Here is a 118,639-nt window from a genome sequence, read left to right on the forward strand (position 1 = left end):
TTTAGTACCAAGATAAAGCCTGAAGCTTGTTCAACTTGTGTAGAATCTGTCAGAGCTTTGAGAACCTAAAGATACTTCTCTGATCTGATGAGGCATTAATGCAGGATTTTTGTGGGGAGGGTACTGTTTTTCACTATATAAGGTGAAGTATGACAAGGGTATAAATGCAAAAGGCTATCCTAGGCTAGAGGAAGGATAGATATTTTTCACTGGGGATCAGAGAAGGTATCACAAGAGCTGGGATGAGTAAGATTTGGAAGGAAGTAAAGAGAAAATAATGGGCAATAGAGGCATGCTGTGAGCAAAGGTACGGAAGTGGGAAAGTATTCAACATATATGTTCATTATGTAAATTGCCTAGTTTGACTGAAGTATAGCACTCATAGAAGAGGATAATGTGAGAGAAGGCTAGAAAATGGTATGATGGAAGGACAGAGTTAGGGTAACTGGGTTCAGATGCTGTCTCTTATGATTCTTACTACATATGGACCTTTGGCAAATCCCTTCATCTCCCCAGTTCTAAATTTGTAAACTATAAATCTATGAAATAAAGAGGATGGACTAAATAATCTTTAAAGTTCCTTTGAGTTCCAGGTCTAAGATCCTTTGATGCCAGGAAAGAGAGGGCCACACTAGGTTGTAAAGAATCTTGAATGCTAGGCAAGAAGTTTGAATATTTATTAGGGACCAGCAGTGGAAGATATTGAAGGGTTTTTGAGTAGAGAAATGAGGTGATCAGATCAGTACATAAGAAGGAAGGTGTTTTGGCTAAGGTATAAAGAATTAATTAGAAGGGGCAAACATTGGAAGCCACTTGGAAGACTTGCAGTCCAACCCACATAGTTCATAGGTAATGAAGGCCTAGATTCTGCTGATAGCAGTCAGAATAGAAAAGATAGAACAAAGACTGTTGGTTTTATCCAAGAACTTTTTATGTATCAGAATTGTCTTAAAATAATAGAATGTGTTGCCCCTTGATGTAGGGTTTGCTTTCCTCAGATCAGGGCTTCTTAACCTTTTGTGTATGTCATGGACCTCTTTGGTAGTATAATAGAGTCAAAGAATACTTCAGTATAACATTTTTAAATAATTGAAGGAAATGACAAAATTTAGGTAGAGATGAATGGATATAAAGATATAACTATTTCTCATCCAAGTTTGTAGACTTGAAATCTATTCAGAGAACCCCAATGAGGACCTCTGCTTTAGATAATCAGATGGAGCAGTGGATAGAGTGCTAGACTTAGAGTCGGGAAGACCTGAATTCAAATGTGGCCTCAGATACTAGCTGTAGCAAGTCACGTAACATCCATCTATCTCAGTTACCTCATATATAAAATGGAAATAATAATAGCACCTCAGTCCCATAGTTGTTGGAGGATCAAGTGATATAATGATTATAAAGTGCTTAGGAGAGTTCCTGGTACACAATACAAGTCAGAATTGTGCTTCAGTTAGAGGCTGAAATAGATGACCTCTAAAGGTCCTATGCTATTGAGTTTAGCCAATGCTCCTACCTTGGACAGAGCATTGTGTTCCCCATAAGTCCATAGGGGTGAACCTACCATGCATTCCAGAGGGAGCACTCAGAGCTCTCTCTGAGGGCATGCGTTCTGTCGCCCCAGCACAAAGTTCGCCACAGTTCATTACCAGAAGCCAGAGGTACACAGGGCTGGGCTGTTCTCCTCACCCCTTTCCACACTTTCCAGAGGACATTTGTCACATCGCCCACCCTTCTGAAATGTTTGCTATCACTGCCTTAGGCTATATGAGATAACATTTTAGAGACAACCTAGTCCCTCCCTTCATAGAATTTAGTCTCTTCTCTTTACTATTTTAGTATCTCTCTTCTACCCCTTTCCAATCCCCTTCTCTCCACCTACAAAGTAAAGATTGCAGTTGTTGCTGCATCTTTATAATTAACTTTTAAAACCTTAAATCTGATGTTGTATGACACATGTATGGTGGTGTGGCCATTGTAACATTGTATGAGGCAGGTATGTCATTGCATGGTGGTGGTATCATGACATGATACGTGTGTGTTTTGTGTTGACACATGTGACATTGCTTGACGGTCACAGTGTTTTGTGAAAAAGACATATCATGTAAGGCAAGGATCCCCAAACTGTGGTCTCCTGAGACCATTTATCCAGGTCCCACTGCACTTCTAGAAGGGGCACTTCTTTCATTGGTGGTCAGTGACAGAAGCACAGGATGCATTGGCTCCTGGAGTACTGTATGTGGCGACACCTCAAAGCGTGGCATCACTCAGTACTACTTCCGGTGACATAATCCTTTGCATGGAGCCTTGTTCTGAGAGTAACTGAAGGAGAACGAGGCACCATGCAAAGGATTATGAGGCTGCACAATGGAAGATGTCAGCATGAAGAGTGGTGATTTGTGGGAGGGGATTCCACACTGTGTATACTGCTGCCCAGTATAATGGTGGTGGCAGCAAGGGACCTGTGCAAGGTGTGACAGGCCCATCACAGCCAGTGCTGCAGCCTCTGCTATCCCAGACAGCGTATACAGATTTGTTCATAGTTTTTTTTTTAGAGTCCGGCCCTCCAATGGTCTGAGGGACAGCGAACTGGTCCCCTGTGTAAAACATTTGAGGACCTTACATTGTAAGGTATATGTATTGTTGTGACCAATTGGTGTCGTGTATGAAACATCCATGTGCCACTGTGTTATATTGGCATGTTTTCTGTGATGCAAGCATATTTCTGCAGAACAGGGGCATGTCATAGCATGTTACATGCATGTTGTTGTGGGACACACGTTTAGCTGGTATGTCATGGCATGACAGGCATATCATTGTGTGGCCCAGGATGTCACTGAATGTTGCACGCATGTCACTGGGCACAAGCCTGTTGTTGCATGAAATTTTTGTGCTGTGTGAAATGGCATATGATATATGCTTCAAATATGTTATGTGATGCAGGAATGTAGTTGTGTGACACGTGTCTGCATTAAATGGGTGACATTACATCATACAAGCATTTCATTACTTGATGCAAATGTGTCACATTTGTGTCATTTCCTGGCCCATTTATTGACTTATAGGCCACCACCTACTCCTAAGGATTACTGTATATTATCAATGGATATTGACCTTTTCCATTATTTGGTCTAGTGCCTAATGACCCCCTCCTTTTCTTATTGTCACTGGCAATGATCTACTTGCACTTTGGTCTTTAATCAGATATAATGTGTCTTTGATTTTATGTCATTCACAATTATGAAAAGATAGTCACACAATTTTATGTGTATGTTTGTGTATGCTTACAAATTATTGGGCAGAATAACACATACTATGGAGGTATTTACAAAACCACAAGTTATATTTATATTACGTTTGAAAATACTGACCTGGGGGGCAGCTAGGTATCTCAAGAGATTGAGAGCCAAGACCAAAGATGAGAGGTCCTGGGTTCAAATCTGACCTCAGACACTTCCTAGCTGTGTGATCCTAGGCAAGTCACTTAACGCCCATTGCCTTGCCCTTATTGCTCTTTGCTTTGGAACCAATACATAATATTGAATCTAAGATGGAAGGGCAGGGTTTAAAAAAGAAAAGAAAAGAAAATACTGACCTGGAAAAGCTTGAAGTAATAGCAAAATATGTTATCACCCATGAGGTTGTCCCTTGCAAATTCTTGCCCTGCCTTGGCTATTGCTTTTGCCTATGGAAGAAAAGATGACATTCAATATTACATAATTTTCCAAAGAGGCTTCTATTTTAATGTGAATAAAATGTAACAATGCGTGTCCATGATATGGTAGCAGAGCCACGAAGAGAAGCCAGTAATAGAAGATGCCATGAATAGGGATCTTACCTGGTAAGGAAGACATTTAATGTAGTGCTCCACTCACAGGCCAAGGAAAGTCATATTAAAGCAGGGAGGTTTGGGAATTCAAGTTAGAGAGAAAAGAAAAGTAGTGAAGAAGAATTGGAAGAAATCCATCTCCCATTTTCCCTTCCTAGGGATGTATAAAATAAATGAAGCAACAATGATCTTGTGAAATGAATAAGAACTCAATTTCAATTCTATGCCTTTCAGTAACCAATTATTTTAGAGGCTGCTTTTCTGAAACTCCTCATTTCAACAACGACTACAATCACTCCCTTAGGGATGGAGGAGGTAGGCTCCCTGCCAGGGTGCCTAACGACCCCTTCATTTTCTTATTGCCACTGGCAGTGATCCACTTGCTATATTGGGTGGCATAGCTGCTGGTGGCTTATGACAAAATGATTAAAGGATAGAGAAATTTTCAGCTACAAGTATATATTAAGGAATTAGACTGAGCATCTTCTCCTGTGCAAACTTTGAGGTTGGAAGGGGAAGGGAATGAAAGTAGCATCCATGGGGAAAATAGTTTATTGTTTTCCTGTAGGAAGTCTATACAAAAGAATCCTAAGGGCTTGTCAGAGCATTTAAATAACCAATTTGATAGATATTTCCTTTGGACTTCTCCATGGATCCCACTGCCAGTATATTTCCTACTTTCCACCACCCCCATTCATCCTTTTTAGCTTTTTTGGTGTGTTGTCTGCTCCCTTAGGTTGTAAGCTCCTTGAGGGCAGGGATTGTCTTTCTTTTGCATATTTGTATCCCTAGCACTTAGCACAGTGCCTGGCCCATAAATGTTGATCGACTGACATCTGAACTACATTGCAAACACCAGCCCCACTCACTTACCACATAACAGTAACAAACAGTAAGAATTTAATTGAATTGGGTCAATGAATTGCCTTACCTCTTCGTCATGGTCTTTAGCCCACTGAAGTTTTTCCAAAAGATCACTCAGGTTGCTTTTCACTGGGATGTAATGTTTCCAGGGCTGCAGCTCATTGTAAAAATGTTCATAATAAATAGAGTCTTGCTTTAGCACAACACTGTTACCAACGAGTAAATAAGGCAGCCGGTATGCTGCAACTGTACCATCGATATTAATCTGATACTTGTGCTGTAAAACAAGATGCACCAGACAGGAATTGCAATTAGGTTTCCTTATCACCTCTTGAGACACTGTTTGGGCAGCTGATTTCCTTCCCTGCTTTTACCATTTAGCTAATGTTATCATGGTAATGTTTTATTGTTCCATGCATACTGCCTGGGAAGTAAATGTTCATTCAGATGATGCCCCGGAGATCACAAAATCAGCAATAAAGCTAACTTTGAAAGCATCTATTTTTTTAATTGAAGATTTTACTCAGAAGGTGACACCATAAGGAATATTGTGTTTATTTGTGAAAGTGTGATGGCTGTAGTCGTTTATTTACTTCACTTTGTAGGCCTAATGAGATCACGTTCTGTACCATGTTAACTGTCTCTTTTAAACACCAGATGGCTATGCAAATGTCTTCTGGGAATAACAAGGCTTGGGACAAAAGAGCTTGAAAACTGGAACATTTGAAGAATTATTTTAACTGGAAACCTCTAATATGTAGAGAATGCTTTGGATTAAAAAAAAAAAGAAAAAGCTCATGTGAAAATAGCAGAGGCTTTTGAGAAATCTGTCATCATACAGAAAGCAGATATATTAATGCATTGTGGTAAAGCTGTGAGTTGGTTTGTTATTTTGAAAATTAAAATTTGGAACCATACTCAAATAGTCACTAAATTGTATAGCCTCTGATCCAGGGATAATATTTTAGGGATATATTCCAGAGATCAAACAACAGAGAGAAAGGATTCATACATGCAAGGTTTATAACAACCCTTTTTTTTAAATAACAAAAAATTTGGAAAATAGATGCCCATCAACTGGAAAATGGCTGGACAAATTGTGATATATAAACATGATGGAATTATATTGCAGCCTTAGGAAATAACAAAAAGAAATTCAGGGAAATAGGAGATTTGCAAGAACTGATACAGAACTCTGTATTTCAACACCTAGCACTTACCTTACCTCTAAAGTGCTTGATAAATGATGCTATCAGTGATAGAAAGTACACAACAAAACACTTAATGATTAATGAAGAAGAGGTAGAGCTAAAAATATTTTTAATTATAAAATTAATTGATGTGATGTGAAATGAGAAAAACCAGGAGAACATTTTACTCAGTGATGGTGAAAACAATATGAAGGAAAACAACTTTAAAAGACATCTAGTCTCTGATCAAAGCAATGAGCAATAGTGATTTCAAAAGACTGATGATCAAATGTACCTTCCATCTCTTGACAGAAGGGGAATGGACTGAGATATGAATTCTTAGACATGGACAATGTGTTGATTTGTTTTTCTGGATTATACATATTTAAAAGGAAAAGCTCCTACTGGGGAATAGTGGAGGGGATTATTGACTGGTAGGTAATGACAGATATTCAAAAAAGAGAAACATCAGTAAAGCATTTTTTAAAATGCACAGAAGAAAACACAAAAAGTGCCTAAGGGAACATAGATAAAACAATTTCAGAATCACCTTGTTAAATTTCAAATATATTAAAGCCCACATATATTTTTTAAAAAGCAAACTTTACAATTCAGTTTCCCATAGAAGCTCCTTATTCTTTGAATAGTAAAATGTTGTGTTTGTTTACAATTGGTAATTTCACACCCAACACATATAAAAATGTTTCATTAAAAAAAAAAAGATCTCATAGGCTGTAAGATGTGTTGGGGTGGAAAACTCAAGAGTATACATGTGCTGAATGAATCACAAGGCTACCATTTTCCCTTGGCTCACCTGCCTTCCTACCTTTACCACCACCACAGAATTTTCAAAGATTTCTCACCAAAGTAAAAATTACTCAGTGAAATAAAGCATTCGACAGACTGGAAAAGAGTTTGGTGGGTTGGAGCTATTCACATATTAGATATAAGAAGTTTCCTTTGATCTTAGGAAAACAGAGGTGATTTGGTATTTAGCCAGAAACTAATTAGTATCTCTTTTCCACCAGATGGATTGGGAATAGCCACCTAAGTGCCAAGTAATTTTTATCTGGAGCCAGATGTAAATAATATGTACGGCTGTGGGAAAAAAAGAGGATCAGTTAAATGTTTTATGAGTAAAATGCTTTAATAATTAATAATTTCTGTTTTAATAAAACAGAATATAACATTTAAATGAAGTCAAACTCTTAAGTTATAAGCTTTGGTGACAAGCATGAAAACCCCGAGAAAAAGTTATAAAAATCTACTGGAGTCTTCTTACCTTAAAGAAATCAAAAAATGAAATGTGCTTCACAATGGGACCATATAAACTTTCATCATGTTTAAAGAAGAAAAAGTTGGTAAAAGCAGCATCTATGAGTTCTGGGTGTTTTCTACTGAGTTTTACAAGTTCAAGTCTTTCTTTCCTGCTGTCTCTTCCTCTCCAGAGGGCTGTAGTATTTTTGTTCTCCCATGGGGGTCCTGTGTTAGCCTGGACAGACATCATATCCAAACTCACTCTAGAAGACAGAAAGATCGAAAGATTTTCCCTTCTAGAACTGTCATATCACGGATTCACATGTTCTATCCATATACAATCCTAAGTAATCATATAATTGATGGTGTATGGATAATAGTTTTATTTGGATAAAAGTTAGCAAAAAAATAAAATTTCCTGCTCTGAGAAAACTATAAGTGACTTCTTACCGGCCCATAGTTTCTAAAACAGAGTCAGTCAAGTCATAGGTTGGCATCACAATATCTTTGGAATCGGTAGATCCACACCAGGAAAATATGGGATGGAGGTTTGCATTGGATTTCTTTTTCTCCAAAGGCCAATCTCCTAAATTAACAAAAAACTCAACATCTGGCATTTTCACCTAAGAAAATAAAAATAATTCTGGTGATTGACTGCTGTTAGAGTAGTTATGTGTGTCATATAGTTATTTCTTAGGGTAACATTTATCAGTCAAATCAGGAATGGAAATCCAGTGAATTGATGGGTTCCCTGGCTGTAATGTGTGAGCCCAAGTAGGTTTAATAATAATAATAAGGATGTGTTGGATGAATCATTCTTCTTATTAAACCATCATTTCACTGAGTTTCCATTCTAATGTTGATTGACTAATGCTTCTCTGAAAAGAGATCCATTTCTCCTACAAAATCAAAATGGGAATAATTTAATAACAACAAAATAAGAAATTGAAAAATCATTTGTAAAGAGAGAAGGAGGGAGACAGAGAGAATGGGGGAAGGAGGAAGGGAAAAGGAGAAGGGAAAAAAAGGGAAAGGAAGGAGGGAGAGGAATAAGGAGAGGGAAAGAGAGAAGGTGGTAAGGAAAGAAGTACTAGATTCATATGTATCCCTTTGAAAACAAGTTAAAACTTCAGTTTTTGATCTAGCAAGTTATCTTTAAATCATAAAAAATATAACCAGTTAACAATCTTCTATAAACTAAAAAATAAGTTAAACCCAATGCATCATATCAACCTATTCTCTCCTACTTATTGAAAAAGAATAGAATGCTGAACTTTGGGTTATGACTGTGGTTTAAATCTGAACTCTGATATTTAATAGCTCTGTGATATCAAGCAAGGCAATATAACCTTGTGTGAACCTCAGACAAGTCTCTGAGACTTCGCTACAAAATTTCAGAGGAATTGCCATTTGCACTGGCAATAAAACTATAGGTCCTTGCTCTTTCCTAATAAAAAGTTTACTTTTATGTAGCACTTTTTTTGCTGACTCTCTTATTGTGCAAACAACTTCAATGTTTTTTCTATAAAAAAGAGATGGGAATTTTTCCAATACTATTCCATAAGTGTAGAATATTTGTCCAGTGCTTTGTGATTCTCTAATCTATTTGCCTGCCCCATAGAAGGTGCTTTATTAATCTGTTTCTTGTTTAACTGATTAGATTTCATTTATATTATACATTATGCCATAAGAAAATCAAACAATTGGAGCCTTTGTCTCAATAAATATTTCTTGAAAATGACTAATATGGCAAAATATTTTATATTAATGCACATGTAGAATCCTTATCAAATTGCTTGCCATCTCAGGGAGGGGAAAGGGTAAAGAAGGAGGAAAAGACATGAGTGAATTTGGTTCAAAATTTTAAAAAATGAATGTTGAAAATTGTTTTTACAAGTAATTGGAGAAAAACTAAAATATTAAAAAACAAACATTTGTTGATGATTCACTAATTAATTAAGCAAGCATTTATTAAATTACTATCAGTTAAGCAGGCATTGTGCTAGGACTAAAGAGACAAAAATAAAATGGCTCTTGTCCTCAAGAAACTTAAAAGGAGAAAGGGAGAAACAGAGAGAGAGAGAGAGAGAGAGAGAGAGAGAGAGAGAGAGAGAGAGAGAGAGAGAGAGAGAGAGAGAGAGAGAGCGCATGGCATCATTCAAACAGATTAGTAATACAATGTGGACAAAGTAGATACAAAGTAATTTTGTGGCACTGACTCGGGGTTCAAATGGGTTTCTTCTGCAAAGTGGCATTTTAGCTGAAGGAAGCCAGTTATTCATTTGAGAGAGCAGTTCAGGTGAAGAAGGAGTTTATTTCAGGCACTTAGGACATCCTGTTCAATGGCAAAGACCTAGGAGATGGAAATGTGCATGAGGACCAGCATGGAGACCACCCTGGCTGGAAAATAAAGTGGAACACAAAGTACTGTAAGGAAAGAAATGTACAATAAGCTTGGAAAGGCAGGCAGTAGCTAAATTGAAGAGTTTAAAGTGCAACTGGTGATTTTTTTCTATCCTAGAGGTAACTGGTTACCACTGGCATTTCTTGAGTGGGAAAGAAATAGTAAGAACTTAGCTTTAGGAGTATCAATTTGTTAGCTGTGTGAAAGATGGATAGGATCAGAAAAAGACTGGGAAGCACAGGGAGACCAATTCAGAGGACATTGTAATTGTCCAGGTGAAAGGAGATGAGGTCCTGAACTAGGAGAGTTGTCATATGACTTAATAAGGAAGAATGATGTCAGAGATATTGTGGAGGTAAAATTGACGAGTCTTGGCAACTGGTTGGATATAGGCAAAGAGATTGAAGGCAGAATTGAGAATGACTCCTAGATTGTGAATTTGGAAGACCAACTGGAGTGTTTAATGGTAATAAGGCAGTTAGGAAGGAGAAGTGTTTTTGGGGAAAAGATGGTTGTTTATTTAGGACACACAGAAAAATTGAGTTGGATTTAACCAGTATGCAGTTTGTGGTATCAAGAGTTGGTGTCTGTTGATCACATGGGTTTATGGGGATATGATTGGGGATGTAGACACTAAACAATCACTCTATTGCGAATATTAATAATAGGGAAATAGGTCTTGATCAATGACACATGTAAAACCCAGTGGAATTGTTCATTGGCTATGGAAGGCAGTTTGGGGGAGGGCTGGAAAAGAACATGAATCATGTAACCATGGAAAACATTTCTAAATTAATTAATTAAATAAATAATTTTTAAAAAAGAGTTGGTGTCTGATTGTCATTTAAATGACTATATAGGTCATTTAAACATCAATATCAACATACTGCATGAGAATCTTCACTATCCAATCCCAATTCATATAGCTTTTAAGTATCCAAAACATCTCATTCCAAGGCTGTTTAATCTACGAGGCTGTCCTCTGCCATGGATTATAAGGGTTATAATATAGTGGTATAATACAGAACTTCACTGATGTTTAACAGTTTATAAATTCTGCACTGAAAAAAGCTTGGAACCAAGATGGGCATTCTAATTAAGGGATAAAATATACTCACTTTTCTGGTCAAAGAGAGAAGGATGGCATCCATGAAAATCCTAAAACCTACATGTTCACCATGAGTCTTGATATAAATCTAAAAGAAAATTTGAAACCAATCATATCAGTAAAAAGTATTGCCTTCATTAAGAACAAGCAAGTCAGGTCAGGTAAAGAGTTAGGCCTGGAGTCAGGAGTACCTGAGTTTGGTCTCATACATTTCTTAGCTGTGTGACACTGGTTAAGTCATTTAACCCCAACTGCTTTTTCCTTACCACCCTTCTGCCTTAGAACCAATATTTATTTAGTACCAATTCTAAGACAGAAGGTAATGGTTAAAAAAATAAAAGCAAGCTATATGATTTTTATTGCAATTTTTGATAAAACTATGTCTAGTGATATATAAATGATGAGAAAAACTTGAAAACAAAAAATTATTCCATGCATTATTGTATTGTGTAAAATCAGTCACAAATGCAGTCATCCCGTAGTGACCCCATGTTTTAACCTTACTTTACTTTGGGAAGGGTGGTTCTTCAGGAGAGGTTTCTCATTATATCTCTTTATCATGACTACATGCAGATACCACACATGCTCACTTACCCAATCTCCTCAATAGACTCATGGATCAAATTAAAATACTTGGGAAGAACTGGGGAGGTAATAATCCCACATCTTCACCAATATGTGATCCAATCAAAATACCTTTTCCCTTTTATGGAAGGATACTTTTTCTATAAAAGAAAATACCTTTTCTAAAAAAGCAGGTCACCCCTTAAAATCTGGGTAGGTCCAAAGGCTGTCCTAACCAATGTTTTTTTCTGCTTTGGTGTTAAAAAACTTCTTTTTAACTTCATCTTCCTGAGTTTTGTCTCTGAAATTAGAGGAAAGGACCAGACGTGGAATTTTCCATTTAACATTACCTTGTTGTCTTTCAAGGTGTAGTGACACAAGCTCTGTCTTTGTCCAAACCTTTGTGGAATTTCTACTGCAATCTTATCTGGATCCACTGTAGGGAAGGGTGCAAGGTCTCTCTGGATCTGAGGGATACTTTGGGGGCAGTTCATCTCCTCTAGCCAGGTAGCACTGTCTTCAGTAGGACAGTTACAGTTCTCATGGTAGACAGGCCCTAATTGCATATATATAAGTCATATGTCAAAATGTAGTAACAATAACATCATTTAATATTCTCATATTCATAGTGCATTATAACCATTACATATAAAGCCCAAACTTCTGGGCTAATTATAGGGGAATGATAAACTATTAAATATTGTTTTATTATGCTGGAATATTTTTACTTCCAATTCTTCTAGAACAATAGTGACCAAACTTACCTGAAAGCCAAGAAAGACCCACTATATACCAAATTCTGTTATGTAGTAAAAAACATTATTGTCACAATTATATTGTCCTTTTAAGTTCATATAGTGATCTCCACTAAGGTAATCATGAAGATAATCCCCACCTGCATCACCCATGGACAAGTGTATATTAAGAGTAAGAAAGATTATATTTATAGGCAACTAAGTGGTTAAGTTGGGACGCTTTGTTAATATTACTATATACAGTCTAAACAAGAGGCTGCTTCTATTATGGGTTGAGTTCTCCTGTTATTGATGGTATATTTTAATTTTAATGGGCAGTTATTTTTTAAAACAAGAGAATATGTAAGGTTATTCCTATGCTTTGCATGAGCTCTTGAACCAAACTTGATTCATGGAGTTATTGGAAAGATTAGAGGTATAAATTTATAATTGGCACTTTGGGAATGAGGAAATATGAACTGAGAAAATGACAGCATGGTATAGTGGAAAATGTGGAAGACAAAGTCAGAAAACCTGGAAATTGGTTTTAGCCATATGACATGTGAAAGTACTCTGTATAAAATGTTATTCAAAGCTAAAGAATTACTACTAAAAATAAACAATGCCCTTGATGAAAATTTAAAGTGTTAGATTATCTAAATTTATTTGTTTTTTTTTCTTTTGTCTCTTTTGCTTTTAATTTTTAATTAATAAACATTCATTTTCTATCTTCCTTTTCCCTATTAAAAAACAAACAAGAAAACCCTTGCCATTATTTCTTTTTTACATGATCATCCAGCTTTGGGCTCACCTTTGTAAATTATAGTCACCAAATTTTAATATTTACTTAAAAATGAATCTCTCCTTTAACTAAAATCCTATTTTGATGGGTCATTAAGGCATGGAAATGACTCTAGGGCCCAAACATCACAAACTCTGACAGGTTCTACCAAGCTAGAAAGGCTTTGAATATGAGCTCAAGGACAGATTCCACATTTATCATCTAAGGAATAACACAAATAAATTTAGGATGAGGGGACATGTGGTTTTTCCTAGCTGGCCTCAAGGTGATTATTTTTTTTGCTACAAAACTTAAGAAGACTGCCTACTAAGGTGTGGAAGGGTTACTGTGTGCATCGGCAAGAGTATCCACATTAATGAAATCAGGAATTTAGAGCCATTAAGACAATACTCTTTCTAACACTCTGGTTATAAACTTAGAGCCTGAAGCTGTTAAATAGCTTCTTATTTGATCATTTTTCATCCTGGCCTTGAATTTTCCCCTAGAAAATACATCATTCTTTTTTTATTTTACTCATTGAAATAAAGGTTATGTCTGTCTCAAGAATCACCAATTATGTCAGTTCCAGAAGCACAAAGTTCTGTGATTCTTCCCTTGGTAGGTAGCCATGATGGTCTTCTGATAAGTTTAAAAATGACCTTTTGCTTCTCAAATGTTATTCAATCTATACTAAATGATCAGAGTTAAATAGGTTGTAATTTGATGGTTAACTCCTGGGAGGCAGTATATTTTATACAGTTTGTATTCTCCACAGTGAACATCACTTAATATTTGTTGGATAAAATATTGGATAAGAGAAGAAAAAAGTGGCAACCACATTTAAGCTTCTCCATGAATAATTTTTTAAAAAGAACAGATATTTTTTAACTAATGTTCCCCAGAAACTCCAACTCCCAGCATCCCACTTTCTGTAGCAGTCCACCCCTAGCTATGGGCAAGGGAACAGTTGGTATGTACAGATTGCCTTAGAAGAGAGCATGCTCAGTCTTGAGCATGCTCAGTATTGCACATGGTTGGGAAAGCCTCTGACCCTTGACCCCAGCTTCCCCCAGGTTAGGCGGGAACACAGGTTTCTTTGTGCTCACCTGGTTAAGAGAAACCACACCCATACCTTGTCTTTAACGAATGAGAATCATCCCTATGTACTGTGTATATTTGCATATCAAAGACTATATTTAGCCCAGCAAGCTCCGCCCCTCTCTCTCTCTCTCTCTCTCTCTCTCTCTCTCTCTCTCTCTCTCTCTCTCTCTCTCTCTCTCTCTCTCTCTCTCTCTCTCTCTCTCTCTCTCTCTCTCTCTCTCTCTCTCTCTCTCTCTCTCTCTCTCTCTCTCTCTCTCTCTCTCTCTCTCTCTCTCTCTCTCTCTCTCTCTCTCTCTCTCTCTCTCTCTCTCTGTTTCTCTCTCAGGTTAGCTGATGGCTGGCCTGGCCAAGCTCCATCTTTAAATCTTCTCTATCTCTCTCTTTCATCTCTCCGACCTGTGTGGTATTAAATGTGGATCTCTGGACTGGTAAAAGCCTTTGAAAGGGTCCTTTGATCAAAGCTTGGCTGTGGCTTATGGAAAATTAATAAAGACTCATTCCTGCCACCTCATATCTCTAATTTGACTCCGTCATCCCCCTCATGGTATTTAAAACTTCTATCCTGTCTCTATCTTCCTACCTTAAAGCTTCTCTCCCCTCTGAGGAAGCTTTACTTTCCTCTTCACCTTACATGCTGATGTAGGGAGGATATAAGTTTTGTGTAGCCCTGCCTCTCTCTTGATTTCTTCCTATAATCACAGCCAGCGGGATTTTTGAGCAGGCAGGAGAATTTACTTACGTGGTCTTATTTTTGTTAGATAATTATGTTATAATACTTCTATTTTCCTTCTACTTCAAGTGATTGTTAATAAACTTTATGAAATATACTTGGCGTATTGGACATTAATTTAAATCTTACATTAACAAACTATTTTCTAATCTATAAACATATTATGTTATAGCAGCAAAAAAATTTTGGTTTTCCTTACTTAGCTGCCAAGGGCAGACTTGCTAGGTTCAGAGAAGGTTGCCCACTCACTAAATGGGAATTTTTGTGACGGAGGTCACCAGAACCTGCGAAGACAATCTAATAATAGAGAGCCTATGAACTGACTATTTGGTAGTATCTATGCCCATGAAATAATGGTAGGTCTTTCCTTCACAAATTGTGTTCTTTTTAAATAAATACTCTCATTTCTCTTTAGCTAAGCAACCAGTCCTTTTCAGATCCAGGCTTGAAAGATGTTTGCTCCTTTTGTCAAGCTTCTGGATCACTCCTTCATATGAATGGCTTCGATTTGCTCTTCTCTTTTGGAAGCTTGGTCTCTTTATCTCAATCAGGTTTGTTTTGCCACAGTCACTCACAGGCCTGATCACTATTGACTAACTTAAAAGTTTTCCCCCATTCTGTTTCTAGCAGGCTTATTTGCACCTTTTTAGGTGGCTTCCTCTATCCCAAGGTTCACTAAATTAATGCTAGCCTTAATGCAGACATCTGATATACTACAGCTCAGAACTCTCAAGCTCAAGAGAATTACCTGCTTCAGCCATCCTACTAGCAGATTACAGAAGCCCTGTACCCTCATACTCAGCTTCAATTTAATCCTTAAGGGCCTTCAAAATATGATGTTTATGATCTAATGCCAAATTATTTCTACTAAAGAAAGAGGAAATTATTTTCTTCTGGGTTTTCAAGAAATATGCAAAAAGTGTTGCAACTAACCAGTTCTCAAATTACCTTTCAAAATATACGGAGAATTGGCCACATGTTGCCCTTGGACTTTAACTTCTATCTTCAGATTTTTATAGCTTGCATACATTCTGTATCTCACAATGAAGGATCCATCCTTTCGGTCTAAAACCTGTACTCCAACTCGAGTAAACTGTTCATCTGGTGCTGAGATCTTAACTTGGAATACCTTTTCACCTGGTGAGGTAGTGAACCTATAGCAGAAATAATGATAAATGATGAGGACATTAAATGTTTATCTTTTAATAAAGTTGTTCCAATTGGACCCACGGGGAATTTATTGCTTGATCATGATAGCAAATAGTCTGTTATTCTCCTGTACTTTGTATTTTATTCACTGTTTTCCCATTTTTAAGCATACTTTTCTGGCATCGAAGTGGCAAAGATATTCTACAGATGCAGAAAAATGGAAAAAAGTCAGTTTCTGAGGTAGCAATAATAATGTTTTCAGTAGAAAATTGTGCAAGAATAGCGTTAGACTATGTGAACAAGATTAATTATGCACAAAATTCATTTTAGCAGTCAGTACATTATTTTATCCTATAGCCTGTAACCTTCCATGCATACACCACCTCCCATTCCCCGCCAACTACTTTAAATGAACAGAAGTGAAGATCCTAATAGTAATGGTTATTGAACTTTGTGCATACACATCAGGGCCTTGGTTTTTCGGAACATTGGAACAGTTAAGTTACCTGGTGACCAATTACCAATCACTTAATTTTAGAGCCAAATAGAAAACTATTTGTTCCTACCCCAAAACAACCTTTTTCCATATCTGGTCAGTTCCAAAGGTTCTGCTTCTATAGAACATTTAGAAGAATATCCATTAATGGGGGAAAAGAAACCCATCAATTCAGAAGTATTTGTTTAAAAATAATATTTAAAAAGCATTGACTATAGGACACTTTTAGTGACTTGAACTTCTTGCAGTGGTCATATTTCTCTTGTAACAAACTCAGGGTTTCATACCTTGCTACCTGTTTGTTAGAAATAATGCTGCAGTTTTCTTTTGAACATTTAAGTTACAAAACATGCCCAATTTCACCTAAATGGAAGGGAACAATCCAAGAAGAGAAAAATGAGACCACTAGATGGAGCTGAAATGTAGCTGGTAGTCTGGAATAAAAGTTGGACTGAAATTGATTTCAGATGTCTTAAACTCTTTGTGGATCGGTCAGTCAATACGCATTGGTTAAGCATTCACCAAGTTCCAGGCACTGTGGCTGGACTCTGGGCTTATAAAGGCAAATCCATGACCTCAAGAAGCTCACATTCTTAACGCTGAAAAAGTTTGAGATTAAAGTAAACGAGGTTCGCACCCAGAAAATGAGATATTAGAGAGCGTGGGTTGGTGGGATGGATTACCAACCTGTGTGTTTAGGTTATTTTCTGGCACACATTAGGAAGTAAAAGACTTGATGAAAAGGGGGAAGAGTTAGCAATTATAAGGGGAATTTGACAAATTTTAAGAGAATCTAAACATTCTCGAAAATAAAATATTTGAAGAATTTCCCTCGCTCCCTCCCTCCTTTTCTCTATCGCCTCCTCCCCACGAGGGAAAAAACCCCTCCCCCCCCCCAACTACGAAATTAAGACAGATTTTTATCGCGCTCAAAAATAGTTTTAAAGAGAAACTGTCTTACTTACTTCTGACCTGTGGAATCCACAGCCTGAATATAGAAATACCGGGCAGGCAGAACAACTTTGGCTTTTAGGCCAGGTCCCCATATCAAACAGTTCTCTGGGTTTACTCGTCGCTCTCCAGCAGTCGCAGCAAGGGCTGTTCCCAGAAAGAGGTAGCAAAGCAACAAAAATCTAAACATTTACAAGGTTTACTGGCGAAACGGCCCACTAACAATGAAGTTTCCGATGTGGCCAGCACCAGCGGGGAACGTGCCACTTCGTAGGTGGAAGACACGCAGGTTCACCAGTTAGTGCTGCAAACACATCTGCCAATTGCAAGAACAAGCACATCTGAGGTAGGTTTTCCCTAATAATTATCAAAAGCTAACTCGAATACCTCTATTTTCCTCAAGGAGAGTTACCAGCAGGAGATGGGGATTCTCTTTAAACTATGCTAACCCTAGAGGATTCAGACAAGCACCATGCTGTTCTTTTTGCAATGGACAAAATAAACTTGTCTTTCAGACTCCTGCAGCTAGAGCATCTTCTAGGGTGATTGTGCTTCCAAAGGCCTGCTAAATATGAAAGCAAAAGTGATTGGCTCATTCCTCAAGGACTTGCTAAATAATCTCTTTTCCAAATGGATGCCATTGTTACATTTCTTTGGCTCCAGGGGATTCTGGGATCTGTAGTCCATATAAACGAAATAGCGGAAATCTCAGATGGATAGCATTTAACTGAATTTTATTCATTCAACATGCTCCCTGTTTTCAGTAAGAAAACGAATGATATTGTTCATAAGAATCAGTACTCAGAATATGAAACCCTGAAATCTGGAGTCACAAAGAATCCTGTTTGCTTCCCCAAAACTCAACTCTCAGAAACTGACATTTTCATATTCACTGGGTACCTCTATATTCACGGGTCAGAACTTTTTGAACACAGGGCAGAACATTTTGAAACTGAATAATTTCTAATTAAAGACTTGTATTCTTGGGACCTAAATGTCACCCGTCTCTCTCCTTTACTGCTTTCAAAAAGTGTGGGAATGAGGAATGGGGAGTGGTGGGATGGAGGAGGGTCTTTTGGAAATAGGAAAAGAAACTTCAATTCCCAAGGTCCCATAGGACAGGATTTGTGTGAGAAAATGGGAGGGAAAGAGGGAAGAAACCATTGCATTCTGGAAGTTGTATTTTTAGATGGGGTTGGACTATTATTGTGACCAGTAATCTCTATTAGACATGCTGGAGGTCCTAAATGAGACCTAAGAAAAAGGTAGGGATCCGAGTTAGCCTTGAAATTTGTGCAATGAAGGATCCCTTTCCACTGGATACAGACTAGGGCTTATAGTTAAGATGTGTTTTAGTTTTATATGCTTGACCACAAGCTATGTCATCACAATAAACAAGGATGGTTATTGGTCCCAGGCCCCTACTTATCTTAGTAGGTAAATACTAAAAGAGTTTGTAGAGGGAAAATATTTTAGTCTTTTTAATGCAATAAAATAGTTAACTTTGCTTTTTAAAAAGTGGCTTCAAAGGTATGATGGAGAAATGGTTAGAGAATTTTTGGCCTTGGAACCAAGAAGATCTAGGATCAAATCCTACCTCTGAAATATACTAGATATGAGACCATAGATTCATCATTTAACTTCTCAATTATTCCCAGGTAACTTGAGGAATAGATACAGACAGACATTAATAGAGGGAGTTTGCATATTGGGAGTTACTAGGGGACAGAATGGTAAGGAGAAAAGAAGTAAAAAGACCAGAATTAAAATTTTGGGTTTACCATTTAATACCTCTGTGACAACAGGCAAGTACTTTAGCCTTTCTGGGTCTTAGTTTCTGTTAGACGCTACCAGATCACGAGTTCAACAAATCCAGCCCTAACATCTCTTGACTTCCAGTCTTACATCAGCAATAACCTGTTTGATTTCTTAAACTGTATGCCCAGTAGACACTGCAAAGTCAGTGTGTTTAAAACAGAACTCCTTATTTCACCCCTCCAAAGGGTGAAACTTTCCTGTTACTGTACAACCCTCCTTCTAGTCATTCAGCTTAAAACTTCTATGTCATCCTAGATGCCTCGCCCACACTCACCACACATATACTATTGTTAACTTGGAAATAACACAGAACCACTAAAGTAATCAGAAAAACCTTGTCTTTAATCAGGAGAGATAGTGTTTAATAGTCAGCCACCACACAGAGTTAAGTGCCTAAAAACCACACAAAGGCAAGGGCTCTGGGACTCTGGGAACCATCTCTGGGAGAATGCTCCTTATGAGGTGATTCTCCCCAGAGTGACAGAACTTAGGGATCTTTTATACCCTCTGTAGAACTTGGCACAGCAAGCACGCCTAGACAGACTGCAAGCAGGCTGTAGTCAGCAGCTGGCGTATGATCAGCTACAGTGAATACAAAAGGACAGAGTCAAACCAAGAGCTGGGCTTCCTGAAAGAGGACTCTAATACAATGGAAGAAGCTATAGTAACTAAGACAAACAAGGATTTGACTATATCTATAGTCCCACTCAAACTGGGGTCACCAAACATTTCAAGGTCTAGTGTTCAGTCCAAAACAGGGGTGCCCTGGACTTCCTGAGTGTTACTTCTCAGGGGGCAGGAGCAAATTTGAAACTTGCAGAAAACCCAGTTGATGCTACCTACTGCCCAGTCTTGTTTCCATCTTCACAACGTTTATAATATAGGTACCCTTTTCTCCAATCACATTGCTGCTGCTCTGATTAAAGGCTCTCATCTCTAATTGCTTTCTGGTTGGTCTACCTGCCTTCAATATTTCCCTACTCTTTTCCATTCTCCACGCAGTAGCTTCCGATCTTCCTAAGCTGCTATTCTGACTCTATCAAACATCACTCCACTCCCAACTCCAATGTCTCCCTATTACCTCTAGGATGAAATATAAAATTATTTGGCTTTGATTTTAAAGCTCTTCACAAACTGATCCCTTCCTACTGATGACCTTGTTTTATGGAACCTGCAAATTTGCCTTTGTCCCTTGGGAACTTGCCTTTGGGGAAGTCCCAGACAGACCTTTGTTTTAAACTGAACAATAAACCTTCAAGTACCCCATGATTTCAGCTTAGGTAAAATTAGTAGATATAATCAAATCCTAAACACCCTTTTGTCTTACAAGTTTCTCCCAGGTCTAGGCCTCTCCCAAGTATCCAGCCTCTGGTTGGAGTACTCAGTTTCCATTGTAAGCCAATCAATTGTCCTTCCTGTCCTTTATTTCCCAGAAGGTACATAGGACCCTAAGTTCTTCAGCTCAATGGAAAAATCCTCTTATGAAGTGCATTTTGCTAGAGACAGTAAAGTGATCCCTCACCTATCCTGGGAGTTATGTTCCAAAGATCCCCATGATAAGTGAAAGTCCACGAAGTAGCAGCATTATATATTTATTTTATTATCCTTTAATGGTAAGCATCTTCCCCTGGTGCTTGGGTTCACTGCCAGAAGCCTTAGAAGGTGCAGAACGTTTGGATGGCATAGGGCTTAAAATAAATTCAAACTTTTACTAAAACTTCACAAAAACACAACACTGCAGAGCAATACGAAGCTCAGCGATCAGACATGTATGTGAAGTGGACAGGGAGAGATACTGAATGTGTGGGCACAGTGTGGGAGAACAGACTGATGCTACAGTCACTGAGCCAATCAGTACCCCGGATACAGAACCTAGCGCTGTGATTGGCCGCCTTTCATTCCATCAGCCAATAGTATGCATATATAACCTCACATTGGCAAACTTGCACAAATGTTAGTGGTATACTGCATTTCCTTTGTGTACAGTATGGTATTCATCCCCCAAATCCCATCATATAGTGAAAACACCACGATACAGAATTAGATATATATTTTTTAAAAATCTGTGATACAGTGAAGCCAGGATAAGTAAACCATGATATAGTGAGGGATGACTGTATTCCCAGAGTTTGTCTCTGTGTGGTATCTTGCACATGATTCTATATAGCTGTGTTAGAAAATTGTCTTCCTTGCCCTGATAAAAGACTTGTTCTTTCTAACTACTTTGCTGGTTCCATGTTTTTTAAGATTGACACTCTCTTTCCAATATTCTTACATTTTATTCCCTTCCACATAATCTATGATCCAGTAACATTGGCCTTTTTGCTGTTCTTTACACATAGTCCTTCAATTTCTCCTGGTACCATGTCCTGGTTTTTTATTTAATAACTTTTTTCAATTAAAAAACATTCATCTTCTCTTCCCCTTCCTCATGGAAAAAGAAAGAACAATAAAACTTTTGTAACAAAGATAGTCAAACAAAACACATTTTTGCATTGGCCATATTCAAAAATATAACCTCTGTGTGAGATGAAATAAAATGACCACCCACCCAAATTATAATTACAAACCTGGAATCAGAGAGTGAATAGTAAAACATGCAATTTTTATTCTTACTCCTGAGTAAGGGGACACACCCTAATGACAATGCCTAACACATGGGTGCAGATACAAGCATTTTATAGATTCCTAATGCAAGACCCCCACCTCCTCTGTCTGATACTAGGTATGGGGGCCCAAACTTATAATCTAGATACACAATTCTACACAATAAGAAACCAAGTTACATAGCATGAGCTTCATCAGATCTTCCACCAGGGGTGGGGGAGGTTTTGGAGAGATAGCCACATCCTCAGGAGGGGCTCCTTTGGCTCCTAAAAATCAGAAGAGATAAGGAGGTAGGATAGCCGAGTAGTCTTCTACTGAGAAAAGAGGCCTCCCATTTCACTGGGCCTGTGGCAATAGCAGAATGTCCTTGAGGTCTTTTTTTTGAAACCCTAAGCAGGCTTTCACTCCCTAATGGGGTCTAGGGTGGAGGTCCCTTCTGAGAAGAACATATTAATTCTTTTCTCTCCACACTCCTCTCTTTTATGAGGTGATTTCATGCCTTTCCAAGGACTTCCCTGTCTTTTTTCAAGGCTCAGCTTAAATCCTACCTCCCACATAAAGGTCATTTTATGATCTCACTCACTGCTAATTTCTTTTCACTGAGATTACCTCTCATTGACATTGTACATAGCTTGAATCTACATAATTGCATATTGTCTCCCTTATTAGAATATGCCCTTCATTAGGACAAGAATCACAGGGATGATATTTTGGCCTTTTTTGTATCCCCAACATTTACAGTATGTGTACCCTTCTCTCACAGAGCTGCCTTGCTAATAATCACCTCAATATTTTACCCCTGGAACATTGCCATAATCCTTTGGTTGTTCTACCTGACTCAAGTATCATTGACTTGTTAAAAAGGAAACTCTACCTTCAGACTTTCTCCTTGACTAAAGAGGCAAAACTCAGGAAGAGAAAGTTAAAAACAAATTTATTTACACATCAAAGCAGAGGGAGGCTGGTAGGCTGGACACTAGGACAATGAAGAATTCAAATTGAACCCTGCTTTTATGGACAGGAATAAGCCTCTTTCCTGTAAGGGAAAAGGTATTTCGATTGGATCACATAAATCATGAGAAGGGTCAGTGAACATTCAAGGTAACTGCTGCTACATACTCATTAAAGAGAAATGGGATTGGTGCTAAAGGTATAGTATTAGATCCCTCAATGATGACCCTGCCCTTCAGGACTGCCTTCTCTAGGAAACTGGCTACTTGTGGCCAAAGCCAAGCAAGGTTAAAACATGGAGTCATTTCAGAATGACTCTAACTAGTTACTGATTTTACACAATATACTACTTCAGTGCTAACCATATTTATGGTGTAACCCTACAGTCAGATCTATACTGTTCTTGTGAGACAGAATTGAGTATGCTATTCTCAGAATGAGTATTCAGTTTACAAAGGCTAGTTTGTTACTTTTTGTTGACTGAGGACTCTGGGACAAGTTTGGAAGGGAGACCAATGAAAGATAGAAAGGGGCTGGAAACACAGGTGTTTGGGATTGTAGGTCAAAGCCCGATTGGGGATTGGGTGGAACTGACAGGAGAGGGAGGAGGAACTTTGTGTTAGGAACTTGTATTTATTGCCTATTTGCTGCCTAGTCAGTTTGCACTTTTTAGCCCATCATTGAAGTGCTCTTTCATGAAGGGATCAAATAACTGGCTCCTTTTACTCCTATCTTCTAATTTCAGGTTTTATTTATTTGAGTGAGTTGGGCACTTTTCATCTTTTTTTATCTCACTCATTCCTAATATCTATTGCTTGTACAAAGTCAATTTGAGTGATGTCATGGAGGGATTTGGAGAAGAGATGTTGATAATGAGGAAAAGGAGAGAAAGAAGTTGAGAGAGTGAAGAGATCCTTCTTCTCCTCCCTTCCTTCAGGGGTCAGATAAGCCAAATCCTGTCTCCTTGAAAAAGGAGTATGTCTCCTCAGAGAATGTTTTCTGGGAGATGGAGGACAGGAGACTGGAGAGGGAATGCCTCAGTGAGATGGCAGGATGCCTCTCTCGGAGAAGCCCAGGGCTCCTGATGTCTAATCTATCCTTGAGAGGCAAGATGATTTCTTATGCCTCTGCTTCCCCGAGGGACATTAACTGTCAGTCCCTTTTAGGATCTTGGGACTAAACTGCCAAGGAAAGATGTCAATTCCTTGGGTCAGGCAATCTTGAATCCCTGGGATCTAGAAGTCAACCCCCTTTTGGGGAGAGGTATGACCTTCTCCAAATCTTCAATCCCCTATATTGTTTAGAGACTGGCCCAGATCTAAATCTTAAATATCAGGTAATTTATTGGGGTTCAGGAAGGGAAGGGGTAGCAAGGATGTCAGGTAGGAAAGTGGGTAAACAGGGAAGCCCTACAAATTGTCCCCTCTAGCAGGTTGGCTCTCCAAAGTCTAAGGGTTCAAGGCTTCTCAGCCTAAGCTAACTAAAACTTGAATATAGGAGTCCAGGGACAGATAAGGGAGAGAGAGACACACACACTGACACACACAGAGAAAATCCTTGGAAGGGATCTGAGGATGGCTCTCTTCAAAAGTTCTGATCCACAATGCCACTAAGGACTTTAGACTGCTGTCACAGAGAGTTTGATTGGAGGTACTCAGGGGTTCAGGAGGGAGAGTAGAAGTAGGCTTCTCAGCCTAGGGAATCCACCTCCCTCCTCTGGCTTCCAGCTGGAAGTGAAGCTGCCAGTTTGACCTTCAAGCTTCTGATTCTCTCCTAGAATATCAGTTTTTTCTTCTTGCTCCTCCCCCACTCTCTCTTCAGCTAGTCTCTGTCAGAGATTGTTCTCTCCTTGATGTGGAATGTCTTTTATCTTACAGTGAGCATTACTGGATATGAACTTGGATAGTTAAACTTACAAGAAGAAGCAAGTGTATAGTGGCCACAAGTAGAGTAAGACCTCATTTTACTCAAACTCAACACATTTGAGTTCAGATATATGTAATTGGTGATAAAACAACAACAACAACAGAACAATATGCAGATTAAAAAATTTTTAATTACACACTAAATCTGAGACATTCTCCCAAGACAAGTAAAGTTTCAAAGCATTTCACTCAATCATGCTGAATTTTGCCCTGAGAAGCATTAGTGAAAGTCATTGCATTGTTACACCAATTAGCTCCCATGTGTATGTCCAGAATTCTTGCTTAAAACAAGTCATATCCTCATAAGAGCAGTGCTTCCTTAACTTTCATTAATGCTACTTGTTTTTACATGTAGATATAATTTTAATAATAATGATCTGAAATTTTGTAATCTATGTTCTCTCTCTCCCTCTCACCTATCTTCCCTCCTCCCCAAGCTGTGTTATGTGTTATGTATGCTATTCAGTCAAACAGATGGTAGGCTATATGATATAGGCTGTACCTTTATTATCATATAATACAAATTTCTATATCTGTCATGTTGTAAAGCAAGACACGTATCACTTACACAGTTATAAGTTCATAAAGTAAATAAAGTGAAAATTGAAAGCTTCAATCTGCATTCAGTCGTTGCCAGTTCCTTTTTGGTAGTGGATAACCTTTTTCATGATGAAATTCTTGGAGTTGTCTTCAATCCTTGCGTTGCTGATAATAGCATACTTCACAGTTGAAAACGGTAATACACAATTGTTATTACTGGTGATTCTGCTCACTTCACTTTATATCACTTTATATAAGTCTTTCCAGGTGTGTGTGTGTGTGTGATCATCTTGCTTCTCATTTCTAAGGGCACAATCATATTCCAATACAATCATATACTACTTCTTGTTTAGCCATTCTCCAACTGATGGACATCTCAGTTTCCAATTCTTTGCCACCAAAAAAAGAGCTGCTATAAATATTTTTGTATAAGTAGGTCCTTTTATCTTGTTTTTTTTTTTTAATTTATCTGGGATATAGACCTAGTAGTGGTATTGCTGGATCAAAAGATATCCCTAATTTAATGGTCCATTGGGCATGGCTCCAAATTGCTCTCAGGAATAGTTGGATGGGTTCATACAGTTCTATCAACAGTATATTGAAATATTTAGAAATTTAGTCTCAATTTTGCCATACTCCCTGTAATATTTGTCATTTTCCTTTTTTTTTTGGTCATATAGCCTGGCTGATGGGTGTGAGGTAGAAACTTAGAGATATTTTAAATTGCATTTTTCTAAATAATAGTGATTTGGAGCATTTTTTCATATGGCTAAAGATATGTTTATTTTCTTCATTTGAAAACTTCCTGTTCATAACCTTTAACCATTTGTCAACTGGAGAATGCCGTGCTGTCTTATACATTTGATTCAGTTCTCTTATATATTTAAGAAATGAGGGGGTAGCTGGGTGGCTCATTGGATTGAGAGCCAGGTTCAGAGATGGGAGGTCCTGGGTTCAAATCTGACCTCAGATACTTCCTACCTGGGTGACCCTGGGAAAGTCACTTAGCCCCCTTTGCCTAGCCCTTACCACTCTTCAGCCTTAGAACCAATACAGACAGAAGGTAAGGGTTTAGAAAAAAAGAGAAAGAAATGAGACCTTTGTCATAAAGAAACATTTCCCAGTTTATTGTCTCCCTTCTAGTTGCATTGGTTATGTTTGTCAGAAAAATTTTAAATTAAATGTTACTTTTTTACATCCTGTTTGGTCACACTTCCCTTATTCATAGTTATGGCAGGTAAATTACTTTGTGCTCTCCTAATTTGTTTATGGTATCACTCTTTATTTTTAAATCATGTATCTATTTTGACTTTGTCTTGGTATAGGGTGTGAGTTGTTTGGTCTATGACTTGTTTCTGCCATACTGTTTTCCAGTTTTTTCTGGAAGTTTTTGTTAAATAGTGACTTTTTACAAAAGCTTGGATTTTGGGGTCACTAGGTTTCTATGGTCATTTTTTTAAAAATTAAATTTATCTCAAGAGACTGATTTTTGTGTAAGAATATAAAAGTTTATTGATTATGACAGGTTTATTGGTTAAACCAGTATCATAACCAATTAAGTGATATAGTCACCACGGCTCTTTTGCAATCAAGGACAACCCAAGTTGGGTCAGGCAGTCTAATAAATAAATAAATAAAAAGTTTTGGAGTTCATTATTTAGTTCCTCCCTTGACTATCCCAAAACATCTTTAACTGGTGATATCTGATTAAGAGATGGTCCAACAACCTATTCACCCCTCCCTATCCTTACAGGTTGTGTGAAGAAAACTAGCTCCATCCTGCCGTGGCTATCTAATGGCCTTGGACTCTTGCCACCCCAGGCATCAGCCTGAGTGTCAGCATGCTGCATCACTACAGAGGGAGGAGCTAGGAGAATATATAAGGCCAGAGGAGTGTCAAGGAACTCTCTACCTCCACTCTTGAATAGAAAAGTGTGTAAAGAATGTATAGGGCAAAAGCCAGCTAAATGGAAATGCTATAATCAGGTTAATTCCTTCCCTCCATCTCCATTTCCTCTCTCATCTCTTACCTTCTCAATTTTATTAATTTTATTAATTAAACAAGCAACATAAGGACATTTCTACCTCTTATCTCTTAACCAAATTAATTAATGTTAAAAGACAAGAAAAGGCAAAGAGCAGCAGACTAGATGGTATCTCTGATCCAGATCTCAAACACAGGAAATATATGAAAAATAAATTCTCACATTATTTACTACAGTGTGTGGAATGCCTAATCTATTCCACTGATCCACTACTCTCTTTCTTAATCAGTTGCAGAGTGTTTTGATAGTTGCTATTTTATAATACAATCTGAGATCTGGTATAGCTAAGCTACTTTCCTTTGTATTATTTCTTGCCATTAATTCTCTTGATATTCTTGGTCTTTTGTTCTTCCTGATGAATTTTATTACTTTTTCTATCTCCATGAAATAATAAAGACAGGGACTTGATTTAATATTCTTTTCAGTCTGACCGTGTGAAACTTTACAACACTTCCAATTCTTTAGCACAGGGTTTCTCACATAGCAAGGACGTAAAAAATGCTTGCCGAGTGGCTGATAGTTTTTTCAGTCAATCTTCTGGTAGCACAGTCGTCAGTGTCTTCACCATCCTGGTGGCCCCCTCTCTGGGCCTACTGCAGGGTTTGAAATAAGAAGAAATTTGAGGAATGGCCTTTAAGTGCTATAGGAGCCAAATACTATTAAACGCATCCGGGCCTTTCCTCATTCCAGTCTGTTTCCTCCTGGTACATTTCATCTATCCGTCTCTTTTCAGGCTCATTGCCAGAACCGGAGAAGCTACTACTTTGTCCCTCACCTCCCCCCTGGCCCGTCACTAAGCTTGGATCAGGAAAAGAGGCTAAGCAGGGGGCCCGGGCCCCTTCTGTAGCAAGGCCAGGATTTATTTTTGCTTCAGTGGACGGATGAATAGGGACATCTACAACCTTTCCTTCTGCAGTTACAGTGACCTTTCCCCCGGGACACTGAAGCAGGCGGAAAAATGCAAATCCACAGTGTGTGTAAGAGACCTAAGCATTGCCCTCCGTCCCGCCCTCCGGCCACCCAATTTGGGAGCTGAGCCCTCAGCTTCCGGTGCTGAGGACGGGGCGGGGCATCCCTGAATCCTCTGACTGGTTGAGACTTTCTCCACCTCTTCTTCTACTTGGCCAACCCCGGGGAGGTAGAAACCACATCTCCGGAGGGGAGGGAGAAGCATCTACCTGGGGCTGGAACCGCGAGGCTGCTGTGGCTCTGCAGCTGCCCGGGGTGAGTGAGTGAGTGCGTGTATGCGTGGATGGGGCCGGTCTGGGGGTACCTCTCTCCGGGCTCTCATCCTCCCTTCGCCCGAGCCCCACTGTGGGAACCTTCGGCCGTCGCCAGACCAGTTGGAGCAAGCTAGCAGCATTCCTCTGTTGCTCCCGCTTCTCCCAATCTGCACCTGGGCCACCTCGACCCGGAGACAGGGTCTGAGACTGAAGACCCTAAGACTCCTACCCTTCTGCCCCACTTCCCTCTCCTGCTGCCAGCCTTCGTGCTGAGCCAGAGGAGCAGATACTAAGTCCTTGAGCTGCAGGAAAAAAAGAGGGAAAGCAGGGTCTGGTCTTTTGGCCACCTCCCCTCCTCTTCCCTCCCACCCCCCACCTCTCTCCCGCAATCTGGATGCTTGTTTCTCGTTTGCCCTTAGCAGGATCATAGGGTGGAAGAGTCATCTAGGTAGTCTAGGCTTCCTGCTGGCGATCCTGCACGGGAGGGGGAGGAGGAGGAAGGAATATGGCCTTAAGGATAGGTGAAAGCTGAGGTATACATATATGTACCATGTTGCACCATCAGGGAAAGGGGAATGGAGGGGAGGAAAGGATGGCTGCAGTCCTTTGGTTCATTATTGTCTAATGGATCTAACACTACAGAGAAAGATAATTTGTGGTCTAGTCCTGGCTCTACTTTTGACCTGATATTTGACCTTGATAAACTAATTTAGCTTCCCCAAAGCCTCAGTTTCCCCTTGTGTTAAAATGAATGCACCAGTAGGAGGCTTAGGGAACAGTATTGACTTTTCAAGGCATAGCTTCTTAGTGCTTCCTCTCTTTAAACTTGGTATCTAACAGTCATAGCTCACAAAAAAAAAAGCAACAGCAAACAAATTAAGTAGTTTTCTGCTTTGCAAAGGCTATTTTGTGTTTACTGGTTTTAACGTGATTCTTTTAAATAGCAAACTTTTAAAATATTCATTTGAGGTTCAGTTTACATGCAGCTTTTCAGGAATGACTCTGATGCCTAAGGTGAGGAGCACTTGTTATAAATGTGTTTATAAATAAATTATGAATAGCTTTCTTTTAGAAGAAACCAGAACTGAGCTCACAGTGTTTTAGGTGCATTTCATTAACTCATAAACAGCAACATTTGACATAACAGTTATCTGGCAACTGGGCATTACAGTTGATGAATAGAGAAGGCTCAGAAAAGCCCAAATACATAAGATGAAGTTAATAAGAACAGTAGTACATTTATGTAGAATTTCTGGAGTTTTCCTCAAAACCACTCCATTAGGTGGGCAGTTGATATATTATTACTACTATATAAAATATGAGGAAACTGAGACAGAGGTTCAGTGACTTGGTCACAGAGCTAGTAAGTGTTAGAGCTGGGATTTGAATCCAAGCTCCCTATTATATTCATTAACTTCAGGAGAGTTCAATAAGAAACTCTTTACTTTTACTTTATGTATTTATTTTAAAAATCCTTACTTTCCATCTTTGAATAAAAACTTTGTATTGGTTATAAGGTAGAAGAGTGGTAAGGGCTAGTCAAGGTGGGGGGAGGTGTTAAGTACTTGCCCAGGGTTACACAGCTGGGAACAATCTGAAATCAGATTTGAATCTTTCTGACTCTAGGCCTGGATCTCAATCTACTGAGCTACCTAGCTGCTCCCTTTACTTTTATTTTAGGTAAAATTCTTAAAACAAACAAACAAAAAACCTCTTATCTTCTTGTCTAAAATCAATACTAGGTATTGTTTCCAAAAAAAGAAGAGCAATAAGGGCTCTGCAATTGGAGTTAAGTGACTTGCTCAGGGTCATACTGCTAGGAAGAGTCTGAGATTAGATTTGAACCCAGGATTTCTTGTCTCTAAGCCTGGCTCTCTATCTACTGATCATCTATCTGCTCCCTTCAGGTATAGTTCTATTAAACTTAGTTATTTATTGTCATAGTCCATATTAGAGTTTAAACAGCAAATCAGAAGAGCCTTCTAGAGATGCTATGTTGATAGCACCAATAAAAGAGAGATGATATCTTGATCTTTTCATTATTCATTCATGCATTCCTTCAGTGTATATCAGTGTTGGATATGTTCAAGGTACTGTGCTAGGTACTGGGGATACAAAGACAAAAAAATGAAACTGTACTTTTAAGCAATCACTTTTTACTGGGAATAAACATGTACAAAAACATACTAATATTAAACATAAGTATTGCCAGATTTGGAACTTGTCTATGTGTGTATATGTATATATATAAATCGATTTATGTGTATGCATATATGTAGTAGCCACACTTAATACTTAAATCTTGGATAAACCAGAGTTTTCAACTTTACCCCTGCTAGAAGGACCTGGTGAGAAGTAAAAACATAAGAAAATTGGTTTTTAATGTACCTCCCTTCTTTTGATGTCCCTGTCAGCAGACAGTGCTGATGTTGAGGAAGAAAAGAACCTGATGCTCAGTAATCTCTGGATTATATTGTCAATCCTGTCCAGAATTTACCATTCATTTTCAAAGATACTCTTTGTTTTTAATAGAACTATAGAAATAACTGAAGGCAAGAATAGTTCTTAAACTCTTTGTAACCTCTGGGTCTATCTTGTTTCGTATTGACAGGACCTCAAGCTCAGTTGGAAGGTACTTTAAGAGCCCATCTTGTCCAGATCAAACATTAACAGGAATCTTCTCTTCAATATCCACAATAAGTGAATAGTATACTTCTAATTGAAGAACTCTAGCCAGGGGCATCAGTTCCTGAGATTTTTTTGTAAAGCTTTAATTATTATGAAGCTGTTTCTTCCATCTTGATGAAAATTTCCTGTTGTAATGCTACACTATTGTTCCTAGTTTTGCTTGTAGAGCTAAGTAGAATAAATTTTATCCTTCTCTTAAATGATAGAAATATTTGAATTCTGCAATTATAGGACCTACCCTAAGTCTATCCTTCTCTATATTAAAGATACTGCTGGTTTGGTCTTCCTGTTTTCTCACTTTTTGTTCCCATGAGAATCACTGAAACTTCCTACTGAACATTAGGTTTTATAAGTCTTGAGAGACTATCCTGTCCCAGATTCATGCCTTAGGAAGACAACATGTTTTCTTTTTGGCGAGGTCAGCTCATCATGACTCCATTGGTACCTCTCAATAGAGAATTGCTATCTACTTCTAATCATCTTTTTCTCCTCTGACTAATACTTGGTGGCCTTTCTCTAGATGCTATGTATGAGTTGTCACCATTATTCTTTCCTGAGAGGCTGTTTTCTCTTATGCAGCTTTGCTGTCTATGGGAAGTGCATATTTATGTAGGTACACATTCAGCTCCAATGGTTTGGTTGTCTTATTCCTCTTCCATTTGAGAGATGTATTCTACTCTCTAGCCTCCTGATGTAGGTTACGATTCTCTTTTACATCTTGAGATTTTTTTCTTCTTTGTTTTTCCTTTGAAGTGGTACTCCATTGATTTTCTCATCCACATAAAAGCAATTACCTTTGTTGGGAAAGAACACTTTTTGATTACATCTGTCAGTCAGAATCAAGTATGAACAGGGCCTGTATTTATACCTTCTTGAATCAATCAGAACCATTGTGTGAAAAACCTGGTTACCTCCTAAGCAATTTGTATAAAAGGAAGGAGTAATTTCAGAACCAGCTAAAGATCTTGTGGAACCAAATCACTGGAACAACTAGTGAAAGGAGAATGGAAAGGCAGGCCTGAGATGTCATATAAAAGCGAAATATTAAAGAGGACAGGCAACTCTAAGGCATATCTGAGCAGAAGAACTGGGTGGGTGTACACCACCACATATGTACTGAAGGACCTTTTTCTGTGAAAAGATTTGCTCTTTCTTCAGCTTCTCCTTTTTGGTGCCTGTCTTGCCATAGACACTAATATAGTCTGTTATATCTAAATTTCTGCATCACCCATGGAGAAACTAGGGGTTAAAGAGATAGATCTAAATGTAAATTTAGACAAAGAGCCCAACCTTTACCTAAATGTTAAGAATTTTCTTACTGGAGGTTAGAGCAATTTTAATGCATGTATAGTTTTTTTAATCTTGAATAAACTCCATAAAGCCACATAAGAAGGACATAATGGGCCATTAATGTTGCCCCTGGACCTAAGATGAACTAATTATTATACTGGTGTTATATATTCCCCTAATCCTTTTACCTTCTCCCATAGTAGGGAGCCTAATCTTCATTTTGCTAAAACATGAATGTTATTTTGCCTGGAAGGAAACACCTATCTGAGAAGGAAATTGCCCTTTATTACTTTTATATCAGTGATTATAAAACAAGGAATCGCATATAATCTTTTAGTTGGACATCTGCAACTGTGATTTTAGAAATAGTCTCAATTAGTAAATTAATTTTGTAAAGGCATAGTCGTAGATGAGAGTTAGCTTATGAGCTTCTGTTATTAACCTTGGAATGGTAAGTGCATAGCTTGACTGAATCCTGATTCCTGAAAAAGGTAGCAGAAACAATTATTGAGTCATTTGTAGAAATTAGGAATTTATTACGAGCACAAGATAGTATTTGCTTTGGTGAAGGATTTATATTCATTATAAGTTCCTCAGAGTTTTAGGACTGATAGGTGCTTCTGACTTATCTTTACGTCTGCTTCCACAGTCAGTATGGCTTACTATAGTTAAGTCTGATTATGTCAGTCTATATTATTTATAGAATCAGTTAGAGATGCCTAAAAAATGTATCATGATAGATTCATTCCCATACTTACTGTGATTGTTATTTCCACATTGCATTGATGGGGATAGTGCTTGTGGTGCACCATGAACCATATATTTGTAGAGGTTAGGGCATTTAAAATAGGCCCTGATCTTTTAAAATCCTTCTGATCTCTAAATAAGCCTTAGTTGGTGCTAAATCACCAGACGGACAAAGGCAAATAAGGACTACCTGTCTTAAACCTTTATTGGCATTTATTAACACTCTTAGCAAATATTTCCTAAACTTTAGTAACACATTCTGAACATTTGGTTTTGTTAATCGCGTGTGTTAATTAACTTCCAAAAGCCTATAAAACAAACTGTGAGTATCTATACAGGGTCTTTGCCACAGGCTTCTTGTGGTGAGACCTCCAACTCTGGATATTTTCAGCTCTGGACTATGGCCCAGAGAAGCTTATTTGTTACATATCACAGTATTTTCAGGACACAGACAATTGCTTTTGTCTTCTTTACTAGTTGGACCTGAGTCTATTGTTTTCTTTGCTAACTCCTATAGCAAGTCACTAGCAAACTTCTTGTCCTTGGATGGGGAGTTTTTTCATTGGGGTGCCTGGTTTGAAGCTCTATGGTTGAACATTTTTTTCTTTAATCAATATATTTCCACCACATCTCTAATGTAAACTAAAGTTCCCTGTTTTAGGCAGTGTTCCATATTCATGGATTCTCAACTTTGCAGAGAACCTTGAAGATGTGGCTTCTCATAACTCTTGTTTGGGACCAAGCCTGGCAATTATAATTTTCCAAGATTCCAAGACCCTTACCTTCTGTCTTAGAATAAGCACTGTTATTGGTTCTAAGGCAGAAGAGTGACAAGGGCTAGGTAATGGGAGTTAAGTGACTTGCCCAGGGTCACCCAGCTAGGAAGTGTCTGAAGCCAGATTTGAACCCAGTACCTCCTGTCTCTGGGTCTGGCTCTCAATGTACTGAGCCACACAACTGCCCCCTGTTTTTTTTTTGGTAGTAGTGTTACATTCATGTAACATACTTTTTCATGTTATATCCCAATTGATGGCTATCTACATCATTTCTAGTTCTTTGCTTCTACAAATTGCTGGTATGAATACTTTAGTATACATGGGGTTTTAATTTTTTTCATTGGCCTTTTTGACCATATGCCTGCAGTGGAACACCCTGAGTCAGAAGTTATTAGCATGTGTGGAGATAATTTTAGGGTTGTGACTTAAAATCTAAATTAATTGGTCTCCAGGGGAAAAAAAAATCCCAAATAAAATACCCAAGTCAGTCTGGAAATTTATGGTAATTCTAATTAATGTAGAGGGAAGGATTTAAGGAGAAAAAGGGAAGAAGGTATAGGATTTCTCCTGCCTGGCCTGTGCCAGGGGAGTTCAAGATCTTCGCCACTAGGTTTCTGAAGATTAGAGACTTCTAAGAGAATAAAGTTGCAAAGTAAAGGAGAAAAACTCAGCCAGAAACTCACCACCGAACAGGATAATAGCTATAGCCATGCCAAGATGCTGAAAGGCCCAGCACACTGCCACCAGCCAAAGGTACCAGAGAGAGGAAGTGACGTGAAATATATAGACCTTTTTGTCTTGTGTCCCCTCCTCTAAATTTTCATGTCTACCAATCACATCAGAGGCTTTTCTCCAGGACTACCCATTCTTTAGTTCTCATCTTTTTTGATTAGATTATATCTTTTGAGTTACTTAACACTTCTTTGTTAAGATCACCTTTTGTTAGTTACTTATCCTTTTTGTGATTAATTTACCCGTTATAGTTACTTAGCACCTTTTTGTATTAAGATCTAAAAATAGACTTAGCTTAAGGTTCTAGCTTCATTATAAAGTAAGAACTAAGTACCTTCATTGTTCAATCAGGAGATTACAATTTCATCTTCTCCATAAAGTAAGATCTAAATAGGGTGGAGTAATCTAAATTTCACACGTTAGCTACTCTGTTCACACAATTCCAAATTCCAGAGTGGTTGGACTATCAATGTATCAATGTGCTTGTCTTTCCACAGCCCTTCCAACAATGACTATTGCCATTTTTGGTCATTTTTGCTAATTTACTGGGTTCAAGGTGAAACCTCAGAGTTATTTTGATTTGAGTTCATCTTAGTAGTGCTTTGGAACATTCCTCATATGGTTAATAGTTTGTAATTCTTTTGAGAACTGTTCATATCCTTTACCTGTGATGACTTAGATAGAAATCTAACTTAGAGCTATATCTTGCTTTTTTTCTTTTCTCAGTTCATCGTTTTTTTAAAGTTAACTTCCAACATTGTCCTCTTTTTGCGTCTTCTGTGTTTGTGTCTATTTCTTATAGGACTAAACAAAAATTCAGATAGCATTGCTCATCCTGAAAGACAGCTTTTATCACCTCTAAGTACATTTAATCATTTAAAATATTTGAGACTCTTTGAAAAGTTGTTTTCACAGAAAAAAAATACTAAGAACAGCATTTAATGTTTATTAGATTATTTCATAGAAAAATAGACTGGGATGTGATTAAGTGCTAGTCACAGAATTGGGAAGATGTGTATTCTACTCTTACATACCAGTTGTGAGATGGTTGGCAAGTCAAAGCCCTCCACAATGTGATGAAACCTCCTACTTTTCCAGTTTATTTGCACATTACTTTACATATACACTTCGATTCAGTGACTGACCTCTTTGCTATTCCTTATAGAAGACATTTCATCTGGAGACTCCTTACATTTTCGTTGGCTATTCCCTATGACTGAAAATATCTCCTTTATCTCTATCTCCTGGCTTCCCATCAGATTCCCAGCTCTGATCACATCTTCTGAAAGTTAGCTCTCAGGATCCCTCTTAATGCCAATGATGCCTACCTTTTTATTATTTCCAATTTATCCTTCATTTGTCACATTTCTATATGGTGATTTGTATATTGCCTCCCTTATTAGACTGTGAGCTCCTTGAAAACAGGGAATGTCTTTTGCCAGTTTTTTTATCTTCATTCCTTGGCATAGTGCCTGGCACATTTGTTGTTTAGTTATTTAAGGAACGACCAACTCTTTGTGACACCTTTTGGGAATTTCTTGGCAAAGAAACTGGAATGGTTTTCTATTTCCTTCTCCAGTCCACTTAACAGATGAGGAAACTGAGTCCAACAGGGTTAAGTGATTTACCCATGGTCACACAGCTAGTGTCTGAGGCCAGATTGGAATTCTGGATTCCTAACCCCCAAGCACAGCACACACTACTGTACCACTTAGTGGTACATAGTAGGCTACTAATAAATGCTTGTTGACTTGACTTCTCCATGTATGAGGCAACTCTCCAAGATTATAGGGTACAGAGCAAGTATGATCTGTATTGACAGAAGGAAATTCTGTACTGAGTTTCCATGCTAGTAAAATCAAAGTTTACCCCAAAGCATTTGCTTAAGGGATGCTAAAGTTTAAAAAAAAAAGGTAGGTTCAAAATTTAGTGCAATGGATTTAAGGCAGATTAATTCTACATCAGTTGACATAATTAAACAGTAGGATGGGTTTTTTAATTTCCCAAAAATGTTGTTCAATCATGTCCAACTCTTTGTGACTCCATTTCTTGGCAAAGATACTGGAGTGGTTTGCCATTTTCTTCCTTTCATTTTACAGATAATAAACTGAGGCAAATAGACTTGCCTGAGGGTCACACAGCTATTTGAACTCAGGATTTGATACACAGGCTTTGAATTCAGATCTTCCCCTTCATTTTATCCATTCTGCCATCTAGCTGCTTAAAAAAATGATATCTTATATTTATAGAGGAATATATACATACACCCACACATATGTATACATGTTCATTGAATGAATGAAATTTGTTATAAAGTTCTTAAACAGTTATCCTATAAACAGGTATTTATTCCTTCTCTCCTTCCTCCACCTCAACCTGCCATTTTAGTCATGGGGCAAGCACAAAAAATAAGTACTTTGCTCAAAGGCATACAATTAATTTGGGGAACATTTCAGGAAAGAACTCAAGTTTTCTGATTCTAGGGCCACAGTCTTTCTACTTTAGTGTTTGACCTTTCTGTAGATTAATCCTTTAAATACTTTTTATTTTCTATATGTTTTGATATACTTGATACTTTTCATTAAAAAGTACTTTCTTATTTTCATAGTCTTTGAAGGTTGTTGATGTCTTTCTTTTATTTAGAGTTAGGCTGGACTACTGACCTGTCAGATTCCTTTCAGCTCTGACATTCTGTGCTTCTATAAATAAGGAAATGGTTGGAAGAGCTACCTGTTTTGCCAAGAGTTGGAAAGATCAAAGAATGGTAGAATGGAGATTAAATCCTTTGAAAATCTGTGCCCTGAGATGTATGTCCCCTACAGAGAAAGGTTTCTCCTAAAGCTACTTTTGATTATATTTACCTGGGGGATTCTATGTTATACTCCTCTCTGTGGTTCTCAAGTTCTATATTCAATTACTTGTTTAAACTTTTGTCCACTTTCTTCCAAAGGTAACCATCCTTAACTTGAAAATCAGCCCTCTTCTTAAACTTCAATTTTTAAGATTACCTCTTGTCAGGTGATTTCTCTATAGGGTACTTATACTTTGCTGGTTGAGCTATTTCAGTGAAGTTCTTTGATATTCATCATACATATTTTCAGAGTTTGCATAATACCTCATCTTCAAAAAACATAATTTCCCAGCACAATATTGGCTTGACACATAGTAGGCACTTAGTAAGCGCTTGTTGGCTAAACAAGTTGTGGCATATGATTGTGATGAAATACTAATGCCCTGTAGGAAATGATTGTTTTAAAAATTAATGTTTCATTTTAAAATAATATAATTATATAAGTATAAAATAATATAAAATGCTAGAAGACCAGTTGTTACAGCAGCCATTAATAACTAAGAGTGAAATATAATTTAATAGTAAACATTTCATTTCTTTTTGGAGCATGTGTTTGCTTGCTGATCTATTTCTCCTTATTCCCCCCCCCCCCCTTTACACAGGTGTTCCAAATAACCCCATGTAAATCTTGGAAGAATGCTGTAGACTGTTGAAATTGTTGCAAGAAATCTTTCTGGAAACAACATTTTGTCATTTCATTCAATGCCTAACATTGTAGACACAGAAAGATCAAATGATTCTGGAAACGGTGACCATAAGCTTGAAAGAAAATCTCCAGAGCAGAATCTGAAAGTTGCTGTCAAATCCTTCTCCCCCACTGATGCCCCAACAACACCTCTGGGTTCTGGTGGAGATGGTCGTTATCCATGGAGTTGTCCAGTGACTCATACTCGAGAAAAAATCTATGCGATCTGCTCAGACTATGCCTTTCTCAACCAGGCAACCTCAATCTATAAAACTCCCAATTCTACTCTTTCTTCTTGCCTTGCCAATAGCACTTCTGTAACTGTTGGAAACAATTCAGCCAGATATATTGGTATCCCAACTAGTTCCTCTGAGATCATCTACAATGAAGATAGTAACTTGGAAAACTTATCTAATAGTTTTGGCAAGCTACCACTTGCCTGGGAAATTGATAAATCAGAATTCAATGGAGTGACTGCAAACTTGAAAAATAAAACAGGTAAGGGAAAATATAAAGGAAAATGCGTCTTTTAATAAGGATATATTTGGTTTTTAAACTTTTTTTTTATTTTTTGAAAATTGTATTTAATTAGTCAATTTAGAACATTTTTCCTTGGTTACAAGAATCAAATTCTTTCCCTCACCTCCCTCACCCCCTCCCTTAGCCAACATTGCAATTCCACTGGGTTTTACATGTGTCCTTGATCAAAACCCATTTCCATATTGTTGATGTTTGTACTAGGATGTTCATTTAGAACCCACATCCCTAGTCATATCCCCAGTCATATCCCCTTGACTCATGTAATCAAGCAGTGTTTTTCTTCTGTTTTTCCACTCCCACAGTTTTCCCCAAGAATGTGGATAGATAGTGTTTTTTCTCATAGATCCCTCTGAGTTGTTCAGGGTCACTGCATTGCCACTAATGGAGAAGTCCATTACACTTGATTGTGCCACAGTGTATCAGTCTCTGTATAATGTTCTCCTGGTTCTACTCCTTTCGTTCTGCATCAATTCCTGGAGGTCATTCCAGATCATGTGGAATTAATAAGGATATATTTGGAGAAATAAATGATTTAAAATAATTCTCCTCTAATACAAAGATGAAGATTATTATTAGGCATATCTAACTTTGTACCCTTTGGAGGCAGCTCTATGCTATTTTGATAATTTGAAATTATCACCTTTTTAAAGGAACCAATGTTTTTCATTAAGGTATTTTCTTTTTGCATTCTGATTTATATAATAATACCCTCTGCATTGTATGTTTTAAGTTTTCATGGAGTCTTTACATGTATTAACAATGGGGATGGTGCTATGTGGAATATATAATTTTATGCCCATGTTACAATTGAGCAAAATGAGAAGAAGTTAAGTGGATTTTCCCTCTTCACTCTGCAAACCAGTGGCTAAGCTTAAATTAGAACCCAGGTCTGTCAACCTAATAGTCATTACAGAGAAAATGCTTCCTAAATTTTAAAGTGCTGTACAAATACTGCCTCTTCCCTTTTTTCCTTTCTTCCAGAGTGATTGAGCTAGAATGAAAAGGTAGAAATTTGCTTTCAAGATTAGTTTGTGTTGAACTCTTTTAGATCTTTCTTCCCACCATATTCCACTCTAGTTCTACCCCAGGAATATCTCTAGTAAGCTAAATGAACCCATACAACACTGAATGCAATTACATCTTTGAGCCTACTCAAGGTTAAGAGAGAATGTTTGTATTTCATGGCATATGCTTCTTTGGAATGTATGACAGACACATGTCCCTTAAGGATTATAGGAGTTAAATGGCCAAGGAAGACAGGGGACACATGAATACAAACTTCTGAACAGGTCTGTTTGAGCTATGATTGGGGTATTGAGATTGGGTGTGCAGAGGCCTGTACTTCAGTGTCAGATCTTTTTCTTGTCAGGACCCAGATCCAATTTTTTTTTAAGTGACTGAAAGATGATTAGAAACCCGGTATGCATGGCAGGAGGTAGGTTTTCTGTTTTCTATAGCTCTTGAAACCAAATCTCACAGCCAGAAGGGGGAAAACACTTCATTGAATCATAGGCTATTATGACTACAAGCGACCTTGAAGATCATGCAGTCCATTGTCCCTTTTTACATATCAAGGAATCAAAGATCACAGAGGTAAGTATCCAATTTGCCATAACAAGCTGGTAATGTTTTACTAGTGGTAGTGAAAATTTAAGTTGTATCTGAGAAGGAGAATTCAAGGGGAAAATTTGCTGCCTCTTCTTAAAATTTTCATTACCACAGAATTTCATCTAGAATAATGAAATTCCCTTTATAACAATATCGTGTAATTCTAGACAATAGTTGGCTGCATTACAGATGGTTACAGTGTAGGGCAAATCTGCTAACATGGATTAAAGTTGATGCCTAGTGTTTTGGATGACCTTTCTTTTAGTACATCAGAATATTTATTTATTTATTTTTGAGATTGCCAAAGCATTAATGAAAGAGGTAGTGGGAGTGGTTAGAATCATGTGGTGTGGAAGCCCTGAGTTTGCATCCTGCCTGACACGTACTAGCAATATGACTATGTGAAAGGCAATTCTAAGCACCCTGGCGCAGCCATGGAAGATTATAAGGAACAGATGAGAGGTCGAGCTTCTATACTCGGAGTCTTCTGTGCTAGTGAAATCCCAGTTCTGAAGCTGCTGTACCCAAATTCTCTGAAAAGGCTCATGATAAGAAAAAACTCTTTTAGGTAATTCAGGTAAATAAAATAGTGGTTATTTCATTTAAATAAAGAAGTCACATGAGCATAATTATTTTAAAATATTTAACCCATTTAATAAATTCAACTTATTTATTTAATTTATACCTTTACCTTCTTTCCTAGTATTGATTCTAGGATAGTAGAGGTGGCAAGGGCTAGGTAATGGAGACTGAGTGACTTGCCCAGGGACACACAGCTGGAAAAGCTGGATTTTAATCCAAGTCTTCCAAGCTACTCAATTTGTTTATTTTTAAATTAAGTTCTGAGCTTGCAATTCAGAAAGTGTACATTCAGATTCTGTTTCTAGTATTAACTTTTTGAGCATAGGCAAGTAGAGCATGCACCCAGTTGTCCTGGATGGAGAGGATCCTCATTATTAAATGGGGATAATTATTTTTCTATATCTTATCTGTTTGTCTATTTGTCTATCTCTATTTGTCTGTCTGTCTATCTGTCTGTCTATCTATCTATCCTTCTGTCTGTCTAATTGTCTGTCCATTTGTCTGTCCGTCCATCTGTCTGGCAGTGGGTAGTGTAGTGGTCCTGGAGTCAGGAAGATGTCTTCCCAAGTTCACATCTGGCCTTAGACACTTACTAGCTAGGTGACCCTGGGCAAGTCACTTAATTCTGTTTGCCTCAGTTTCCTAGAGCTGGAGAAGGAAATGGCAAACCACTGCAGCATCTTTGCCAAGAAAACCCCAAATAGGCTCTTGAAGAGTCAAATAAGACTTAACAACAATATCTGTTGTACATGACTCCGGTGTTACAAGACCTAAATGAAATACTGTCTGTAAACTGCTTTGTAATCTTTAAAGTGGAATATAAATGTTATTTGTTATTATTAATGTGGTTAAAACTTCAATGAAATTAAGATTTTTATTGGGTTATAGGTCTATGGGAAGTTTACAGATGTTTCTGGCTTTTTAAAAATCTTTGAGCCAGTGATATTTTAAAATACTCCTTATAAGTAATCATTTAAAAATTAATCTATAGTCTGAAGTTTTCAAAAATAGTACTTGTCATATATTATCTTAATTCTTTTAATGGTTTTATGACAAAATACAATTTTGTGGTTTTGTATCTAAAATGATTTTTTAAAAGGCAACATAAATATATTGCCATATATTGCCATGAAGATCTCTAGATAATTTATAAGCTCAATGACAGAAGTATGAGGCACTGGAAAAAACCATTTTTGATATTTCAGTAAGGAATTTCTTTTTGTAGCCAGGGTACATCTCTAGAAGAAAATTAGTTACTTAAATGTGCTTGAGAATATAATTCTTAATGATATTGACAAAATCTCTTCCAAGTTTTACTGCACATTGAGAAGCTATTGTTATTGTAGCGTACTATGAGCTAGTTAGTAATTCCAAGATTTTCTTTTTCAGGGAATGTGAAGAAACAAGTTTCTAAAAAAAAGACTTCAGAAAAAAAGGGAAAACACAACAAGGAGTTTCCGCAGTATTCTACTCTTGAAGACATTAAGCAGCGGAAAGTATTAGACCTCAGGCGATGGTAGTATTTTAATAGCATTTATCACATAGTTAAAATCATGTTTGACTTAAACTTGTTTGCTACTAAATTATATGGAATTTCTGTGCTAATATGGGCAAAGCCTACTCAGTGAAGGGAGGTGAAGATACAAAGAAGTGTGAAGTAGTACCTGTCCTCATGGGGCTTATAGTTTGGTTATAGAGACAGGAAATATATATAAATGATGCATAACAAGAGTAGCATATAGGTTCCAATACCATTTTTACTTCTTTGACTAGGTCTTTAATTTCTGGACTTCAGGGTCCTCATCCATAAAATGAGGAGAATGGAGCTAATAACCCCTAATGTCTTTTCTAGTGCAGTGGATATAGTACTGGGCTTGGAACCATAAATAACTGAGTTCAAATCCTACCCCCGTTCAAATCCTACCCTATTAGCATTGGGACCCCACTGGGCAAATCACTTAGCCCAAGTCAGCTTCCATTTCCTCATCTGGACTTGAGTAGGGAGTGATTGTTAAGGAAAAGGCAATCCAGGAAGATGAATGGAGGAAGCAGTATTTAAAATGAACTTGATGGAAACCTAAATATAAATTAAAATGAGGGAGAGGGCATTTCAGGCAGGGACAGTGTGAGCAAAGGTGCCCAAGAGGGAATTTGTATGTCACACTTTAAAGAACACTAGAACAATTTGTCTTTGAGTTGGAGATTTGTGAGAAGAGAAGGTTGAAAAAGCGAGATGAAGGCTATATTGCTAAATACTTAAATTTCAGTTAAAGGAGATTAGAGTTAATCCTGTGGGAAATTTTTGTGGTTATTCAGTTGTTTCAGTTGTATTCAACTCTTTGTATTCCCATTTGGAATTTTCCTGGCTAGACACTGGAATGGATTGTTATTTCCTTCTCCAACTCATTTTACAGATGAGGAAATTGAGGTAAACAGGATTAAATGACTTGACCAGGGCTACCTTGCTTTATAGGTGTCTGAGCTTAGATTTGAACTCAGGAAGATGAGTCTTTCTTTCTCCAGGCCTGATGTTCTTCCCCTAAATTTTAACTGTTACAGGACCACCCAGCTGCCCTGTGGGAAAAAGAAAGTGATTAAAAGTTTACAAATGTAAGGAGTGAACTATATAATGCTGTCTTTGAGAACAAATAATTAGCATCCATATCATGGCATGATTTAGATCTTGTTGATAATATCTACCTATTTGTTATCAAAGAATTAAAATATAGCTAGGTGTGTTGTTGACATGACATGAGTTCTGGAAAGATTAAAATTTAGGGAAACTGAGGCAGGTAGAAATTAGTTTCTCTCTTCAAGGAGTATTATATTTTTAGAGGTTTATTAAAGGTTGAGGATTAAAGAAAATACAGAATAAGAAAACACGTGTCTAGGCCCAGGGGCCTAGACAACCTCACCTACATTATGAAAAGAGCCTCATTGGCTTGTAAGCGGAAACAGCAAAGAACAACGACAAAATTTTTTTGCAATCAGGTTAAATACCCCATCTCGTTCTCGGCCCCGGTGAGGTTTCAGTGAGATTAGAGGGCATTCTGGGGAAGTGGAGCAAGGGCTTCTGGGGATTGAAGTCCTGGGTTCAAGTATCCATTTTTACAGTTCTTTGGAGAATTTCTATATTTTTTTCCATTTTAAGTGAACTCTAGTTGACTCAGGTAAATATAATTTGGGGGCAGGTAGGCAGAGGGTTGGGCCGGGAAGACTCATCCTCTTGAGTTCATATCTGGCCTCATGCACTTAACTGGGTGACCCTGGTCAAGTTACTTAACTTGCCTTAGTTCTTCATCTGTGCAATGGGCTGGAAAAGGAAATGATAAATATATCTTTGTCAAGAAAGTTCCAAATTGAGTCATGAAAATATAACTGAAAGAAATGAATAAAAACAAGAAGAGCAATTTAGATTACAATTTGTCAAAGTCTTCTGTTTTCTTTATCCCCATCTTTAGGGCAATTACACTATTCACTAATCTCATGGCTAGAGCATAACCAGAGGAAGAAAGATAGTATGAAAGTAAAATTCAATGTTTCTTGAGTTGTTTTATTATACTGAATTGTTTAAACAGTTTTCTGTTTACAGAAATTAGGTTGCAAATTCCTTAAGGTGTTGAAAAAGGACATTGAAATAGAAGCCCTGACTTTGAGTTTTGTGTTTGCTACTAATAATCTATGTGATCTTGAACAATTCAGTTAAAATTTCTGAGCTTCAATTTCCTCTTTTTTTTTAAATTAGAATTTTGGACTAGATGATCTTTAAGATCCTGTCTAGCTCTGAGAGCAGGAATTCTGTTTTGGGCTCCTTTTAAAGTTATGAGTCATAGCTCAGTGCCTTGAATAAAGTAGCCAGTTGATTAATATTTGATTTAAAGATTTTATTCATGTTGGTACGTGTCTGCTCTATGACCACATTGGTCTATAAAACCTTTTTGAAGTCTGAGAAAGAAGTAAAATCAGCTGAAATAGCATTATAAAAGAATTTGAAGAAATATGTGTTTGTGCCTTATTTTTTTCAAATTGATATTGAGAAATATGGAGCATTATTGGTAAAAATCTACAAGATGAGGTTTATCTGGGTTATGATCTAAATAATCATGGAAAGAATGCCTCATTAGGCCAAGAAGCCACTGAAGGATTGAGCCTGGTAAGGTAGAAAGAATACTGCACTTTAGAAATAAGAAGACCTAGGTTCTAACACCAGCTCCTTTATTTTAAGCAATTCTATGGGCAAGTCAATCACTGAACATTTACTATGTACTTTCTGCATGCCAAGCACTGTAAGTGCTGGGGATAGAAAGAGAGACAGAACCAGTTCCTGCTTTCAAGGAGGATTCCAATTCTAATGAGAGACAACATGAAACAGCTAGTTATATATTGTGTTCAGTAGTTCAGTCATGTTCAACTCCTTGTGCCCATTTGGGGTTTTCTTGGTAGAAATACTAGAGTGAGTTGTCATTTCCTTTTTCTAGCTCATTTTACAGGTGAGGAAACCAAAGTAAACAGGGTTAAGTGACTTGTCCAAGGTCACCCAGCTAGTAAGTGTCTGAGGCCAGATTTAAACTTGGGAAGACTTAGCTTCCTGATTCTAAGCTCCATCCAGTGGGCCACCTAGCTGCCCAACTCTGAACATACAGCTACATACAGAATAGATGAAGATTTCTCAGAGTAGGGATGGGGGATAGGATCTGAGATGGGAAGTCAGGAGGTGGAGGTGAGGAAAGAGAGCATTTCCTGAACAGGGAACAGACATAAAAAGGCTGATGGGAGACAGTTACCTTTTTTGCACATGATTCTTAAATCTATTTTTCCAACCCTAACCCCTCCCCTCTAGCCTTGCATCTTCATTCTGTGTGCTTTTTTAGTGGCCGTTCTTCACATCTAGCATGCTCTCCCTCCTCATCTTTGCCTCTTAAAATTCCTCTCTTCCTTCAAAACACAGCTTAAGCTTTTACACGAAGCTTTCCTTTCTCTCAGCTGCTTTTCTCCTCCCTCCCTAACCACTTTGTATTTAACAGCTACTCTGTATTTATTCTTTTTATATTGCTTCTGTATATGTTTACTTATGAAACTGTTGCTTTCCTTATTAGAGCTTAACCTTCTTGAAAATTGACTGTTTCATTCTTGCTTATATCCTCAGCCCCTAATACAGTGCCTGCCAAATACTTGGTGCTTAATAAAAGTTTTTGTTGCTGTTTTATAACCTGAAACCTACAATTTTCACATGAGCTTTGATGAACTACTTACTTGAATAGTTTCTATTCAAATAACCCAAATAAGCTCTTCTCTTCTCAGGTACTGTATTAGTCGACCTCAATATAAGACTTCCTGCGGTATTTCCTCATTGATCTCTTGTTGGAACTTCTTGTATAGCACCATGGGAGCTGGAAAGTAAGTCATAGATATTCATGGATACAGTGTTCCCCAAATGCTTTTTGAGCCTGACTTCAGCCCTCTGCTTAGCCTTTGAGCAGACAGCCATTTTTTCTGCCTTAATACTGGGTCTTCTCCTCATCTCTGGCTGAAAGCAGGGGAGCTTTGTGTGGGTCATGACTGACTGGCCCAGGAATTTTGACCAACTATGTTTCTGACCTCTTTGGTAACCTGCTCTTATGGACTCACCTATTTGGTGCCTGTCTTAGTGTGGACACCTGAATAACTTCGCCACAGAAGCTCAGAACGCCCAAGGGTGAGAGATCTGTCAGCCTCAGCCTCTCTGGAGGCAGGGCCTGTTGGCATGTGCTGCCTCTTCCAGCTCGGACTTCTATTTTAAAACTGGGAGCAGCTGGGTAGCTCAGTGGATTGAGAACCAGGCCTAGAGATGGGAAATCCTGGGTTCAAATGTGGTTTCATATACTTCCTCGCTGTGTGACTTGGGCCAGTCACTTAACCCCCATTGCCTAAGCTTTAAAGCTAGATCTCTGTGATAATTTGCCTTTGCTAAAACATTTATTTTTGTTGTATGTTATATATGTGTATATAAATTTATGTCTGCACATGTGTCTGCACATACACATGTGTATATGCATATGCATCTATGCATGTGTGTATATATAGATATATTTGGAATTGTGGTTGGTCATTTACATTGTTCAGAGTTCCATAGTCTTTCAAAGCTATTGGTCTTGACACCGTCATAGTTATTATATAAATATGTAGATATTATGAAATATATAAATAAAAATATGGACAAAATAGTATATAAATATTATAAAATAGAAACATTATATAAATACAAGTATATATTTATTATGTTTTTCTTATAGCCTTCCACCTGTTACTCAAGAAGAGGCTTTACACATTTTGGGCTTTCAACCCCCATTTGAAGATATTCGGTTTGGTCCTTTTACTGGAAATACCACATTAATGAGGTATGAAGTAACATTTATGACAATCCAATTTTATTTTATTTTCAGGTTCAAATTCTCCACTCCCTCAATCTTCTTCTAAGCCCTTCCCTTACTAAGAAAACAAGAAAAAAAAATTTTCTGCAAACATATATATTCAAGGAAAATACATTTGTAAGTTGACCACATCCAGAAAATATACAGCATTAATGGGGTATGAAGGAACCTTTGTGAAAGTTCAAGTTTACTTTATTTTCAGGTTTGAATTCTCTTCCTTCCATCTCCCCCTTCCTCCCTCCAACTAAAAAAAGCAAGAGAAACAAATCTCATTATAAACATGTAATGTCAAGCAAAACAAATTCTCCTTTTGACCATCTCATTCTCACACATGTTTATACACACATTTCCCCATTCTGCACTCTGAGGCCATCACCTCTCTCTGGAGATGCAAATGTGTTTCAGCGTGAGGCCTCTGGAATTCTGGTCGGTTATTCTAGTGATTGGAGTACCAGTCTCTCAATAATGTTATTATGTAATTTGTTCTCTTAGTCCTGTTTACTTTGTATTAATCAGTGCAAGTTAAAACAACCTATATATAAAATCATAACCTCCAAATTGTAGATCCTTATTCTTATTTTTATTCTTAAGGTAAATTTTATTACTGCCTTTTGTGTTTACATTATAGCCAAATACTAGTTACAGTAACTACACCTGACATTGCAAATCTACTGTTCTCTCCCAGTGGATCTCTGCCTCCCTCCTGTGAGGAGGGGGTAAAGCTTCCTTACTTGTCCTCTGAGACCTTCACTGCTTTTTTAGTTACTTACAGAGTTGAACTTGCTTTTAATGATCTTTTAATTTATATTATTGTAGCCATTTTGTTCATTGATCCCTCACATCACTGCATCAGTTCATGGAAATCATTCCATAATTCTCTGAGTTTTTATTTTCATTCCCTACTGAGTCATAATATTCCATGTCATCCATATATTATGGTTTTTCCTTCTCTGGTATTTTTAAAAAACCCTTTCCTTCTGTCTTACAGTCAGGACTGAGTATCTTTTCCAAGGCAGAAAATCGATAAGGGCTAGGCAATTGGGGTTAAGACCCTTGTCCAGGGTCACACATCTAGGAAGTTTCTGGGACCAGTTTTGAACCTAGGGATTTCTTGTATCCATGACTACTGATGCACTATTACTGAGCTACTTAGCCACTTCTTCCTGCTCTGCTATTACTTGATCAATGGACACCTACTTTATTTTCAGTTATATACTTATTTTAAAGAATATTAGTACTCCAGGAGGTTTATTTGATAGCAAGGCACATATTTTATTTGTGGTTTCTGTAAAATATTATTATATGTTATACTTTCAACTCTTAAAGTTTCATTTGAATTCATATTGATTGTTTTCTTCAAAAAAATTGTTCTGTAATAAGTCTATTTGCTTTTTCAGATGGTTTAGACAAATTAATGACCACTTCCATGTAAAAGGCTGTTCTTATGTTCTCTATAAACCTCATGGGAAGAATAAAACAGCAGGAGAAACTGGTAAGTATAACATTAAAATAATTGAGGTGTGTTTTTTTCCTTTTAGCATATTTTGAGTATAACTTTTGTTAAGTCACCAAAATTAAAGGTTAATTTATTAGTTTTCCACAGTATCATAGATTTAGAGCTAAAAAGGATCTTAGAGGTCATGTAATACAACACATTTTACAGAGGAGAGAAATGAGGCAAAACTAAGGTACTACATCTCTTCATAGAGTATTCTGAAGGAAAGGCACAAATAACTTGTTTACGTAGGCCTACATTGTGTAGAATTGTTTGTATATATTGCATAATTAGAAAAGAAAGCTTTTTTCTTTTTTTTTTTCCCCATGTCATAATGGCATAGGAATAAAAGTTTGAAAAATTTCTTCTTAATTTGGTCAGCACAGACAACCTATCTGGATAATTCAGACTTACATAGTCTTTAGTTGCTCTGATAGGCTCTACATCTACACTGACCAAGTTCAGCAAGTAAATGCTTTTGTTTCCCCCTTTAGACTTCCACTTTCTTTCCTTAGTACTTTGTAAACCTAGTTAAAGAATTATTTAAAGCATATAAAGGTTTATAATTTTCAGTCTTGGCCAGATGACAAAGCAAGGTAGGGTTTGGAGGGAAACTGTTAATTCTTATTTGGAGATCTAATATTTCTATAGGAATAATGATTTGAAATTTTACCACCTACAAACCTTCTCCATTACAATAGAAGAGTGGACACTCTTGTGAATGCCTCTCAGCAGTTACCAGATTCACTTATCAAACTGCCCCCCTTTCCTATTTTATTTAATTCATCTAAATATTTGAATTAGCAGAGGCAGCTAGCTGTCTTGTAGTGGAAAAAAATATTAACTACAATATCTTAAATCTGGGTTTATTAAACCCTGTCATTTGGACTTGGCAAGTCACTTAACCCAGATCGGCCTCAGTTCCTTATTTGTAAACATGGTAATAATACGCAACCCCACAGGATTATTGTGATGATCTAATGAGATAATATATGTGAAATGTCATACATATATCGATACATAGATCTAATATGTTTATATTAACTGTTATTGTGCCATCACTAGTTAGTTAGTATGCCATACCTGGTTAATTAAACCAAGAAGTAAAATTTCCTGAGGCATAAAAAGGAATCTTGAACTGCAGTGGCTAATGATATCAGTTCTTAAATCCATGGTGGGTAATATTACAGAGTTTTCCTTTTGACCTTAGATTTCCAAGACTGGTCCATTTCTTAGAAAATAGTCTCAGACAAGCTAAGGGAAGGATGATGGGGCAGGCCCAAGGAATTTATATTCATCATTATAAATGTTTAGATTCATGTACTACAATACCTTTTTTCTAAAACTAATATTTGCCATAGGCCAAAATGTGTTGTTTAAAATGTTTTCAGTGTTTTTTTTCATACTAATGTCATGGGCTAAAAGAAAGATATTTTAGATTTTAAATATATGTGATTGTGGGTAGACTTATTGTCTAGAATGTAGATTCAGGTCCTTTATATACTTTAAAAATATTTTCCCTTAGAATACATTTCTAAAGATTAAGAGATTTTATTAGAGATGTATCTAATCAAAACTAACTTTTTCTTCTAAATCATGCCTAATTTTATTCCTTTTATATTTGTAATAAGCAATACATTTGATGTTTCCTGTTTCTATTTTTAGATACCAAATTCCTCCTCATGTGGACACTGTAGTTTAGTCACAAATGAGAGGTTGCTATTGATTTATTTAGAATGATTTAGTAAATCTATATCTCTGGATTGCTCAGAACTCTTCTTGTTTGATAAATGATCTTAAGAGTTATCTGAAAGGAATTTGTATTACCACATTGGGTATTAAGTCTAAGAAACACTTCTGAGTCTACCCTGGCTTCCAGGATACTACTTTATCCCAATTCCTCTGTTTTCTTCCCCATCTTCCCCTTCTTCCCACCCTCATCACAGTTCATTGTTGGAGCTTTGAGGACTGATGAACCTTAAGCTCAGGTTACTAACTTCAGTTTCATTCTCTGGAGTGGTCTTTTTATGATTTTATTATTATAATACATTCATAGTACAGAAAAATGTTTTCACATCAGAGTTCCATAATTTGGATGACAAAATATTTATTTTGGGGAGATAAAATTTTTTTGGATGCTTTTTCTTATTCATTGTCACTTGCCTCTGACACTCCCATTCAATAAAGAAGTCCATTATGACAAATATAATCAAGAAAACAAATGAATACTATAGTCATGTCTGAAAATGTATGCTCTATATCATACCCCTAGTCCTCCACTTCTTAGTGAGAGAGACAGATAGCGTGCTTTACCCTCTTATTTGAAGACATGATTAGTCACTTATAGATCAGAGTTGCAAAGTCTTTCACTGTTTCTTTTCTTCTTCATTTTCAAGGTCATCATATAAATTGCTCTTCTCCTTCTTATTTCATTTTCCACAAATTCATAAAAACATCTTTCCAAGTTGTTCTTACTTCCTCACATTTGGCATGTCTTACAGCATGGGAATGTTCTATTATATTCATAGACCTCAATTTGTTTAGTCATTCAGTAGTTAGGAAGTAGAAGTCTATTTTTATACATATCTTTTTCTTTGCCATTAATCCCCTTGGGGTATATGCCTAATAGTTGCATCACTGGTCAGAGTATGTACATTTTATTTTCTGCTGGGGTATTACTTGCTATTGGGCAGCCATATGGAACAATGGATAGAATTTTGGACTTGGAATCAGGGAAACTTGAAGTAAAACCCTGTCTCAAACCTTTTCCAACCCTGTGATCCTTTATAAATTATTAAACTTTTCTTAGACTTTTCAAATCCATAAAATGGGGATATTAATAGTACTTACCTCACAGTTGGGTGAGAAGCTCAATTAAGATAACATGTAAAGTGCTTTGAAAACCTTAATGTACAAAATAAATGCTAGCTATTGATGTCATAACTTAAAATTATTTTCTACACCACTTGTTCAGATTTACAGCTCTACTCACAATTCAGATTGTGTTCTTGTCTTCTTCAATCTTAAGGGCATGGAGTAAAGCTTTATAGTTTGAATTTGTGCCTCTTTTTTTGTCCAGGATTCCATAGCCAATATCTGTCAAAGGTAGGAACTGAGCCAGGTTTGCTGACTCTAGTGCCAGCTCTTTATCCACTATGTTCTGCTGCTTCCCTCAGGACTCTTTTTTTTTTAGTGATCGGAACCATTTTTGTTTGATAGTTCACATTGTTATTGCTGCATATTGATAATTGGCTTTTGATTATTGCCAAATTCTTTGACTTCTCATCTTTTCCGAATACATCTTAATCGCATGTATTTATGTTAATTCCCTATATAACTTGGCATCTCATGAATTTCTCCTAACTTCTATTTTAAATCTTACCATATTAATTTTGTTTGTGCAAAGGTTTTTGAATTTTATATAATGAAAGTTTTTTACATACATAAAGAAATTTTTCTTCTTTGACCACCTCTATCCATCATTTAAGAATTCTCCACTTAGATATATTTGTCCTTTTATTCTCCGCTAATTTTTTTATGATGGGATCTTTTATATTTAGATTGTGTGTACCTTTGTAACTTATTGTGATACAATAGGATATGTTTGGTTTAAACCTAATTTTTATTTAACTATTTTTTAGTTTGTCATGGAGTCTTGGCCAAACAGGAAATCTTTAATGTTAATTAAAAACTTACTAAAAACTAGGTTATTGTAATGGGTCTTGCTTAGGTAGTCTGTTCAATTTTTAGTAACTTTTTTTAGCTACTACAAAGTAGTATTGATAGTCATTAGTTTATCATATAACTTGTGTGACAGAGGCTGGCACTAGAGAAAAAGTGCCAGGCTGAAGAGTGTATGAAACTGGTCACATCAATGGGAGAGGGGCCCCAGGTGTTTGGAATCTTGAGGAGGAGAAGACTCTGGCTGGTAGAGGAGGAGTTAGTGGCTCTTGGTCTTAAGAAGCTGAAGACAGAGAAGGTGGGAAAAGGACTTTCTCCTGAGGGTTACGCACTTTTCCTGCTGGTGACTGGAAATCTTTCCCCCCAACACTTTCCAATTGAAGAGACTTTCTGAAGAGAAATCTGAGCAGACTTTACCTCAGCTCTTGTTGCCTAGCGGGTGAGTCAACCTGACTTTCTCTCAGGGGGCTCAGACTGCCAAGGGCTGAGTTCCCCCCAGATTTGAGGAGGGAGGAAAAGGGTTTAGATAGAGACAGGGATCCCCTTTCCCATTCTTCCCTGCCCATTATTCCTTTTGTATTACCTGATTGAGTTGACATTAAAAGTTATCTGTTCCCCAAGCTGAGTGTGAGTAAACAGATCAAGGGGGAGGCCCTTTGGTCTCCAGTAGTGGAGGGGGGACAAGAGCAAATTGGGGAGAGTGGCTTTAGCTAAGGAGGGAAGGCAGAAGGGGGAAAATCTTCAGACCCCCTCTCCTCTCTCTGAGCCAACCCTAAACATCAGCTGTCTCCCCTGTACTCCGCTTTGTGGAAGGGAGCATCTCCTCTCTTTCTCCCTTTCAATACTGAAAGTCTTTTCCCACCTTCTGAAGACTTCACCACCAACTCCTCCTCTACCAGCCAGAGTCTTCTCAAGATTCCAAACACCTGGGGCCCCTCTCCCATTGATGTGATCAGTTTCATACACTCTTCAGCCTGGCACTTTTTCTCTAGTGCCAGCCTCTGTCACACTTGAGATCTGGTAATTGTAGACCCACTTCATTCTTACTATTTTTTATTTTTTCCTTTAAGACTCTTTGACCTTTATTTCTTTCAAATGAATTTTGTTATTACTTTGTATTCAGGTTGCTGCTATTTTGTCTAGATCCAAAAAGTTCTATAAAATTTCCCATTCTTTTTCTTTTTTCTTTCTTTATCAATCCTTGTTATTTGTTGTTATTGTTATTTTTCAGTTTTGTCTGACTCTTTGTGACTCTTCAGCATTTAAGCTTATTCAGTTTAGTTCAATGTGACCAATGTGACTTATTCTAGAAACCAAAAGTGTATACCTGTATTTTTCTCTTATTTTTTTGTGTTTATATTTCCCATGGAATATAGCATAAAACACTTAAATGTTAGTGTGTTTTAGATAGCAGAATAATCTGAATACTATTAGTAATATGTGGTGATAGTATAAATTTGTACTATTTCCTTAAATTAAGATTGCATCAACATGCATAATTTGGTCATTGTTGTTGTTGTTTTTAAAACCCTTACCTTCGTCTTAGAATCGATACTGTGTATTGGTTCCAAGGCAGAGTGGTAAGGGCTAGGCAATGGGGGTTAAATGACTTGCCCAGGGTCACACAGCTGGGAAGTGTCTGAGGCCAGATTTGAACCTAGGACCTCCCATCTATAGGCCTGGCTCTCAATCCACTGAGCCTTTGTTTATTGTTCTGATGGACTCTTCTAGTCATTTAGTCAAGCATAAAAACTGGTCAAAGAGAAAACATTTGCCTTTTCACATGTAGTCTAAGTTGTGACAACATATTCACTTTATTGTTCATTGTTACCCTGAGGTTTCTGCCCTCTCAGTAACCTGCCTACCATTTTGAGTTTTTTAAGGTATATCTTTTCCAGCCATCATGTCTATCATTTTATTTATTTATATTAAAGGCCAACAGGGTTAAGTGACATCCCCAGGGTCACACAGCTAGTAAGTGTCTGAGACTGGATTTGAACTCAGGTCTCCATACTGATGAAAAGAAGTTAAGTGGTTGAATTTCTAAGTGTGTTTTTGACTTTGACTAAATCTTTCTATATAACTAAATGACATATCTTCAAAGAATGTATGTGTTTATGTCTGTATTCAGAGATATTTGTTATCAGGAATAATACTTTAAATTGGCAGTATGCAAAACATTATGGTAATATTCTTTGTTTTCAATTGTTGCCCTTATAAACTTGGCTCAAAATCAATGTGATAGCGTATTAATAACTTTTGGGGGGTTACTTAAATATGAAATAATTTTTGACATACTTAATATTAAAGTCACTTCACATTATGAATTTTATAGCTCACAGAAAACACATCTCCTTAGTAAAGGGAATTATAAAGCTGCTTAGTTATTTTGCTTATGCCCTTTCTAAAATAAACCAGACATTACTGACTATACTTAAGGTCCCAGAATATGCAGAGTATTCTTCATAAATACATTTTTGGCATTTTGCAGCTCACAATGCTTCTTGCATAAAAATGGAAGAATCATATTCAGTAATGCTCATCACTGGTATTCCAATAACTCTTGAGATCAGTGCTCATCAACTGACCAGTAGACTAGGACTGCCTTCTTGGTAGTCTACATTCTTTCCCGAATCAGTGGTAGTCAGGTGAAGACACATACTGATGAATGGGTCATCAGGTGGGAAGGGGGCCATTTAGGGGGTCTGCCTTGTGCTATGTGACATATTTTGTGGCTGCTTTGAAACCAGAAGTCTATCCTTAATGAACTCTGCTTTAGGGAGGTGGTGTAGGCTTTGAGACTATCTTCCCTCTTATCTTTTTGCTGTATATATACTTTTCTTTCCCCCCTATATATTGATATATTGTTCCTTTTTACCCCTTTCTGTCCTTAACAACAGATTTTTCTCAGTCCATATAATGTCCTCCTTCTTTAGGTGCATTCTGGCACATTTGCAAATGAAAATGATGAACTATAGAGATATAGACCAACATTTCCTACATCATGCTTGAGGCGTTCTCACTGTAAATCTAGCTGATGTCTATATTCTTGGGACAAAAGTTAGTTCTGAAGGCAGAGTGGGAAATGGATGACTGAGTTGAAACTAGGTTCAGAAAGAAAAGGGAAATAGAGGAAACCAGAGATATAAATGAGTGGTACTGAATAAGATAACATGTATAGTAAAGAACTAAAGATATCAGTACACTTATTGACTTTTCTAATGTTGTCTTCAGATCCATATGCTAAGAATGCATAAACAGTGAGAGAGGGTAGGACTTCTTCTTGATTGTTCTCTGTCACCCTTGCCTAGCTGTGGCCATTTCTGACTAAGAATTTTTATCAATCCTTTGATGTTTTGAATAGAAGTAGCAGTCATAATTCAGGAAGTAAGGAAGAACTGTGGGAATAAGCTAACAGACTTGGGATGAAGTAGACTGACTGACGTTGCATCAAGTTTGACAGTATAATGGGACATTTGAAAAGATCCCAGGTGACAGTGTACATTCTGATATTATAAAATTAGAGAGAGACAGCTCATTATGAATTGTGAGGAAAAAGAAAAGACATTTAAAAATTCATCAGATGCTATGTGTTGGGGGAAAGGGACAATCCTTAGGATGGAATGAAATGATAGAAGGGTCCTGGATCAGAGAAAGTTTAGGATGCAACATTCTAGAATTCCAAAGTTTTTCTCTGAAATGTATATGACCTCTTAAGGTCCATTCCAACTCTAAGATTCTATTCCATTATTTTAATAGGGATTGACGTTAGACTTACTGGATGGTAACTTCCAGGATCACTTCTCTTCCTCTTTTGAAGATCAGTACTGCATTTGCTTTTTTCCAATATTCTGGTACCTCCCCAGTTCTTCATGACTTTTCAAAAATAAATATTTATGGTTCGGTAAGTTTATTAGCAAATTCCCTTAACACTTTAGGATGCATGTCTCTTGGTTCTACTGACATTTATATGTTTAAAATGACCCCACGTCTATTCATCTGCTTCCTCCTTTCCAATTATCTTTTCTTTTTTTTTTCTGGTCAGTGGACAAAAAACTAGATTTCTATTTCTTCCTATTTCCCCGTTAAAAAGTGGATAAAAGGAAAATAATCCTGTTTACTCTTTTAGTTATTGTTATCATTTCTTCATATAAGTTTTAATGTCTTGTGGTTTTCTGTTTTCTTTACCTTTTCATTTGCATTTTGTACTTCCTCCTCAGTATTTCTTGTTCTTTTGTGTACTCTTGAAAAGGCATGTCTATTCCTATTTGATTTTGATTTCTTAAAAGATAGTACAACTTGTTCCACACTTATGACTTTCTTTAGGTTTCCTGATTCATTAGTTTGTCTTCTTGATGTCTAGTACCATTTTCTCACCAATTCCTTTTCTTATAAAGGTACATTCAGAGATCCTGGAAGCTTTTAATACCAGGCTTTTCTAATTTAATTGCAAAGTATGTAATGCTATTTTGCTATTATCTGTGCTATAAAAATGGCTTTCATTTATTTAGTATCTTCCTCTCCTTCCTTTTCTGTTAATTCTCTTCTCTATCTTCTCCCAAATCCTGTGTTTTCTCCCCTCTCAATACTTGGTAGAGAAATGTTGGATCCTAGATTGGTGCTGAAGAAATTGTGTTGACTTAACATTTGGCTATATAAGTTAGCACTTAGGGCTTCATAATAAAATTTTTAGGTCTGATTAATTTGAGTTGGTACAAAAGTTTGCATTTCTTTCCTCTCAACTCCAATATCTCTAGAAACACTTTTATTCCTATAGCTACTTTTTATTTTTCTCACCAGAGTTTTATATTCATTGGCCAAAGTGTGTCTATGGTTTTAAGCACTTCTAACTTAGATGTGTGGGTATTTATACATATAGATATCTAATGATAGATTGGTTATATATTATATGTATATATATGTTTGTCTCTCTCCTGGACAGGAGAATAATATATATATGTACATGTGTAATTATATACATACACATATATAGATAATATGCATATATATAGAAATATAAAAAATCACCTTCTCTGAAAATGTTTGCTATTTAATAAAAGAGAAATTATATCTTAGAAAGAAAATAATAGTGGATAGCAAGATATAATTTTGATTCCCTTTGATTTAATTGTAACACCTTAGATAACTCTCTTAACACACCTGTAACTGTTTTCAAAATATAGATAGCATTTACTCCCTACATCATGGATTGATTGAAATATTATAAAAAGCTTTGAAATGAAAATGTACATATGATATTCTAGCATATTTAAAATAATTAAATTACATTAAAAATTAAAAATAATTTAAGCCTTTTCCTGAATTACTTGCCTTTCAATTAAATACAAACTAACAAATTTTCAATTGCTCAATGAAATAATTCTGTGTTTTAGGGGAAAATTGGATGATTTTAGTTGAATGGATATTCTTCCCCCCTTTTCCTTTTGAATATATCATATGCATTTTGACATTTTCATATCTCAGGGACTTGTAAATAAATTTTAGCAAAAGCAAAGAAATACTTTATGGATTCAACCAGGCTAATTCTGTTGATTACTATTGTGTTTCAAATTTGAAAACTCTTATACTGCTCAAGAGATATTTTAAAGCAAACAGATGCTTTTACCATCTTGGAATTCATAGAAGTAGAGAGACAGCATTGAATAATATAAGTAATATGCCTAAACTTTAGGAAAATAAATTTCAGAATATTTTTTAGGAAAACTACATATGACATAGTTCCTAATGACTAAGAAATAAATGATTATGGAAAAATGAAATTTGGAGTAACCACTCAAATAATACTAATGAATAAATGAACAATGAATAAAGCTGGCACAAGGTACTTGGACATCTTGGTCAGGGTCCAAAAATGACATCCATCAGTGTCTAAAAAATTGTACTTCCTTCATACCAGAGGCTTTGAACATTCACATTAGTACAGGTGATAACCTACCACAAAAGAAATACCTATTTATCATAGGTGTAGCATTTTCTACCATTAAAACTAGCTTACTTTATAAAATATAATCCAGGTTCTTAATTGTATTCTTTACATTTCCCACCTAAGAGGAGTTGCCTATTTGCCTATCCCTATTTTCAGTTGTAGTAATGAGAAAGAAATGAGGGGGATTCAGCTAAAGAAGTTGATGTGGCTGCACAGAGACCTTTAAGTCCAGTTTTTAAAAAGACAGGCTTAAAAGATAGGATCGGTACTTAATCAAGGACTTTGGGGATAGTACAGGAACGGTACATAGAGAATAGCATAAAGTGCTAAAGTTCAAAGGGAGCTTAGATTTTAGAAAAACATGTTAATGCAAAGAGTAATTTTCTTAGAAAAATTTTGCTTAGAATAAAAAAAGTTAAGGAAACTCAGGGTTTAGAGAGATGATAGATTGTGAACAGATGGATTTTTAAAAATTATGTGACATTATGATGGAAGGCATTTTGTTCTGACTTCTCTCCTAGGGAAAATGACTTTCACAATAGAATAGGTAGAACATAAATTTAAAAAATGATATTGAATTCTATGATAGTGAGACAGAAAGACAGACAGTAAAGACAGAGAGATAGTCAGAGAGACACAGGGAGAAACTACTTTTATGTTCTGAGTACTTGCCTGACTTTAAACTTTTTTTTCTGGAAATTAGCACTTTAAAACTTTCTAGGAATTAAGTTAATATAAGCAAGTTAATATCATTTAGTACTGTATAAATATAAAAGTGAAAGAAGTGGATAGAGTAGTGGTCTTGGAGTCAGGAGGACCTGAGTTCAAATTAGGTCTCAGGCACTATATGGGACCCTGGACAAGTCACTTAATCCTGTTTTGTCTCAGTTTCCTCATCTGTAAAATGAGCTAGAGAAGGAAATGGAGAACTAGTATATTTGCCAAGAAAATCCCAAATCAGAGACAGGAGTCAGATCTGACTGAAACAACTGAACAACAACCGTATAATTATATTTATCTTTGCTAGTCTAAATTTTCACTCAATTTTAAAACATGATATGTGGGTCTGAGATATCTTTCTCTGATTATTTCTACTTATATTTACTTCTGTCATAGTTTCTTCCCATATTTTTTAACTGTTAGATGATTTCTTTGTTTGTTTGTTTTTTTTTATTTTTCTACTTGTGTCTACAAGATTTTGAGCTGTAGAAAGTAGGATTTTAGCTGTCATTTGAGGGAAGCCAGGGAGGTCAGGAGGTGGAAGTGAGTAAGCATAAAAGATAGCCAGTGAAAATACACAGAGTAGAAAATTGAGTATTTTGTGTGAGGAATAGCAAGGAGAGGCCAGTTGGATTAGAGTACATGGAAGGGAGTAAGATGTAAGAAAAATGAAAAGGTCTTACAGAGATCATATATTATTAAGGGCTTTAAAAGTCAAAAAATATAACTGAGCTCAGAGATGATAGGGAACTACTAGAGATTACTGAATAGATGAAGGACATGGCCAGACCTGCTCTTTAGGAATATCGCTCTGATGGCTGAGTAGGGGGAGAATTAAGGAACAGATATCAACCAGAAGCCCAACCAGAAAAGAGGTAATAAGAGCTTGAACCAGAATGGTGGCTCTGAGTGGAGAGAAGGGATAGATATGAAGAGATGTTTGAAGGTAGAAGTGGCAGGACTGGACAATAGACTGGAGATGGAGGTGGTGTGAGAGAGAGAGAGAGAGAGAGAGAGGAGTTGAGAGAGAGAGAGGAGTTAAGGAAGAGGAGTTGAGAGAGAGAGAGGAGTTAAGGAAGAGGAGTTGAGAGAGAGAGGAGTTAAGGAAGAGGAGTTGAGAGAGAGAGGAGTTAAGGAAGAGGAGTTAAGGATGACCTCAAAGTTGTAAGCCTCTGGGGATCTTGGATATGCCAGTTCTCTTTGATGGTAATAGGGAAGTTAAGGAATTGGAACTTGGATCTACATAAGCAGCTTATTTCATTCCCCCACTCCCTTTTTTCCACTTCCTATCTATGTCAAAATAGAGGAATCAGTCCCTCTGAGCTTATCACCATGCCTGCAACATAGTAAATGTTTAATAAATGCTTGTTGACTGACTTGAATTAAAAAAAAAAGATCAAAATGCAGTGTAACAGTTCAGTATAAAGAGGTGGGCCATGGAGTTTTTGACTTGAGAATGTGACTACTAGATATGTAAAGAAGTATATTTCCTACTTTATGCTAGTCTACACCTATTAAAGATGTGAATGATTTAGAAATGAAGCATTCAGCCATACTCTTGCCTTCTAGCACTTCTGGTATCAATAATAGAGCTGATGTGTATCAAAAATACTTTTGTGTTTATGGAAAATGTTTCACTTTCCTAGGGACAAGTATACTTTTCCATAAACTGAAGAATTATTTTTGAATCATATGTACAATCAAATTGTATTAGCATGCAGTAGAGCTTTATGGAAATAGGACTGAAGCAATTGAGCATTTCCTTACTTTTCAAACACAAATGAAATATTAAATATCTTCTAACATAACAACAGAGTAAATTTAATATTCCTTTAATGTGATTAAATTTAACAGACACATATTAAGTACCTGTTTATGTATAGACACTTGAAGAAATAAGATGATAAATGACACCACCTTTGCTCCCATAGAGTTTTCAGCTTAGTTGGGGCATTTATGTACACAAATGGCCACAATGTAAAATGGTTCCTGGTAAATGCATAAGAAAAGTTTAAACAAAGTGCCCTGGAAATTTGAGGAGGGAAAGATCACCTCTGGACTGAGAGCTTCATGAAAATTTCAGATGTATCATGTAGCAAGATGACATTTGAGCTAGGCATCAAAAGAGAGGAGATTGCAGGCGGCTAGAATGGTGTTAGGGCACAAAACAAAGATTCAGAGGTAGGAAGGCATGGGATGTGGGTTGTATTATAACTTGCTGCATTAATGATATATTTTCTATTGTACTTTATAATTTAGCAAGCACCCTGGGCAAGCATTTAAGCCCTCAAAGCTTCAGCTTCTTTATCTGTAAAATTATGAGTCGCCTTTCTTTGTGCTTCCTAAAGATTAAGTTTCACCATAGGAATGTGCTCAGGAATGTAAGAGTTAAATTAATGTTCAGTACTTTTCTACCTGCTCAAAAATCCTTGCTCCACCAAAGGCATGAGAGGAAGACAAGAGAGCGAGAGATGGGACTCCACAGAATTTATTCCCTCAAGGATAAAATACTAACTCTTCAGTTTAGCCTTTAAAGCCTTTCACAGTCTGGCTTTGACATTTCCAGACTAATTTCACCTTATTCTCTTCTCCCCTTTCAGAACTCCACATTTCTAGCCAAATAATCTTACATTTTCCCTCATATTTGGCACTTTACCTCCTGCCTCTGTGAGTTTGTGCACAAACTGTCCTTGAATGTCCACCCTCCTAATCTCTACCTCCCACAATTCCTCCCTTCATTTTGGGATCATATCCTGACATCTCTTATAGAAAGCCTTTCTTGATGCTTTTGGCTGTTAGCGCCCTCTTGTCAAATTGGATGGATTATATTTTCCTGTTTACATGAATCTCTAATAATCTAGAGTTTACATGAAACTCTAATATTTAATAAATGCTTGTTGGATTGAATTGGATCAGATTTAATACTTAAGTTTACAAAGTACTTTTTTCTCAACAATCCTGTGCTACATAGTGGATCATTATTGTCCAGATTAAAATGAGGAATAAATGAATTCAATTAGGTACATTTATTAAATGTCAGACACTATACTGTGTACTGGTGATACAAACAAAAGCAAAACCCAACCAGATTGAGTCCTTCCACTTCTTTCTTTAAAGAGCACCCATTCTAGTAAACATGCAAATAACTAGTTATATATAAGGTATATGCTGTGTAGAAGGAAGGTAATCTTAAAGCCACAGTCACTGGTGATGGTGGGGGGACTGGAAGGTCTTCTATGGAAAATGGGATTTGAATTGAGTCTTGAAGGAAGCAAGGGAAACTAAGAGGTGAAGAGGCATAGGCATAACCTCATGCAAAGACATGGCAATAAGGGATTTAAGTGTCTCCTTTGAGGAATATTAAAGTAGGCTGGTATAGCTGAATCAAAGGCAGCTGATGGTATAGTAAGTAGATAGAGTTGGGCTTGGAATCAGGAAGAGTTGAGTTCAATTCAGGCCTCAGACACCTATTACTTGTGTGATCCTGGACACATCACTTAGCTGTGTTTGCTTCAGTTTCCTCATTTGTAAAATGAGCTGGAGAAAGCAATGGTCAACTATTCTAGTATCTTTACCAAGAAAACCTCAAATAGGGTCATGAAGAGGTGGATATGACTGAAACGACCAAACAACACAGAGAGTTGAATCATTGAGTGAGTGGAGGAGAATTAAGTGTAAGATGATTGGAAAGGCAGGAAAGGATTGTGCTATAAAGAGTTTTAAATACTGGAGGAGTTTTTTTTTTTTTTTTGATCCTGGAGCCTATCAGTAGCCACTGGAACTTAGTGAGAGGTAGAGAGAAAGGGAAATATATGAGAGAGATTGTGATGGTAGAAATCATAAGAAATTAGGGTGATTCTGAAGTTGTTAATCTTGGGTTACTCATAGAATTGATAGTAATTAATAGTAAGTAAATGGTAATTGATTCCATTTGATTCTTTCATTCATTTCATTTCATCATCATTTCATACAAAGATGTAAATCTTTGAATATTAGGTATATAAAAATTTAATTCTCATGAAATTTATTTATGAATTAGATAATTGCCATTCCTTATGTTTTCTCAGCAAACGGCAACTTTTCCAAAGAGAATACCAGTTATAGAAAATAGAACACTTAGTTTCTTCCATGTAATATTGGATATGTTTTAGCTCTTGCGCACATTTTTCATTTATATTACTATAACATGTTACTTTTTATGTTTTTGGATTTTAAATAAAATTTATATAATGACTTTTTTTACCATGATTTCATCAGAAATTCCCCTTACCAATTTAGATAGCAGCTATTTCATACCTCATTTTGCATTAATTTTCTGTGCATAAATTTCTATAAATTCTACATAGGGGATCCACCTAATGCAATACTCAGATTTTTCAAATATTTTGAGAGACAGCAATATAACACCTGGGCTCTTGTCAACCTGGTTTTTCTTATTCTTGGTACCTGACTAATCTGCCTTTTTCTTGATCTTGCATATCCTTAATTATGCAAGCAAAGTATCATAAGTAACATATCAGAGCTTATCTATATGTATCCTGTCTTGTTCTTTGAATCACCTGCATTTTGGACTCTCCAAAGATTTTAGTGTTAAATCATTAGTAAGATCTCCTTAAAGATATGGTTTTTTGCTGCCAGAAGCAGTTTGAGAACATTGAAAATATTGTGAATATTCCCAAATGTCTTTCCTGATTTTATTTACCTCCTCAATTCTAAACACAGTTCATTGTCCTGTGGTAGTGGTTGTCTAAGCTTTGTGTTGTGTATTTAAATACATATGTGAATATGTGTATCCATTTGCAAATAAACTAAATGGGCCATTTGTATAGCAATGGGTCATAATCTGGGCAGTATATTTTTTTAAACATTTAATTTTTATGGTGTGAATAGTTAAATCTCAAATTATTGTGAATTTAATGTTTCAAATATTCTATTTATTTAGCATAGCATCTTCTTCAAATAGGGGCATTTGGAGACCCTTATCATTAACTGGGAAAGCTTCCTTAGCTACTGTAATTATGAAATAAACAAATCTGTAGGAGAAAGAGCCCTTGTGATATAATGATGCTCTTGGTGGGATTTACATGTATTAACAAAGACCTATGAAAGGGGATGCTCTGTAACCTTGAAAATGATTCTAAGGTATAAGGGTCTTGCATGTCTGTGTATTGCTGAAGACTACAAGTAAGCATCCCTTGTCTTCTTAGTTCTTTGCTGAAGTCATTAAATATGCTTTTCTTAGGTATCTTAAGCTATTTTAGCAGCCACAAAATCAATTAACTGCCATCTCTATTATTATTCTGATTTAGAAGCCGATCATCCCCTTCAGTTATTGTTAGTATTTCTGGCTTAATGGACTTTTTGGTTAATGAATAATTTAGTTTTTTGACGGGAAATACCAGCTAATTGAACTTCAGTTGGTGGTCTCAGGTCTTTTTATTTTTTAGTGGTCTCAGTTCTGAGGTTTAGTAAAAACCTTTTTTTTTGGTATACTACACTTCTCTGTGATTTGACAGATAAATGTCAGAAACATACAAGTAAAAAGGTTGAGAAGGTAAGAAGCTTATTGCTGCTTCTGCCAGAAAGATGGTTTATCTCCTTAAAGAGGCTTTTATGTCTCAACACTTAGAAGATGAGCCCACCTCCAATCTGTAGCTCTTCAGAAACAGTGTAAGTTCTCTTTATGTGAAGTAGGAGCTTGTATGTTGGGAAGAGTCTGTGGATTTATGGGATTTACACTGATTTGTAAATTAGGGGAAATAAGTACAGTACTGATGAAAGTTTATGGACTGTTAGAACATGTTCTACTAAAAATGTGCTGCTAAATAAGTTCAGTATTCCTCACTTTTGGTTTAAAATTATGCAGTTATCATGATTAAAATATTTTTTTCTCTGAAAATGGAAGCTAAAAAGTGAAACTTCTGGAAGCCTATCCTTTGCTAATGCATCCAGCAATTTTCTTTGTGTACCAAGTGACATTTTCTTATAGAAATTTTTATAAAACATTGCCACTTATTTTCTAGAGACTCAGGTATTTATCTCTTTGTAGCTTCAGGGGCATTATCAAAATTAACACATGGACTGAAAGATGAATCACTGGCTTACATTTATCATTGCCAGAATCATTACTTTTGTCCAATTGGATTTGAAGCGACACCAATTAAAGCTAATAAAGCATACAGGTAAGCATTACCAGTGGGGAATCTTCTTTGGGGATCATGCTTCTTTTGCAGATAGCTATCTGTTTTTGGTTCAGTTCTATAGCAACTGGGAAGGTGGCTTCATGTTTTGCTAAGTGCTCAAAACAGTGCCAACTTATGTTTTTGTTTACACATTGATTGCTATTTAATCTATCTATAATGCTTTTCAATCTCCTTTTTTTTCTGCTCTTAACTGGAAAAAATAATCTTGAAAGGATTCTCTGGGGAAACTTCAAGGCAAAAGTACCTCAGACTTGACTCAGAAACTACCTCCAAAGAGTTTGTCAGCAAGGAAAAGTTTGACATGTCAGACCTAGTTCTTATGCTTAACCTGCAGAGAAATGGATTTTTTTTTATGATAGATTGAAGTGATATGCTGGCGTAGTTAAAAGAACCTGTGAAATATTAGGTTATTATGGATTTTGACTGAGGAAGGAGGACAAAAGTCATTGATAAATAAGGAATCCTCTGGGAGTAGCATCCATTTGAATAAATTCATCATGGAGAAAGAATGTTCCTGAGAGGTAATCTGAACTCTTTAGGGTTGATGGTAATGATTGGAAATAAACAGCAAGTAAATCCCAGACCTGGCTGAAGGATGAATAGCTCAAGTGGCTTGGTTATGGGAATAACATTTCTTGGGGAACATATCCATGACCACATATGCCTTTACCGTCCTGAGGATGGCAGAATCTCTTCTTAAGAGAATCAGGGAGTCACAGTTCACTTCTCAATGAGAAGTATTTGATCAAGGTGAGGTAGGGAAGAACTCTACATCCTAAAACACATCCCTTTGCTGTCTCTATTCTTTAATGGGAAGTTTCTGGCAATGAAATGTGTTATTGTAAGGCATCCTCACCATTAATAAAAATATTGAGATGGAGTTTCCATTATTTCTATGATATAATTTCACTTTATTTTATAAAACCTCCCTCATTTATGACTGACTTTCCTTTTTGACACTTTGCCCTTTAAAGGACTATTACTTCCATGGCATTTTGTTAAACTTGTAGTCATCTTCAGTAAATAATCACAAAGATGAATGTGATATTTTATTTTCTTTCAGAGTCTGAGAGCTGGTATATCTCAGCTCTTCTAGTCTTAATTATTAGGAGCATGAGATGAGACTAAATTTTATGCTAAATTTCCAGTATTTGTCAGACATTTTACAGTGCCTAAATTCTTATAGCTTTCTCAGTTTTTAGTGCTTAATGTAGTAGCATTTATATTTTTTCATTGGAACCAAATTATCATCTTTTTATAATTAATGTAGAAATCTCAAAGGAACTTAAAACTTGCATTTTGAATAAGGTTTTGGTGCATATTGTGTCCTGAGTGTATTCTAAATGTATTTTTTATTTATTAGCAGAAGTCATTTGTTGCAGCAAGAGGTAGAATATTGGATCTTAATAGGAGAGCCAAGTAGAAAACATCCTACCATTCACTGTAAAAAGTAAGTTAATGTACTATTTAATTACACTTAATTCTTTATTTGGGCCTGCCTGCAACCAAAGAAAAATATACAATCTTTTGTGAAATATCCTATGTGAAAATACCACTTTTTTGTGTGTTATGTCATTTTTTTTAATTTTAGGAAATTCAATTATTTAACCAGAATTTTGGTTTTAAAAACACATTGTTGTGAAGACAAATGCTTATAATTATATTATATCTTGTAATAATATAGGAATAATCAGAAAAATGAAGTATTGGCATGGTAAACCTCATTTGATTCAACCAACATTTTTGGACTCATTTTTTAGTTTAAAGAGTTCTGGAACCAGAGTCAGGATACATGGGTTTGAATCCTCTCTTTGCCACTTACTTCCTTAGTGATCTTGGGCATTTCATTTAGTATCTCTGAGCCTCAGTTTCTTTATCTGTAAAACAGTAGTATTGGAGTAGGTAACTACTAAGGCCCTTTCCAACTTTAAATATGTAATTTTACATTTATTAAGCATCTGCTAAAGACACTCAGATAAAAAGGCAGAAATTAAATAGTTTCTGTCCTCAAAGAGTTTATATTCTAATAATTGTTAACACGGTGGTAATTTATTGGATGAAAAGATTCATTAAACTTTTACAGTTGCTTAAAAACAAAAGAAAAACAAACCTCTAATTTTCTTTTTGACTCTAGATGGGCAGACATTGTTGTTGACCTTAACACTCAAAATCCAGAATACCTCGATATTCGACACTTAGAAAGGGGATTACAGTACAGAAAAACAAAGAAGGTAAGACAAGGTTCTGTCTGAAGATGCATTTGCCAACTAACCAAAAAGTACCATGCAGGCTAAAAGATTTACAGATTATTAATTTTTTCCCCTAGTCCCTTAAACTTTTGTCTAGCAAAAAATTGAGGTATAGTTAGAATGGGTGAGAAAAAATACAGAATGTATGGGGAGAATTAAATGAGATATGAAGGGTTCCTTCTTATTTAGATAACGGGGTAGAGAGAGCATCTAGAAAATGGAGGTATCATTGTGGAGGTCACCGCACTGCTCAGTGAAAGGAGTGTGGTTGAGGGGTGCTTTGGACCATTGATCAATCATAAAAAGGCAGTTAGTGGGAAGAGAGCCAAGAAAATGTGGGTGGAATCCAAGAAGAGCATTGCATGTTTGAGGCAGGGAGGAGGAAAGAAACGGGTTTTTAGGGCTTTAGTCAATCAATCAGTCAGTAAACAACCATTTATTAAGTGCCTAGGTACTCTGACCACACAGTTAACCACATCATGCTCTTAAGATGACTGGGTGGCATAGTGGATGTAGTGTTGGACAAAGTCAGGAAAGCCTGAGTTAAAATCCTGTCTTAGGCACTCATGAGTTGATCTTAAGCAAGTCACTTAACCTCTTGGTGCCTCAGTTTCAATAGTAACATCTACCTCCCAGATATTCCAGGATCAAATGAGATAGCCTTTGTAAATCATTATAAAATATTATTGATATTATTAAATTTTATCAAAAGAGACATGCACCTTTGTCTATGTAATTTTCCTTTTTTGTCTTAACAGAGTAAGATCCAAGCCCTCAGTGTCCCTATTTTGTCATTTACTGTATCCCATTTTGTATTAGCCTTTGTTTCTTTATGTATCTTACCTCATCTATAGAGAGGCAGAAATAGATAATGAATATCTGTAAGATCTGTATTCAAATTCTGATTCTGACACATACCAGCTAAGTCACTGAGATGCTTAATCTTAGTGCTCCAGGAAAATTCCTGCTGATCTTTGTTATTGGAGGGAGTTTCCATACTGAGAGTTCCCTTCATAAATATAATCACAGGTGCAGGTGCCCCTCTCCGCTCAAAAAAATCTCTTCCCGGCTCTAGTAAAATGTCAATTCCCTGAGGGTTGGGACTGAATTTTATTTATCTTTTTCAGCACTTAGCATAGGAACTTGTACATTTAGGTGCTCACTATCTATTTGCTATTTGGTCTTCTAGGTAGGGGGGAATCTCCATTGCATCATAGCCTTTCAGAGACTTAATTGGCAAAGATTTGGCCTTTGGAACTTCCCATTTGGAAATCTCCGACAAGAACTACAGCCTCCAGCACAAACACAGGGACTCGCCAAATCTGAGAGTGAAGACAATATCTCTAAGAAGCATCATGGGCGTCTGGGCCGATCTTTGAGTGCTAGTTTTCATCAGGAGTCAGCATGGAAAAAGATGTCCAGTATTAATGAAAGAAGAAACAGTGCCTACTTGGGTTACAGTGATTATGATGGAAATGATTAGATGGGTTGGATACTGCACAAATGTTTATGAAAACTTGAACTAGGGCATACAATAGTAAGGAGTTTTACGAAGTTTGTGTTACGTGTGAATAGATCTCATTGTGTGGGAACAAAGAAAAGTCTTGTAGTTTTTCAGTACCTAAGCTTGTGTATGATTGTCATGACTGATTTAAATATGTGAAAAGATAAGCACAGAGTATTGTTCTTGTAAAACTAAAGTAAATAAGCAGTCAAAATAGAGAGCAATTTCTTTTTAAAAACCAACACAAACTGTGATTGCTGTCTAAACAAATTAAAGTATATTTAATAGTCAAAAATATGAACTACTTAACCAAGCATGAAATTTTAAAATAACTTTTCTCAAAATGATCATTGAATATTATTCTGCTTTTATTCAAAAGTAGGTCATCCTCCCTTTTAAAAAGTGTAAGTGATAGAGCTGTCAGGGACTAATTTCCGCTAAGGTGTACACTGATAAAGGCTCATCTGAAATTGTCCAGTGTGCTTTGGTAGTTCTCTATACAAGTGTCAGTATCAGTACCACCACACTTCTTGCTTGTTAATCTTTTTCAGAAATCCCAAAAAGGAGACATAAGTGAAACATCTTGGATGTGAGTCATTTAGTCCACTGACTCAATATTCTCTTGCTTTTATTGACCTGGTAAATTTCTATAAAACATAGATTAGAATTCTGAATCCTATTAGTAATCTACGAGGCTTATAGATTTTTTATTTAATTTGGGGGAGGGATGGGTTAGGTGTCTGAAATGGCAAACGACTACATAGTTATGTGGAATGGGATCTCCTAGGGAACCCAACTGGTCTCACTATAGGATTGAGACATAAGCTCATATAAGCATTAAGGAATCTTCAGGCCACTCAGTGCAACTAGGCTATTGCTTTAATTGTCGTCTGATTCAATTTTACTTTAACAACTGTGAATCTGCTGCTGAATCCCTGACTCTGATTCACATGATCAATTGATACATAAAGCAATTAAAGACAAAAATGAAAGCCTGAGGGATGGATTTCACTTCATTCTCACTGGGGAAATTCTGAACTCCGTGCCCATTGTTGCCAACTTGTAGAAGATGGGGTTTTCTTGCTCTTTTTTTTTTTCCCAAAGGTCTTTTGGGCATACAAATACTTTCATTATTGCAAAGGGGCAAGATTTGGTAATTAAACTGAAATATACCACTGGTAAATGGTGATTCCTAGTTTATTTTTTTTTAATTCTATGCCTATTATCCACTTGTGTATTCTGCAAATGAGAATATGGTAATAGAATGCTCATTTTTTCTAAAGGGAACACTAAAGCTATGTTTAAATAAAAAGGGTTAGAATTTGTAAGTTGCTGATTTTGTTAATTAAGACTGGAACTTTTAGAAAACTTTGTTCAAATAAAGCTTTGTTTTTTACTTTTAGTCATGTGAATATTTGTGAACTTGGACATTTATTCAATAACTCTAAAGTTTAATTTATTAATAAGTAGTTAACTGGTCTGAGTCAGGAAGACTTGGGTACAAGTTCTGATACTGATGTAAATTGGTTATGGCATGTTGGGCTGGTAACAATGCCCCAGGTAGATTTCTAAGATCCTGCATTTCAGAACATTTGCAGATTTATAATGGCACAACGATTTTCTTACTTAGGAATTCCCTATACACATGAAATCTCAGGTCTGGGAAAAATCACAACAATAATAATTTGCTGAACCATTTCTGTCCTAACTAGTTTTGCCTTAAGATGAAGCTCTTTTATAATGGTACTACTAGGGCTATCTAAAAGATTAAATGTGTTTTAGGGGGGTACATAATTAAATATGTGGTGTATCCAGGAATGTGTTTCGTAATCTGGCATAACTAATAAATTCCTTCAGGACTTAATAAAAGGGAAGATTGAAAAAAAATTATTTCAACTGAGCAAAAATGAGGAAAAAATAAAAATAGAGAAACTGAGACTAAAGAATAATTTTAAATTAACATTTATAAAGTATCATGGTTAAATGTGCCTTATAATTTTTCATTTGATCGTTACTATCCTATGAGAGGGTAAAGTATAATGCTTGGAATATCATTGGCACTTAAATGCTTGATTGCAAGGACTTTTATACCTATTTCATAGATGAGAAATAATGATATGGCAGTAATTAACTGGCTAATTAATGGAAGATCCTGGGCTTAAAACTTAGTCTTACTGACCCCAAGTCTAGTTCTCTCCACTGTCCTAAGGATGTTCCATTTGCTACTGGTAATTAACCTATTTATTTAACATGTCTTTTTAAAAATAAATACTTTTAAGATTTATTAATGTCTTTTGTTTCTGTATGTGGAAAAAAAAGACTTCATCATACCCACTAAATTGCTACTAGTACTTATCCATTTTGACTAATTTCTCTTAAAATATTACCTCAAAGTAAGTTTTATCAGTCTTTATTTCTACATAACTGTCATTTCTGGAAAGGTCTTCCCATACTCACTTCCAAATTCACACCAATTCTTGTAACAGATAAAAAAAGAAGCAAAAACACCTTATACACAGTGATGGCATCTGATGTATATATATACTTTTCAGTGCTGCATCTCCACTTCTCTGTGGTGAGAAGCAACACTTCTTTAACTATTTTCATGGACCATTGTTGGGTTTTCGGTTGTACAGTTATTTCCTTTTAGTACTATTGTTATTTTTATTAGTTTAGTCACTATATTTTTCTTTTGATTCTGATGGTTTCATTATCAACTGATAAAAGTTTCCCCTTGTTTTGCTAAATTCCTTATAAGGTTTTATTAAGTTTCCTTAAATGTATGTATATATTCATATATATTTCTTCAGCCATTCCCCAATTTATGGGCACGTACTTTATTTCTAGTTCCTTGCTACTACAGAGTGCTACTATGTACATTTTCATATATTTGTCCTGGATTATATAACTCTGACATACTGTCTGTGTGACTCAAGGCAAGTTATTTATTTTCTCAGTGCTCTGAAAAAATTTCTAAGACGATGTTCTAGACAATGTCCCAAGTGACACTAAGAATTTGCTTGCCCAAGAGTTCTCAAAACCAATGAAATCACAGGTCCAATCCCTATCCCATGGATTTTTGAGCTGGAAAGGACTTTAGAAATCATCGGGTACAGGTCATTTTAGAGGAGACTAAAGGGAAGGGAAGGGAATGTACCAGGCACTGAGTTTCTTTAAAAAAACAAAAACAAAATCTCATTTTCAAGTTTCAGAGTTAAAGTGACTCACCCAATATCATTAGGAATCTGAACCTAGGTACTTTGATTCCAAATCCAAAACATTTTTCGTTGTACCATGAAAATTTGTTTCTCTTCTTTTGTGTGTGTGTACATATATATATATATATATATATATATATATATATATATATATGTACACACACACATTTATATATTAATTGGGTCAGTGGGTTAATTGGTATGAACAGTTTAGTCACTTTCCTTAACTAATAAATATCCAGATTGGCTGTAATAAATGTTTCAACAATTGTTGAATGTACAGTAGTGTATGCCTGCCATCCCACACATTCTGGGGTAACTTTTTGAGCAAAGAGTGAAAAGGCCGTTTCTTCCTAAATAAACTATTTATTCTTTATTTGTTCTTGGGAGGTGATGGGGGAGGGAAGAACACTTCATAATGAAGAAATGTTCCATGTCTAAGAAATATTGTAGCTCATGAAGACCTTGGTTAATCATTCTGTTCTTTCAACCAGATTTCTGAACAAAATTCTCAGTTCCATCATATTCTGTATAATCTGTATTTATTCCCTTCTCCGCTATTATATCTTGAGAATTTATTTTTATTTTTATTTTTATGATTGGATTTTGCCAGATTAGTAAGAAAACGTCAAAAATGCCTTCTTAGAAAGCATACCTCTTCTTTACAGCAATCCTGGGGTTTATCAGAGGGTTCAGTTCCCATTTTTAATGAGTCTCAAACAGCCTACAATTTTTATTCATTCACTTATAAAAAATTGTTGAGCAAGGCACTTAATCATAAAAAACAAAAAGTTTTCAGCATTTTAAGTTACCGTTATATTAATATGCAGTTCTATAAAAGCATTTTGCAATTTAAAAAAATGGCTTGTTTGCATTCCGTCAGCTTCACTATGTTTCAATGAACGAAATATTCATTCATTCATATTGCCTGCCTCTTAGGTGCGTGCAAAGTATCGGGCCACCCGTGCTGAGGAATAGGGAGTTGGGGAGAAGTAAAAATGAATAAGAAGGTATCCTCGCCCTCAAAGAACTAAGAAATCAATTTGGTGTGGAAACAATCGCCTAGGGAGAGTGAACCAAGAAGGGAAAATGCTCAAGTTCTCGAGGCGGGGAAGTGGGTGAGGAAATGAAACCTTGAGGAAGAAAAGAAAAGTAGCGGTGGGAAAGAAGAATAAAGAAGTCGAGCAGCAGGTGGGGTACAGGGAAGGGACTCTGGGAGCGTGAAACCACAATTGCCATAGCCATCGTTAACAGGCAATCTCGGCTGCTCTCACGTCCACGCCCACTTCGATGTTAGGGCCGAAGCACTACGGAAGCGACCAGAGGAACGTATTAGGTAAAGGTCAACATCCGGCGCCATACAATAGAGAACAACTACAACTTCCGTAAATTCCTGCTTGTAAGACGTTTCCTACAAAAGCTCGCTTCCCTGCGCGACGTAACCTAACATGAGGCAGAAGGCGATGATTGGACTGTTTGGAGTGATAAGGCAGGACTTCCTTCACGGAGATGGGCGTAACTTCCTGCGGAAGCCGGAGGCTCTACCTTAACGTCAGTTCCGAAGGCTTTGCCTAAGTCTCTGACAGCCTTCTGGAAGGTGAGGTGTTGGGGACACCTGGTGGTCACTTGCTTCTTCCCAATCCTGAATTTACGCTCTAACGGAGTGCGGGACAGAGTAAGGAAAGAAGTCGCTCAACTACCTTTTCTTGTGAACTGGAAGAAGTCTAGGGGTAGCTTTGTAGGGATGGTCCTGGAGATTACTCCCTGTTGGCCACCGCCTCTTCCTCTCTCCTTCCTGCCTCAGGAACCCAGCGCCTGACAGCGCCTTGACTTGCTAGAGCATAGCATCTGAAACATCCAAAACGCACTTTTCTCTATCATTCTTAAAAGGATAGACTTGCAGATTGTTTCCAACAGGTCGGGGTCTATGAAGGTGATTTGAGGAAACCCAGGCGCAATGGGAGTCCAGGGACTTTGGAAGCTGCTTGAATGCTCGGGAAGACAGATAAATCCAGAAACTCTGGACGGAAAAATTCTTGCCGTTGGTATCCTTAAAATTGTGTTTTCAAGAGGCCGGGAATGTTTTCTTTGAATTTTGACTCTGACTACATCATTTATAAAACGAGAGGTTTAGATTAGGTCTTTGAGATCTTTTCCAACTATAAAATCCTTTGATTTTGTTTAATGTATCTTAGTTTAACTGACACTTTGTTTCTTTATTGCATAGCACAGCATCTAGCACAAAAATGAATGCTTAATAAATACGAATTGGCTTTTAATCTCTTGGAAAAGTGATATTTTAATGAATTATGAGAGGCACCCGAGGCACGTTAGGATTATAAGCATTCTTTACATCCTAAAACCAGATTTACTGCTTTCTGAGAATCTTTGATCTAGAACTGAAAAGGGACTATTGGATACAAACCACTTCAGTTCACAGGTGAGGAAAGTGAGCTTTGTCACAGAGTGGCAGAAAGCTGGTTTTAAATTTCAGCTCTGTGAATCTGGGTTCCCTGTTCTTTTCTCTGCACCAATATCCTGTATAATTCTAGATTTGCCCAACTCATCTCTCAGTTATAGGCTCATAGATAGACAGCTAGAAGGAATATTAGTTGCCCACTAGTCCAATTCCCACATTTTACAGATAAAAAAAAAATTGAGGCCCACGGAGGTTGTGACTTGTGACTTGTCTAATGGCAAATGTAATATGTCAGAGATGGGATTAGAACCCAGACCTTCTTAATCTAGAGCCATAGTTTTTCTTCCAAAATATGAGAGGGGGAGAGATAAATTTATTTGTTTATTTTAAAAGCAGGGTTACTGATGCTATGCTTGCCACATCTAATGGTTTTTATTTAGGTTAAGGCCCAGAGGAGGTAAAGTTCCTTAACAATTAAAACAATTAAAAAGGACAAATGAAGACACCATTCTTTATTGCCATTTATTTGAAAAAAATAAGCTTGACTATTTGGGTATATTCATCTTCCATTAAAGTTTTCACTAAGGACAAATTGATTGTAATACTGGAAAAAAGAAGTACCATCTGATGCCCTGAATGACATATTGTCAGATTAAGAATAAAGCTAAAGCAACTAGGATATTCAAACTACTGATATCTGGATTGCTTAAAACAGTTCTTGTGAAAGATATAGCCAGTTTTACCAAATTAAATTGACAGTTTGCAGAACCAGGACATTTGGGTGAAAGTTGCAAAAAGGCAGATTTAAATTTAGTAGAAAGAGAAACTCCAGTTAGAATTATTTAAGAGTGGCTTTAGGATATAATGGTTTCTTTCTTATTAGATGCCATCATGTACCAATTGGATGAACCCATTTGGTAGAGAAGTTGTAGAGGTAATTCCTATAAAAGTGGTACAAGATGTTTCTGAGACACTTTCAGATTTTGTGATATAATTCACTTTCAAGTGACTGAGATGACTAAATGTGGCTTTTTTAGCTCTTTGCTGAGACATGATAATAGGAAAGGTGCTGGATTTGGATTTCACTTTTATTGTCTTTGTGATCTTGACAAGTCATTTTATTTCTCCCAGTATATTTGCTATTTCACAAGTAAACCTACTTTACAGTAGTGTTGTGAGGAAAGTGCTTTTTTCTTTCTTTTTTTTTACACATTAAAGTGCTATATATGTTTCACCTCTACTAATATAGACCTTGCTGTAGGATTAAAGCCACTTAAGATTTTTGGCCTTCTCTTTTAGAATTTAACATCTTGTAGAACCTATGGCTCATTAGTATGGCAAATTAATTTCCTACAAATACATACTCTTTCTAGCCTAAAACAGAAGAAGGAAGCCATTGAATCTTGTTCTTTTAGGTCTTGGTGTAATTGGAAACATTTTCGTGTTCAAAATATTTCAGCTCACTTAATTTTATGGACCTTTTTTCCCTCTCTTTAGCTTAGTTATGCTTTTTTCCATATTTAGGTTAATTGTAAGGCTTAAAATTGATCTGCTTTGTTGTTTAAGTACTTCCTGTGAGACTTGGGCAAATCACTCTGTGCTTCCTTTGCTTCCTCTAAAATGAGAGGAACTAGACAGTGGGTTCTAATGTCCCTTGTAGCTCTAAGTCTTATGATGATATAATTGCTTTTTTGTATTTTTTATTGATTTTAGTTGAAATGCTGTAGTGTGGAATGCAGTATGTTGCACTGGCTAGAGAACTGGCCTCAGCCAGAACAGCTTAGGTTAGAGTTCAGTCTCTGAGAGATACTGTAGTTGAAGAGAAGATACTGACCTGCATACCAGTGAAATTATATGTCCAGTCCTTTTCCCCATCACTTATTCCTACAACAGTAATTTGTATAAATTCCTTTGTGTTGCGCACCATTAGCAAATTAATGAATTATTAGAATAAACAGCTAAATTTTTAAAGGTAATAAATTAAACAGTTATAAAATTTCCTAGAGCTCTACCAGTTATCAGCATATGATTTATGAAGTAGATGTTTAGTACCTTTTTAATAAATATTTACCAGAGCACAAACAAATTCAATTTAGAAGCATTGTTATATAAAAATATAAATTAATTGTTTAAAGTAAGACTTTGGGGTTCTGGTTTCAGAGATGATTTAAAAAGACAGTTTGGTGGATAGTAGCAGTAGGTCAAACAGAGTTAAATAAAATAATTATAAATTAATGTTTACATTGTAGTTGATTTCCATTGAGTGTTAAATGTATTTTTAAAAATTTGGAAGCATTTTCCATTGATGATTCTTACAGATATTAGTATTTGGTTAAATCAAGCACTTAAAGGAGTCAGGGACAGACATGGAAACTCAGTTGAAAATGCCCATCTTCTTACTTTGTTTCATCGACTTTGCAAGCTGTTATTTTTCAGAATTCGACCAATTTTTGTTTTTGATGGGGAAGCACCGCTGTTGAAGAAACAAACTTTGGTATGTGTTTTTTTTCTTAACTCCCCATGCCTCCATTTCCATTTTACCATAGTCATTTAGAGTTGGCCCAATCCTTAGACCTTACTACTACCCATAATTGTTTGAAGTTTAAGGTGATGGAATTCTAAAATATCTTTTTCTGATCACAGATTCCCATTTTGTTTCTCCTACTGCTTTATTCTTCTTATACCTACTCTAACTCCTACTAGCAGCTTCACAAACTATTCTAGCTTTCTCCTTTTTTGCCCTAATCCTTTTCCACTATGGCCTTCTCCACTCTCTCTTATGAGCTACTTCCTGCTCCTGGAGGAAATCACCATACTATGTGAACTGAATCCACTGTCTACTCACATTAAACTTCTTACTGGCCTTTGCCACTACATAGTAATCATTCTGGTCATTGCTGAATCTCATCACCCATTTACTTTTCAGCACTTTGCAATATGGCTTCTGACTCTACTCTTGAGTCTGCGAAATTATTCTTTCATTTTAAAAAAAAATTTTTTTTTTAAAAATTAAAAAAAAAAATTTTTTTAAATTTTTAAAAAGTTTTTTTAAAAAATTTATTTTTAAATTTTATTTAATTGATTGACTTAGAGTATTTTTCTAGGATTACAAAAATGTTCTTTCCCTCCCTTTCCCCCAACCCCCTCCCATATCCAACCCAAAATTCCACTGGGTTTTACATGTGAAAGATCTCCTTTTCTACCCTTCTAAGAGACTGTTCCAAATCTTCACCTCTGAGCTCCCAGGTGTAGTTTCAGCTATCTGTATATGTCCTCCAATCAAATGACTAACCCTGCCACTTTACTGAGAAAATTGAGGTCATTTGCTTGAACATAATAATAATAGCTTTTATGTAGCATGTTAGGCCTCAGTTTTCTCATCCATAAAATGAGCTGGAGAAGGAAATGGCAAACACTCCAGTATCTCTGCCAAGAAAACTACATATGAGGACATGACTGAAAAACAATTAAAAAATATTTGTCAAGATATTTACAATTATTATCTAATCTTATCCTCTGTGCCTGATAATTACAGAACAGAAATTGGAATATTTGTTAATAAAGATGCTATATGGAAAATGATTTACTGAAAGCAGTGTCAGGAATGGACATTCAGAGAGCCCTTGAGAGAATGCAGAATGACAGTAGCATATTAAAAATTGCAGGACAAAGTACCTTTTTTTTACACTCTTACCTTCTGTCTTGGAATCAATACTGTGTGTTGGTTCTAAGGCAGAAGAGTGCTAAGGGCTAGGCAAAGGGGGTTGTGACTTGTTCAGGGTCATACAGCTGGGAAGGTCTGAGGCCAGATTTGAGCCTAGGACCTCCTGTCTCTAGGCCTGGCTCTCAATCCACTTAGCTACCCAGCTGCCTCCCAAAGTACATTTTTTTAAGGACTAAGTTGAAGAATTTATAGTATCTTCAAGTATGAGAAAAGAGAATTTTAGAATAAAGGCTTAACAAATAAAGGAATTAATGAAGAGTAAATTCAACAAACTCATGTTATAAAGAAATTTATTTCATATACTTATGTTTTTATATTTACTTTTATACATAGTAAAAAGAAATCCTCATATGCTTAATTTATTTTTCTCATCCTCTCAATGTACCTTGATCTTATTTATTCTTATTTGCTGCTAAACTCATAGAAAGAGTAAAATGATTTCGTTCGGACAGCTATGAACATGCCATCTCCCAGCTTCAATGACCTTTGAGACAAAGTGTAAAATCATTAGCCTGGCATTTAGGGATATCTACAATCTGATTTCTGACCTAATTGTCCCTTTTATTTCACAGTGCTTTAATGTTCATTCTTTAAGTTCAATCCATATTAGACTACTGGCTATTTCTTGAATTTTATATTCTATATTTAACTTCCAGTAATTTATATAGGTCATCCCATAAAGGTATCCAGTGTTTTGTACATACTAGACATTTAGTGAGTTGTTGTTTAATTGAATTCCTTGTCTCATCCTTTGTGACAAACATTATTAACAGAAAAGTTGTGCTTGTTTTCTGTTTCTATTATTGAGGACTAGGAAACTTGAATTTTACTACTGGAAAGCAAATCATAAAAAGTATTGGTCTCATTTCTTTTTTGATCGATGTCTTCATGAACGTGCAGTTTGTTAATGTAAGATAATAGTATATTAAAAAGAAATTGAATGTGACCAGCTTTTAAACAGACTGAAATGATGGTGTACAGGAATATCAAAATAATCACTTTATGAGGTAGCAAATTCTTTAAATAATGCCACATTCTTCATTTTGAAAGCCTATCTTTTGGGATTATCTCTAGCATGTGCAGCTAATTCTTTTGAATGTATTAAGGGTCTTCTTTTAAGTGTAAATTTTATTTTTTGAAACAATCAAAATTCAAATTTTCAATGAATATGGTTGGCAGTAGAAGAGAGAAAAAGAGAGGTGTGATTAAAAAGAATGACCAAAACTGATAACAACAAATGCTTGTAAAGTAATGAGATAAATTTTTTCTTTTGTATTTTACAAAATGCCTCTGGAAGAATTTCAGAGCCAATTGGTCCTCTGCCATAAAACTCTGTTTCTTTGTAGGCTAAAAGAAGACAAAGAAAAGATTTAGCATCCAATGACTCCAAGAAAACTACAGAAAAACTTCTGAAAACATTCTTAAAAAGACAAGCTATCAAAACTGCTTTGAGAGGCAAAAGGTAAGATTTTTGATATGTTTGAAATTAGGTGCCTTCTTTGATTTAGCTTACTGTCCACTTAATCTTACTTTAACTTACAACACATATAAGACAAATCTTATGTGCAAAACTATGGCATACTATAATGGGAATAGCATTGTGTAAAGAGTAAAAAACTTGGCTCTAGGCCTCCCTTTGCAGGTTATTGAATCTCTGAATTTCTTTACTCATATGCCAAATAGAAATAAAAATAATTATTGTGCTTGTTAAAACAAGTTTGATTTTAAGGATCAGATGATATTATTTAGAGCACATTTAATATAACATATTTAAAAATACACTGTTGGTTATGTAAAGATCTTCCTATTTTGAGGGACTTTAGACCTTCCAGAATGATAGATGAAAGGAAGGAAAGAAAGAAGTATTTATACTTTGCTAAGTCCTGGAGATATAAATATAATTACAAAGAAATACAAAAAGAGAGGAATAGCTGTTTTTTTCACTATATATCACTTCTCATATATATTAATAGAATCAATAACAGAAGAGGAAACAGCTTAGAATGTATTTTAAAGGAGCAGATTTATTTCTGGTTTTGTAAGTAGCAACAGTAGGCATATTAAATCATTCTTTGGAGAAATATATTGCTTTTTCATTTCTTGAAGAGGAGTGAAGGGTATATTATGGTTGGAAGGGTGATTTTTTAAACTTGAGGTTCGGGTTTTTATATTATCTTTTAAAATATTTTCTTTAAGAGATGAAGCACTTCCTAGTCTTACTCAAGTTCAAAGAGAAGATGACATCTATGTTTTGCCTTCATTACAAGAGGAGGAGAAAAACAGGTAAACATTTTTGATTTTTAAAAATTACAGCCATAATTCATACTGCAATCATAAAGATTTAAACCTTAATTTTTAACAAAGAGAAAGTTAGAGTGGAATTATTGTCTTTTTAGAACTATATAAAATGACTCATTTAGCAAATTCCTGTTGTGATTTGTAATGCATTATTTGTTTTCTTAGACTTTTGTATTTTTGCCTTAGTAATCAAAGGGTATATATTCAGAATTTGCAATATGATTTTCAAATTTTTCTTAAGCTTTTACTGGAGCATATTTAATTCTGATGACTGATGTTCAAAAGGCTATACTCAAAGTTTTCCCACAAAATGGATTACTGCCTTGTAATATGAACTTCAATAGAATTAAATTGTGATTTAATTTATTTAATTTTTCAACAAAAATTCCAACTTAGAGGAAATTTTAAGACTGGGTGTTTGTTGCAGCACTTATTTGATACAGGATTACATCTCCCAAACACTTAACATGTAAAGAATGTACAGTATATGAAATGACTTGATTTTATATCATAGCAAATGGTAACAAAATTTGGAATTGTCCAGTTAATTTGTGTCATTGTTTTGAGAAAACAAGTACAATATGATTTTTGTTATGTAAGGATTTTAATTGTTCTATAGTATTTCAGAACTTGTCATACTATTGAGGTCCTCATATCTGTCACTACATTAGTATTAGTCACAAAACTTATAAATCATTTTGACTGCTTTTCTCTCTTCCTTCTTCCTCTCATAGTCAAGCATCAAATCCTGTGGATTCTTTTACAGTGTATCATGAATCTTTATCTTCTTTTCCTTTACCATTGTCACCATCTTAAATACAGACGGACATCATTTCATATATTTCAGTAACATTTCTCTCTGCTACTAACCCATCACTGCTGTTGAATTAATTTTACTTAGTCACCATTTTCATGTCATCACCCAACTTCTCAAGAACCTTACATGGCTCCCCAATGCCCAAAATATTAAAACTCTACCTTAGTATCCATGGACTAGGACCTAGTCTGGTCCTAGATTATAGACAATTTTTCCAACATTATCTACCACCATTGCTAAATATGAACAAAATACTTAAGGCAATTTGAGGTCTCAGGAACTTTCCATAACTTGTGCATTCCTTGGTTCTGTGTTCCTTTCTCCTGGAATGCCCCTTTCTTTTCTTCTTTTCAAGCCTCAGCTTGAATCCCACTTAATTCCATGAAATCTTCTTGTTTCCTATATCTTATAGTGACCTGTCCTTCCTTTAATAACTATATCATTTATATTATCACTCAGTCATACTATGCTGTCTTAATATCTGTGTTTCTTACACTGCTTTTTAAAAAACTCTTACATTTCCAAACTTTCATGTTTTATCTCTTCCAAATAAATTATGAAGCCTTTGAACAATACTTTGTATTGTCCACATTGTAGCGATTAAAATTCTAGAGAGACATTATTTCTTAATTTTAAAATGATTTGTTATTTGACTGGTCAAGACATTCTAATTACAGTCAAATGATTCTCTTGACCATCATAAGAAAAACAGAAACTCTTGGCCCAGATACTTATGTGCATTTTTGGGAGCTCATTATTCAACTCCTTCCTTAAATATTCCAAGATAATTCTAATTGATGATCAACTATTTAGGTGGTGGTCCATCAGACCTTCAGCCTTTCCCCAAACTGACAGGTGAAGTTTTATATGTATGCCAGAAAAGTATCACTGTAGAATTTTCCTTTTAGTCAGAATCTGTGAAAGAGCCACATTCCTGAAAGAAGAAGAGAATGCAAAAATCTATAGCCTGAATGGAGCCAGGGTTGAGAATTCTTTCTAATATAGTGGAACTGATTTTGGGCCTTTATAGTCCAGGACTCTGATATGAAAATAATGCAATATATGAAAAATAAATTCTCACAACATCATGCAGTACAGTGTTATGCATATAATTGTTCAAAGTATTTAATTGAATTTATAGTCAATGGGAAAATATTTTAATAAATGTAAATAAATAGAAATAGAAAGTATTTTAATGTGTACTAAAACTTCCAGCCTTGTTTGTTAATTGAAATTTTAGCTCAGAGGAGGAAGATGAAAAGGAATGGCAAATAAGAATGAACCAAAAACAAACATTACAGGTAATCAAAAGCTTACTTCAAAAGCTATGAAACAATATATTTGATTATGTATATGTAAAAATGTCTTTTAAAAATTAAAACTGATGCTTTAATTTTGTTTAGAGAATATATAAAATGGTTGGATTATCTGCAGTTCATGTTTATTAAGCAGAATGGGTATTAATATTCTTTGGTAGCATAATTTTTTTTTCATTGTGTCAGTAATTCAAGGATTTCTGGTTTTATCAGTGAAGGTATTTCTTTCACTTGTATAGATTTTAGCCACCTTGTTTTCTTTAGGTAGGTGGTTTTCTTCAGTTTCTGTGACTTAACAAAGCCAGACATCTTTTAGAAGCCAGCTTCATTTATATTCCCCTAGTTTGTTCCTTGAATGTCAAACATACAGTTCATTTATTAAGTCCTTTTCCAGCTTTGTTGGACTTTGGAGAGCTTCTGCTTAACTGGCATAGTCTTTAAGAAGTCTGGGCCTCTTGACTAGTGTAGGAAAGGCACGAATAATAAGTGTAACTACTATATGGCAGTTTATTTTGGATGTAATTATATTCTTGTGTCTCATAAGAAAGATTTTTAAAATTGAGAGATGTATAATGAGAGAAGGAGATGGATTGTTTATATAATGAAAGAGCAGGGAAACAGATTTATGGTGCATATGCTCTGCTGGTATCTATGCAGTGTTGACATATAGAGGCAAGTTCTCAGCATATTTGGGAGACACCTTGTGGAGGATTTATTGGAAGACATGGGCAAGGGTTGTACAGGATGGACAGCTTTGGCTGGTTGCAATTTGCATTATTGGAAGGAATATCCTCATTGATAGAATGAAAGATTCATTAAAATATTTCTTATAAAATAAGATAAAGATGAATAAAAGCATTACTTTTAGTTTCTTGTAGCTAGGAAGTACTTGAATGTTAATTAAAAATACTCTACTAGATGAAATCAAAATTTGGAAAATGCTAGAGAATTTCATTTTGAAAAATTTTAAAGTTACTTTTGTGGAAGCTACTATTTTCTCCTGCTCTCCAGCATGAATTCCTATTTGTGTGGTTCAAAATAATAGTAAAGATACAAGAATACAAAGTAAATATTAGGATGTGTGCTAATTAATTTAGTTTGTCTTTTGTGATTTTTCCCTCCTTATAATGTAATTCCCAAAGATAGTCCTAAAAATTGAACTTGCTCTTTTATTCTGAGTCAGTATTATCCTCATAATTCACATCTAGTCTCTTCTTTAGAAGTAGGATGTCTTTTATTTTTTTCCTGATTTTAAGACATTTTGTACTTCTTTTCATATAAATCTCTTGAATTATTTTTTTGTTTCCCTACTGAAATGCAAATAGTTGTGGAATTTTTGAGGGAAATGGATATTAAAAATAAAGTATTTTTTAAAGTTAATAAAAGACTTATTTCTAAGAATTATTAGAATAGCATTATATATACTCTTGAATATTAATTCAGATACAGCCATGGACCTCTTTATTTTTTTTATTTTTATTTTTTGGGATTTGAGCTCAGGTCTCTATTTTTTTTCATTGTAAGTTATCTGTTTAGTCAATTTAGAACATTATTCCTTGGTTACAAGACTCATATTCTTTCCCTCCCTTCCCTCCCCCCATCCATCCCGTAGCCAATGTGCAATTCCACTGGGTATTACATGTGTCCTTGATCAAAACCTATTTCAGCCATGGACCTTTTTAGCTTTATCTTGCAACAAAGAAAAAAATGTACTGTACAAAATTGTAAAGTTACTATTTTATCATCTCTATAATGAACTTTTTCATAGAAGCTTTGTAACAAAAAATTTTTTTGGGTAAAGTGATTATAGTTTCTTGAAGAGAGTCAGTTAAAAGCAAAACTAAATAAAAATGTGGATGATCATAATATTAAGTACTACCACGAAGCATAATAAATGTATGTAATACTATTTGTTATAGATTTGCATTTCTTTAAAAATTACTTGCTGCAGAACCCTAAATTGTTTTTCAGAGTTCAAAATAGACTATTTTGTGTTTCTCATTCTTAGATCTTATCTTTCTTAACAGATTATAAGCTCTTTGAGGTCATGGGTCATGTCTTTTTTAGGAAAGCATTTTGTAAATCTGAAAATACTCTACAGATCCAAGCTTTTATGTTTTTAGAGGATGTTTTTATTCAAAACTTCACACTATATAAAATGAATATTTCCATATACAAAATATGAAAGAAAGGATTTACATGAAGCTGAATTTCTGTTATGTAGTTTGCTTATCTTTTTAAGAATATAATAAATTCAATATAAAACTTTCAGAACTGTAATGCTTGTCTAGGTTTCTTCTGTCGGTTCCTTATATTGTCTTCTTCACCTTAAAAAATTGCTTCAGTGGATCTTACTTGTTTTGGGAGAGGATTTCCCATCCATTAAAAATGTATTTTCAATAGGTCTTGATCAATGACACATGTAAAAACCCAGTGGAATTGCACATGAGCTACAGGAATGGGATGGGGGAGTGGAGGGAAAGAACTTGAATCTTGTAACCATGGAAAACTATTATTTTAAATTAATTAAATACCCCCCAATAAACAAACAAACAAACAAATAAATAAAAAAATAAAATAGTTATCTGAAAAAAAAAAGCTGTATTTCCCATCCTGCACCCTGAGCCCATAATTTTTTTTTTTCCTGGAGGATGGCATGTTTCCTCTTTGTGTACTTGGGTGCTCTAGGATTGGTCATTGCATTGACCAGAGTTCTTAAGTCTTTCCACATTTATTTTGTCTTGTAATAGTTATTGTATAAATTGTTCTCATGGTCCTGGAGAGCTGTTATAAATATAAACTTTGTGTCTCTCCCTTCACCTAGTATTTTTCTTTGCATATAGCAGATCTTTCTTTTTTTTTTTTACCCCTTAAATATTTATTAAATATATATTATATGATAGATGTTACAGACATATGATTCTGTTTATGGTCACACAGTTAGTAGGTATTTGATAGGTTAGTGAATTTTTTTATTGAGTACTTACAAAAAGTTTGGTGTTAACAGTGCCAAGGAAATGCCCATTCATGTGTATGTGCATACCTGCCTGCACATACATGAGAAGCAACATCATGTAGGATATGTAGAACTAGGCTTCGAACTATGAATACTTGATTTTGGGTTGTGAGGCTGATTCTTTATTTTTATTTATTTCTAAACCCTTACCTTCTGCCTTAGTAACAGCTCTAAGAGAGAAAGGTAAGGGCTAGGCGAACGGAGTTAAGTGACTTATCCAGGGTCACACAGCTAGGAAGTGTTTGAAGCCAAATTTGAATCCAAGACCTCCTATCATTTCTATCCTGAGAATTCACTGCAGTGATGAAATTGTTGGTCTGGATAATCTCCCCCCCCAAGTTCTGCCCCGATTATATTTTATACATATACACATATAGCATGTTCATCTATCTATATAAATACAAATACATATCAGTATATGAATACTGTGTATATGTCCCTTTCACTTTTAGTACAATTCTAGTTTGAGAGCAAAACAGTTTTCATTCTAACAGTTTAAAGCAGATAGACACTGTTTTATAAATACTTAATTTTATAATTTTATATTTTAATACATTTAGGAAGAGTTCTTTCATAATCCTAATGCAATAGATATTGAATCTGAAGACTTCAGTTGTCTACCACCAGAAGTAAAGCATGAAATCTTGACTGATATGAAAGAATTCACTAAGCGAAGAAGAACGTTGTTTGAAGCGATGCCAGAGGTAAAATATATAGCTTATTCATTCTGTGAATAATTTTACTGTTACTTTAAAAGGAACATAGATATCTTATGTATGAAAATTTCCATCTATAATACCACAACTCAGTCAAAGAAACATGAATATCTTGGCACTGTCTGTGGAGTATTACATATGGAACTACTCTGTTTCATAAAAGGAAAATCTTCTAAGGGCAGCTCAATATAAGGAAAAACTTAGATTTTTAAGGAAACACATAGGTTTTTCTGAAGTTGAATGGGATCCAGGGAATTATCCCTCACCAGAAATCTTTAAAAAATGGCTAGATGACTATTTGTTAAGCATTCCATAGAAGGGATTCATGGCCAGGTACAAGTTGGGCTGGATGGTTCCTAAGATCCCTTTCAACTCTGAAATTCCATGATTCTGAAGGAAAACCATTTTTATACCTAAAGTACATTAAATTTTTAAAAGTCTCATTGTTTATGAAACGTATCCATAATTTCTCTGTCCAAATCTTGCTATTTTTAACATGTTTTGAAAATAAATTTAATGGTCTTTCATGAAGTCACAGGATCATAGATTTAGAGCTAGAATAATTTTAAATAATTTAGTACTATTTTTTCATTTCACAGATGAGTCAACTGAGACTCTGAAAGTTTTGAACTTGCCTAGTCACCTGGATACAAAGTGTCTCTATTCTACTTCCTTTTTTTAAAGCCACAATTTAAAAAACATTTAAAAATTTAATTTTTTTAATAATCTAGTGAAATAATATCATCATTAGCAGAAAAATATCACCTATGAAAAGAAGTCAGTCTTTGGATTTTGGGGAATTACAGTCATAATATCTCTATTTAAATTATTTATTTTGTTTTAAGGAGTCCAATGACTTTTCAGCATATCAACTCAAAGGTTTGCTTAAAAAAAACAACTTGAACCGACACATAGAAAGTGTCCAAAAAGAAATGAATCAACAACATTCAGGCGAGATCCAAAGGCAATATGAAAACGAAGGGGGTTTTATGAAGGTGGTGGAAGCAAGGAAAGTAATTTCTGAAGATACTTCTCATTACATCTTGATAAAAGGTATCAGTTTTAAGTCCTTAATTTGGTGGCAAGCTGAAATTATAATAACAAAATCTGTCTTTCATCTGTGAATTCTGTAAATTGCAGTCCAAAAGAGTATAATTGATGATCTAAATGAATTCTTATGTGCTTAACATCACAATTAGTAAAACTGCTAATGGGTTTAATTTAACAAACATGTATAATGCTTAAGCTGATTCAGAAAGAGCTCTGAGCAGACTGCCTAGTTGAGATTAAAAAGTATACCTAAGAGACAGCTCCTATTTTTTTACTTCATTTTTCTTTGAAGTAATTGAATGTGGATTTCAGATGTTAATTGCTGTTTTCATGAACTTAGATACTGAAATTATTTATCAGAATAAACTATTTTTATTCATTATGTTAAATTGTGTTGTCATATTGTGATGGTACATATTGAATATCTCAATTTTTTTTAAGGCAATCAGACTAAGAAAACTGAAGAAATGGATACTAAATCAGTTCTTCCTTCTTCTAGTAAAATGTGTAGCCCACATCCTTTTGATGCAAAACCATCATCATCATTTGAGAAGCAGAAGGCAGAGAAAGATATTTATACTGATTCAGAAGCCCCTCCCTCCCCAAGGACCCTATTAGCTATCCAGGCTGCCATGATGGAAAGTAGCTCAGAAGAAGAACTGGAGAATGAAAATAAAAAGCAGTTCAGAGTGAAAAAAGCACATAACTCCACTACTGTAGTTGAAGGCTGTGTATCACCTAGAACTTTATTGGCAATTCAAGGAATTCTTGATGATGATATGAAAACAGATGAGAGGAAAAACTCTCAAATTGGAATGTCAGAAGTTAAAGAGAGTCTTATAAATGGGACAGAAGAAGAAGATGAATTCCAAAAAGTCAGAAAAAGCAAAGAAACACAATTTCCAACAGTATCTCCTTCAGAAACTATGATATTTATACAAGGAAATGAATGCACTGTTAAGAATGAACACAAATCTGAACCTATAACTCATTCATTAAAAACTATCCTTTTAGAAAAGAATGAATCTATTATGAATCTAGAAGAACTAGGATCAGTAAATCATTCAGCAAATACAGTCTTTGGGCCAAGTATTAAATCTACTTTAAAGAATGAAAAAGAACCAATTCTTACAACTCATTCAGAGAGTACAGTTAACATAGATATTGGTGAATCTGGAGGTGAGGATAGAAAAGTCCCACACATGTCAATTCAATTGACAAGTACAGGGGTTGTATCTGAAGATAATAAAAATCCTGAATTTGAAAAGGATATTTTCATATCTCCAAATAAGTGTGATTCCTCTATGTTGGTTGTTTCAAGTGATAAGGAAATACAATATAAAAATTTTTCTGAAATTGAAACTAACTCTTTGCAAGAAGCAGATAACTTACAATCAGTAAATGCTCCTTTGCTGGCAGTAAGTCCTCTTGTTACAGCAAATGCTATAGTAAGCCATAAACCCAGTGAACATGAAAATTCACAGAAAACTCTACAAGATGGTGAAAAGAATGAATCTGTAGCTCAAGATTTAATTTCAGCAACAGCAAAGACTGTGACATTAACAGAAATGAACTCAGAAGAAAGTGAATCTGATGGTAGGTGCTGTCATTCTTTTTATCCTTAGGTTCTTTAGAAGGGAATATAAAAACATGTTAAAGTAAACATCTACTTATAAGTTCACACAGGTTGATAATATTAATTCAATTCCACAAAATTATTAACAATGTACTAGAATATGATATGTATACAGATAAATAAATAGAAAGCAATTTGAGAGAAATTACAGGCAGCAGGCTTTTGTTAAGTGCTTACTATGTGCCAGACATTGTGCTAAGAACTTAGGGGATCAGGAAAAACTTTAGGAATGATGTGTCAGTTGGGCTTTGAAGGAACCTATTCCCAGAAGTACAGGCACATAGGATGTACGTTCCATGCTATGTCAATGGGATATGGAATACTAAAAAGCTAGTTTTGGAACAAGGCCAATTTTGGGAACTTGGAATAAATAAAGGAGAATAATAGAAATTTGGAAAGCTAAATTGAAGCAGAGTTTTATTCCTTTGAAGGGAATTAAAAATCAATAATAAAATACTGGTTTTAACCTTAAAAATTTCTGTCTATATAGGATTAAAATTAATGTTTGATAAAGTTAAATGAATTACTTTTTAAATGATTGACTAAATTACTTGATTCCAATTTGAAAAAAGACAAATTGCTATCTCATATAAGTATGAGAGAAATTGGTATTCATTTGTCACATTTAATGCTTTCCTCTTAAACTTTCACTATTGAAATTCAGTTCTTATTTTCTTCAGTGAATATATTATTAAAATTTTTATGGTCACATAAAAAAAATTTAGAAGAGAACCCTTAACAGGAATGCCAAGGAAGGAGAGAGGTGATCACAAATATAAAATAGATAATTTCAATTACATGAAATTGAGGAACTTTCACTTGAACGAAACAAATACAAGTATTAAAGAAATGAGATTGTCAACTAAGGAGAAATCTTTGTGTCAGATATTTCTTTAATTTAAATAGAGAAAAGCAAGAGCCATTTTCTACTGTATGAGTCGTTATTAATGGATATTAACAATTCTTAAAGAATTATAAATAATTAACAGCCACATGAATAAAAATATATAATTTTTTAAGAAAAAAATCATTTTGGGAAAGCTTTTGCAAGTAGTTTTTGAAATAGTTTCATTTGTCAAATATTAATGCTGAAAAAAATGACCCTTATTTTGGAACAGGTAGTTTCATTGAAGTAGACAATGAAAGTAGTAGTGATGAACTTCAGACTGATTTTCATGAAGTATTCAGACCTCTCACTGAACTTGGGGAAAAGCCTGAAGAAGAGGCTATAGACACCGAGAGAAAAGGACCTGTTGGGGCTACTGAGAACCTCCTAAGAGACTCTCCTGAAAACATAGAGTCAGCCAAGCAACCAGAGGAAGGGACTGAAAAAGAAACAGATGAAACGGTCAATGAGTGGGAAGATATTAATTTGGTAAAGAGTTTAATCATATTTTACTTTGCTATTAAAGGGAACTATAAGTTAGTAGTTGGTCTTCAAAGACTTACAGGATCCACACAACTTGGTATTGGATATTTCTTCATTTCTTTTTTGCTGATCCCTTTTTTATGTAATGATTACATCACTGATTGACTTCATTTTTCCTTGTTCTTTGTTTAAAGAAGATAAACCAAAAATAATGGTTTTTCTCACAAAGTCTAGTGAAATTCCTTATAAGAAGAAAAAACATTAGTAATTTCAGTTAAAAAAATACCTGATGTTTAGATAGTGCTTATTATGTGTCAGGCACTATGCCAAGAGCTTTATAGAACTCTTATTTATTTAGTGCTTTAAGGTTTGCAAAAAAGTTTTACAAATATTAATATTTTCTTGCCTACCAAGCAACCTTAGGAAGTAGATGCTATTATTATCTTCATTTATTAGATAAAGAAATTGAGTCAGAGGTTGTGACTGGCCTCAGGTCAACTATTAAGTATCTGAAGCTAAATTCGAATTTGTCTCCCTTACTCTAGGTCTTGTACTCTATATATTATACCACCTAGTTATTTTTAAGTTAGGCTTCTCTTACTTAAAATATAATTCATATGCAGGAAGAACTGGAAGCTCTGGAGAACAATCTTTTAGTAGAACAGAATTCACTGAAAGCTCAAAAACAGCAACAAGAACGGATTGCTGCAACTGTAACAGGCCAGATGTTCTTGGAAAGTCAGGTAGGCTAATTCTGTTGTAATTCTAATCCTTTTAATTATCATATTTTTATTTCAGTCAGTGAATATTTATTTAGCATCTGCTAAAGGTCAGACACTGCTAGGAGCTGGGATACAAATATAAAAATGAGACAGTCCCTGGCCTCACAAAAGCTTATATTCTACATGTATGGAATTGGTGGCTAGAGGAAGGATTTTTGGTCCTAGATAGTGATAGGTATGGGGAATAGAGCCATATTGTAGGAGATTGTCATGTTCTTTCTGCAATTACAGTATTAATTGGATTGTTTCCTCATTAGTAGTTGAAAAGATGGGGCAACTTGGGACAGGGTTCTGATACATTTGAAAAGGCAAGTAGTTAGATGTCTACACTGGTAAGGCCTTGGGGTCCTGGTTGATAGCGGGATAGAGCCTGATCTGGAGGTCTGGGGCTTATGAGAAATAGTTTGGCTTTCAGCATTTCATGAGGTACATTTGGCCATGGGTTATTTGAAAGTTTATATATGTTGGTGGACCTAGAAATGGGAGCTCAGAAGAATGAAATTGTCAAAAATCATTATGTAAAACATTGCAACAGGTAAAGTTTTGTTAACCCTATTAAATATCTTTAGTATAAAAATCCATAAGTAACATCTTTTAAAATAAAAGAAATTGAGCTTCTGTTAGTTTTGACCATTTCTCTTATAAAATGTATTTTTGAAACATTCACATTTCTCTTTAAAAAACACAAAATACTGTTGGTAACAAAATTTTCTTGCATAACCTTTATTGAAAATGGGGCCATGGAATGAGCCAAAGGGAACCACAACTACATCCCAAAGGGTATGTGATCAAGGAGTTGAAGAATGGGATAACTGGTCTTATTTCACCCACAGCCATCGTAATCTGCAACACAATAACAATATCCTTTTCAATACTCCTTCACTCTGCTTACCAGGGGCTTTCTATATGGCTACCTCAGACTTGGACCCCTAAGGGAGATTATTGCTTAATCCAGTCCAAATACCTCAAGTAGCTATGCAGGCTAACAGTCTAAATTGTTACATGATTATTATTATAGTAGTACATGTATATTATTTATAAACAAGTAAATGTTAGGTTATATGCTCAAAAATGTTTTACTGAGAAAGGTGTACAATCAAAAAAGTTTAGAGGCAACTGGTCTAGATTGCCAGCATTTGTCAGGAGATGGTGGTGTGGGAAATTGTATTATATAAACCTTTAAAATTTGGATTTTACTGAGCCCAAAGCAAGCTAGTATGCTTTTCAATAAGTCTCTTCTGCATTATCAATAGGAACTACTACGATTATTTGGCATTCCTTACATTGAAGCTCCTATGGAGGCAGAAGCTCAGTGTGCCATTTTGGACCTGACTGATCAGACATCTGGAACTATCACTGATGATAGTGATATTTGGCTTTTTGGAGCACGGCATGTGTATAAAAATTTTTTTAGTAAAGACAAGTTTGTAGAATATTACCAGTATGTTGACTTCCACAACCAGCTAGGTAAGACCTTGAAGGGTTGTGTTTACATATTTGTTTATTCACACTAATTAAACATTTATTAAATATTAAATCTTTGTATTGTACTTCTAGGGCAAGGTTCAAAAAGTGAGACTAGTGTTTTATTTATTTTTCTTAGATAGTTCATTATCTAAAGATGAGAGTTGTACATGGGTTTACTTTCTAAAAAAAATCATAAGGCTTTAAAGTATAATTTATTTTCTGGTGACTAATGTAATGACCTTGTGTTAGTGGTGGCTTTGTGTGTATAAACTTTCATATATTCATGCAGCCATACACATTTTTATATAGTATGCTTTATATAATCATAATATTTGGAACTAGTTTAAGAAAAATTGGAAAATCAACATTTTCCAGTTTAAATACTTGACTGATTAGGCAGTGAAGGCATGGAGTCTTGTTTAAAAGACTCACAATTAGACCTGGGTAGAAACCAGAGATGGTAGAACTAGAGGAACAGATTAATTCTGTTGGGTTCTGGACCTTGTAGTTCTGGAGCTAGTATATCACAAATTGACAGTTAAATTTTTCTTAAATAATCTAGAAATGCTTATTTGATTAACAACTTCTCTTTTAAAATGGTAAAAATATTGATATCTTGAAGATAACAGATTACTTGGCACATAGTAGTGAAATAGTATATAGTGTGAAAAGGAAACTAGACTAATGGTTGGTGGGGGAAGGGGCAACTAGGAGTGGCAGTTGGGTCTTGTGACTAGTACTTCCTTCCTGCCGGGAGTGGCAGTTGGGTCTTGGGACTAGCACTTCCTGCCTGCCAGGTTGGACTTCCTTCCTGGTGCTGGAGGAGAGAGGAACTTGTTCAACCCAGTCTGGTGTGGTGTGCTTCTCTTTTGGTTCAGCCCGAAGATTCAGGTCCAATTACTTCTGAAGGTCAGAACTGTTCTTGTTTGCTTTCTGTCTACTGCTAAGATTCTGAATTAAACTAAGCAGGACTGATATAGAGTAGACAGGAGTGGGAGAACCCTCCGCTGGCCTCAACTCTGAAGCTGAGGAAAAAACTCCAATCCCAACTAGTTAATAATCTTTACATTATTTGAATTCGCAGTCATATAAGTGGACTATCTTTTCTGGTCATAGAGGGAGCTGAACTTCAGTTCAGTCATTCCAGGACCAATAGTCCGTATCGGACCCCTGCTGCTTCCTCTCAGCAGGGGGCATCTCTCCTTTGCTTCACTGAGCAATATTCCCTCTCTCCCCTCAACTACTTCATACCCCCATACAAACCTCCTATTATCCCCATTTTTTCAATCCCATTTCCTTTCCCAATAAATATTACAATAGAATAATAATTGTGCCCTGATCTCTTTTCTCTTGGTATGTATTGATTTTTTCGGTTGCACAGATCTAAGTGCTGCCACTGCTTTTATTTCTTTGATCTCACTACCTCTGGCTTTACTCTCAGCATCCCTTAATTTCTTTCTTAAATCTACAATCGCTGTATCTTTGTCTTCATAAGATTTATTTTCATTATCTAAACATAGATATGTCGCTTTTCTTTTTAGCTCTTCCCAGTCTGGACAATTGCTCTTAAAAATTGCTTTATCTTGGGACAGCCATTTTTAACAAACAGTCTTTTGATGTGGGCAATGGTGTCTTCTCTTAACACATTGAGTCCTAAATTTAATTTGGCTGCTTCTGTAATTCTATCCAGGAAACTAGTTGGTGTTTCATTCTGCTTTTGTTTTATACTTTCAAATTTTGACCATGTATTGGGATGCCTAGAGTGCCTTTTCATTACTTCAATTCTTGATCTTTTGGCCTGCTTCATTTGTCTATAATCAGTAACAGAATTCATGCCCATGTCCTCATAAATCTTCTGGCCATGGGGTCAAAGGTAGATTATTCCTGGTCTCTTCAATAAATTGGTTTCTCTCTCTCTTAGTAAGCAATTCCTCCATTAGCAAGAAAAAATCAGCACAGTCCAGGTAAAAGATTTTAATCGCCCTCGGTAATTCTTTTATGACCATATTAGGATTATCAAAAAAGTGAGGGGTTCTATGCTTGATTGTTTCTAGGTCTTCAGGAGTGAATAGTTTATGGGTCTTAATTTTAAATACTTCATCTCGAGTAACAATTGGTGTATATCTGAGAGGAGACAAATTAGCTTGGGTCTTATTTAATTCTTCATTCTCTCTATCTAATCTGGATAGTTTTTTAACATTTACTTCATTAACTTCCTTATCCATAACATTTTCCTGTAAATCATGTTTAACATCATTGTTTTATATCATTCCATCCTTCATACATTGTTCCATAACTTCAAGTTTTTCTTTCATTAACATTTGTTTCATTTCTGAATTTCTAGTCAGCCATTATACAATTGCTCTTATTTTGTTAACATTTCCAAAAAAACAGTTTTCTGCATTTATATAACACCAACAAACATAAGCTTAGTAGAGGTACATAGGCACAAATGATTCTGAGTGTTAACGACATAATCAGTTCCATCCATTATAACCCAATATCAAGTAACACAAATTTGAAAATATTGTTAAAATCTCATAAGGGATGTATAGGAAACAGCCATTAAAAAAAAATGTCTCCTCACATGATGCTATATGTATGTATATATGTAGGTGTTATATAGGATAGGATATGTGGTGTTAGTATCCACCTTAAGTACTAATAGTAATAGCCAAGAGAACAGAAACAAAAAAAAGCAAAAAAAAATTCCCCCTACTACATGTGCTTTTTACCCTTTAACTTGTCCTTTTAAATTGCCTCTTTAATTTTTAAATCCCCCTAGTGTCAATCAAAACCGAGAGACTACCACTATGTTGCAGCACCTTGGAGAGCAACCAGGTGCTGAGAAGGAAATGGAATGCTACAGGGTACTCCAAATGCCAGGCCTACAGATCCTTCTAACTACTCTGACTTAGGCCAATTCTGTTCAGCCTACTGACCCGCCAACTGATAATATATAGAATAATAAGCACATAGATAAATAAATATAAGTAACTAACTGTTTATTTAAACTAAGAGAAGGAAGGGAGGGGAATCGGGAAGATCTGATCTTAACCTCTAAGTCAGAGTACTAAATCCCACTAATCAATGATTTCTCCACCTATAAGTCTACTTTCTAAACTATACTAATTAATCCTTAATTACTATATTACAATTAGGGAAGGAATTGTAGGTACAGGAACAAGGGCCAAAGGAAGTCTCACAGACTGATGTCCTCTTGGACATCAATGTCCCCAATAGAAATCAGCAGCAGCACACAGAATGAGGAAGGGGAGAATTGGTTTCATTCACACAGTCCACCTGTGTGGAGGGTTGACCACTCTCTACCACTTCCAGAAGATGAAATCTTGTTTGAATGAAAGTCCCAGGCTCCTAGCAGCTTAAAAAGTCTCTTCCAGAGAGCAACTCCACCAACTCCCTGTCTCCTCCAGAGAAGCAACTGCCTGCCAGAAACTGCCTTCTTCAGAGCTCTGGAATCTTGGCCCTGTTTCTGTCCTGTAGGATCACCTGCTTTGCAACAAAGAGCTAATCCTTACAACACTAGGAGTTTAATAAATGTTTACTAACTGATTTATGTCTCCTATCATAGGTTTGGACCGGAGCAAACTAATTAATTTGGCCTATTTGCTTGGAAGTGATTACACGGAAGGTATACCAACTGTTGGCTGTGTAACAGCCATGGAAATTCTTAATGAATTTCCTGGACATGGCTTGGAACCTCTCTTGAAATTTTCGTGAGTTCTTATTTAATGTGCTTTACTTTTTAAAATAAAAGACATATATGGACTTTTTTTTTTGATGGTTTTTAACTGAAAGAGAGAGAGAGAGAAAGAAAGAGAGAGAGAGAGAGAGAGAGAGAGAGAGAGAGAGAGAGAGAGAAAGAGAGAGAGAGAGAAATAGCATTGAGAATACAAATGTATCTCAAATTGCTTAATGAAATCCTCAAAGATGATTGTTATCCAGAGGTAAGAGGAAATTACCTTGTTTGCATTTGAGTTTGAAAGAGTCACTTTGTGTTAGTGAGTGGGTGTGGATGTGTGTGTGTGAGTGCATGCACACATAAAAGGGAAAGGTGACTGGATGAAGGTGGACCAACTTTTTTTTTATCCTGAGGAATGTCACAATGAAGAAATGGGCCTCTGGTGTGTAATGCCCTAGTGAATTTCTCTTTCCTGTCTGCCTTTCCTTCCTATTGCTGTTTGTCATTTAGGGGAGCCAGTGTGTCCAATGGTGTAATTTAGGATTTCCTAGTTCCATATTGGTGAAGATGTGATATGTGTGCCCCAGAGTGCTGGAGGGGGCTGTTCCATTCCCCATCTCTACCACACCAGAGGATAATTTTCATACCCCCCCCCTCCTTCCTACTATCTGGGAAAATGTGGGGGACTCACAGGTGGCTTAAAGGTCCAGTTTGGGCATGTAATCTCTTAAGAGATTTACCAACACTTTCCTAGACTGATAGACTAAACTAAAGAGTTTTTAGAGCAGCATCAGGACCTCTGCAGCATGCAGAATCAAGGATGTATGTTTAAGATTTGTTGTAGGTAGCCAGATATGCTTAACTAATTTTAAAGAACTATGGCTAATGTCACATATCAACTTCCATTCTTTAAAACATTTGATTTTTAGATTGATGATGATATTTAGATTATTAGAAATAAAAATTGAACTTGAAATTTTTGATTGATAAACCTCAGTAAGACTGTTGGCCTAGATAATACCTCATCCAGACCTAAAATTCTGGAGTTCTATCTCCCACAAATAAGTTTTTGTTTTTAGTGTGCTTGCCACTGAATATCTATGACATAAGTCCATTACCACTTTGGAACACTTTTCTTTAGTGTGCTGTATTATAATTAGATTTAGAATCAAAACACCTGCATTTAGGTTCTAGTTCTGAAACTGATGTAGGTCTAGCTGTTATAGGTGGATCACAGGGATGATTATGTCTTATCTGTCAGTATTTTTGTGAGGAAAGCACTTTATAAGCTTTAAGGAGAACTATAGGGGTGCCATGATTGTTACTGCTGAGAATTCTAACATAAATAGGCTATGTAATAGATTTATACTATTTATTGTCTCATTGAGTTAGTCTGATTATATTGTCATGGGTAAGGTCAAGCCTCACTTGCAACTCCAGGGGTTCCAGACAAGTGGCAAACAATCAGTCAAGAAAATAACAAACGGAAGACAGCTGTATATTTTGTGGCCTTGTGTATGCTTTGCATCTGATAGCTGCTCCACCATCCCCAGGCCTGATGTTTATTTTTATACCCATTTTCTTGGCACACAGATAAATTACCTAACACAAATGTCTAAATAGAGATAATTGGAAAAGTGATACATTAACTTTTAACAAATCACTTGATTAACATTCTATATTCTTGTATTGTGATTATAGATTCTTGATAGAATAAAGGTTTCACGCAAGATAAATGATTTCATCACAAGTGGCTTAATTTTCTCATCACCTTGTGAGGAGTTTTGAGTTTACAAACAATCAAGGAAATTTACTTATTACTTTTAATAAAAAGAAATAATCAATCAGAAGTTCTTAAAGACAATTCAATAGTCATGTATTGAAGTTGAGAGGTACTGGGAACACAATTCAGATTTAATATTAGACTGATCATTTCTCAGGGTTTACTAGGGAGTTTCTTAAGGGGAAGAATCAAGTCATTGAGGCATGATGAAGCTTGGTGTACCTGCACATTTTGTATGGGCCTTTATGATTGATTTGTATGCTGGCTTCATGAGAATAAGTTTCTGTGAGTGGGAAAGTTCTGGGCTTGGCTTGTAGCTATGGTTTTGCTGGGAATTATGTACCTAAGTAAAAGTTAACCCATTGTAGTCTTTTGGGATTGATCTTTTGTTGATGTTTTGGGGAAAAAGGTATTTTGCTCTTGCATTATTCCTTCTGAGACTAGGGGAAATAGTAATCATGTCAATTCCATAGGTATGGATTGTTAATGAGAGAGGTCATGCAAGGGTGACTGAGTGGGCAATCAGATATTTCCAAGGGTCACTCCATGGCTTCCTTAGCTACCATGAATGATTTTGTCAAGGTGTCTTGGCCGATGGCTCCCAGCATTATTTCATTCCTTGTGTGTCCCATTTTACTCAATATGTAAATACCTTTTAAGACGTTCTTAAAAGAATTTTAAAAGATGCTTTTCATTCAATGTGGTCAAATTTTTATGCCTTATTCATGATTCTAATTTTTCCTTTATCTTCTGAAATCATTAATCTATTAGATAAATAGCCTAGATGTTCACAAATTATATTATGTATAACATGATGGTTATCTTCTCTAAACCATTTCCCTTTCTGCTTAAATAAGAGATTAATAAGAAAATAATTAAGTAAGAGATTAAACCTCCTTTACCCCTATAATGGAGTGACTCTTTAGAGCCTAACTATACTGGAAAGAAAGGAGCTGGAACCTTAGTATTTTATTTTTCAGATTTCTGACCTAATTACTTCAGAAAAAATTTTTAACAGTGGATTTAGGGCAGCTAGATAGCACAGTGGATGGAATGTCAGACCCTGAAGTTTGGAGGACCTGGGTTCAAATGTGATTTAGACAGTTCTTAGTTGTGATCATGGGCAAGTCACTTAACCCCAGTTGCCTGTAAGAGTACAGCCCTTCCGTCTTAGAAACTATTCTTAGTGTTGATCCTAATACAGAGGGTAAGGTTTAAAAAAAAAAAGAAACCAACTATACTAGAAAGGGGCTAGAAACCTTATTATATCAATTTTCAAATTTTCTTACTTAATTTTTTGAGAAAATTTTACTATTAACAGTAGGCTTTATATGGCAGGGATTTGAGTTTTTTTTTTTAAAGTCTAACATATTAATTTTTGATCTTTAGCTTTAGTTTAAATTTCACATAGTTTGATATATTTGAGTATCATAACATTTTTTTGAGATAGTTTAATTTCCCATTTTCCTTTTATAAAGAAAGATACTAATTACTGATTGTCATGTTAGCTTAGCCTCTGTCTTTATAAATTACGAGATTAAAAAAAATAGAACTATATATTTTATTTTATTATTATTTTTTAAAACCGTTACCTTCTGTCTTGGAATCAATATTGTTTATTGAATGGTAAAGACTAGGCAAAGGGGGTTAAGTGACTTCTCCAGGATCACACAACTAGGGAATGTTTGAGGTTAAATTTGAACCTAAGGCCTCCCATCTCTAGGCCTGGCTCTCAATCCACTGAGCCGCCTTGCTGCTCCAAATTACATATTTTATAGTGGGAAAGGATTTTAGAAATCAATTTGTCCTCCCCCATTTCATTGATGAGAAAACAGGACCTACAATGTGAGATGACTTGCATAAGACTTCAGAAACAGTAAGTGGCTGTGCCAAATTTTAAGCCTAGGCCCTCAGACCCCAAATTGACCTTTTTCCTGTACCTGTACTTTTTCCTGAATGCTGCTGTCACTATGCATATTATCTCATTTTTTAAAATTGAAAGTACCTTAAACACAGAGCACATTAGTGAATACTTATGTATAAAGTTATCAGAACACATAACTCTCATGTCTCCAAGGAAGATAGAGATTGATATAGATAATTTGCAAGACTGAAAGATGATTTCGTGTTTCCCTTTCAGTTAATAAATATTTTCATTCTTGCCTAGTGCTTGCCTCAGCCATTGGGTTTGGGAGGTAAGCATTTTTGTTATAGTTAAAGAAGAGCCAGACAAATGTTGAAGCTAATGCTTTTATGGTCCTCACTTTGCTGCAGATTGTGAAATGTGAGTTCCCTTTTGAGCACCACCAGAAGAGAGGTTGAATAAAATCTAAGATGGCAAAATGAGACCTGATTACAAATACATTTTTCTTGAATTTTTTCTTTCTTAGGTTTTGCAGGGGAGAATAAATGTGAATAAAAAAATTGTGAATGTAGAAATATGTATGTGTAATGGATACTGTATATCTTGCTTTCTTAGTGGATGGGGGAGGAGCTATAGGGAGGGAGAGAATTTGGAATGGAAGAAAAAAATTAAAATGCCAATAAAAAGAAATATACTGTGATTTATTGAGTGTTTTATGAATGCCATTTTTATTTGTTCTTTAGAGAATGGTGGAATGAAGCTCAGAAGATTAAGAAAATAAGACCCAATCCCCATGACACAAAGGTGAAAAAGAAATTGCGGCAATTACAACTTTCTCCTGGTTTCCCTAACCCAGCTGTTGCAGAAGCTTACCTGAAACCTGTGGTGGATGACTCAAAGGGAGCATTCTTATGGGGAAAACCAGATCTTGAAAAAATTAGAGAATATCCTTTTCCTGCTTAACATATTATCAAGGGGCAATGAACCAAAATTTCATGTGATTTTATTTTGTGACTTCAGACATATTTAATTCATAGGAAGTAAACCTAAATTAGGTTTTTCTTTGCATCTTTTACTTAAGATTATAATTTTACTGCAAAATAAGTACCTTTTTTGAAATTAGAAATCTAAAGTGATATACAGTTACATATATGACTATGCTTATTCTGTTTAAGTATGGTTTATTCCAAAAGAATACCAAAATATGCTGATTTTGTTCATGTTATCAGTATGCTCTCTGTGAAAAGGAAGAGTGCTAAATCAATTAGGAATATACATGTTTACTGAACTATAATGATATTAGGAAGAAAACGTTATCAGATGGCTATATTGGACTCATCAGGCTTTTTCATTTCTTGATCTTACTAGGCATTGAGGTTATTCATAGAATCATAGGTTTCGAACTGAAAATGTCTTCAGAATGTCATCCAGGTCAGTCCCTTCTTCTTTTTACACATGAAGAAACTGAAGCCTAGAGTGTAAAATTATCTGCTCAAAGTCAAATATCAGAATGGCAAATATCAGAACTAGAATTTGAACCCAAGACCTCTGATATGAACCTGTCTATTAAGAGTTTCATACTTCAAGATTGTCTTCCTTAACTGGTGCCTTACCTGTTGTTGAGTGAGCCACCCATCAAGCAAAGACTTATAAGACTTTTGATGAATAATGACACATTTATAACTAAATGTTTAGTGAAATGTCAGTATCAATCCTATGTAGGGGCTATTGGCTTTTGACCCAATGAAATATGTAAATTGGGTTTTAGAAGTTATTTATAAAATATATGAACATTATTCATTTTATTAATCAGTGTTACACAAATCAATGCCTAACAATAGATTGTATCTCAAGTATATTGTTTGTATTTGTGAGACTTATCTGGTCTGAGCCGAAGGAAGCATTCTTCAAGATGATAAATGGAAATTGAAAGGAAGCATGTCAATGGCCGATTATTATTAATTTTGTGAGAAAGATTGGTACAAGAACCTTTCATTCCTTACAAAAACTTGTTTTGTTTTACTTTTCTTTTAAGGAAAATTGGTATTCTGAAAAATCTTTATTCCATAGTTACTACTAGTTGAAATCTGGAAATTTTGATACTATAATAACAGTTGGATTTATTTTATTTTAAAAGTCTTTAGGTAGAAAGTGATATCAGATACTTAGTGAGAGTCTTATTTAACTTAATTATATCTTGACAGTTATTATTGTGATTGTCCAAGCCATATTTTAAAATATAGCTGTGTTTTGTTATTTTAAAACATAACATTTGATATTTTAAAATATAATTGTGATTTGATATTGTAGGGCCTTCTCTTGATCACTTTGTTGTAAAATAATTTTCTTAAAGGAATTTAAAGCCTTAACAACCTGAATGTTTTGTCAGCGTTACTTTGGCTGGAATAGAACAAAGACAGATGAATCTTTGTTACCTGTACTAAAACAGCTGAATGCACAGCAGGTAATGATTATGGTGGACTATTTTGCTTAATGAGTAGAAAGCTCAAATGAACTCAAAAGGACTATATGAATTTTTAAATGGAGAAAATATCAATTTACTGTTCTGAATTATTTCACTGACTATCTGAGACAGTGTTGTTGTACAGTGGAGAGAGAGTTGGGCTTGAGCCAGAAAGACTTTCTGCTTCTAGTACAGTGTTGGTGAACCTTTTAGTGATCATTTGCCCAAACTGCATCTTTAAGTCACCTGTGTGTTGGACAGAGGGGCAGAACATGCAAAAAATGTCCTCAGGCAGGGAACAGAGCAGCCCCTCCTGCAGGCCTGGCTATTTCTTCAGCAACATGATTCTAATACATCCCAACTAAGAGACCTTTAATATTTCAGGGCTCTAGGCCAGAGGTGTCATTGGGAAATGTATAACAAAATAAATAAAAATACAATACAACATAAATAATGTTAATTTGAAGTTTTCTAAATCAATATGCATTTTGGATGAGATACTTTTATGTAGGTAGTTCTCTATGACTTAGTTTCAGAGAAGGTAGAGATTTGCTTTGATATATTGGGAGTTTCATCACCCAAGAGTTCCATGTATCAGTGAATTCAAGGTCTGGTCTCTATTATATACAGTTAAAAATTATGAAAGTTTTATATAAGAAAACATTGGAAAACTATAATTATTGACTCTCAGTACTGGCTTAACATGAAATTGGAAAGTAGATTAAATTTTTCTTTTGTCTCTTTTTCAAGGTTCCCATTGGGGAAATTGATTTGATAAATTCATGCATATCCTTGTGTTAATAATGATTTGGTATATTGACCCTCTCAGTTGTACCTATATTCATAACTTAAGGTTTATAACATATACACTTTTATGATCATCTGATTCAGTTCCCTAATTTTATGGAGAAGCAAATTTAGGCTTATAGAAATAGAAACAAAGCAATTTATAATCTACTTACTCAGAAGAGATTTGTGTGGAGTATGAGTTGAGTTTGATTTTCATATGCTTAAAAAGAAGCTATTCATAAAAAAGTGATGTTTTCTAAGATGACTTTACTTAAAATCAAACTAATTGTGTCTTGATTTTTCTATAATTCCCTCTTTTTTTTTTTAAAAAAGGTATTTATTTTTAACTGACTTAAAATTTTTTTTTGGTTCTAAATTTTCTTCTTCCCTCTGACCCTTTCTCGTTCATTGATGTTGGAAATTTCACCATTGGGAAATTTCATACTTGAAAAATTTCCTACTGATAGACTATTGGAATGTGAACCCCCTTGGCATGGGAGGATCCTTCTCCTCCCTACTTAAGATTACTTTAGGACAGAAACCTTTTGCTGAACAATGGAAAGGGCTTTGACCTATGCTTAAGCATAGAACAGGAAGTTCTTTGAGTCATGATTGATTTTAGAATTGATATAATAGAGGTACTTGGAATGACAGAACCAGGTCTTGGAAAATACAATTTCCACCCTACTCAGTCCTAACAGGATTTAGGAAGGGCTGCAGCATAGATCAAGATTTAATTATTTGAGAATATGACCTTCAACAGACATGTGCAAAGCCACAGACCTCTGGGCGGTCCTGGGTTAAGCTAGAGCCACCATTGGCACAGGGAAGACATGGACAGTGATTGGTAGATGTGAGAACTGAGGGGAGGGAACTTGGATGGTTTCCTTAAAGATAGCAGGGTCTGAGGACTAGGGTGGTTGGAGAGGTTTTGCTCTGAGAGGTGGTGCTCTGAGAAGGCTGGCTCTGAAGGAGGCTGAAGGTGGAGGCCCCTGAGACTGTTTCTCCATTTTGGTCACGTGAGTGATAGGGACTGATCTCTTTTCTTTGCCTCAGCTATCTAAGGGCTTGGGCCTTTTGGCCCAGCCTAAACAGAAGGGGTATTTAAGCCCTATTCCCTTCTCTCCCTTTTCTCTCTCTCTCTCTAATATCTTTCTTCCTCCTGTTTGTAATTAAACTCCATAAAAGGTTGACTGCTGACTTGAGTTTTCATTAAGGAATTACATAGCTGAATTCCTTGGCGACCTTAAATTAATATATATCAGTCTTTTAAAGTGATTTCCTTCCCACATGGAGAAGACAAGCAATTTAATATTAATTGTATATGTAAAGTCATGCAAAACATATCCATATCAACCATTTGCAAAAAAAGAATAAGAACAATATAGAGTACAGTTTATCATTTCTTTCTCTGGAGGTGCATAATATTTTTCTTCATGAATCCAATGATTTTGGATCATTGTCTTGATCAGAATAGTTAATTCTTTCACAGTTGATATTACTTAAAATGTTATTATTACTGTATGCAATGTTCTTCTAGTTCTGCTTACTTCACTTTGAGATGGTTTATATGACTTCCTAGGTTTTCATAAAGCCATTCAACTTATTTCATATGAAACAATAATATTTCATTGCAATCATATAACACAACTTGTTCAGTCATTTTCCAATTTATGAATATCCTCTCAATCCACTGGAAAAAGAGCTGTTATGAATGTTTTTTACATATAGATCTTTTCCCCTTTTTATTTTTTAAAAAATCTCTTTGGATTACAGATTTAGTAGTAGCTCTTCTGGGTTAATGGTTATGTGTAGGTTTATAGTACTTTTGACATATTTGCACATAATTCTTCAGCAGTTGTATCACTTCACAACTCTACCAACAATACATGAATGTTTCCAATTTTCCCACATATTTTCCAACATTTTTCATTTTTATTTTTAGTATTAGCCAATCTGATAAGCATGAGGTGGTAACTCAAAGTTGTCTTCATTTTTATTTCTCTAATCAATAGTGATTTAGAGCATTTTTTATATTGATAATTAGCTTTGATTTCTTCATCTGAAAACTGCTTGTTCACATTTTTTGACCATTTATCTTGTATTCTTTTTTTTTTAAACCCTTATCTTCCACATTAGAATCAATACTATATATTGGTTCCAAGGCAGAAGGGTGGTAAGGGCTAGGCAATAGGGGATAAGTGACTTGCCCAGGGTTACACAGCTAGGAAATGCCTGAGATTGGATTTGAAACTAGGACCTCCTGTCTTTAGACCTGGTTCTCAGTCCACTGAGCTACCCAGCTACACCTCTAATGACTTGCTTTCTTATAAATCTGAATCATTTCTCTCTATATTTAAACAATGAGCCCTTTATCAGAGAAACTTGCTATAAAATTCCTGTCCCCCATGCCACGTTTTTTGCTTTCAGTATAGTCTTATCTACATTAGTTTTATTTGTGTAACCCCTTTTTATTAGAATGGAATAAAAATTATACATTTTGTCTTCTGTAATACTCTCTCTTTTGTTTGTTCATAAATTCTTACCTTACCTGACAGGTAAATTTTTTCATGCTTGCCAAAATTATGTCTAAATCATGTATTCATTTAAACCTTATCTTGGCACTTGCTGTGAAATGTTGGTCTATACCTAATTTCTGCCAAACTGCTTTCTAGTTTTCCAGCAATTTTTATAAAATGATGAGTTCTTAACCCCAAAGCTTGGATCTTTGGGTTTATTAAAAACCAGGTTATTTATTACTAGATATTATGTACCTAATCTAGTCCCCTGATCCACCACTCTGTTTCTTCACCAGTATGAAATTGGTTTGATGATGACCACTTTGTAATATAATTTGAAATGTGTACTGCTAGGCTATGTTCCTTTACATTTTTTCATTGATTCCTTTTATATTCTTGACCTCTTGTTCATCCAGATAAAGTTTATTATTTTTTTCTAGCTCCACAGAATAATTCTTTGTTAGTTTTATTGGTATAGCATTGAATAAAGTAATTTATTCAGAATTGTTATTTTTATTATATTGACTCGGTCTGTCTATAAGTAATTAATATTTTAGTTTTTTAGATCTTTGTGTAAAAAAATGTTTTGTAATTGTGTTTATATAGTTCCTCCCTGAGTCTTTAGCAAGTAGACCCCCAAATATTTTATATTGTTGGAAGTTATTGCTGGAATTTGTTGGTAATATAGAGAAATGATGATTTTTGTGTGTTCATTTTAAATCTTGCAATTTTGCTAAAATTGTTAATCATTTAGTTTTTAGTGGATTCTCTAGGGTACTTTAAGTATTCCATCATATCTTCTATGAAGAGCAATAGTTTATTTCTTCATTGTTACTGATTATTTCTTGAGTTTTTTTCTTTTTATCTTTTTTTTTGCCTTCATAGCTGACATTTCTAATGCAATGTTGAATAATAGTGGTTATAATGGACATCCTTGCTTTGTTTCTGATCTTACTAGGAAGGCAATTCTAATTTATCCTCATTATAAATAATGTTTGTTCTTGATTTTAGATTGATATTACTTATCATTTTAACTCCATTTATTTCTATACTTCCTAAAGTTTTTAATAGAAATGGGTATTGTATTTTGTCAAATGCCTTTTCTGTATCTGTTTAACAGTTATGATTTTTGTTGTTTTTATTATTAATGTGGTTACTTATGCTTAAAATTTCCAAATATTGAACTAGTTTTGCATTCCAAATATTGAACCAATTTCCATAAATCCCACCTGGTCACAGTGTATGATTTTTGCATATATTGCTATAATCTCCTTGCTAGTATTTCATGAAAAAATTTTGGATCAATATTCATTAGGGAAATTGACCTATATTTTTATTTCTTTGTCTTTACTCTTCCTAGTTTAGAAATCAAAATTACATTTGTGTCCTAAAAGAAATATGGTAGGTCTCCTATTCCTTATTTTTTCTCAAAGTTTATATAAGTATCAGGATTAATTGTTCCTTAAATATTTGGTAGAATCACTTGTAAATCCATCTTGTCCTAGGGATTTTTTTCTTAAGAAGATCATTAATGGATTGTTCAATTTTTTTTCTAAAATACAACTATTTAAGTATTCTGTTAACTTTCTTCTAATCTGGGTAATTTGTAATTTAGTAAATATTCATCCATTTCACTTAGATTGTCATTTTTATTAGCATGTAAGTATGCAAAATAACTCATAATAATTTTTTTAAAATTTCATCTTCATTGATAGTTCATTCACCCATTTCATTTTTGATACTGATAATTTGATTTTCTTTTTTTTTAAATCAAATTTAACAGTAGTTTACTTTTTGTTGTTGTTTTTCATAAAACCAGCTCTTAGTTTCTATTTATTAGTTCAGTGGTCTTTTTTACTTTCAATTTTATTAATCTCTCATTTGATTTTCAGGATTTCCATTTTGATGTTTAATTGGGGATTTAAAATTTGTTCTTTTTCTACTTTTTAAAATTTGTATCCCCCTATTCCTAGATCTGCTTTCTTAAATTGATGTATTTATTTTACTTAAATTTTGATGTGTTTTCTTATTGTTGTCATTTTCATAGTAAAATTATTGATTGTTTCTATCATTTGTTCTTTGACCCACTAATTCTTTAGGATTAGATTATTTAGTTTCTGATTTTTTGAAAAAAACCCTTACTTTCCACATTAGAATCAATATTGGTTCCAAGTTAGAAGAGTGGCAAGGGTTAGGCAGTGGGGTTTAGGTGACTTGCTCAGGATTATATAGCTAGGCATTGTTTGAGGCCAGATTTCAACCCAGGACCTCCTATCTCTCTAGGCCTGGCTGTCAATCCCCTCAATCACTTAGCTGCCCCCTCCGATTAATTTTTAATCTGTTCTTATAGAACTTTAGTGAATATAATTTTATTGCATTATGATCAGAAAAGGAAGTATTTAATATTTTTGCTTTTTTGTATTTGGTTGCAAGGTTTTTAATCCCCTAATACCTGGTCAGTTTTTGTGAAAGTGCCATGTATAGCTTAGAAAAGAATATATTCCTTTTTGTTCCCTTTCACTTTTCTCTAGAGGTCTTTCATAGCGAACTTTTCTGATACTCTGTTCATCTCTTTAAATTCTTTATTTTTTGGTTAAATTAATCTAGTTTTGAAAGGGAAAAGTTGAGGACCTTCACTAGTATAGTTTTACTGTCTGTTTCCTCCTTAACTCATTAGCTCTTTAAGAATTTGGATGCTGTGCCATTAAGTTTTAGGTGTTATGTATGTTGGTGCTTGTACTATGCTATTAACACACATTGATGCTGTGCCATTTGGGGTGTATGTGTATGTATATACATATATATGTATATATATGTATATATATATAACTGTTAGCAAGATGAAATTTCCTTGCTTATCCCTTTTAAGTAGATCCCTTTTTGCTTTTTTTTTTTTTGAGATCATGATTGTTACCCCTGCCTTTTTTTACTTTAGTTAAAGGATAATAGATTCTACTCCAGTTCCTCATTTTAATTCTGTGTATCTGTTTCAAGTATGTTTCTTATAAACCAACATATTATTGGGTTCTAGTTTCTCATCTGTTCTGCTTCTGTTTTGTTATAATTACTAATTGTATCTTTCCCTCCATCCTATTTTCTTCTATTTCTCTCTCTCTCCCCTCAAAAGGTTTCCTCTTTGAATCAATTTAGGTGCAAGTGAGGTTCAAGTGTTGTCCCTCCCCATTTTCCTTGCATGACTTTTTTATGTGAGATATTTTCCCTACTTCTTCATTCCTCCTTCCAGTGCATCTCTCCTTCTTGCTCATCCATTAAAAAAAGCTATCCCAATGTAATCAATACACTCCTGTGTCTCCTATTTATGTAAAGTCCTTCTGACTACTCTTAATGATCACATATTTCTTAGGAATTACTTGTATCTTCTTCCTATATGGGAATATAAACATTTTGACCTTATTGAGTCTCTTTTGATTTCTCTTTCATGTTTAAATTTGTCTGCTTCTCCCAAGTCTTGCATTTTGATGGTCAAATTTTCTGTTCCTCTCTGGTCTTTTTATCAGGGATGTTTAAAGGTCTTCTCTCTTATTAAATGTCTATTTTTTTCCCTGAAGGATTATACTCAACTTTTCTTGGTAGGTTATTCTTGCATGTAGTCCTTGCTCCCTTGCCTTTTTGGAATGTCCTCTTCTCCTTTAATGTGGGAGCTGAGAAATCTTGTGCAATCCTGACTTTAGTTCTGTGGTATTTGAATGCTTTCTTTCTCTCTGCTTGATATTTTTTTCTTTCTACTGGGGATTCTATAATTTGGCTATAATATTCCTGGGAATTTTCATTTTCATATCTCTATATTCTTTTAGTTTTTGTTTTTTCATCTGGTTCTAGGATATTTGCTCAGTTTTCCTTTATAATTTCTTAAAATGTAACATTTAGGTTCTTTCTTCGATCATTGTTTTCAGGCAGTTCCATAGTTCTTACAAGTGAACTCCTTTTGTTCTCTTTTCTAGAGCATTTGTTTTTTGAAGAAGATATTTAACATTTTCTTCTATTCCACCCCCACCCCCTTATTTTTCTTGTTTTATTTTATTGTTTCTTGATATTTCATGAGGTCATTAGCTTCCACTTGCAATTTTTAAAGGAATTATTTTCTTCAGTGAGCTTTTGTACCTTTTTTTGCATTTGGACATTTTTTTTAAGGAGTTTTAGTTCTTTAAGTGAAGAGGTATCTCTTTTACCATTTGAACAGTTCTATTTTTTAAGATGTTATTTTCTTCAGTATTTTTTGTGCCTTTTTTACCAAACTGTTAATTGTCTTTTTTGTTACTTTCTTTTTCTAATTTCTCTTTTACTACTCTTATTTGATTTTCAAAATCATTTTTTAGCTCTTGCAGGAACGCTTTTTGGGCTTATATCCACATTTTTTCCCCTTTGATGCATTGCTTGTGGTTGTTTTGACATTATGGCCTTCTGAGTCATCTTTCTGTCACTGTAGTATATTTTTATGGTCAGGTTCTTTTGTTGTTTTCTTATTTTTTCCTAGACTTTTCCTTGACTTTGATATTTACGTTTCATTTGGGCTCTATTCACCTGGGGCAAGGTGGAAGAGGCATTTTCTTAAGCATCAGGCTTTTTAAAGTTTCTGTTTTTAGGGCTAGTTCTAGGATTTTGGAAGTTTTTGGTGTTTCCAAGATGGAGTGATCCAGGAAGAGGTATGGCCACTGCTCTTCTGATCTGTACTCTGGTCTTTTCCCAGGAAGGGCCCTTTATCCCTTTTGACCCAAAGCCCTTCTCTCTGCTCTGGAACTATGATCATCAAGAACTTCAAATGGAAAGTGAAGTTGCCAAATTGTGCCTAGTCCTTGACTAGTGTCAGTTTGGGGTCCCCTGTAATCTACTCCTGCTCAGTTGTACAATGCTCTTTTTGTCTTTGCTTTGAGCAACTCTCAAAACTTATGCAGTTGCTGCTGTCTGCTTCCATAGCCTGCAACTGGTTGGTCATCACAGGTACTTTGAGGCAGCACCACCTTGGTGAAACAGATTTCCTCATTATGGACCTCCTAAATTGCCTTGGATTAGAGAAATGTCTCAATCTGGCCTTTTGTTGGCTCTGCCACTCCAGAAATTGACTTGAGGCATTAATTTTAAAGTTGTTTATAAGGCAGTATTGGGAGAGCTTACTATAGTGATTCCTCAACTCTACCATCTTGACTCTTTTTTTTTTCAGATTTTTTTTAAAGAAGTTATTATTCTTATCACATATACTTCACAAGAAGATTATAAGATAACGGGACAGATTGTACTTTGTAAAAATTAAAATTAATGCCAATAATAAAAATATATTTTAGGAGATTTATTAATGATCATTAGAAATCAAGGAATAAAGAAGATACAAAATAAAGATCACGTGCCCGTGGCTGATTAGCCCATTTAAAATCTCTGCTCTTACCACCGCCATCATGCTTCTTGCAATCCAAAGAGCCTGGGACCCTCCACGTCCCTGCCTTATATCCCTTGTCCACAGGAAGTATATAATGACAAGAAGTCAGTGGGCTCCCAGGAAATGTAGTTCTTTTTTAGGGTAACAGATTTTCAGTTATACAACTTGACATAACATTTAATGTTTCCCTAGTTCTTCCTAAATTTGGTGGCAGTTTTGTTGTTTTGGTTTTTTGAAACTGGTTCTTCCTACTTTCCCCAGGCTAGAAGTGCAACTTCTACTCAGGGGTCAGATCCTACCACCAAATAGCAAAGGTTTGCCCTTTCTTAGGTATTCTAGTGGCCTCCTTCTAGGAAGTTTATTGGTGCTGACTTAATGCAGATACTCTATTGACTTTACTTACTACATCTCAGAAATCCCTAATTTAAATAATCCAGTGGCCTCAGTCTCCCTGGTAGCAAGGATTACAGGTGTATGCTCTTGCATTCAGTGGCAGGATATATTTTTTAAAGTAGTAATCAAGAGAATTCACAGAGTAACAATATAACCAATATAAATTATTCCCAAAGGATGTTTAACTTTTTTTTTTTAGAGGAGAACTGCTATGGTTTTAGAAAATGTATTTCTTAGATAATGCTTAAGATGACATCTAAAGAAAGAGTGAATAGGAATACATCTGGTGTGTATCTGATGTGTACATAAACAAAGGTCTTAATTAGCAGAGTCAGTGCAGGTGCTGTCAGTAAAACCTAGAAAGTAAGAGTTTTTTTTTTTTTAATAATCAGGAAGACCTAGAAAATAAGATCTGCTTTAGATAATCTGTCTATGATAGAATTGACTTCATTTGAAAGGCAACAAATTATTATTTTCTGAAATAGTAATCAGGTGTCATTCACAAGTGTTCACATCATCCTCATTTGGAGTAGTTATAAACTTTACTTCTTTTCTGATTTGTTTTTGTTTTTTCTTTTATAGACCCAGCTCCACATTGATTCTTTCTTTAGGCTGATACAACATGAGAAACAACATGTTAAAGGAATTAAAAGCCAGAGACTCAACAGGGCTGTGACATGTATGCTCAGGAAAGAAAGGGAAGAAGAAGCTGGTGAAATAGAAGCAGCTACTGCTGCCATGGAGAGAGAATTTAAATCAGTTGAAAAGACAAAGGACAAAACTGAGAAGAAAAATGTAGGAAATAAATCAGAAAAACGGCAAAATTTAAAAAGAAAAGTGCATTCCAGTGCCAGTCAGGAGAATAAATGTGGTGGAGGTGGCTTCATTGGAGAAGCCTATTTCTCAGCACCATCTGATACATCTTTAGGGGAAGGTTATGAATGTATATCTTCAAACAAAGTCAAGAGGGGAAAACCAACTAAGCAGCCAAATATTGTCTCTTCAGATTTTCAGGAGATAACACTACATAATCCTGAAAAGAATGAAGAAGAAACTAGCAGCTCTAGTGATGAAGATGGAAAAGGAGCACAAATGGTTATGGTGACTGCTCGGTCTGTGTTTGAGAAAAAGAAAGGAAAACAAAGAAATGTGAGGGGGAAAAAAAGAAAAACATAGTTAATTTTTCTTCTGTTACTTTGAGAATCACATGGGGGTATAGATGAAGGGCTAGCTCCAAAGTCCGGATGACCTGGGTTCCTTACCTGTCTCTGATACACATTTGCTGTGTGATTCTGGGCAAGTCACTAAATTTTTCAGAGTCCCAGCTAACTATTTAAGACTAAGTTTTAGAATAGTTACTGGTCTGCATCAGTAGCAGAACTTTCTTTACCAGAAGCTCCTTATGCTCATGAAATCATGTCTGGATCTAGACACATATATCTGTATAAAGAGAAATCAGGTGTAATAAAATTTCCTAATGAATTTGTTATAGAGAGAAAATAAAATCCAGTAAGTCATAATTTGTGTTTGAAAGTTTTATTTTTATGTTTTAAATCTAACTCTTTAAATCTACTATAATTTTGTTACATTCTATTTATATCCCATTGTGGTCATCCCAATGGAAATGTTGCACTTTTTTGCATTACTAATTGCTTTCTCCCTGACATTTTTACTCTTATGTTTGCACACATCTGAACGCTCTCAGATGTTTTTCCTAGAATATATGAAATGTGTTAAACTTAGCCTGGATTTGCATTCTATTTGGACCATCATTCTTGGCAGTGGAAGAGAGGAGATCCTTAATAGTTGTGTAAAAAATAGGATGTTATTTCCCACTTATCACAAGGTTCAACTAGAAGGAGGAAAGGGAGGCCACTATTGGAAAGTATTTGTGAACTGTCCTTTGGTTGCAATAAATACTCAAGAAAGTCCTTGTCCATAGTATGTCATAGTACTTACATGAGTGTTCCACCAGAATAATTTGTCTCTTAGTAGAATGGTGGTGGCCTACACCTAAGTGCTTTAATTTCTCAAAGTCCTTTACACACATTATTTCACTTGATCTTTACAACTGTGAAATTGGGGCTATCATCCATTTTACCGATAAGGAAACTGAGGCTCAAAGAAACCTCAGGGTTATATACTTCATAAGTGTCTGAGGCAGGAGTCTAATCTAGTTCTAGACTTCAAAGTCCAGCTCTCTATTCACTACAACACAGCTTTAATAGTGGGATTTTACAAATGGAATGTGAATATGGTTATAGCATTTATTATAAGACTAGAAAATAATACAAAATTTCAGATTTTATTATCTGGTTAATCTAGTTAATAAGTTGGATGGCAAAATCAGGTTAAAAATATTTGAATAGACCACTATAGAAGGTCAAAATAAGCCAAAATTAATTAGGATTAAATTTAATACTGAAAATGCAAAGTTCTGAACCTAACTTTAAAAAATCAACTATACAAATATAGATTGGTGGCAGACTTCATATAAAAACACCTTAGGAGTTTTAGTTTAATACAAGCTAACACCAAATTAAAGTATTGAGCTATTCTGTGTGTCTGCCTCGTGGAACTACTCTCCACGAGCCCTTTTCATTGTTACCTTAATCTTGGTAACATCTTACACCATTCATTCTCCACTGTCTGGAATGGATTTATACTAATTCCCCTCTCCATTGAGGAAGTTTTTGGGCCTGACTTAGGGGCCACCTCTTTTATGAATCTTTTCACTAATCCACTCCCATTAAATGTAGTTCAGTGTTTTGCCCAGGCCTCTTTTATAATTATTACTTGAATGTGTATCTTTATTTTCCACCATTTCCCTCCATTTTTATTCACATGCTGCTGAACAAAGCTGGAAAAAGTAAAAATCTTGTTAACTGGGTCCACTGCAAATTTATATTATGTAATCATAATTGGAGTTAGCACTGAAGTAAGCAATCTTTTTATAGCCAGGGGGAGTGATGGGTACAGTGCAGGGCCTGGTGTTAGGAAGACCTGGGTTCAAACATGGCCTCAGACACTAGAACTGTGATTCTGAGCAAATTACTTAGCCTCTGCTTCAGTTTCTTCATCTGTCAAATTGGGATAATAGTACAATAATAGTATCTAACTTCCAGAGTTGTCATGAGGATCAAGTGAAATGATTGTGACTTAGCAGAGTGCCTGGAACATAGTAAGTTCTATATAAATGTTAGCAATTATTAATTGGTTAATTTTTCCACTCAGAGCGACTATTCCAAAGCTTTTCAATCCTTCCCAAGCCTCATATAACACTCCTCCCTACCCTTTAGATGAGGATTTTGTCTGATACTTCACTGAAAACATTGATGCGAACTGCCTCTTCTCCTGCTTTCCTGATCTCATATCTTTTAGATATCTTCTTTCATCATCTTCACCACTGTCTAACATGGAGGGCAAAGCAAAGCCCTCAACATGTACTCTTCATCCCATCCTTCCCATCTTTTCCAGCAGATTGTCCTCTCTATCATCTCCATTGTCTCATTTTTAATCACGTTCTTTGCTGCCTTCCCCAGCTACCATCTTTCCATCTTTTATTTCTTCCTTCTTCTTTTCTTCTTCTTTTTCTCTTTTTCTTCTTCTTCTTCTTCTTCTTCTTCTTCTTCTTCTTCTTCTTCTTCTTCTTCTTCTTCTTCTTCTTCTTCTTCTTCTTCTTCTTCTTCTTCTTCTTCTTCTTCTTCTTCTTCTTCTTCTTCTTCTTCTTCTTCTTCTTCTTCTTCTTCTTCTTCTTCTTCTTCTTCTTCTTCTTCTTCTTCTTCTTCTTCTTCTCCTCCTTCTCCTTCTCCTTCTCCTTCTCCTTCTCCTCCTTCTCCTTCTCCTTCTCCTTCTCCTTCTCCTTCTCCTTCTCCTTCTCCTTCTCCTTCTCCTTCTCCTCCTTCTCCTTCTCCTTCTCCTTCTCCTTTTCCTTCTTCCTTCTTCTTTCTTCTTTCTTCTTTCTACTTTCTTCTTTCTTCTTCTTTTCTTTCTTCTCTCCTTCCTCTTCTTCTCCTCTTCCTCCTTCTCCTTCTTACAGATTTGAACAGGACCTCCTGTCTCTAGGCCTGACTCTCAATCCACTAAATTACCCAGCTGCCCCCTTTTATTTCTTTTCTTGATAAACAAGAGAATTGTCTATACCTCACCTTAATTTTTTTCACCCTCTGCATTCTGGCTTATCATTATTCAAACAAATGTTTTCTCTAGAGATAACAAGAATCTCTTAATTATCAGATATTAATGGCCCTCTTTTTTTTGTCCATCTTTTTTTGTGATTCCTTTTCAACCCATGGCATTGTCAATCACTTTCATGGCTTGGATTCTCTCTCCCATCTAGGGTTTCTTGACACTACTATCTCCTGATTCTACTCCTGTCTATCTGACAATGTCTGTCTCCTTTGCAGGATGGATCCTGTCAAGTACATTAGCCATGGTTGTACCCCAAGTGTCGGTCATAGGCTTTCTCTATACTATTTCAGTGAGCTCAGCTTCAGTATGTGCAAATATCATTCCAGTGTAGATAAATTTACATTCAGTCCTAATCTCTCCTGAGCTCAAATCTCACATCAATTACCTTTTGGACATTTTGAACTAATTTTCTGTAGATATTCTGTTCTTCCCAAGTTTCTGGTTTGGAGGGCACCACTGTTCTCCTAGTCACCCAGGCTCACTTGATTCCCCATTTTCACTTGCTCTGCTAATCCACTCTTGTCAAATGTTTTCATTTCTACTTTCACCATATCTGCTCTATACCTACCCTTCTCTCCACTCAGCCGCCATCCTTCACCATTATCTCTCTCCCCGACCATTGCAGTAGACTTGTTTGGTCTCCCTGCCTCAAGTCTCTTCCTATTCCACTTCACTCCCTTCAGCTGCCAAAGTGATTTCCCTGAGGTACAGATGAGACCATGTCATCACCCCCCTCTCCTGGAAGATCAGATATAAAATCCTGTCTGGCATTTAAAGTCTTTCACCGACAGTCCTTCCCACCATTCCAGGACTCATTCCTTCCAAACGTTCACAGGACAGCCGACTTGCTGCTCCTGGCAAAGATGCTCCATTTCCTGATTTCCAAGTCGTTTCTCTAGATGTCCTTCGTACCTGTAGCTTCCCCACATTTGGCCCCTCGGCTTCCCTGGCTCAAATCCCAACCCCTTTCTCCATCCCTGGTCCCCGCTACAGGTACCTTCTTTTGGATATTACCTTCTATTGACGCCGTATAGATGATAGACAGTTATACAGGATTGGTGGTGCGTTTATTTTCTCACCTTAGGATGTGACCTCCTTGAGGAGAGAGATTGTGCTTTAGCTTTTTTTGTTTTTCCTAAATTCCCATGGATTAGCACATTGCCTGGCCCGTAGAAAACACGAATACGGAGTCCCTGAAGAACTGACTGAGGCGTTAACTTTTCAGTTAGCTCCTAGGAGGCCACTCTTGTTTGCAGAGATGCTTTACCAGTATCATTTTCACGGTAAACCTCCCGGGGCGTCTCAGAATAGCAAACAGGCAGCAGCGTGGCTATTTGAATCTAGAATCTAGGACTCCTCTCAACGCTCTGAAAGCTAAGAGGAGTTATTAACCATAGGCAGTTTAATCCCTCGCTTCCTGCCTTCTGAAGCACCCCGTCGATTCCTACTCCTAAACCCGCCCTAAGTAGCATTATTATTTTCCATCCCCACAAGTAATCAAAGGCTTTATCTTTCCTTAATAAATTCCGCGACAGAGAAAATCTTTGTTGGACTCTGTAGATAATATCGTAATTCTCTTTGTCAACTTTCTTGAATAAGAAATGATGGCCTGGGGTGTGTATTCTACAATTCGTTCACCAGGTGGCGCTGCTATCAAACAAGTCGCGAATGGGTTTGTCAAATGTGATGGCAGGGTCGGCTTCCCGCAGTAGCATTACCACCGCTTCTCTCTAGAGGGCGCTCACCCTCAACTTTTGACAATTACTGAGCACTACTTTAGACTGTCCAGATTCAGTATTTAATGTGGGGAAAAGAAACGGACTGTTTGAAATGTGAGAATTGTGAAAAATTTCGAGGTGGCTCTTTCAGCGGCTTTGCCCCCACTCTGCCTCTGTGACACCTCCCACACTTCACTGACAGCCTGATTTTTAGACGCAGATAAGCATTTCTTTTTTTATGACTGTGATTTATTAAGAGATCATAGAGCGATTAGTGGTAAAAGGACTGTCATTCCGAAGAGCTATAAAGAAACTGCTCTATTGCATCGGCTGGCCAAAGTTTAACCACCTGCTCTTCAAAAAAAAAAAAAAAGGTCTGGAGTCAGGAAAACTTGTGCTCAAATCTAGCCTTAGACATTTACTCATGCGTGTGACTCTGGGCACGTTATTCAACCCTGTTTGTCTCAGTTTCCTTCTCTGTAAAGTGAGTGGGAGAAGGAAATGGCAGCTCTGCTGTTTTTGTCAAGAAAGTCCCAAATGGGGTCACAAAGCTTCAGACTTTACTGAAATGAGGGAACAACTTGAGAAAAAAAAAAACATTCAGGAGCCATCTTTAAGTTTAATCTGCATTATCGACATTTTCCCAGCACTTTCTTAAATTTGGAAATCACCAAAAGTAAATCAGTAAAATCTTGATGTTTAGCAATGGCCGTCTTCAAAGGGGCAAATCAGTGCTCACTCTGGGAACTTCACATTTGGCTCTCCAGGGGTATTTTGAGATGCCTCCAACACCCCCCCACACGGCCTCCTTCTACCTCCAACCCTCTCAGCTCCTGGAGCCTGGGAGGAAGGAGCTGCATGGGCAGGGAGATGGCAGGACGCATTTATGCAGAGGAATAAAATGGGGGAAACCTGGTAAGGAACGGTCTCTTGTCCGTCTGATGGACGCTGCCAGCCCTCTTCAGTCAGTGTCTTTCTTTGCCAATGGCCTTTGATCTTTGATCCATCTCCTACCCAGCT

General features: G+C 35.7%; 3 protein-coding genes across 6 annotated transcripts in view; 2 read left to right on the forward strand and 1 right to left on the reverse strand.

Annotated features, from left to right (window-relative positions):
• Positions 1-17,754, reverse strand: part of POGLUT2 (protein O-glucosyltransferase 2) — a 21,493-nt gene extending 3,739 nt beyond the window's left edge. Inside the window, exons 1-8 of the mRNA XM_001365585.4 lie at positions 17,173-17,754; positions 15,511-15,716; positions 11,567-11,772; positions 10,663-10,740; positions 7,591-7,763; positions 7,166-7,403; positions 4,761-4,970; positions 3,596-3,685 (exon numbers count right to left, since the gene is read on the reverse strand). Coding sequence (XP_001365622.1) covers positions 3,596-3,685; positions 4,761-4,970; positions 7,166-7,403; positions 7,591-7,763; positions 10,663-10,740; positions 11,567-11,772; positions 15,511-15,716; positions 17,173-17,348 — 1,377 coding nt within the window. The 5' untranslated portion in view covers positions 17,349-17,754. The remainder of the gene's footprint in view (positions 1-3,595; positions 3,686-4,760; positions 4,971-7,165; positions 7,404-7,590; positions 7,764-10,662; positions 10,741-11,566; positions 11,773-15,510; positions 15,717-17,172) is intronic.
• A 10,344-nt stretch (positions 17,755-28,098) lies between these two features.
• Positions 28,099-70,377, forward strand: BIVM (basic, immunoglobulin-like variable motif containing). Of its 3 annotated transcripts, none has more exons than XM_007501321.3 (10): positions 28,099-28,268; positions 37,954-38,534; positions 42,156-42,282; positions 46,068-46,163; positions 47,039-47,143; positions 48,574-48,668; positions 65,069-65,201; positions 66,586-66,672; positions 67,357-67,453; positions 68,661-70,377. In XM_007501321.3, exons 2-10 carry the CDS (start codon positions 38,054-38,056, stop codon positions 68,952-68,954), a joined length of 1,515 nt encoding a protein of 504 aa, XP_007501383.1. In that variant the 5' UTR covers positions 28,099-28,268; positions 37,954-38,053; the 3' UTR covers positions 68,955-70,377. The 3 variants fall into 3 exon arrangements, with proteins under 3 accessions (XP_007501383.1, XP_007501385.1, XP_056663283.1); XM_007501323.3 differs by having other exon boundaries at positions 66,589-66,672; XM_056807305.1 differs by lacking the exon at positions 28,099-28,268 and adding an exon at positions 39,946-40,011 and having other exon boundaries at positions 38,416-38,534.
• A 3,358-nt stretch (positions 70,378-73,735) lies between these two features.
• Positions 73,736-113,230, forward strand: ERCC5 (ERCC excision repair 5, endonuclease). Of its 2 annotated transcripts, XM_056807303.1 has the most exons (15): positions 73,737-74,238; positions 76,931-77,106; positions 79,683-79,798; positions 80,533-80,619; positions 82,692-82,752; positions 86,344-86,487; positions 87,345-87,552; positions 87,991-89,145; positions 90,304-90,560; positions 91,178-91,297; positions 92,590-92,803; positions 96,396-96,540; positions 100,897-101,097; positions 102,533-102,617; positions 112,293-113,230. In XM_056807303.1, the coding sequence occupies exons 1-15, from the start codon at positions 74,151-74,153 to the stop codon at positions 112,884-112,886; spliced, it is 3,651 nt and encodes a 1,216-aa protein (XP_056663281.1). In that variant the 5' UTR covers positions 73,737-74,150; the 3' UTR covers positions 112,887-113,230. The 2 variants fall into 2 exon arrangements, with proteins under 2 accessions (XP_056663282.1, XP_056663281.1); XM_056807304.1 differs by lacking the exon at positions 102,533-102,617 and having other exon boundaries at positions 73,736-74,238; positions 100,897-100,957.
• Positions 113,231-118,639: the final 5,409 nt, after the last annotated feature.

The sequence above is a fragment of the Monodelphis domestica genome, chromosome 8 (assembly GCF_027887165.1).
Source record: "Monodelphis domestica isolate mMonDom1 chromosome 8, mMonDom1.pri, whole genome shotgun sequence".
Lineage (NCBI taxonomy): Eukaryota > Metazoa > Chordata > Mammalia > Didelphimorphia > Didelphidae > Monodelphis > Monodelphis domestica.

Bases quoted from the DNA above. Each gene is read 5' to 3' on its own strand.
- BIVM (XM_007501321.3), top strand. From the start codon at position 38,054: ATGCCTAACATTGTAGACACAGAAAGATCAAATGATTCTGGAAACGGT. The intron at 38,535-42,155 runs GTAAGGGAAAAT...TTTCTTTTTCAG, and splicing joins AAACTTGAAAAATAAAACAG to GGAATGTGAAGAAACAAGTT. The intron at 67,454-68,660 runs GTAAGACAAGGT...TTGGTCTTCTAG, and splicing joins AGTACAGAAAAACAAAGAAG to GTAGGGGGGAATCTCCATTG.
- ERCC5 (XM_056807303.1), top strand. From the start codon at position 74,151: ATGGGAGTCCAGGGACTTTGGAAGCTGCTTGAATGCTCGGGAAGACAG. The intron at 89,146-90,303 runs GTAGGTGCTGTC...ATTTTGGAACAG, and splicing joins AGAAGAAAGTGAATCTGATG to GTAGTTTCATTGAAGTAGAC. The intron at 91,298-92,589 runs GTAGGCTAATTC...CATTATCAATAG, and splicing joins AGATGTTCTTGGAAAGTCAG to GAACTACTACGATTATTTGG.